The sequence below is a fragment of the Narcine bancroftii genome, chromosome 7 (genome assembly GCF_036971445.1).
Source record: "Narcine bancroftii isolate sNarBan1 chromosome 7, sNarBan1.hap1, whole genome shotgun sequence".
In the NCBI taxonomy this organism is placed as follows: domain Eukaryota; kingdom Metazoa; phylum Chordata; class Chondrichthyes; order Torpediniformes; family Narcinidae; genus Narcine; species Narcine bancroftii.
In genome coordinates this window covers 44030670-44174848 of record NC_091475.1, presented here as the reverse complement: position 1 = coordinate 44174848, position 144179 = coordinate 44030670, and the positions used below count along the sequence as shown (strand labels likewise).

At 40.7% G+C, this 144179-nt stretch overlaps 1 long non-coding RNA gene across 2 annotated transcripts; it reads right to left on the bottom strand.

Annotated features, from left to right (window-relative positions):
• Positions 1-72478: 72478 nt before the first annotated feature.
• On the bottom strand, positions 72479-142045 carry LOC138738837 (uncharacterized). 2 transcript variants are annotated; one of them, XR_011341810.1, is made up of 6 exons: positions 141932-142045; positions 136244-136309; positions 135302-135500; positions 132737-132918; positions 120519-120617; positions 72479-72564 (listed from the first exon to the last, which is right to left on the bottom strand). It is a non-coding gene; the product is annotated as an uncharacterized lncRNA (long non-coding RNA). The 2 variants fall into 2 exon arrangements; XR_011341809.1 differs by lacking the exons at positions 72479-72564; positions 120519-120617; positions 132737-132918 and having other exon boundaries at positions 135195-135500; positions 141932-142012.
• Between the last annotated feature and the right edge of the window lie 2134 nt (positions 142046-144179).

Sequence of the window (144179 nt, the reverse complement as noted above, 5' to 3'; positions counted from 1 at the left end):
TATATGAATTTAGATTAGCACACTATCTTCAAAATCCCCTTTAAAACATTTAGGATTTAATTGTGCTTAGTGGGTGGGAGTATAAATGATGTTCAATTTGTTCAGCCTCCAAATGTAACTGCTAGTTTTCTAAACACTTTAAATTACAATTAGTGGTTCTAGTGAATGGTGAGCTGAACTCTGAGCTCCAGGCATTATTTGTGATACAGCTAATATATGTTGCGCCAGTGGAATTGAAATCAAAACATTAGCACCACATTTAATCAATAGTTGAAATTACTTTGTGTCCATTATTCTGCTTTAAACAGGCATTTGAACAGGGGACGGAGAAAGTACAATCTCAGCATGGTCAAAGCTACAGATGATGCCTCAGGTTCATTACCAAGGAAAACCTACTTTCAGGCCTTGTTCTCAGTATACCATTTCAAAACTGCACAAAATCCAACAGCACAGAGGACCATTCATCCCACTGACTCAATACCAGCCCTCGTGTTACATGAATCGTACTTGCCTCTTGCCAGCCCAGACAGACCTGGATCTTGGCCTGGTGTTGATGCTTCTGATCTTACAACTGAAGATCAATCACTAATGAAACAGCTATAGATGGTTGGCCCTATACCCTGAGGAACCTCTGCAGAGAGGCTTGACCTTCAACCATCTTCCTTTGTGCTGGGTATGATTCTGACCAGCGGAAAGTTTCTCACTGATTTACATTCACCCGAGTTTAGCCAAGACTCCTTGATGCCATACTCAATTAAATGTTGCTTTGATGTCAAGGGCAGTTGCTCTCACTTCACCTATGGATTTCAGCACTGAGCAATTTTCCACATTGGAACTCATTATCCTGCCTGTTCACATCCATTCACTCCCACCCTCTATCCTCACCTATCCCCACTCATGTGCAACCTATCTCACCCCTCTGCAACCATCAGTCTAAACCCAACCTCGGTCATCCTCACCCCTCATCTATCCACTGTTTCCTCCCATGATCTCATTCAGAGGTGTCCTGACACTCAGCTGGACACATTAGGGCCAGGCTGCTGCCAGGAGAGAGTGCCTGCCAATGCCAAGAGATTCCTTATTCCAGAAGCAGACAGGCAGACAGAAGGTTGTTAGTTCAGTGGAAAGGGACTGGCTCCCCCTAAACAGGACAGTTTTCATCTTTTTTATGGAAGGTAAACTTTATAGTGCTGACTGCCAACAGGACAACTATTTTCTGCCCAGTGAACTGCTTGGTCCAATCTGCCAAACAGTGGGAGACACAGCCATGCCTTGTAATATGTAAACGGTGTTGTAGTCTCCCAGCACTCCAAGAATACCTGATGAACGGTGGTCCATAAATCCAGATATTAACCAAATACATACAACAGGGCAAATAGAATTTCAGAGGGAGAGAGAAGGAGGAATAAAAAGAGAAAGGAGGAAAAATAGGATGAAAAAGGGAGAAATGGAAAGACAGATTGAGAGGGAGGTATTTAAAAAAAGAGACCAAAATGGGTGTGATTCATCAGTGATTCTCTAACAACCTTCTGCCATAATCCCATTCCCTCCTGTGTGTTTTTTTTTTCCATTTTCTGCAAGGGTGTGGTATCTAGAGTTCCACAAGCAATAAAGGATCATGTCTGGGAGTTATGACCTATACCCTCTAGAAATGCTAACAGTTAAAATCTATTCAAAATGCATTTAAAACCTCCTAGGAAGAGTGCCAAAGGACTTGTTATTTAAAAGCAGCATTTCATATCATTGTGGAGTTCATGTTATTTGAACTGAGAGATTGGATTTTTTTAAACTTTGCATTTCCCAGCCAATATGGAACTCCACTGTGAATGTGCAATCCCATTGGCACCATTATTGCATTTGTGGTCATGATGGCATAACCTCATTGTTACAATGGAGGTTGCATTTGACCTCCTGGAAAGTAGTTCAAATTGTGATCTTGTAACATTTTAAAAGATATAGACATTAACTGACACAGATACAAAGCAGTGGGGGGAAAAGAGATGAAGCCTTGTTTGCTCAGGCCTGTAAAGGAGTTTTAGACAGTGTTAGATCAAATCGGAAGCTGCAATTACAATGGTTTATAGCAAGCAAGAAGTAAGATGTTACAGCTATAAGGGTACTGCTGAGGTAAACAAAGACTTGGTCAGCCATTAGAAGCTGTGTACTGTCAGATCATCAATGGATTGACCCCCGGGCAGGTGTGAGCATTCACAGTCATCAGCATGCAGCAAAGAAGAGTACAGGGAAAAGGGAAGGTTTATCTTGTATTGTTGTGATATTTAAATTTTAACTAGATATTCCATAATGTAATAGGTAATACTATTTTTCTTGTCATATATTAAAAAATCATTAGTCCAATGTGAGATGCCAGCCCTACTTTACCTTCCGTCTCTCATGACCTCCTGTCTCTCCCTAGCCTCCCAATCTTCAGTTCCTTCCCAACTACTTCTCCCAAACTCCAGCCTCTAATACCTCCCAAATCTTCCCCCAAAGTCCAATCATGATCCCCAGTCTCTCCCCAACCCTTTCATCCTGATGTCCAGTCTCCCAATGTCTAGTGCCTCCCAAGTCTCCTTTGCCACACCATTCTCCAGCCTCTCCTCAACAAGCCAAGTGCATCCACCTCCCCATTCTGACCTCCAATCTCTCTCAGCTTTCTCCTCTATGTCCAACAGCAGGTGAGAGCAAGGTGCTAGGAAGGCCCTAGCCCAATATTAGGGAAGACCAGGGGTAAACTCAGGTAAGTTGTAAGTAGAGGATAAAAAAGTAATATTGGTCATTGCATGTTCATCGTACACGGAATGGTTCTATCAATGGATTTTTTATGGTATCTGGGCTGCTTTGCAGATTCATGCCCTCCCCCTCATTTACTCTGTTGGCCATACATGAACATTGAAAATTACACAGGACAGCCATAGGAAATCCACATTGTGTGAGAGACTGTTGACAGCTTTAGTTCGAAGTGACACCAGTTCTGTTTTGGTGATGAAGCTGTCAAGTTTAAATAGCTGGAAGTGAGATGTCAAGTATGTGAAGATGAGACAGAGGGCTTGAAATATAGGGTTGATGCCTTCTGATTGGTGTTATTAGAGATGAATTGAATAATGGTGAAGCCACTTAGAAATGGTATTCTAAAAACTTTCCCTGACTTTGGGTGGCACGTAAGAATGATAACACTCCTTCCCGCACTCCGTGACCCTGGAATTGTTCTCTGCAACTTGGATCTCTGCATCTTTCTCTTGCTCTGCCTTCTGAGCTACTGCCTGCAGTGCCTCTTGCCTCTGAGAGCAATTCTTCTCTTTTCCATTGTTGAAGCAGGACCTACAATGCAGGATCAGAGAAGCAGAGTGACCCCTTCATATTATTCTTGATTATTTCACAGAACACTAGTTCAATGATCTCTACAATCACAATGCACTTAACTTGTAAAGGCAGAGGATGTCTTTAAATGGTGTAAAGCAATGAGAGTATTGGGCTCCTGTTCACAAATGCAGCTACTGACTGTCATTGCAAGTGCAAGCTGCGCATTGCAGACATGCACCAAAGTTGATATGCTGCCTACAATTTAGTCAATAACAATTGGTGAATGGCGCATCATGATCTCTGCACCTGCTTTCTAAGGGTTAATCAATATTACCTCTGTAGCGGCGGCTACACTGCTCCTGCAATAACACACACAACCAGACGGGTTGAGCTCAGTGAGCAGACTAGTTTATTGCAGGCTGCTGGGCTGCACTTATACTCCCAGCCCGGACCTAGCTGAGAACCGCGCTGGAGGGCGCTGACGTCACCTGGGCGTCATGTGATCCCACAGCGCGGGTTTCTGAGCCCCATACTGGAAAGAAGGGAAACCCCCCCCCCACGGCGTCATTTTGACCGGCTTCCCCGCCGCGTGGCTTACAAGCGGGGCCGGTTCGCCTGCCACGTGGTGAGCCTCCACACCTCCATGTTATCACCGATGAGTATTTAGACAGTAGCATAAACAGATCAGAAATTAAGGGATATGAATCATGAATGATCAGAAAGGATTAGTTTAATTTGGCATAACAATTGGCACAGAAGGTTTTGGACTTGCTTGTGCCACAATATTCTATATGTTCTAAGTATCTATATAAATAACTATGTGTGTGCACTAAGTATGGAATTCATCTTCTTAATTTCAAATTCAGTATGTCTAGCATTTAATGGGGTATAACAAATTTTGCCTGCAGGGTAAATCTCCAGCCCCTTTCCACTGGCACCTTGTCCCAGGAATTAACAGTGAATGAACCAGTTAATTCTCCAGCAGATCAGGAAAACAATCAGCACGCCGGCGCCAAATGATGTCAAATCACACCGGGGATTGATGGCCTCTACCCTTACTCTTATCCCCGGAGTCAGCTAATGCCAACATGTTGATTAAGGTCAATTTCCATCCATTCCATTCTATTCAAACCTAGTGTTATGAGTTCAGTGAACCCCATATATCAACAGCAATAAAACTACACCAAAGCAATGGTTCTTTAAGCAAAATTAGTTTAATTCTCTGAGTATATAACATTTAACTTTTTAACACTAAGGTATTTACACAATCCCTCCCCCCCCCCCCCCCCACCTAATCTAAGCACAAATGTGTGTAATGTGTTTTCAAGAAAGTCCTTTTTACTGGCCAATCTTCCACTGTCCACGCTTCAGTCTACAATTTCCAGTAATCTTCAATCCTGTGCACAGAATCAGTCATTACATTCAAGCAAACTTCAGTGCATTACTTAGAATTACCAGGCAGGAAAGTTGTGGAGGGTTGTTGCTTGTTGGGCACCCCAACAGGAGCATCTTCCAGAAGAAAGTTGTCTTCTTCCCAGGTTCTTCTCACAGAGTTCTTCTCCTCTTCGCCATACCAGAAAGACTAGCCACCACTCCTGATTTCCACAGAGAGTGCACTCAGGCTACCATATTAGAACTCTGCCCAGTCTTAAAAAAGGAACCTTTTCAGCAGGCTCCTCTTCTGTCCAACCTTTCCTCAGATGGCCTCCTGCTGACTCCTCCTCTCTCGTTCTCTGCCCCTCCGTTCCTGATGTTCCTGGTACTGTTATTTTTTGGTTTCAGTTTGCAAATGTTGAAATTTCCAGGTTTTATGAAAAACACATGGCCCAAACTCTCCTCAAATGTTTCAGTTTTTGGGATGTCCTTGCAAATGTTGCTAAATCCCAGAACCTTCTGTTTGGACCTGCCCTTGGAACTTTGCAAGGCATTGTTCTGACTGTAAAATGCATGCAACCTAACAGCTAACCCAATTCTAATCCCTCTTCTAAGCATATATTTAATTAACCCATTTCATCACAGTAGACTCGCCGATCCCTGGGGATGAGTTGTGTTCAGTGGAAAAGCAGTCAGTGCCCTGGTTAAAGGGGCCCAGTGGAAACAGCACAAATGACTTCCTATCCCGGGATACTGCACAGCCAATTAACTAGGATGCCAGTAGAGAAAGGGCTTCTATCTACTGCACAAACCAAGATTGTGTACACATTCTCAGCAACTCTCCTGGCAATATTTATTACATTTCATTAACAGTTATGCAAGATTTACATGCGATCCGAAAACTTTTCACTCCACTTCACACTTGCTTTCCAACCTGTTGTTTCACAATGTGTTCGGTCATGGAGATAAGCTTATGCCCACAAGAACCTGTAATTCCTTATTTTAAATATAAAACTTACCCAAAGTTCTTCTAGCTAAAAATGCTGAAGGTGGAGCATATTTCAAAGTTCAAATTTCAAAGTTAACATTTATTGTCAGAGTACATACATGACAGTTGGAGGGTTTGAAATGTGTCTGTTTCAATGTTAGGTATATTAGGAATAAAAGGAATGAACTGAGAGCATGGATCAGTACGTGGAACTACGGAGCCATTACTGAAACCTGGCTGGAGGATGGGCAAGATTGGCTGATGCAGGTACCTGGGTTTAATTGTTTTAAAAAGAATAGGATGGAAGGTAGAAAAGTGGGGGGAGTAGCATTACTGGTCATGGATAATATCATGGCTATAGAAAGGGAGGACGCTTGTTACAAACTAATAAAATCTTATTAGTACAGTACTAATAAACGAACAGCAATGGAAAATACACCAAAGGTAAATTCAAAATAATAGTTTTTATTAAACTATTAATAACATTACATTTCTTATCTCTAACTTTAACTCTACCTTAAACCCCACTCTGTGTCTCTGTCTGTGTGTGTGTGTGTGTGTGTGTGTGTGTGTGTGTGTGTGTGTGTGTGTGTGTGTGTGTGAATAAATTCCAGACTATTACAGTTTAAACTTAATTCTGAAAAGGTAATTTTTAAAGTCCAGTTTCAAATACCTTGTTGAACTTGAGGATTTTATTTTTAAATTGCAGTTCAAAAGTAATTATGAAGCACTTTTAAACATTGTGTCTTCAGATCTCTTTAAAACACAACTTTCATTGTAGAGTTGTTTTCAGACCAATATTCCTCCATTCAAGAATTTCGCAAACTCCCTCTTATCTTGCCTAAGAGTTATGGAGTTTGTTTTCCACGATGATTTCTTTTTTAATCAAGAGTGATCTTTTTTCATGGACACGAGGCTGCCCTCATTTCTTAGAGGCAGTTGGAGTGGCTATTTCTTTTAAAATATGACTTTTGGGGTTCCTCCTTTTATTAAGGAGAACACAGGCAGCCTTCCTTTTAAAGGAATAACTGGCTGCTTTTCCAATCCTGTGGATACAGGATGGCCATCTCTTTACTGACCCCCCTTTGTTTCTGATTTCGATAATATATTACTTGCAAATCTTTCATGTCACATGGTATGACATCATAACAGCCTTTGAAGGCCTCTGAACCTTTTAACATTTTCATGCTAAAAAGCATAATTTAATCTTAGTCTTCCCAAATTTACAATCAAAGTAATTGTCTCTGTTTGATGTTTCTCTCCTGCTTCTGGGTTGCCTGAGATGGACCAGCAAATGCTTCTCAAGTAAACATTCCATTGTTCTCAGTGTCTCAAAAACCATTATAAAATCTTTCATCTCTCTGCTTCAACTATAGTCAAAGCAGACTTCTGTCTCTGAGATGATGTCAGCTGCCATCTTGAAAAAATCTCTCTACATTTTTAAAATCTAAATGTGTTGTCTTTGTGCCCCTGAAACCAATCCCACAAAATAACCTTACTAAGTGATATAAACACAGTTTAACATTAAACCAAAGATTAATCATAACACATTCATCACACACTGCAGAGGGAGTGTCCACTGAGTTGGTGTGGGTGGAAGTCAGAAATAGGAAGGGAGCTATCACTATGCTGGGAGTAGTCTATAGGCCCCCAAATAACCCTCGGGACACTGAGAAGCAGATAAGCAGGCAGATTTTGGAATGGTGTGGGAAATACAGGGTTGCAATTATGGGTGATTTCAACTTCCCTAATATTGACTGGCAGCTACTTGACTGCAAGAATGATAGATGGGGCTAAATTTGTCAGGCATGTACAAGAAGGATTCCTGACACCATATGTGGAGCGGCCGACTAGAGGAGAGGCCATACGAGATCTGGTTCTGGGGAATGAACTTGGTCAGATGGAGGACCTCTCGGTGGGGGAGCATTTTGGTGAGAGTGACTACAACTCCCTTAGCTACAACACAACAATGGAAAAGGATAAAGACAGTCAAACTGGGCAAGTGCTTAATTGGGGAAAGGCTAATTATGAAAAGATGAGGCATGAAACAGCAAGAGTAAATTGGAAAAGGTGCTTAAGGGTAAAAGCACGGAAGTAATGTGGAGGAAGTTTAGGAACCACTTGTGCAGAGTTCAAGATAGGTTTGGCCCATTGGGACAAGGAAAAGATAGTAGAAAAAGGGAACTGACAAAACAGGTCAGGCAACTAGTGAAGAGAAAGAAGGAAGCATACATTAGATATAAGGAGGAGGAAACAGGAAGGGCTCATGAGAAGTATATGGTAGCCAGGAAGGAGCTTAAGGAAGGACTTAGGAGAGCTTGACAGGAGCATAAGAAGGCCTCGGCATGTAGAATTAAGGAAAACCCCAAGGTACTCTATGTTTATGTGAAGAACAGAAGAATAATGAGAATGAAGGTGGTGCTGCTAAAGGATAAGGGAGGCAACATGTGCCTGGAGGCAGAGGAGGTTGGGGAGGTCCGAAATGAACACTTTGTGTCAGTATTCACAAGAGAAAATTACCTTGATCAGGGTGAGGTTGAAACTGAACAGGTCTATGTACTGGACAATGTGGAGAAAAAGGAAGTGGAAGTACTGAATCTTCTTAAAAACATCAAGGTTGATAAGTCCCCGGGGCCAGATGCGATATACTCCAGGCTGCTTTTGGAAGTGAGAGGAGATATCTGGGTCAGTAGCTATGATCTTAGAATCCTCTTTGGCCACAGGGACGGGGCTGGAGGATTAGAGAATGGCAAATATAGTCCCCTTGTTTAAAAAAGGTAAAAGGGAGAGTTCTGCGAATTATAGACTAGTGAGTCTTATCCTAGTGGTTTGTAAACTAATGGAGAGGATTCTTAAGGATAGGATTTATGAGCATTTGGAGAAGTACAGTCTACTCATGGATAGTCAGCATGGCTTTGTGAAGGGAAGGTCATGCCTCACGAGTCTAATTAAGTTTTTTGAGGAGGTAACAAAAAGAAATTGATGAGGGTAGGGCAGTAGATGTGGTCTATATGGATTTTAGCAAGGCATTTGAACAGGTCCCCCATGGGAGATTCATCCAGAAAGTCATGAGTTGCGGGATCAGTGGAAAATTGGCTTGTAGGAAAAAAGCAGAAAGTAGTAATTGAAGGAGAGTATTCTGCCTGGAGGTCAATGACTAGTGGAGTGCTGCAGGGATCTGTTCTGGGACCCCTGTTCTTTGTGATTTTTATAAATGGCCTGGATGAAGAGGCAGAAGGTTGGTTCAGTAGTTTGATGATGACATGAAGGTTGGAGGAGTTGTGGTTGGAGTTGGAGGTTGCAGAAGGTTACAAGAGGATATAGATAGGATGCAGTGTTGGGCAGAAAAATGGCAGATGGATTTCAATCTGGATAAGTATGAGGTGATGCATTTTGGAAGGACTAACCAAAAGGCTGAGTACAGGGCTTATGGTCGGTTACTTAAGAGTGTGGATGAACAGAGTGACCTAAGGGTGCAAATCCATACATTCCTCAAAGTCACTGCACAGGTTGATAGGATAGTTGAGAAGGCCCACAAGATACTGGGCTTCATTAATAGAGGGATTAAATGCAGGAGGAGAGGACATGTTACAATTCTACAAACCTTTGGTGAGATCACACTTAGAGTATTGCGTTCATTTCTGGTTATCTCATTATAGAAAGGATGTGGAAGCTATGAAGAGGGTGCAGAGGAGATTTACCAAGATGTTGCCTGGATTGGAAAATAAGTTTTAAGAGGCAGGGTTAGCAGAGCTGGAACTTTTCTCTTTGGAGTGTACAAGGGTGAGAGGAGACTTAATAGAGGTCTCTAAGAATCAGAATTTATTGTCATGAATAACTCATGAAAATTGTTGTTTTGCGACAGTATCATAGTGCAAACATTCATATTATAACCATCTTACAAAATACTATAAAAAATAGCATTAATAGTGCATGAAAAGTAAGGCAGTGTCTTTGATTCATTGATTATTCAAGGATCCGATGGCAGTGGGAAAGTTGTCCTTGTGCCGCTGAGTGCTCACCTTTATGCTCCTGCACCTTTTCCTCGATGGTAGCAGAGTGAAGCGGGCATGGCCTGGGTGATGGGGTCTTTGAGGATAGAGGCTACTTTTTTAAGACACTGCCTCATGTAGATGTCCTCAATGGAGTGGAGTCTGGTGACTGTGATGTCTCAATCAGAGTTAACAACCCCCTGGAGTTTATTCTTGTCCAGAGAGTTGACGCCTCTATACCAGGCAGCGATGTAACTAGCCAGAATGCTCTCCACGGTACACCTATATAAATTTACGAGCGTCTTCGGTAACATACCGAATTTCTTCAGGCACCTCACAAAGTTTATGTGACAAAGCTGATGAGCTTTCTATGTGATTGCATCAATGTGGAAGCTCCAGGACAGATCCTCAGAAATGTTGACCCCCCCAGGAATTTGAAGTTATTGACCCTCTCCACAACTGAGCCCTCGATGAGGACTGGTTCATGTTCCCATGACTTCCTCCTGAAGTCCACAATCATCTCCTTGGTTTTGCTGATGTCGAGCGCAAGGTTGTTGTCATTACACCATTCAACGAGCTGATCTATCACTTTCCTGTACGCTTCCTCATTGCCATTTGTAATTCTACCAACAACTGTGGTGTCATCAGCAAACTTGTATGTAGCATTTGAACTGAGCTTGGCCATACAGTCATGGGTGTATAATGAGTAGAGAAGTGGGCTAAGGACACATCCTTGGGGCGCGCCTGTGTTGATAATCAGTGAGGAGGAGATGTTGTTTCCAATTCATACTGACTATGGTCTTCTGATGAAGAATTCAAGGATCCAGGTACCGAGAGGGGGGTGCAGAGGCCTAGAATTTGTAGCTTCTTGACCAGCACTGAGGGAATAATGGTATTGAAGGCTAAGTTTTAAACTTAAAGAGTAGCCGATTGTATTAATTGCTGTTTTCAAGGTGATCCAGAGCTGAGTGGAGAGCCAGCAATATTGCATCTGCCGTGGAGTGATTGCGATGATAGGCAAATTGCAGTAGATTCAGATCTTTGCTTAGGTATGTGTTAATAAAATAATCAAATATAAATTCAATGTAATTTGTGTGATTGAGAATGTGGGGTACCTTGGATTGAAATTATATGATTTAAGTGTAATATATCTTTTTGACTTTTAATATTGTGACAGATTATAGATATGTTTTGGGGAGATAATTGGGGAAAGTATTTTAGTGTAGGTCACTACAAACACTTTAAAACAGATCATATTTAAAATACTGGAGCTCTGCTCATATTAGACAGGCTGCCACCAAGAGCCTTTGCATAAGCTTTGGAGAGTGCCTAAGGTCAGCAGCAACAGCTGGGACTGGAACAGGACAAGCTGGCAAGCTTGTGGAAAAACCCCATTTGGAAGATGGGTTGTGAGTGCTTAGTTCAGCCTGGTCAAAGCCCTTGTGGTTCATGCAAGAGGAGAGGACTGGCTGTCTAATGTTTCACTTGGAATAAGAAAAACAAAAAGGAACTCTATGATGACCTGAAAGAAAGAGGTTATCATGTGGAAAACCCTGATGGGGCAAGTTTCTTCAGCAAAATACTGAGAGACAGTCCTTCCAGAATGTTTGCTTGCCAGGCTGACATTTTACATCTGCAGCTCCAGTCTCTGTGTGGTTCGTTCAAAGTCACAGCAGAGATCAAGAGATTGAACAAACAAATGGTGGTAAGGCTCATTAACCTCAGATCATCTAGAGAAGAAAACAGAAAGAGGTGATAAGGGGAGAGAAAAAGATTGGAAGTATGAGACAGAAAGGATTGTAGTTACTGGAACTTTTTTTATAAAAGAAAATCCTGGAACATCAATTTTATTTCACTCAAAAGACATCGCCTGATCTGTAGAGTATCTCCAGCACTTCCTGTTTTGATTTCAGATTTCCATTATCTGTGGTAGATGCAGTTTTATCTCCTCTGTCTTTTAATTGCCTTTATATATAGTCTCTTAGTGCTTTATGGTGAATTCAGAAAACATTTCAAAGGTAAAAGGTAATGTTGCACTATTGTCACATGATACAACATTTAGAATGCAACATACATGAAATTCTTTAACTTTATCTAGCGTAAGGAAGAAAGAGAGTCGCCACTTTGTCCAGCAGCCCCACACAGAAAAAGGTGCCAGTGAGGAATGAATGGTTTACGAGACCAGTGCGCTAACCACTGAGCTATCAAAGGTGCAGTCAAATCAGAAAATTATTTCAATGTCATTTGATACATCAAATATTGGCATATTTCATTTTCATATTTAGAGGAATAGGATACAGGACCAGGGATGTGATTTTGAGGCTTTATAAGGCACTTGGAGTACTGAGTACAGTTTTTCTTATTTAAGAAAGCATGTTCTGGCATTGGAGAGGGTTCAGAGAAGATATACAAGAATGATTCCTGGAATGAAGGGATTAGCATATGAGAAACGTTTGACAATTCTTGGACTATACTCCTTGGAGTTTAGAACAATGAGGAGGATCTCATAGAAACATTTTTAATATTGAAAGGCCTGGTCAGAGCAAATGTGGGAAAGTTGCTTCCCATAGTAGGGATTCAAGGACAAGAGGGCGCAACTTCAGAACTTAAGGGGACTAATTTAAAAGAGAGATGTAGAGGAATTTGTTTAACCAGAGAGTAGTAAAGCTCTAGAATTTTCAGCCATGGGCGGCTGTGAGGGCCAGGTCATTGGGTGTAGTTAAGGCAGAGATTGATAGGTGTCTGAATAGTCCAGGTATCAAAGGTTATGGGGAGAAGGCAAGGGAGTGGGGCTGAGTGGGAGAATGGATCAGGTTATGATGGAATGATGGAGCAGACTCGACACTTTGAATACCCTACTTATGCTCCTATATCTGATGGTCTTAAGGTTTTGCTGTTGATTTTAGGAATAGAACCACACATGTGTCTTCATGGAGAAGGTTTGTACAGTCAAGTTCCTTGGCATCCTTATATCATACCTCTCCTGGAGCCAGCAGATTAAAGCAACCATGAAGGAGGCTCACCAAGACCTCTACTTTCTCAGAAGTGTAAGGAAATTTGGGATGATGTTGAATATTTTATCAAACTTTGAAAGGTGCATCATGTACTGACTGGTTGCACCACCACCTTGTTTGGCAATTTGAATGCCCAAGAATGCAAGAGAAAGAATGTTGCAGAAAGCTGCAAACATAGCCAGGTCCATCACAGCTCTGACCTCCCATTTATTGAAGACACTACGTGAAGTGCTGCCTTAAGAAGGCAGCCAACATTATAAAGGACCATAATCATCCTGCTCACAATCCCTTCTCGCTGCTAACTTTGAGAAGAAGATACAGAAGCCTGAAGATCAAGGTAAAATCACTTTTGATCAATTGTCTGGTAATAGTGAAGATGTGTTGGATATTCTTAGTTTTTGTGTTTTCAACTTCTCCATACAGGTTATGTATTTGCTTATTGTCGATCCTTGCATCTGATGAAATGGTGCAGCCGAGATAGGTAAACTGGTTGACCGTTTTGAGTTTTGTGTGCCCGATGGAGATGTGGGGGGGCTGGTAGTCATGGTGGGGAGCTGGCTGATGGAGGACCTCAGTTTTCTTCAGGCTGACTTCCAGGCCAAACATTTTGGCAGTTTCCGCAAAGCAGGACGTCAAGCGCTGAAGAGCTGGCTCTGAATGGGCAACTAAAGCGGCATCATCTGCAAAGAGTAGTTCATGGACAAGTTTCTCTTGTGTCTTGGTGTGAGCTTGCAGGCGCCTCAGATTGAAGAGACTGCCTTCCGTGCAGTACCGGATGTAAACAGCGTCTTCATTGTTGGGGTCTTTCATGGCTTGGTTCAGCATCATGCTGAAGAAGATTGAAAAGAGGGTTGGTGCGAGAACACAGCCTTGCTTCACGCCATTGTTAATGGAGAAGGGTTCAGAGAGCTCATTTCTGTATCTGACCCGACCTTGTTGGTTTTCGTGCAGTTGGATAATCATGTTGAGGAACTTTGGGGGACATCCGATGCGCTCTAGTATTTGCCAAAGCCCTTTCCTGCTCACGGTGTCGAAGGCTTTGGTGAGGTCAACAATGAGATAAACAACAGACTCGCCAAGGCAAATAGCGCCTTTGGAAGACTACACAAAAGAGTCTGGAAAAACAACCAACTGAAAAACCTCACAAAGATAAGCGTATACAGTGCCGTTGTCATACCCACACTCCTGTTCGGCTCCGAATCGTGGGTCCTCTACCGGCACCACCTACGGCTCCTAGAACGCTTCCACCAGCGTTGTCTCCGCTCCATCCTCAACATCCATTGGAGCGCTTACACCCCTAACGTCGAAGTACTCGAGATGGCAGAGGTCGACAGCATCGAGTCCACGCTGCTGAAGATCCAGCTGCGCTGGATGGGTCACGTCTCCAGAATGGAGGACCATCGCCTTCCCAAGATCGTGTTATATGGCGAGCTCTCCACTGGCCACCGTGACAGAGGTGCACCAAAGAAAAGGTACAAGGACTGCCTAAAGAAATCTCTTGGTGCCTGCCACATTGACCACCGCCAGTGGGCTGATAACGCCTCAAACCGTGCATCTTGGCGCCTCACAGTTTGGCGGGCAGCAACCTCCTTTGAAGAAGACCGCAGAGCCCACCTCACTGTCAAAAGGCAAAGGAGGAAAAACCCAACACCCAACCCCAACCAACCAATTTTCCCCTGCAACCGCTGCAATCGTGTCTGCCTGTCCCGCATCGGACTTGTCAGCCACAAACGAGCCTGCAGCTGACGTGGACTTTTTACCCCCTCCATAAATCTTCGTCCGCGAAGCCAAGCCAAAGAAAAAAAAAAAAAAAAAAAAATTTGCTTAACTCTTGAAATGTTCCATCAGTTGAAGCAACATTGATGAATGGTAGCATTGCCAACTTATACATTGCTGGAAATATAAATATTCACTGTCTCTATCTTGTGTGCACCCTAGTGAAATTATCATAGAGATAAACATGATAAAGGCATCACTCACAATTACAGATTTCTGCTGTGCTGGGAATTCAGACTACCGAGCAACATTTACAAAGCACATTGTTTTCTCAGAGGAGGAAAATAATGCTAATATATTAACTGCAAGAAAATGAATGGCATATGGTACCTTAGTTAAAGCAATCATTTTACTGTGTTATTTTCATAAGTATGATTAAAGTCTGATTCTGCTGAGAAATTCCTCCCATCCTCGTGAAATCTTTTTGTGCATTAATGAGCAGCAATCATTACTTTTTACCCAGATGTACAAGTAGTGCCAAGAGAAACATTGCTAAGCCGAGTGCTGTGTGGGGCATCATGTGAAGTCAGCCGAAGCCTTCAAGTCCTAATTCACATGTGTTTTAAGTGCACTATGCCAAGATGCAATGACAGAGCAAACTCAAATGGTTCACAGCAAAACCAAATTAGGTGTCTTCTTCTCAAAATGTTTTGCCATCATAAGTGACTATATTTATGTTTCTTTCACTTCTTGAAATACAGTAAAATCCCAGGTATCCAGCACCTATAGCAATTGCGAATGCTGGATATGCAAATTTTCCGGTTGCCTTCAACACACTTTTACAATATCTAACTCAGTGATTCTCAACTTTTTTCTTTCCACTCACATATCACTTTAAGTAATCTATGCCATCGGTGCTCTGTGATTAGTAAGGGATTGCTTAAGGTGGTACATAGGTGAGAAGGGAAGGTTGAGAATCACTGCTCGAGACCCAATTTGTTACTGAATAATTTTGCTTGAGAAAAATTGTCATTGGCCCATTTTCTTTGGAGATATGAAACCGTGCACATAACAGTGGTTTTCAAACTTTTTCTTTCCACCCACATACCACCTTAAGCATTCCTTTACTAATCACAGAACAACTATGGCATAGGGAATACTTAAAATGGTATGTGAGTGGAAAGAAAAAAGATTGAGAACCACTGACCTAACTAATACACCTGCATTAAGAATAAACAGTTTAAAAGACAATGCAAATTTTAAAGTAATTTGCAAAAATATCAGAATTGTTATCCTTAATTATGTAAACCACTTTAATCAGGTAATTCCTGTAACCAACAAAAATTTAAATTTAAATTTGAACCAGGGTGCTAACTGCAAAACCAACTGTGCCACCCTCATAATTAAACCCTCTCCCCCAAGTTTATAGATAAAGCCTTACTTTATCCATAAATTTAATAATATACTAATAAAGACTCTTATTAAGCAGGGATAGGGAGAGACTTTGGGAGGGTCACCCCAGCAATGAGTGGCATCAACCAGCTCTTATCCAAAGCACTGCCATTTCATTCAAACACACTTTATTCAAACTGCTGCTGTGGGCAGCACATGATCTGGACACTCTGTTAGCTGACTACATGCTCCCTTCTACACCAAGAGTTTGTATTTGTTTTTGAGAACACTTACTTTTACAATTTTAAACCTCAATTTTTTTATTTATTTGAATGTTATTTATTTCCATTTTTTTGCTGGTTGCTTAAATTCTGGATAACAGGAATTTTATTGTATGCAACTGTTTAGCTCAGTCAATGTAATGCACACCATACAGATATGAGCCCTAATTTTCATCTGGGATCTGAATCAGGATTACCTCAGATCAGTGAACCTGCATTCTGGACATATTCTATCTGGGGGTGAAATCAACTGTCAGAGTGTTCTACAAGAAGAGTAACAAATATAATCAAAGAGACTATCCCATTTCATTATCCCAACATTCCCTTCATTCCCCCAGATTCTACCACTCCCCTACATGAGGGGCAACATTCAACCTGTCAGCCTTCACATTATTGTGGGAGGAAACTGAAGCACTCTGAAGGAAGTACTGGAGGTCAGGATTGAAGCCAGGTCACTGGAGCTGTGAGGTGTCTATCCATTTGTGGCAGGATCTTTCTGCAAGATGCATTTACCCTAATAGAACCAGTACTCATAGCAATCCAAAATAAATGAGCTCTGTCTCTATTTCCAGCTTCCCCTCACACTAGACTCCTTTATGGGGTTGACTGAGAAAAGAATTCATTGTATTATCATAATTGCTGAGCAATAAAATAATGATTCTATGCAGGCAGTGAGTTATGAGATGTTGACATAACTTATTCTCCAACAATTAGTTGCTTCAGTAAAAGTCATCTGCTATCCTTAGGATGTTTATGGATAATGCAAAATAAGGAACTATAGTTTAATTTCTTGAGAATGGATTCAATCTAATTTAAAACCCTGCATACCAACAGGTCTACTGTACTAATATAACCAGAGTCCCACAAAGAGAAACTGTGAGTGACGCTTTAGTCCGATACCAGTCTTCCGAAAACAAGCCTGGAGAGTTCTTGACATCGGTACCTGTTGACAGTACTAATCCAGTAATTTGTGAAATATGCAGTTATTGAGGTCAGAAAATCTGTCTTTTTGATGCCCACTTTCTACTCTTATGTTGGTTTTGCTTTGCTCCCTACCTTTGTTTGAATCATAGAGACTGATTGTTACATAGGCCAAGGTCAAATTAAAACATGAATGTTTAAAATCACGAGTTCTGAATTAGTTGAAAGTCAGGCTGGGGAATATATTCTTCCCACAGGCTGCGAAACTGATGAACAGTATCCTGTAACTTGGTAAATCAATGGTTTGCAAACATTTCTTTCCTATCGCATACCACCTTAAGAAATCTCTTACTAACCATAGAGCACCTATGGCATAAGGATTACTTAATGTGGTATATGAGTGGAAAGAAAAAGTTTGAAAACCACTGGTACAAATCATTCTAAATATGGACATATTTATTTTGATTATTTATGCGTATCGTGAGTTTTTGTGTGGGCACCATGGTCTGGAGAGATGCTGTTTTGTTGGGTTGTACATGTACAATCAAATAAACTTCAACTTGAAATTTTGTTTTTGTAACGCCAATAGTGAAATGCAAATATTCAGACAGTTTCCACATTGGTTTAATAAAAAGTCATTAATATAGCAGAGCCCACCTCACTGACAAAAGGCAAAGGAGGAAAAACCCAACACCCAACCCCAACCAACCAATCTTCCCCTGCAACCGCTGCAACCGTGTCTGCCTGTCCCGCATCGGACTTGTCAGCCACAAACGAGCCTGCAGCTGATGTGGACTTTTTACCCCCTCCATAAATCTTCGTCCACGAAGCCAAGCCAAAGAATATAGCTTGGAAAATTGCGTGACGTAAGTAAATTCTTCCCTCAAGTGCCATTACTTAAAAGTTTGCAATTTCCAATCTATCTTAGAGTGAATCTTACTAATTTTTGCAGGAAGGGTATTGAAATTTTGAAACACATTAACAATAATACAGTACATTCAAGGGAAAGGTGGTTGCACTTAAGGATTTATGAACAGCATTAGACAAAGAGGGAGTGGAGAAGACCAATGTAAAATATGTAGTTGGGTATGACCATTCTACAGGTCAATGTATATAACAATTTATTAGCTGATCTATTCTGAGTAGGCTGTAGGGTCATAACAATTCTAACCAATATCTTTTCACAATTACAACAAAGAAACAAGGCATGCTCAGAACTTGAGACAAAAAGACCCACTGTTCTTAAAATGAAAACTGTAGATTAACATAACCTGCCAGCAGCATATCAAACAAGATTGCATCCCATTTCTATGTTAATTAAAATAACCATTTGATATTTAAGATGTTGTCATTTCAGTTATGAAGAAAGGTTCTGTTCATGTGTTCAAGGGGACATTAGCTGTTGCGTCATTAGGGTTAACTTTGTACCTTCTTCAATCTCATAGTTATCCCTTTCAAAATCACTGTTGGAAAATGATGATGGGAGCACTTTGAAGGATGACAAGTTTCTTGTCATGTTTTGCACAACTTGCATCCTGTGACTGTGATCCCCTTGTGGCAGTCACATCCAATGGCTGTGTGTCACTGAGAACTGTTACAAATCTGTGGGCTGATTGTGTTTCACCAGACCTCTATCTCTGGAGTGCGATGGCCTCATTCTCAGTTTCATATCTAAAAGAATACGGGTCTTACATCCATGGTTATGATCAGTAGAACTAATATAGATGACTTTCTTCAACAATTGCACCAACCTCCACTTCACCATGGTCATGTGGTGAATGAAGCACTATTATGTGTTGTGTGAAGATTTAAGTATCATTTATTTAGCATACAAGTTGGCTGGCAGATAAGTCAAACCCCACCACCACTACTTTTCAGCCTTATTTTAAGGGTTTTATCATATATTGGGCGTACAAGTCAACCCCCAAAAGTCACAATGTGTTGGCTGGAGGTGATTGTTATTATGGACTCTATAAAAACGATGAAAATATGAAGTGAACTCTAAAGTGAAAGTGATAGAAATGGCCAAGAAAACCAACAACTGGACCTGCTGCAAGAAGTTGGTAAGAGATTGGAGGGAGGAAGAAGAGACTTTGAGAAAATTACCAAAAAGGCAACGTTCGGTGAGAAGAGGAATTGCTTGTTGGCCAGAGTTGGAAAATCACGTTGCAGAATGGTTACGTGAACAGAAGGAAGATTTCTACATAATCACCTGAAATAAAATAAGAACATTTGTACTGCAGTGGCCCAAGTCATATCCAGACTTCAGTAATGATTTTGAGGCTACAGTCGGCTGATGCAATCGTTTCATGAACAGGAAAAATCTAGTACCAAGCCAAAAAACAAAAATTGCTGAGAAACTACCAAAAGATCTTGATCATAAAGTTACAGGTTTTCACCAATTTATTATACTTAACCAGAGAAACACCATTTTGCATTGGCAAATATCAGAAACATGGGCGAAACCACCATGAATTTTGACATGATAGGCAATAGAACAGTGGAATCTAAAGCTGTTAAAACTGTACAAACCAGAAGTGCAGGCCACGAAAGGACCAGGTTTACCATGGTGTTATCGTGCATGACCAACAGGACAAAGATAAGACCCATGATAATCTTCAAACACAAAATTAAACAAAAGTGAAATTCCCTGCAGGTATTGTTGTACATTTTCTTGGAAAAGGATGTTGGATGAAAATGGTGTAAAACTATGGATAGACAATGTGTGGAACAGGCAGCCAGGCGGTTTATGCAAAGAATGGAGTTTGCTGGTCTGGGGTATGTTTTGTAACCATTTAACTGAGAAAACTAAAAGTAGATTAGCACAAAGTAATACTTAGATGGCAGTTATCCCGGGTGGTCTCCATAGCAACCTCTTGATGTCTGCTTGAACAAGCCATTCAAAGACGATGTGCATGAAGAATGAACTACATGGATGTCAAGTGCAGAAAAGTCATTTAAAAAAGGCGGGGCAGTGCGTGCTATATCACTTGATATGCTGTGTAACCTTGTGTTCAAAGCATGGGACAAAGTTAAAGTAGAGACTGCGATAAAAAATCATTTAAAAAGTGCAGTTCTCTCGTGCAATTGGCGGCACGGAAGCTAATTTATTGCGGGACACTGATGATGAAGCTGAAACCACCTCATCAGATACAGTCTGGGACCCATCTGATGGATGTGTTGCCGCCATCTTTGCCTGAGATGATGATATTGATAATGATTTTGAAGGGTTCTAAATGTGTTTTTGTTCAATAAAAATTTGTTGTAGTTGGGACGTTTTTTGGTTTTTCAAGGGTTGACCTATATGCTGAAATGGTTTTCAAGGGTCGACTCGTACCAGGGGTTTTTTTGAGCTGAATTTAAAGTCTCAAAAGTATACAAGTCAGCCCCCATTTTAGAGAGAGTTTTGAGGGTTTCAAGACTCAGTGGCAAGCAGAGAAGTTGTGCCCCCTCCCAAGAAAATCATACATGAAGTTGACAGTTGGGCAATTTTTATGCACAACTGGGTTGGCGTAACCACTATACCAACCATGCCACCCGACATATCCTTGTAAATTTATTAGAAGTGAACCAGTGGATTAACTCCCACCCAGGTCCCAAGACTGAGCTTTATTAAGGGAAAGGTCCCACTTCTATCACTCCCCCCTCACTACTCCACACCACATTGAGGTTTATTATACCCAGTCATCAAGACATGTAATGTTCCAGTCTCCAGACCACATTGAAGCGACCCAAGCCTTGTGTTTATTACCTGCAATTCCCGTCTGGAAGCTGCAGCCTCCACATGCAAAATGTCTGTCTTCCTTACCCATAATACCCCACACAGCTGGAACCCCTCTGCATTTTCCTGGTGCTGGCAGAGAGGTTCTAGCTGCATTGGGGATAATGGGTAATGAAGATCGCCATTGCTCAGTTTACCCATGGTCAGGGGTATGTGAATATTTCAATTCAAAAATTAAAAATAGCAGACAGAATCCTTTGAATTCTTACATAATATTTTTTTTGTCTTGTAGCGGCAGCTACACTGCTACTGAAAGAACACACAATTAGACAGGTTGAGCTCAGTGAGCAGAAAACTGGTTTATTGCTGGCTGCCGGGCTGGACTTATACTCCCAGCCAATGGCTGAGAACTGCGCTGGGGGGCATCGACATCACTCGGGCATCACGTGGTCCCCAAGTGCAGGCTTCTGAGCCTGGTGTTGAGAAGAAGGGGAAACCCCTGACGGCGCCATTTTGGCTGGCTGCCCCACCGTGTGGATTCCAAGCGGGGCTGGTTCACCTACCTAGTGGCATGCCGCTACACAGCCCCCCCCCCCCAGAAATGGCGCCAATGTCCTTTTTAGCTGGGTCACCTCACTTCCTGGGCTGGGCCACAATCACTAGTTTGGTGGGGTCGAGGTGAACTGGCTTCAGCCTGTCAACAGTAAACAGTCCCGCCTGCTGCCGATGTCCAGCGTGAACGTAGACCCTGAACTCTGGACAACCCTGTACGGCCCTCGTAAGGTCTCTGCAGAGGTGCCACGGGCAGGCCCCGCTAAATAAAAATGTACTCTGCAGAGTGCAGCTCTCTTGGGACGTAATATGGCCATGTGCAGTGTCTGGGTGGTGGTGGGGGTGTGAAGGAGTCCAAGTGGGCCTGGAGGTGGGGAAGTTGCTCATGCGGCGACCGCTGGGGGTTGTGAGGTGCGTTGAGGCACTCACTGAGCAGTGCCTGCGGTGCGCCGTAGACCAGCTTAGCTGATGACGCCTGTAGATCCTCCTTGGGCATTGACCGGATGCCCAGGAGCACCCAAGACAGTTTGTCCACCCAGTTGGAATCAGTGAGTTGGGCCATAAGTGCCGACTTAAGGTGGCGATGCAGACGATTGACCAGCTCATTGGCCTGTGGGTGATAGGCCGTGGTGCGGTGTAGCTCTATCCCCAACATGTTGGCGAGCTGTGCCCAGACCGCAGAGGTGAACTGGGCGCCCAAATTGCTGGTGAGGTGATTCGGAATGCTGAACCGGGTAACCCAACCATGCAACAGTGCTCAGGAGCAGGAGTCCGTGGAGACATCCAGCATCGGGATCACCTCGGGCCAACAAGTGGTGCGGTCTACCACCATAAACAGGTAACGGTTGCCCCGGGAAACTGGTAAGGGCCTGACTATGCCCACGTGAATGTGGCTGAACCGTTCCCGGTTGTGCTCATACACTTGCACGGGCGCCCTGGTGTACCTGTGCACCTTGGACATCTGGCAATGGGTGCATGTTCTGGCCCAACCCGCGATCTGCTTCCACAGTCCATGCCAGATGAACCGCTCTGCCACCATATGGTTTGTGGACCTGATGGACGGGTGCGAAAGGTCGTGGATGTGATGGAAGACTTGACTGCGCCACTGCTGGGGATTCACTGCCTGCGGGGTGCCCATGGAGACATCACAAAGGACGGTGCCTTCGCCACTAGGAGTCGGGAGGTTTCTGAACTCCAAGCCCGTGATGGCAGTCCTGAAGGCTCGCGTCTCCTCGTCTGACTTCTGGTTCCCGAGCAAGCTGGTCGAAGTTGAGGCTGGGTGTCAGCGCGCAGATGGCCGGTCGTGAGAGTGCATCGGCGACCACGTTGTTCTTCCCCGTCTTTTTCCAAATGTCGGGGTGGTAAACTCTAACACGAAGGAGAGGTGATGCTACTGGCTGGCCAAACAGGGATCCTTTGCCATCGCAAGCACCTGAGTGAGGGGTTTATGGTCAGAGAAGACGGTAAAAGTTTTCCCCTCCAAGAAAGCGGAAATACCGCACCGCCAGGTAAATACCCAGTAAATCACAGTTGAAGGCGCTATACTTGCACTCTGGTGGATGGAGAAGCTGGCTGAAGAATGCCAGCAGCTTCCATTGTCCATTCACCTGCTGCTCCAGGATAGCGCCGACAGCTGTGGCAGTGAAATTGATGGAGAGCACCATATGCAGGTCGGTATGCGGGTGGGCGAGCATGGTAGCCTTCACGCGGGTGTCCTTGGTGGTCTCAAATGCACTGCAGGCCCCTGGGGTCCAGGTGAGCGTTTTGTGCTTAGCTGTGATGAGAGTGAATAGCGGCTGTATGATGCGTGCAGCTCCCGGGATAAATCTGTTATAAAAGTTGACCATACTCGCGAACTCCTGCAGCCCCTTGAGGTTGTCCAGGCGTGGGAACTCCTTGATAGTGGCGACCTTCGTAGCGGTGGGCGTGGCTCCTTCAGCCGTGATGGTATGGCCCAGGAACTGCACGGACTCTTTCTCGAACTGGCACTTGGCTGGGTTGATGGTGAGGCTGAAGTTGGCCAGCCAGAAGAAGAGGGCACGCAGCTGGGGCTTGTGTTGAGCCCAATCCCTGCTGGCAACGAGGATGTCGTCCAAATAAATGAAGACAAAATCCAGGTCCCTGCCCACTGAGTCCATTAGGCGTTGGAAGGTCTGAGTGGCGTTCTTTAGCCCAAACGGCATGTGAAGGAATTCGAACAAGCCAAAGGGGATAATGATGGCCACCTTGGGTATGTCCTCAGGGTGCACCGGGATTTGGTGATACCCGCTCACCAGGTCAACCTTGGAGAAAACCATCGCACCATGCAGGTTGGCAGTAAAGTCCTGGATGTGAGGGATGGGGTAACGGTCAGGAACTGTCGCCTCGTTGAGCTGTCAATAGTCTCCGCATTGGTGCCAGCCACCGGAGGCTTTCAGGACCAGGTAGAACGGTGAGGCCCTAAGGCTGTCAGAGCGCTGAATGATCCCCAGCTCCAGCAGAAGCGAAAACTCATCCTTCACCACCTGGAGCTTGTCAGGTGGGAGCTAGCGTGTCTTGGCATGAACCGGTGGACTCCGGATGGGGATGTGGTGGAACACCCCGTGGCACGGTGAGGCAGCAGAGAACTGTGGCCTGAGGAGGACCGGGAACTCGTCCAGGATTCGCTGGAATTCGTCTCTGTGCGTCCTGATCATGACTATCTGCGGCTGCTCTGTGCGGGAGGCGTCGAGGCAAACGGCCTGGAAAGTCCAGGAGTCTACCAGGCACCTACCTCAAATGTCCAACAGGAAGCCGTGGGCAAGGAGAAAGTCGGCACCCAGGGCGGCGGTTGGAAGAGACAAGACGGTGAACCTCCAAGAGAACTTTCGCCAGCCGATCTGGAAGTGGACTGTCTTGTTCCCATACATCTGGATCTCTGTTGCGTTGGCCGCACGGAGGGGAGGTCCTCGAGGTCAGTTCCTGGACTTGATGGGCCGTGGTCAGGATGATGCTAATCTGGGCACCAGTGTCAACGAGGAAGTGCCGGCCGCTGACTGAGTCCCGCAGGTAGAGGAGGCTGTGTCCTTGGCCAGCCGCTGCAGCCATTAACAGTGGCCAGCCTGCTCATTTCCCTGGAATGAGCAGGGCTGATGACACTCATGAGCCTTGACTCCCCAGTGCTGGTGGTAGAAGCAGAGGCCCGGAGCGGATCCTGTGCCCCATTACCCCATCCCTCACATCCAGGACTTTACTGCCAACCTGCATGGTACGATGGTTTTCTCCAAGGTTGACCAGGTGAGCAGGTATCACCAAATCCCGGTGCACCCTGAGGACATACCCAAGGTGGCCATCATCATCCCCTTCGGCTTGTTCGAATTCCTTCACATGCCGTTTGAGCTAAAGAACGCCACTCAGACCTTCCAACGCATAATGGACTCAGTGGGCAGGGACCTGGATTTTGTCTTCATTTATTTGGACGACATCCTCGTTGCCAGCAGGGATTGGGCTCAACACAAGGCTCAGCTGCGCGCCCTCTTCTTCTGGCTGGCCAACTTCAGCCTCACCATCAACCCAGCCAAGTGCCAGTTCAAGAAAGAGTCCGTGCAGTTCCTGGGCCATACCATCACGGCTGAAGGAGCCACGCCCACCGCTACGAAGGTCGCCACCTTCCCACGCCTGGACAACCTCAAGGGGCTGCAGGGGCCGGGTGTTCTACTGCAGCGCTAGGGGTTGGTTTGGCATGGTCATGCCTGTGCCTTGTGATCTCCCAGACCGCCGAGCCCTCCAGGAATCGATCGAGCCATAGCACTTAGGCCTTCTGAGCAACCTTCCTCGGGTCGGTAAAGCTCTCTTGGGCCAGTAACGGCCGGATGTTGTCGGGCAGATGGCCGAGGAAAATTCGCTCAAAGAGTGGGCAGTTGGAACAACAATTCATGCAATCTGGACATGTGAGAGAGTAGAAAAATTTTGGGATGATCTCAATCAGATATTAAATAAAATAACAGAAAACAATATACCAAAGAATCCAGAGATCTTTCTCCTAAGTAACATAAAAAATAAAGAATTTGGAATTGACTTGGAGGATGCACAAAAAAGATTTGTTAAGATAGCCCTAGCTGTAGCAAAAAAATGTATTATGTCAACCTGGAAATTGGAAGATAATTTGAAAATACAACAATGGTATATAGAAATGAATAAATGTATTCCATTAGAAAAAATAACATATAGTTTAAGAAATAATATTGAAATATTCGAACAAGTATGGGAGCCTTACATTAAATACAATAGCGAAAACCTACCGGGAACAAACATTACCTAAGTTGATGGAAGGAGAAGAGAAGAAAAAAATGGACTCAGTAGAATTTCTGGTGTATTTTTGTTGAATGACAACATTGTCTAACTGAATTAATGCAACCTAGATTGTATAACTAAAATGGATGAGAGGGGGGAGGGATGGGGGGGTGGCTTGGGAGGAGGGAGGGGGGAGGGAGAAAAAGTCACTGTAAATGTGTGGAAAAGAAAAAGTGTATATCATGGCTATTGTGATTTATGGTGTGAAAAATAAAAAATTTAAAAAAAAAAAAAAAAAAAAAAAAAAAGAAGAACTTTGTGATCATGGCTAGAGATCAGATATTCACTGCAGCTTGCGGTGTCATTGAGTGAATGTGACTGCATTGCCAAGCGGCATCCCAGGGTGGCTGTCCATGGGAAGATGTCGCAGGGATTGTGGAGAATGTGCAGCATCAGCTGAAAAATGCTTCCGGATGGGGTTCCCTGCTCTATCCCCACAGAAGCAGAAGCGCTGTTTTTAGCGCGAACCTGTCTGTGGACGCGATTCATTGAACGTTGTGCTTGAAAGTATTTTGTTCTATTTAACTGTACTAACTCAATAAACCTAGTCAACAAAAAAAAAAAAAAAAAAAAAAAAAAAAAAAAAGAGTGGGCAGTTGGTGTGATCACCCTGAGTGCGAGCATCTCATCCATCAGCTCCATCAGGGACCTGTCCCCCAAGGCGTCAAGGTGCAGCATCCGAGCGGCATGCTGGCTCCTGGATAATCTGAGGGATTCGGAGAGCACTTGCTTGATGGTCCCTTATTTGTCTTCGGTGGGCGGGTGCTGAACGAGGTGCAGCACATGTTTGGCGGTGGCCTGGTCCAGGGCGGCGACCACATGGTAGAAGTTTGTCGTGTCGGACGAAATCTGGTGGACGTGAAACTGAGCCTCCATGTGGCCGAACCAGGTCTCCGGCTCCTGAACCCAGAAGTCAGGCAACTTGAAGGCTATAGCACTGATTCCAGGTTCGCTCATGTTGGGTTCAAAGACATTTGAACTAGTCAGGTTCATCAATTGTAGCGGCAGCTACACTGCTACTGAAAGAACACACAGCCAGATGGGTTGAGCTCAGTGAGCAGAAAACTGGTTTATTGCTGGCTGCCAGGCTGGACTTGTACTCCCAGCCCGGACCTGGTTGAGAACCACGCTGGGGGAAGTCGACGTCATTTGGGCATCACGTGGTTCCCCAGTGCAGGCTTCTGAGCCTGGTGCTGAGAAGAAGGGGAAACCCCCCGATGGTGCCATTTTGGCCTGCTGCCCCACTGCATGGATAACAAGCGGGGCCGTTTCGCCTGCCTAGTGGCATGCCGCCACAGTCTTTTCAATTCTTTGTTCTTGTCTCCAATGTACATACATTGATTAGGAATGCATTTTAACAATCTGTTCACTCACAAGATGACCTGTGCCTGTGCGTGCGATAACCATGTGAAAATACATTTCTAAAAATTGCTTTACGCAAGAGTAGATTACTACTTGTTATAAAAAGCCTTGTGCTTGTTTATGGCTAGACTTAGATTTACAATGAGACTAATCGATAAGCTTTGTGGGTCTCTTAAATTGCACATTTACAAATCAGTTCAACTTGTTGACACAGACGTTGGCTTGATTCCTATTAGAAACCAAAATGTGACAGTGTCATTAAAGAATATCAGACCCATAAATTGAAGTTCAGGTTCATATATCAGATGGAGATTCTTGGTTGAGCTCAATATTGGGCAGTCGAGGTGAGGACAGTGGTGCCCCTCTTCAAGTGGCACCCAGGGCATGTGCCATGGCTGCCATACTCTAGATATGCATATGTAGAGACTTGACATAAGACAAAATATACGCTAAACTGAAAATTCCTAATGCCCAGTGTTGTATGGCAGTCATTCATCCAATCTCTCAATAGATGACACATTGACATGATCATACATTGAGGTGGCTGTTTCTCCACATGGAACTGACAAATTCTATTACAGAGAATATGTCAGGCAGTTGGCACTTACAAACAAAATCACCAGAGGTAGATCTACATTAATCCATTGGGTAACTTGGATATTTGTAATGACTCTTGAAAATTTGACAGTATTGTCTGACATAGTCAACATATGTTGACTTTGTGACCCACCAAACAGTCTGCTCTTTAAGAAATTTCCTTAAGAAGTATTTATTTTACATATTTCTTGATGGTTCTTAAACCAATGTTCATATGCATACTTTCTGTAACTATAAATTGATAACCTAAGTCCCGAATAACACAATATCTGAGGAGGGTTCAATAATGAGTTAACGCCATACTGGTGGCAGCATCACATGGATCCCAGTCACCATAACATGGTTCCATTTCTGCAACAAACTCTGTCATGAAGATTGAGAGCACAACATCTTGCTTAGTTGCAGTGTTGATGTTTCTCTTGTTATCGTTTTGAGATGCTTTTCTGCAACATTTTCATCTCAATCAATGGGCTAGTTCTGGACATTGCAAATGGTCTCTGCAATGGGATTTCTTAACGGTATGTCAAACGAAGAGTATCACAGTCAATGTTCCCTCTAATTTTTAGGAGTCAGTGTGCACAAAAATCTGAAGTGGTGCAATTTTTTTTTTCCCCCCGTGACAGAAGCAGGTGTGCACTGAATGCTTGTGCAAATGTAAACTTGAAATTGTTTCAAGATAATTTTGGCACAGTCTTAATCTCATGGCTAATAAAATTGTAATGGTCTGCTTTAATATAATATAGTTAAGAGATTACTTTCAATACGTATAATTAATAATTACTACATTATTTTAGGAAACTAAACTTTTGTGCGCAATTCATTGTCTTTGTGCGCTGGTTGTGAAATGTGATCACAGTAACCTGAGATTACCAATCATTTTGGATTGGAAATTTTTTTTTGATGAGCGGTAAAGGTACTATTTGTGATGAAATTATATGATATTTTCTCACACAGAGGAACTGGTGTTGAAGATCTGATAACTCATCTTCAATTGAAACATTAACTTTATTTATCTTTCAACGGTGTGGGAGGCTTGATCACTCATCGAATAGAGCTCCGAATTTTATCAACCAGCATATTGATTTGTGACCTGCAGATATTCACTTTTAACTATGGCTGCGTGCACTGACAAGTCTAAAGAAATAACTGCAGACCCAGGTCAATCAGAACTGGAGTTGATCACAACAATTGGTTCAGCATTCATGAATTAATCATACCTTGAAGAAGGGCTCAGGCCCAAAACATCAATTATATACTGTATCTTTACCTCCAATGGATGCTGTGAGACCTGCTGAGTTCCTCCAGCATTTCCATGTTTTCACTACAATCACAGAGCGTTCAGACTTTCATGTTTCACTCCTCATGACTTGATTTGATCAGTTCAGATGCACTGGATTTGCTAAATGACAAAACTTAATATGGTGGACAGCCAACACCTTCTTTCCCATGGCAGGATTAGCAAACATCAGAGGACATATGTACAAAGTGAAGGGAGGGAAGTTTAGGGGAGACATCAGGGGTAAGTTTTTTTTTTACACAGAGTTGTAGGTGCCTGGAATGCCTTGCCGGGGTGGTAGTGGAGGCTGAAACATTAGGGGTATTTAGACAGCCACATGGATGGAAGAAAAATAAAGGGTTATGAGGTAGGGAGGATTTAATACTTTTTTTAAGGAATGTATGGATTGGCACAACATTGAGGGCCGAAGGGCCTGTACTCTGCTGTGCAGTAAAATGTCAATGCTGTTTGCTGTTAATTAACATTATGTGTAGGTAATAACATTTCACAAATATCCCAAGTATTTCTGTATTGCATTAATGAAGAATCATAATTTTTTAAGCTGATGCTGCCAGTGTGGCATGTCCAAGGATGGTTTAGAATAGAGTGAAAGACAAAAGTCTGCAGACACTGTGATGTAGTTAAAACGCCAAAATCCTGGAGGAACTCAGGCGGTCTTTTCAGCGTCTATCAGAGACAAAGATATGTTGTCGACGTTTCGGGCCTGACCCCTTATTTAAGAAGTAAGCCAGAAGCAGAAAATCTCGGAAAGTCTCAGAATTCAGACAATGCTGGCTTGGGGAGGAATCCAGACAAACAACAGGTGTTAATTGGATATGATAAGAGATGAGGTAAGAATTTATTATGTTTTTGCGAAAGGAGACGGAATGGAGAGACAGAGTTAGGGAAAGGTGGTGGGGGAAGAAGGGGGGAACAATGGGCCAGAGCCAGCGAAGATATATTAATAAAAACCAGAGAAGTCGATATTAAAGCCATCCAGATGAAGGGTGTCCAGTCAGAAGATGAGGTGCTGTTCTTCCAAACTGTGGGTAATCTCAGTCTGGCAATGCATGAGAGCATGGACAGAGATGTCAGCAAGGGGATAGGATGGAGAATTGAAATGGGTGGCCATTGGCATTGGGAGATCCATGCTATTGTGGCAGACAGAGCTGAGATGCTCTGATGTAGAGGAGACCACAACGGGAACATCGGATGCAGTAGATGACCCCTGCAGATTCACAAGTGAAATGTTGCTTCACTTGGGAGGACTGTTTGGGGTCCCAAATGGTGCTGAAGGAGGAGGTGTGGAACATCTCCTGCGGTCACAGGGGGAGGTACCAAGGGGACTATTGGTGGGGAGGGAGGAATGGACAAGGGAGTCATGAAGGGTGTAGTCCTTGTGGAAGACAGAGAGGGGAGCAGAGGGGAATATGTGTCTAGTTGTGGGATCACATAGTAGGTGCCAGAAACGATGGAGGAGGATATGTTGGATGTAGAGGCTGGTGGAATGTTAGGTAAGGACAAGAGGAATCCTGTCCTTGTTGCGTGGGGGTGGAGGGGGCCAGGGCAGATATGCGGGTAATGGAGAATATGCAGTTGAGTGCTGAGTTGATGGTGGTAAAGAGAAAGCAACGTTGTTTGAAGAAGGAGGACATCTCTGATAATCTGGCAATGAACTCCTCGCCCTGGGGGCAGATGCGACGGAGACAGAGGATTTGAGAGAATGGAATGGAATCCTTACAAGGGACAGGGTGGGAAGAGGTGTAATCAAGGTAGTTGTGGGAGTTTGTGGGTTAATAGAAGATGTCTATTGAGAATTTGTAACCTGAGATGGAGACAGAGAGATCGAGGAAAGGGAAAGTGTTGCTAGAGATGGACCAAGTGAATTAGAGGTCAGGGTGAAAGTTGGCAGCAATGTGGATGAAGTCAACGAGCTCATCATGGGTACATGAGGTAACACTAAAGTAGTTATTGGTGTAGTGGAGGAAGAGTTGAGGGGCCTTGCCTGTGTAGGCGTAGCATGGATTGCTCCATGTAGCCAAGAAAAAGGCAGGCATAGCTGGGGCCCATGCAGGTACCCATGGCTACCCCTCTAACCTGGAGAAAGAGGGATGAGTCAAAGGAGAAATTGTTGGGGGTGAGGTCAGGTTCTGCCAGCTGGAGGAGGGTGTTAGTGATGGTGAAGGGGGACTGATTGGGTTTAATGTCCAGAAAGAAATAAAGGGCTTTGAGGCCTTTACTTTGGAGGATGGAGGCATATAGGGATTGGATATTCATGGTAAACATGAGGCAATTGAGTTCAGGGAACTGAAAGCTGTTGAACAGATGGAGAGCATGTAAAGTGTCCCAGATGTAGTTGGAGAGGGACTGGACCGGGGCGGGGGGTGGTGGTTGGGGGGAACAAAACAGAGCTGAGGTCAACAGAGTCCAATTCAGTGGGGTAGGAACACGCAGACACGATAGGTCTGCTGGGACAATTGGGTTTGTATATCTTGGCAGGAGGTAGAAATGGGTGGTATGGGGTTGGGACAAGAGGTGATAAGTTCAGAGTTGAAACATGATTTAGTGGTTTGATAAGTTTTGATGGGATCCTGTTGGAGGGCTAAGTAAGGTGTCTGAGAGTTGTCATCTGGCTTTGATCAGATAGAGGTGAATGTGCCAGACCACAACAGCACCACCCTTGTCTGCAGGTTTGATGGTGAGGTTCAGATTGGTACGGAGAGAGCGGAGGGCCAGGCATTCCAAGGGGTTGAGAAGAGAATTAGTGATGGGGGTAGTGAAGTTGATACAGTTGATGTCACGGCAGCAATTGGAAAGACAAAGGTCCAGAGCAGGTAGAAGACCAGAATGAGATGACCAAGATGAGGAAGAAGGTTTAAAGCAGAAAAAGGGATCTGTAGTCGGGGGGGGGTGGGGGTGGTGGAAAATCGTAATTGTGGAAGTAGGCATGGAGACAGAGCCAATGGAAGAAGAGTTCAGCATCATGGCATGCACAGAACTCATTAAGGTATGGGTAAAGGGGAATAAAAGTGAGGCCTCTACCGAGGATAGAGCGTTCAGTCTCCAAGAGGGGAAGGTTGGAGGGATGGTGAAGACAAGGATAGATAGGGTTAGGATAGATCAGAATAGATGTTGATTGGCATGGATTTGGCATGACCATTGCCATAATAAGAGTATTTGAAATGAAATATGGGTTCACAGCAGGTAATGAGGGTAACTGTTAATGTAAACACGTTTTTCTTATACACTGGCATGCTGAGATTCTGTTTGATTAGATTACAGGTACTTGTTGTCTTCTGAGTGACTGTAGAGTTAACTGATCAACTGACTTAGCAGCAGACACAGCTACATGGAATCTTGCATACTGGATCAAAATGTCCACAGTAGAATCTGTCACGGATGCTACACCTAGAAGCTAACAGTAACTGCACTTATCACTGATTATCCAGGATCACTGCCAAACATGGTGTGACAATCGATGCTTTCTTTATTTCCATACCTGAGACTTTAGGCATGCTCAGATCTTGAGGAATTACACAGTGTTATAAAATATGATTATTTTCCAAAATTAAACTTTATTCGCAATAAATTATTTATAAAAAAGAAAACTGTTCAAAGTCTTTTCACATAGATTTCCTTATCTCCAGACCACAATCAGTGAAGATTGGTCTCCTCCACAATCTCCATTAGTACTGGAGCACCACAGGGCTGTGTTCTTAGCCCCCTGCTTTACACCTACAACTGAGTGGCTTGGTATGATAATAACACCATCTACAAATTTGCCGATGATACCACGGTAGTGGGTTGTATAAAGGAAGGGGATGAGTCAACATACAAGAGGGAGATTGAAAACTTGGACGAATGGTGCACCAACAACAACCTTCCATTCAATGTCACCAAAATTAAGGAGCTGATTGTTCTTTTTAACATTTTACTTAAATCAATACATATATGATAACTATAAAAGTTAATATCAAATCACAATGTTACAGTGTTTACAAATATATGTTGTTGATATATAGTAAAGAGCTGATTGTTGACTTCAGGAAACAAAAGCCAGAGGTATACAATCCAGTGATTATTGGGGGATCGGGTGGAGAGCAAGAGCGGGTTTGACTCTTGGGAGTCACTATATTGGAGGATCTTTCCTGGACCCAATGCACCAGTGACATCGTGAATAAAGCAGGTCGGTGCCTCTGCTTCCTCAGGAATTTGGGGAAGTTTGGTATGACACCAGAAAGCCTGGAAAATCTCTACAGATAGGAGCTGCATAGCATGATGTCCAGACTTGAGTGGGAGGAAGGAGAGAGGGACCGCCAGCATGCAGAGGTGACTCTGGAGCAGGAGAGAGCTCTGCTCAGGGTGCTGAAGAAGGAATTTGTCCATTGTTATTGAATGAAGATCTACCGGGACCAATGCCTGAAGAGGGCGCACAAAATCAGTGAACCGGGGCGGACTCGAAAGGCCAACATGGCCTGTTTCCGCTCCGTAAATGGTTATATGGTTATATATGGTTATCCTTAGGATCATATTCATAGATTTCTATCAATGTACATTGTTACATATGTTCTCTAATTCTTTCTTTGGCTTGGCTTCGCGGACGAAGATTTATGGAGGGGGTAAAAAGTCCACGTCAGCTGCAGGCTCGTTTGTGGCTGACAAGTCCAATGCGGGACAGGCAGACACGATTGCAGCGGTTGCAAGGGAAAATTGGTTGGTTGGGGTTGGGTGTTGGGTTTTTCCTCCTTAGCCTTTTATCAGTGAGGTGGGCTCTGCGGTCTTCTTCAAAGGAGGTTGCTGCCCGCCAAACTGTGAGGCGCCAAGATGCACGGTTTGAGGCGTTATCAGCCCACTGGCGGTGGTCAATGTGGCAGGCACCAAGAGATTTCTTTAGGCAGTCCTTGTACCTTTTCTTTGGTGCACCTCTGTCACGGTGGCCAGTGGAGAGCCATTGCTATCTCTACGGCACCTTGATGTTACTGTTGTTTTCAAGGCTTTCTCTCAGACTCAGCCCCTCAAGAAAGACTCCAGACTGTAAGTATATTCACAAAACATAGCAAGAACATAATAAAACAACATTTTATTTGTTATGGTCTTATATTCATGAGGTTGTGAGCATTATTGAAGGAATCTACATTTATAGCCTAATCCTTGATTGCCTCTGACTGTGCGGTTTGAGCCACTGCTGTGTGTGTAGTAATGGTTTGCCACACTAATGTGGCTCTCCAGGCCATATCAGAGGGTGTTTGAGAGTCAATTTCCTAACTGTGGTTTTGGATTCACAGGGAGGCGAGACAAGATAACAGCAGCTTTCCTTCCCTGAAAGATATCAGTGAACCAGAAGTGCACTAGTTTTGTGATCACAATTTTCAACAATACCTTTTTATGTGAATTTAAATTCCATGGGTTCAATAAAGGAATTTGACTCTTTTCCCCATGCCATTAATAACTGGCCCTGTACATTACCACAATGCTAATACATCTCTCTTACTTTTAAACGCAGGAACAATCAGAACACACAGTTCACTCTTATTTTGATGAAATATGGTTCAAACTGAAACTTTTCACCAAGGTAACATAAGATGAAGCAGACAAAAAAATTGCTGGAGGAACACACAGCAGGTCATTCAGCATCCATGAGTAAAAATAGTCAGTTAAAATTACGGGTCTGAACTCTTTTCAAAACTATGGTAAAGAGATAAAATTACATTCTACAAGGTGGGGGGGGGGCAAAGAGAATTAAGCTGTGGGAGAGCCATAGAGATAATAGAAATAGAAAATAGAAGAGGACTGAAGGGGTGGGAGGTGGAGAGTGGGAGAAACTAGGAGGATGTGAAGGGGAAAGAAAAGTTAGAGAGAGAAAAAGATGAAGTAGGTAACGAAGAGATAGAAACAGTGCCATCAGTTGAGAGTGGGGGGGGGGGTTATGTAAAATTAGGGAAAAAAAATCAATCTTCACACCATTAGGTTTACATTTAGCCTCATCCTGACAATGTTGAGACCAAAGACAGGAGCTGAAATGATCGGCTACAGGAAGCTCGTTTAGACCCACAGGTAGAGTGAAGTGGTCACTCTGTCTGTATTTGGCCTCATTGATGTAGAGGAGGCCACACCAAATGTAGTAGATTCTGTTGGACAATGTGAATGCAAAGCTCTGTCTCAACTGAAAAGTTTGTTTGAAGCCCTGGATGGAGGTGAGGATGGAGTTGTAGGGATGCCTTGCATATTCTACAGTTACAGTGGAAAATGCCTAAGGGGGTTGATGTGGAGGGGAGAGCAGACCAGGGAGTCTCTGAGAGACATCCCTACAAAAAGCAGATAGGGATGGAAAGGTGAAGATATGACTGGAAGTAGGATCACGCTGAAGATTGGGAAAGTGTCCGAGGATAATGTGTTGGCTGTTGAAGCTGGTACAGTAGAAAGTGAGGACCAGAGTCTGAGCTTGACTGGCCTGGGGGAGGTGGGGTAAGGGCAGAAATACAAGAAATGGGGAGATAGGGTGTGGGCTTTATCAATGACAGTAAGGGAGAATCCCTTACTGCACGGACACAAAAATTAGAGAATTTCAGAATGCTTCTTTTGCAAAATTGGTTGCCAATTCTTTCATTCATTGCAGGCATGATGGCTAGAAGGTTGGCATGAAATCACATGTATTGGTCATGGTTCTCATCAGAAAGAGTGAAAAGCAGAGTGGGAGGCCAGAAGTATGGGGTCAGAATGACAAGTGGTGCTGTGTGCTAATCAAGACTGAGTAGCCAAAACCTGAGTGGGCAATGGCAAAGAACAATGCAGCACTTTTGCAGATACTCAACAATGCTTGGCAATCAACAAAGAAAAGCCGGTCAACCAAGCAGGTCAGGTGACATCCATGAAGAGAAATAGATAGTTAATGTTTTGTGTTGGACTCCTTTTTCGTGGATGTGTTGACCTGCTGAGTCTATCCAGCTTCTTATTATTTGCTCAAGGTTCCAGCATCTGCAGTTCTTATGTTTCTCTAAAGCCTCGCAATCACAAAACATAACGATCTCTCAGCTCAGTACTTCACCATGTCCACACGTATTCAGGAAAGCAACAATGTCCCTACAACAATGCTCAAACCTGCCACTGAGACCAGCACTTGCAAGTTACTTTCTGAAGCTCTTTCCCAAAATTATCTTACTTTGTTCGCTAAATTACTTCAATGAACAAACAAATGATTACTTTGGTTGGGCAATAAGTAGTACATTTGATTCTATCATTATTTTAAGTCAACCCTGCCCTCATGTAAAAATTTAGTTGCTAATAAATCATTTCAATCATTGCAGAACAAAGTAACACAAAGTATTTTTCATTACACAATTATTTGTAATCGAAGGTAAAATTGATTTGTTATATCAGGGACAAAGGAAATCTGCCTTTAGGTCATTTGAAACAATGAAGACCTTGCATCTTCCATGCCCTTTGTGTATCACTGGGTACCACTGCATAAAGTAATTTGATATGCCCACATTCGGACAACATACCTGGTCGGGTACTGAAGGACTGCGCAGACCAAATGACGGAGGTTTTCAAAGTCATCTTCAATACCTCACTGCAGCAGCTCATCGTCCCCACAGGTTTCAAGACAGCCACAATCCTCCCAGTGACCAAGAGGGTGACAATAACAGTCCTCAATGATGACCGCCATGTGGCACGGAAAAATGCTTTTAGCCTCTGGTGATGCACTGAAGAGGAACAGCAACAAGGAATCACGGTAAATATTAACTGTACAACAAAACCCCAATTTAACGTGAATTCAGATGTATCACAATGAGTCACTGGACTCAGCGACAGAGGACGTCCATGTATTAACTACAAAGAATGGGCAAGTGGTGGCTCAGTGCCTGATTGAACTTGTCCGGAGAAAATGACCATAAAGTGTCATCAGTTTTCTGGTGTTTGAGTCGATTATAGGCATCCACACACATAAAATGTTAGTCATCGGTCTTAGGTTAGTCAGTTCCTCTGGATGCCATGCATTCGATTTGTGAACAGGCATGTAATCAGATGGGCCAGTTCAGTTATCAGCCAACTACAGAAAATTGCACACCACTATTTCTTCAAACAATTGCCTGAACAATGAGTTATGAATTCCACTGCAAGGGCACTCAAGAAAACGTTGGGCGGCCAGCAGAACCATAAACGTCGATGTATAAGCTGTCATTTCCCATTCCATAACTATACCTTAAGATATTCTTTTCATCCAATTGACTTTACTCTGCTTGGAGGATTTTGTACATATTGCAGCCCATGAGTTGTAAATTTACATCTTTGAGCGAGAACAATCGTTACAATCAAACTAAGTGGCTCTGTGGGAATATTAGACATGATCATGCTTATAGAGTGAAACCCCGATCCTGCTTTTCTCACGATGAGATTTTATGTACCCCAACAATCGCATTATAGCAAAGTTTCACTATATTTTGTATTTATTGAGTAAATTGAAATATTTTAAGTTATTTTAGTGTTCCATGATATTCAATTTGAATACCTTGATAACAATTTAAAATCTATCTACTCTATTAGGGCTCAGGTTATTCAAACGAGATCAGAGATATTCAGATACCTGCAGACAGTTTTGGCAGGCTGTGAAACTAAAGATCATGGCTTAATGAGTAGACAAAGATTTATTTCACCTAAATAAGTGGCCAGGGACCAGGTGCAAGAGGGAGAGGTTCAGGTACATAGGTCATTGGGCATTCTTCAGGCAGGTGGAACATGTACAAGATGGATGGGTTGCACTTAAACATGAGAGGCATCAATATCCTTGCAGGGAGGTTTGTTCATGCAACCCAGGAGAATTTAAACTTTCCTGGCATGCTCACATGAAGCAGTGCAGCATACTAGCATGTAGGAGGGAGGCAGGGAAGATTGAGGTGAAGGTAGGGATTAGACCAAATAAAAATGATGGGAAAAGCCTGTGTAAGTGAACATAGTAGGACTAATGAGCTGATGTGTGTTTATTTCAATGCAAGGAGTACATATTATGGGAAAAGCAGATGAATTTAAGAACCTCGATCAGTGTATGGTCATTACAAAGACTTAACTGAGAGCTCAGAGAGTTCATATTGTGTGCATTAATGGGGGGCCGAAGTCTAACCTTGATTGACAGGTGATGTGTCTTCTGAATAAGGTTCAGATAGGAAGGATACATGACCACCTGCAATCCCCAATATTCCATACAGGCAGCGAGGCCTGTGTTTCTTCACAATCCATAAATAACAGCAAGTTTGCAAATGACACAAAAAAATTGAAGTAATGGAAAATGAAGAAAGGTTGTCAAAAGATGCGTCAGGATATAGATCAGTGAAGATAAGATCATGGAAATGGCAGATGGAGTTTAATCCAAGATGTGTGTATGTGAGTTGTTGCACTTTGTGAGGTCAAAAATAAGGGGAAAATACACAGTAATTAGCATGGATCTCCCCCACCCCCCTTCCCCAGGAGCATTGACATACAGAGGGATCTTGGGATGCAAGTTCATAACTCTCTGAAAGTGGCAACATGAAAAATAGAATGGTAAAGAAAGTGTATGGCAGGCTTACCTTCACCAGCCAGGGTGTTGAGTAAAATAATGCAGCTATATGAAACTTTTGCTAAGCCACATTTGAAATCCTGTGCACAGTTCTGGGTGCCACATTACAGGTACGATGTGGGACATTTGAAGGGATGCAGAAGTTTACCAGGATTAATCACCATTAACCAGAAGGATAGATTAGTTGCCCATTCAGAGCCAGCTCTTCAGCGCTTGATGTCCTGCTTTGCGGAAACTGCCAAAGTGTTTGGCCTGGAAGTCAGCCTGAAGAAAACTGAGGTCCTCCATCAGCCAGCTCCCCACCATGACTACCAGCCCCCCCACATCTCCATCGGGCACACAAAACTCAAAACGGTCAACCAGTTTACCTATCTCGGCTGCACCATATCATCAGATGCAAGGATCGACAATGAGATAGACAACAGACTCGCCAAGGCAAATAGCGCCTTTGGAAGACTACACAAAAGAGTCTGGAAAAACAACCAACTGTAAAACCTCACAAAGATAAGCGTATACAGAGCAGTTGTCATACCCACACTCCTGTTCGGCTCCGAATCATGGGTCCTCTACCGGCATCACCTACGGCTCCTAGAACGCTTCCACCAGCGTTGTCTCCGCTCCATCCTCAACATCCATTGGAGCGCTTTCATCCCTAACGTCGAAGTACTCGAGATGGCAGAGGTCGACAGCATCGAGTCCACGCTGCTGAAGATCCAGCTGCGCTGGGTGGGTCACGTCTCCAGAATGGAGGACCATCGCCTTCCCAAGATCGTGTTATATGGCGAGCTCTCCACTGGCCTCCGTGACAGAGGTGCACCAAAGAAAAGGTACAAGGACTGCCTAAAGAAATCTCTTGGAGCCTGCCACATTGACCACCGCCAGTGGGCTGATATCGCCTCAAACCGTGCATCTTGGCGCCTCACAGTTTGGCGGGCAGCAACCTCCTTTGAAGAAGACCGCAGAGCCCACCTCACTGACAAAAGGCAAAGGAGGAAAAACCCAACACCCAACCCCAACCAAGCATTTTTCCCCTGCAGCCGCTGCAACCGTGTCTGCCTGTCCCGCATCGGACTTGTCAGCCACAAACGAGCCTGCAGCTGACGTGGACTTTTACCCCCTCCATAAATCTTCGTCCGCGAAGCCAAGCCAAAGAAAGAGATTGGGAAAACTTAGATTATTTTCTCTGGAGCATCGGAATACAAAGTGAAAACAAACCTTTTTCAGCAATTTCTGGTAAAGTAACTTCCAATCTATTCTGGGAAATCTGCAGAGTCCCCCTAAAAACTAAAAGTAGAGTTCTTATGAGAATCTAACAAATGCTGTGCACAACTGGAGCAGCAGTTCCTCACTCTTGAATTCCCAGAGTTTCCACATCAATGCAATTATGAAGAAGGCTCACCAGCAGCTATACTTTGTGAGAAGTTTGCGCAGATTCGGCACATCACCGAAGACTCAAAAACTTCTAAAGGTCTACCGTGGAGAGCATTCTGTCTGGTTGCATCACTCCCTGGTATGGATGTGCCAACTTTCAGGACAGAAAAGAACTCCAGAGTATTGTTAACTCAGCCTACGACATCACGGGCACCAGTCTTCACTCCATCGAGGACATCTACAAGAGGCAGTGTCTTAAAAAAGCAGCCTCTATCCTCAAGGACCCCCACTATCCAGGCCATACCCTATTCACTCTGCTACCATCCGGAAAAAGGTATAGGAGCCTGGAGATAAGCACTCAGTGGCAAAAGGACAGCTTCTTCCTCTCCGCCATCAGATTTCTGAATGAACAATGAACCACAGGCACTACATTACTTTGTCTCTTCCTTTTTCTTGCATTATTATATTTATTTTGAAATGTAGTTTATAGAAATGTTTGCACTATAATGCTGCAACAAAACAATGAATTTTGTGACATGTTCAGGACAATAAATTCTGATTCTGAGAAAACTTTAAAATATTTGCTCTGACATTCAATTAATGTACAAAGGATGGTTGCAACATCCAAAAGCATTAACCAATACTAAAATTTTATTTTTCATTGCAGCAGTGTATATTTATAGAAAACACTGTCAGAAAAAATTGGATCATTGATAGGTACTTTTACTCAGCCAATGAACAGCAGAAAATTGCAGGAAAATTTCTGCTCCAGTGGCAGTGCAAAAATGTCAGAACAGAATTTTTAATGCAAATTCCATCTTGTAATTTTTCCACTCATACCCCTACACATTTTTACGGAGTAGCTGCAGCGTAAATTGACCGCAAACACTCTGTAAGAAACAGGCCTAATGAATACGACGTTCCCCCTCCGACAAACTCTGCAACACAGGAAGGCTGTGTAACAGTGCCCTAAAAGTGCCCCTGTGTAAACGACCACATCGGGACACACCGGAGGTAAGTATGCTAATTTTTAAAAAATAATTCTGAAGTTTCTGTGCAAAAATTCCAACAGTTTATACAAAGGCCAACATTTCATGTGCTATCTATGTTACAGTTTGTACCTGGGTGACCAATTTTATGTACTTTTGGAGGGAGCATTTTATTAATATCTAGCCAAAAGATAACTGAGTAAATGTAATTTCAAAAACTATAAATGATCTCTTTGATTGTTTGTCAGTTCCAACTAACTTTACAAAATAGTTTTTTTTTAAAATCAGCATTGATATTATCAAGTCATCTCGCTACTTTGAAATGAATGTGGCACAAAGTGCATTTTGTAAATGAATTCTATTTAAGATCAAATTTTGGACCTGAAAACTAATAAAGTGCAACTCCTTATCTCAATAACAAGATTCAGAACTTTTTATAAAAAAAATTATACCATGTATTTATTTATGTACCAAGAAATAAGGATCACTGCTTTTTAATTTCATGGTGCTTAATTCCACGAGTGTTTATATTTGCAAGTTCGGTCGCAATCAGAGAGTGTTACCAATCTCCAGTGATAAGTATTTTGAAATTTTATTCATTGGCAAGTGGACATGAAAGCACTAACAATGTTAATTAACATTACAAACATTAATACAAGTATTGAAATAATTACACAAATGGCACCTAATTATTTAAAACAAAGACTAATGCCAGGTTGGATTAACAGCTTGTCAAAGTATGCATGCATATTTGCATGATATAATCAGTAAGACATACCATATTATGAAAGAGAACAGCAATGAGCTCATATATACTTCAAAGGAATTTAACATAAATTAACTCAAATCAATTATAAAATTATGCTTGGAAACTTCAGTTTTCTTTAATCTATTTTATTCTTGTCCCTTTCTTTACACTGCTTTCTCTCAATGTGTCCACCACATTTGTTATGTACATGGTGCAAGTTATAAATTCAAATGACAATAATTTCCTCCAGAAAAGTTCTAGGAAGTGCCCAATCCTGTTTTTCCACCTCAGTCAATTTAACTTTTAAGGCTTGCAACAATCTTAATGGCATTCCTTACTATATCCTCAAGTTCTCCGTGTAATTAAGCATCCTGTTCATTCATTTGGGGTGGCACTTACATTTATGTCCTTGAATTGCAACAGGATGGTTTTACCTATGTCTTCTTCTTCTTCTTTGACTTGGCTTCGCAGACGAAGATTTATGGAGGGGTAATGTCCACGTCAGCTGCAGGCTCGTTTGTGGCTGACAAGTCCGATGTGGGACAGGCAGACACGGTTGCAGCGGTTGCAAGGGAAAATCGGTTGGTTGGGGTTGGGTTTTTCCTCCTTTGCCTTTTGTCAGTGAGGTGGGCTCTGCGGTCTTCTTCAAAGGAGGTTGCAGCCCACCGAACTGTGAGGCGCCAAGATGCGCGGTTGGAGGCGATATCAGCCCACTGGCGGTGGTCAATGTGGCAGGCACCAAGAGATTTCTTTAGCTTTACCTATGTACAACTTCTCATTATCGCATTATTTTATGTGCTCTCATGAAAAGCCTTCCTCCCCTAGAAATTAATTGAACATTGGTAGCATTAGATGAGTTTTATAATGGTAAAATGTAAAATTCAACCACTGACTTCAAAAGAATGAACTTCAGAGACAGACCATGCAGCACTAATACTGCTACAAGTTTAATGCTACTGGCAAGGGATAAGTACTTACTCACCAATCTTTCAAGTAAAAGTTTTATTCCTGGATAATATTGTAAATTATGATTAAAACCATATTGGTTTAATCACATGACCAATATGTCTTAGGAAAATCTGAATCAGAATTTATTGTCGTGAACATGTCATGAAAGCCTGACGGGTACAATAAATTGCTCTAAATTACATTTTAAAAATAATAAATTAGTGCAAGAGAAAATGAGATAGTGTCTCTGGTTCATTGTCTGTTCAGAAATCTGATGGCCAAGGGGAAGAAGCTGTTTTTGTACTACTGGATGTTCATCTTCAGGCTCCTTTACCTCCTTCCTGATGGTAGCAGTGTGAAGAGGGCATACCCTGGGCTGCGAGAGTTCCTTAAGGATAGAAGCTGCCTCTTATAGATGTCCTCAATGGAAAAAAGACTGATAACCATGATGGCACTCGCCAAGTTCACAAGTCTCTATACTCGTTTCCTATTCTGTGCATTGGCACCTCCATACTGGACAGTGATGCAACTGATCAGAATGCTCTCCACAGTACACCTGTAGAAATTTGCAAGAGTCATTGGTGACGTACCAAATCTCCTCAAAAGCCTCTTCATGACTGCATAAACATGGAGGTCCCATGACAGAACTTCAGAGATACTGACACCCAGGAATTTGAAGTTCTTAACCCTTTCCACTGCTGACCCCTTAATAAGGACTGGTTCATGTTTTCCTGATTCCTCCTGAAGCTCACAATCAGCTTGTCAGTTTTGCTATTGTTGACTTCAAGGTTATTGTTACAACACCTCTCAACTAGCTGATCTATCACCCCACCCCCCCACCCCCCCACCCCCCCAGCACTTCCTAATTGCCATCTGTGATTCTGACAATGACAGTGGCATCATTGGTAAATTTATAGATGAGATTTGGGTTGTGCCCTGCCCTGCCACACAATCATGGGTTTAGATTGAATGAAACAGTGAGATAAGCACACATCCTTGAGGTATACCTGTGTTGATTGTCAGTGAGGCAGAGATGTTGTTTCCAATTCATACTGACAGTGGTCTTCTCAAGAGGAAGTCAAGGATCCAGTTGCAGAGGGATGTGCAGAGGCCCAGGTTTTGAAGGCGGTGGTTTCTGAAGCTGAACATTTTCATGGTGGAGTTACAAAAGAAAAAATGTCAACAGGGATGATGGGAGTCCAGAAGAAAGGAAATAATTTAGAAAGACTTTACCAAACTTGTGAGGAGCATTAATTCTGCCTGTAAATAATGGTTACTCACTGAAAGTGCATCTATACCTAACTGCAATTATGACAATTTCAGATTACCCTCATAAGTAATTGTTCAGCAATAACTCATTGATAGTGGAGATTTAATTTGGTACCATGTCCTGATATCAATACATGTGGAGAAGCACCCAGAAACCATAGCCAGAATGTACCGACATGGCACACAGTTCCATCATGCTCCTTCACTCAAGGCTCGCTCTTACTCGCTACCTGGTTGAACCCCAATGTTGGAGGAAGCCATGGTGAAGGCAGCTACATGCAACAATGCATTGTTACTGTCAGTTATTATGACGGTGCACTGACTGTAATACACTGTAGAATGTGACCAAAGGAATCCTGAACACTCAGATTCATTGTACAAGTCCAAGATCAGTGGAAAGATGAGTAGCCAACATTACAGGAATGCTTAGAACTGTTCCATAACCTTTTTAAGGTCTACACGACGCTTAATTGTTAACTTTGTCCAATACAAATGTAACATATATACTCAATTAATTCAATGAAAGCCTGGTACCTAGGGAGGATTAACCAGTAATGAAGAATCGTACAAGAAATATGTGATTTTCTTTGTTCAGTGAAGAAATTGTCTGAAACATTCAGCAGTTTGCTTCCATTGGTGTAAAACAATAAACTTTTGATGATCAGAATGGACCTAGATGTTCAGTAATTCTTTTATTGCTTGATTTTTCCGAAAACCCTGGTTCCATGTGAAAACCTATAAACCTCATAAATACGGTACTTTCCCCTTAAAACTATTTCCAAGAAAGTGGTAAACAGGAATCAAACGAAGTAGTTTACTTCTTGATGGAAATAATGAGGAAAGTCTTCCTGCTACATTTACAAAAATGTATACATAGCAACAGGAGGAGATCTACTCAATTCCATTTTCATTTTGATAAACAAATGAAACATTTGGATGGGCAATACCATACTGGAATCCATCCAATTGTAAGTGAATGTGCTGGAAATTCACCAGAGGTCAAACAGCATCATAAAGAGAGATAAATAAGCATAATCTTCCAGATTAATTACCCTCTTGATGAAAGATCATATAAGCATACAGTATATCTTTTTTTGATTCTCTGTTTAAAAGATTTTAAAAGTACCTGAAAGAGTTTTCCAATTATTCTTTCCTGAAAAATCTAAGCCGTTTCTGGAGGGTTGGGTGTAACACCTCCAATGGCCTGTACTCCTTGTCTCTACATTTGGTGCTTTTCACTCTTTTTTCCACAATAATGTGTGATTCCAAACATTTCCCAGCTCGTGAAAGGTCATTGACCTGATATATTACCCTATTACTCTCTCACCACGGATGTTGCCTGACTTGTCAACCTATATCTTTCTTTCTTTGGCTTGGCTTCGCGGACGAAGATTTATGGAGGGGGTAAAAAAGTCCACGTCAGCTGCAGGCTCGTTTGTGGCTGACAAGTCCGATGCGGGACAGGCAACCTATATATTCCTACTAAAAAAAACTTGCCAACCTCATAACTCTCTATTTTTCTTTCATGCATGTGCCTGCTGAAGAGTCTTTTAAATGCTCCTAACGTTTCAGCCTCCACCATTACCCCGAAAAGGTATTCCAGGCGCCCACAACTCTCCGTTTTAAAAAAGTACCCCTGAATTATTTTCCAATCCAGGAAAAGTCCTGTTAAATCTCCTCTGTATCCTCTCCATAGCTTCCACATCCTTCCTATAATGAAGTGACCAGAACTGAACACAATGTTCCAAGTGTTGTCTCACCAGAGATGTGTAGAGTTGCAACATGACCTCTTGACTCCTGAACCCAATCTCCCGACTAATTCTTAATTCTTAACTATCCTATCAACCTGCGCAACAACCTTGAGAGATACATAGATTTGGATCCCAATGTCCCTCTGATTTTCCACACTGTTAAATATCCGACCATAATCCTGCACTCAGCTTTAAGGTTTGATGTTCCAAAATGCTTCATCTCACACTTATCTGGATTGAACTCCATCTGCCACTGTACCACCCAAATCTGCATTCTGTCTATATCCTTTTGTAACCTACGACAACCCTCAACTCTACCCACAACTCCTCAAACCTTTGTATCATCTGCAAACTTACTGATCCATCCTTCCATCTAGGTCATTTATAAAAATCACAAAAATCAGGGGTCCCAAAACAGATCCCTGTGAAACTCCACTAACCACCGATATCCAGGCAGAATACTTTTCATCCACTATTACTCTCTGCTTTCTACAGGCAAGACAATTCTGAATCCACACTGGACCTCATGCCTCATGATCTTATGAATAAGTCTCTCATGGGGACACCTTGACAAATGCTTATTAAAATCCAGATACACTATATTTACTGCCCTACCTTCATCAATTTCTCCTCAAAGAACTCTTTTAGGCTTGTGCAGTATGACTTACCTTTCACAAATCCATGCTGACTATCCCCAAGCAGACTACATTTTTTCCAAATGCTCAGAAATACGGTCTTTAAGAATCCTGTCCAAGAATTTGCACACTATTTATGTAAGACTCACTGGTCTACAATTCCCAGGATTCTCCCTATTAACTTTTTTAAACAAAGGGAGCACATCTGCCATTATCCAATCCTCTGGCACCTCCCCTGTGGCCAAGAGGATGCAAGGATCATAACCAATGCCCCAGCTTTCTCTTCCCTCCCTTTTCACAGTAACCTGGGCTATATCTCATCCGGCCCCAAGGACTTATCAATCTTAATGTTTTTAAGAAGATGCAGCTCTTCTTTCCTAATCTCAACTTGGCCCAGCACATAAATTTGTTCTATTCTGACCTCACTTACATCAAGGTCATTTTCTCTGGTGAATATCGAAGCAAAGTATTCATAGTATTTATTTAGGACAGGGGTGGCCAACGTTTTAATTTTTAATTTAGACATATAGTACAGTAACAGGCCATTTCACCCCACGAATATAGGTTAATTGGTCGGCATGAACTCATCGAGAAAATGGCCTGTTACTGTGCTGTATGTCTAAATTAAAAATTAAAAGTTAGGCCACCCCTGATAGTACCTCCAAAACCTCCTCCACCTCCAGACACATGTTGCCTCCTTTATCCTTAACCTTCATTCTCGTCATCCTTCTGTTCCTCAAGTATGCATAGAACACCTTGCATTTCTCCTTAATCCCACTTGACAAGGCCTTCTCATGCCTCCTTCAAGCTCTCCTAAGACATTTCTTAAGTTCCTTCCTGGCTACGATTTAAATGTCATGAACCTGTCCGTTTTTTGCTTCCTAAATCTAATGTCTGCTTCCTTCTTCCTCTTCATTTGCTGCCTCACCTGTTTTGTCAGAGAAAAGTAGGCATTTTGTTTCTAGTACTTTAACTAATACTTGTTTCACAATCATTTATCTGCTTGATGGAGCTTGCAGACTATAAAGTGACTATCGTGTTTCCGATGATGTAAATGTCTCCATATGTCAAAGAATGCCTCATTGGCGACAGCATACATCGAGGCCAGCGGGTGTAAAAGGCACCGAGTAATTGCAAGTCTTTCATTCAGTCTGACTTTATTTGTTTCCGTAAAGAAATTAAACAGAAAATCAATAGTTCCAACCATTTTTATTGACATACTTATATCAATAAATGATGAAATTACCCAATTACCCAGCAGTGGAAGGACTGGCAAGGAATATTCAAAGAGTTTGTTTCTATAGTGTTGAGCATCTTACAAGATGGAAACTTAATTAGATAATAGGCATAAGCTAAAATTAACTTTAGACTTCAATTCGCCTTTCACTGTGAAATGATGTACTTCTGTCTGATGTCAACATCAGCACAATTAACCCTACTGCTAGGATGTCACAGTAACTGAAAGTGCAAGTACACAAAACATAACTGGAACATGACAGGAGTAACTGAGGCTCCCTTGGGAGTGTTGTAAGTCCCCATACATAGTGTAATATTGGGAGACGCCCCTGCAACAGTTTGGTTACCTGTAGTTGTTCTAATCTGCTTTCCAAGTTGGTCTTGCTGAGCAACAGCAGTTAGGTTTAATAATGCTGGTTAAATTGACCAGTCAGAGGGTCCTCGTCGACTTTATCTACTTTGCTTCGATTTCCAACCTGACCTCAAATTCATTTGATCAATCTCTAGTTACACTCTCCTTTTATTGATCTCTCTGCCTCCATTTCAGGAGACAAACTCTCAATAGTCATCTTCTACAAACCCCCCAACTCCCACAGATACCTCGACTACACCTCATCCCACCCTGTCTCCTGTAAGGATTCCATTCCTTTCTCTCAATTTCCCTGTGTCTGTTGCATCTACTCCCAGGATGATGTCTTCCCTACTAGATCATTAGAGATGTTGTCCTCCTTCAAACTATGTGGCTTCCCCTCTACCACCATCACCCACATATCCACCATTACCCACGCATTTGCCCTGCCTCCCTCTGCCCCCACATGCAACAAGAACAGGATTCCCCTTGTCCTCATCCACCACCCCATGCCAGTACTGAAATGATTGAGATAAATTAAGTGGGTCTTGGCACAGATGGCGTGCTCTTTTATTTTGTTCCGTATCTTTTTTTATTTCAGGTTACTTTGGGTTTTTTCTTCAGTTCCTTTGAGAGTCTGTGATTTTACTGATAATTGTTTTTTTTGCATTTTTTAATCTGTATAAACTTTGTGATATTAGGGTATGGGGGGAGAGGGGTAGGGGAAAAACAGATTCTGTGTCTTATATATCATTGTTGAGAGAAATTATATTGTTTGTTTGGATTTGTGTGAGTCTTTGAAAATTAAAAAATAAATTCAAACAAATAAAAAGTCTTAATCCCACAACAAATGCATGAAAATCCAAGCCTTGTTTCCCAGAATAGCTAAACACTGTGTACAATCATACAGTCCATCTCCACCAGCCATCAAGCACACACTGACACTAATCCTTCACTGATCCCATTTCACTTTCCCCCTTAGATTACACTATTCACCTGCACACTAGGCACAAGTTACAGTCGTTAATTAACATACCTTCCAACTCGTCTTTGGGACTGAGAGGAAAGGAAACCAGCGCACCTAGGGAAACCTCCTGCAGTTGCAGGGAGAGCATGCAACCTCCACACAGATGGCACAAGAGGTCAGGATTGAAGCTTTGAGGCAGCAGCTCTGTTTGATGTTCCTTTTGGAGCTAATGGGCCAAAGCCAGCAACATTTGACCAAGCGTCTGAAATCAACATCTTCGAAAGGCATGTCAAATGGGTGAATTACGTTGAGTCCAATTCTGCCTAATATTTCCTTTTCAAGAGAATTAAGAGCAATGACTAAGTCTGGACTGTCTATCACTTACACAAGGTACAGATAAAAACCAAGGAACAGTGTCAAAATATTTCATTATTTCTTGTAAACAAACCCATTTAAAACATGGCCCACCAATCATTTATCATGCATTGGGCAGAATTCTTTGAAGGTTGAACTCTGGAGATATCATTATGAAGAACATAACTCAAGCACAATGGTTTCGTGCATTGCCACACCGAGACCACCCGCAAGTTGGAAGAACAATTTGAAGAACAACACATATCCCAGCTGGGCAGCCTCCAACCACATGGCATGAACATCAGCCTCCCATTTCCATTAGCACCCCCCCCCCACCATCTCTCCTCTTCCCCTATCTCTATTTCTCCTTTTCTCTAACTTACTCTTTCCCTTTCTCTCCATCTCCTTTCCTCCAGCTCTGAATTCACAGGCCCACACCTCCCCTTATCAATTCTTATTTTCCTCTTCTGTTCTCCTATTTATGCCCAATTATTACCTTTGTCTTTTGGCCTATGCTCCTCCTCTGGCCTTTATTTTAAACCTTCTCCCCCAGCCTTTTTATTCAGGCTCCTGCTTGCTTTTTGCTCACACCTTGAAGGAGGGCACCAGCCTGAAGTTTGGGGTACACATCTTTACCTCCTATGGACGTTACAAGACCTGCTGAGTCCCTCCAGCATTTTTGTGTTTGTATTACAATCAGAGCATCTGCACACTTTTGTGTTTTACTGAACAAGATCGCCTCTTCCAAAAAATGGAAACATTTCATCATTTCAACAAAGAGTGAACTGGTCAATCCTTTTCCCCAACCCCCTCCCCCCTCCACCACAGATCCACCTCAAGTCTGATCACATTTAGTGAAGTACTTACTACCAAAAAGAAATTCCCCTCCCAACCTACCACAGAAGAAATAGGGCCAGGATCCGGGTTTATAGATCTCCAAGCCTGGTCTGCATTTTATAAAATTATGGGTAATCTAAACTTGGCCTCAGCTCTACTTTACACCTTACTTCCCATAACCCTCAACCTCTATATCCTTGATTCAGCCTTGAATATATTCAATGATATTGAATTTTCCTATTAAATTTGATCTGGGCAGCATGTTTACCTCATTATTTCAGAATTTTATGGAGGTTACTTATCAATCTTTCATTAACCCAGTAAAGAATAAGCAAACAATGAGGGGCCTTCTGAAATACCCAACGACATAACAATGTCATACGAAACGGAATCCTGGCTACCTTTGTTTTCTTCTGAATACCTGTAAGAGGTCATAAAGAGGGGAAATGAGGTAGAGGATTAGAGAGGAAATTCCTTTGCTTGGGCTTTAACTTGACAATTGATTTGGTGTCTTGATGAAATCTTCCTTGATTGCTATTTTATGTCTTTTACATTTTATAGCCTGGGCTATACACTTTTGTTAACACCTGCTTCCACTATTGGATGATTTAGAGAAAACTCCATTAGTATGATCGATCTTTTCACACAATTCTATCAATATTAGTTTCCATTGTAACCACCATAAATGCTTCTTTTTCCTCACAGATAGAAATTGAATTATCATTTTATAAAAATAATAACTGTCTGTTCCCTTTTTCAGTTATCACTTTTGCTCAGCAAAACTTAAGCATCTGCTCTTACACACTAGGGTAAAGGCTAATATGCACAGAATACAAAAACCCAGTGCTGGAGAAACTCAGCAGGGTAATCATCAGTTGACTTTATAGAGCAAAGGTTAACACAAAAATTAACATTTCAGACTTGAGCCCTTCCTCAAGGTATGACAAAATATCGCCAGGCACCAAAACAAAATGATGGGGGTGGGGAGGGGAGTACAGTCCCAAAGACAGAAAGCAATAGGCAGATAAGGGAAGGAAGGCACACCAGCAAATGGAGATGGGGAGATGGCTATGCAAATAGAGAAGGAAGGGGGTGGAGAGCTGGAGGCAAAGGGAATGGGAAGGGAAGGAGTCTTATTTTACTCATTGCATTGCTGATTGTGGAAGCTTACTTTGTGTGAAGTGGATGCCTCATTTCATTAAAGATTATTTTCAAAGTGCTTTATTGGCTGCACAGTGGTAAGACCCATTCTCGAGGTCATGCAAAGGTGCTTTTGGAATGCAATTTTTTTTTCTGATTAGGTGTTTTTCTCTTCAAAGCTCATCTAGTATCAATTGCAGGTATTGATTGAGGACTGGATACAGATAGTTCAACTAGTCATTAATCTGGTCTGCATTATGTCATTCTGTGACTTTCCTAGACTGACATATTTAAATATATCTAGAGTAAACATTAAAAAACTTCAAGTGTGCTGATAAGAAATGAAGAGAAAGAATTACAGAAAACAATTTTGATGTTGAAACATCATCAGAATGGGAGTAATAGACATCTGTGATGTTCCTTCTCTCCATAGAAAATGATGTGTCGGATCTCACTTGCAATAGAATGTATATCACATCATCAATATATTACTGTAATGAGGGGAGGAGTCACGTGATGGAGTAGTGGCCGGACGGAGAACTCCAGCCCTCTCCAGAAAAGTCGGGAAAAACAAGAGAAAATACAAAGGCACAGAAATAAAAGTTAAAGAAAAGTGAGTATAAAGGTGGAAAGAAGATGGAGACAAAAGAAGAAAAATCAAAATCAACGGTAAGAAGAGAGGAAGAGAAGACAACGGAGGAAAAAGGTGAAGGCCTTACCTGTCCGAAGAGGCCCGTTGTGGAGAGAGGAGCCCGCTACCTCAGGTCGGTAGAAAAAGAACTACAACAATGGCTCACAGAGCCGAGTAAAAGTGCGCAAATGCGCATGAAAAAAAACACACCGACGGGAGGGGGGACCAGCTGGGGAGTCGATCTCCACAGCCGGCAACGACAGCTGCAGAACACCTGCAGCAAGAAGAGACCACAGAAAACAATGAAAACAAGAAAGAAGAGAAGGAAAGGGCAACAAAGAAACAACAGATGGCCAACCCAGAGGAAGAAGAAGAGGAAGAATACAGTGAAATAGATGAAGGGAAAGGCAAGGTAAAGGATATACTTGCTCTTGTTAGAGGATACATGGAGTCATTTAAAGAATGGCAAACACAGGAATTCAATGATTTAAGAAGAAGAATAAACAACACAGAAGAGAAAGTGAATAAAATAGATATGACCTTAAAAGAAATGGGAAAGAAAATGGACAAGATGGAAGAGCGGGCAGTAGCCGCAGAAATGGAGGTAGAAGACTTAAAAAAGAAATTGGAGAAATCGAATAAAAAAACTAAAGAGACACAAGAACTACTAGCTCAAAAAATAGATATAATGGAAAATTATAACAGAAGAAATAACATAAAGATAGTGGGCCTTAAGGAAGATGAAGAAGGCAAGAATATGAGGGAGTTTATAAAAGAGTGGATCCCTAAGACCCTAGGATGTCCAGAACTACAGCAAGAAATGGAAATAGAAAGGGCACATAGAGCATTGGCCTCTAAACCACAACCACAACAAAAACCAAGATCTATTGTAGTAAAATTCCTAAGATATACTACAAGAGAAAAGGTACTGGAGAAGACAATGGAAAAAGTAAGAGAGGGCAACAAACCACTGGAGTATAAAGGGCAAAAAATCTTCATTTATCCAGATATAAGTTTTGAACTCCTAAAGAAGAGAAAAGAGTTCAATACAGCAAAGGCGATTTTATGGAAGAAAGGGTATAAATTTATACTGAAGCATCCTGCGGTATTGAAAATATTTAATCCAGGACAACAAAACAGACTGTTCTCGGATCCAGAAGAAGCACGAAAATTTGCAGAACAATTACAAAAATAGACTGAGGGATGAAGACGGGTAATGAGAGTAAAAATGATCACGATTGATATGTATGTGGGTAAAGACAAAAATAGACTGAGGGATGAAGACGGGTAATGAGGGTAAAAATGACCACGATTGATATGTATGCGGGTAAAGAGGTATAAGAGTGAATAGAGACAATGGGCATACGTGAAAGTATCTGTAATTAGAGGAAAACATAGATAGTATAGACAAGAATTAATAAGGGAAGGTAATGGAATAGAGAGAATAAGGAGGGAATTAAAAGAGTGACCTTTGTGACATATGAAAAGTGAAATCTTTTCTGGGGGGGGCTGGGTGGGGGAAAAGAGCGGTCACTGCAAAATCAGTTGACGCTTGCGAGTGGATTCGCAAATCCAAATGGAGAGGGGAGATGTGGTTGTCCGACAAGGGATAAAGGACAACTCAGGAGGGGAAGGGGAGATTGGGGATAAAGAAGATAGAAATAGGAGAATAAGGAAAATGTTGGATGTTGTAGGAATGTTGTCTTGTAAAGAGTTGAAAATAAGAAAACAGAAATGGAAAAGGAGGAAAGGTAATGATGGAAAAACGGAAAGAGAAGATAAACAAAATATAAAATGGCTACGCTGAACTATATGACTTTAAATATTAATGGAATACATAACCAAATTAAAAGGAAGAAACTACTAAATTTACTGAAAAAGGAAAAAATAGATATAGCATTTGTCCAAGAAACACACTTAACTGAATTGGAGCACAAGAAATTAAAGAGAGATTGGGTAGGACATGTAACAGCAGCATCGTATAATTCAAAAGTAAGAGGAGTGGCTATATTAATTAGCAAAAATGTGCCATTTAAAATAGAAGAGGAAATAATAGATCCAGCAGGGAGATATGTTATGATAAAATGTCAGATATACTCGGAGCTTTGGAATCTACTTAATATATATTCACCTAACGAAGAAGATCAAAAGTTTATGCAAGATATCTTTTTGAAGGTAGCTAATACGCAAGGGAACATACTAATAGGAGGGGATTTCAATCTGAATTTGGATCCAAATATGGATAAAACGGGGAAAAAAATTAACAGGAAGAACAAAGTAACCAAATTTATAATTAAATCAATGCAAGAAATGAAACTTGTGGACATATGGAGGAAAAAAAACCCAAAAGAAAAGGAATACTCATACTACTCGACTAGACATAAAACATACTCAAGAATAGACCTATTTTTGTTATCAGCTAGTATGCAGGATAGAATAAGAAAAACAGAATATAAAGCGAGAATGCTATCGGACCATTCACCCTTAATACTGACAGTAAAGCTAGAGGACATCCCTCCAAGAATGTATAGATGGAGATTAAACCCCATGCTACTTAAAAGACAGGATTTTAGAGAATTTATTGAAAAACAATTAAAAATGTATTTTGAAGTAAATACAGAATCAGTGGAAGATAAGTTTATACTATGGGACGCAATGAAAGCATTCATTAGAGGGCAAATAATAAGTTATGCAACCAAGATGAAGAAGGACTATAATCAGGAAACAGAGCAGTTGGAAAGGGAAATAGTAAACATGGAAAAAAAATTAGCAATAAAGGAAGATACAACCAAAAGAAGAGAATAGGCGGATAAAAAAATAAAATATGAAACATTACAAACATATAAGGTGGAGAAGAATATAATGAAGACAAAACAGAAATATTATGAACTAGGTGAAAAAACACACAAAATCTTAGCATGGCAGCTTAAGACAGAGCAAACTAAGAAAATGGTATTGGCAACAAGGAAAAAAGACAAACAAATTACATATAATCCAAAAGAAATTAAGGAAAACTTCAGAGAATTCTATGAACAATTATACCGAACTGAAAACGAAGGGAAAGAAGGGAAAATAGATGAATTTTTGACTAAAATTGAACTACCAAAACTACAAATAGAGGAACAAAATAAATTAACAGAACCATTTGGAACAGTAGAAATACAAGAGATAATTAAAAAATTACCAAATAATAAGACACCAGGAGAGGATGGACTCCCAATAGAATTCTACAAAACATTTAAAGACCTATTAATACCGCCCCTCCTGGATGTAATCAACCAGATTGATGAGACACAAAACTTACCAGATTCATGTAAAACAGCAATAATTACAGTGATACTAAAACAAGGGAAAGATCCACTCACACCAGCGTCATATAGACCAATATCTTTGCTAAACACAGATTATAAGATAATAACTAAACTATTAGCAAACAGATTAGCAGAACAGGTACCGAAAATGGTAAATTTAGACCAAACTGGATTTATCAAAAAAAGACGCACAACAGACAATATTTGTAAATTTATTAACTTAATTCATGCAGTAGAAGGAAATAAAGCACCTGCAGTAGCAGTTGCTTTAGACGCAGAGAAGGCCTTCGACAGAGTAGAATGGAATTATTTGTTCAAAGTATTGCAAAAATTCAGTTTACCGGAGAAGTATATTAATTGGATTAAAGCATTATATAAGGGACCGTTAGCGAAAGTGACAGTAAATGGACATGTATCAAAGCAATTTAACTTAAGCAGGTCAACGCGGCAGGGATGCCCACTATCACCATTATTGTTTGCGCTAGCTATAGAACCACTAGCAGAATCGATAAGAATAGATAATAATATAAAAGGAATAAAAATAAAAGACAGGGAATATAAAATCAGTCTATTTGCGGATGATGTGATAGTGTACTTAACAGAACCAGAACGATCAATAAAAGAACTATATAAGAAATTGAAGGAATATGGAGAAGTGTCGGGATACAAGATAAACGTAAATAAAAGTGAAGCAATGCCTATGAATAACGCGGATTTCTCAAAATTTAAGAAGGAATCCCCATTCAGATGGCAAATGCAGGCAATAAGATACCTAGGTGTACAAATAAACAAAAATCTAGGCCAATTATATAAACTCAATTACAATCCACTAATGAAAAAATTACAGGACGATTTAGAGCATTGGAAAGAGCTACCACTAACACTGATAGGAAGGATAAACTGTATTAAAATGAACATTTTTCCAAGGATACTATACTTATTTCAGGCATTGCCAATACAACTGACAGAAAAATTCTTCAAAGAGTTAAAGAAAATAATAAGGAAATTTTTATGGAGAGGGGGGAAACTGAGGATAGCACTAGATAAATTAACAGAATGGTATAAACAAGGAGGCTTACAATTGCCAAACTTCAAAAATTATTATAGAGCCGCACAATTAAGGTACCTATCAGATTTTTATCAAACAAGGGAAAAACCAGACTGGACGAGATTAGAATTAGATAAAATAGGGGAAAAGATACCTGAACACATATTATATAAATGGGATGAAAAATTGGTACAACATAGAACTTCTCCAGTATTACACCATCTCCTCAATATATGGAAGAAGATTCATGTAGAAAGAAATAAAACAAATTATCAATTACCAAAACTAATATTGACGCAAAATAAGCTACTCCCTTTTACAATAGACAACCTTTCCTTTAGAAAATGGGAAAAAAAAGGGATTAAAAGAATAGAAAATTGTTTTTCAGGAAGTAGATTCTTATCCTTTGAACAAATGAGAGATAAGTACAATATAACTGGAGATACAGTGCTGGCATATTACCAACTGAGATCCTACTTGAAAGATAAATTAGGAAGCAATTTGAGTTTACCAGAGGGAAGTAACCTTGAATATGTGATTACAGATACAATGTTAATCAAAAGATTTATACAAAATATGTATATTAAACTGCAAGAAAAGGAGAATGAGGAAACAAATGGTAAAACTAAACAAAAATGGGAACAAGATTTAAATATAAAGATAAAAAAGGAAACATGGGAGAAATTATGTTCTGGAACGATGAGAAATACAATAAATACGAGGCTGCGTATGATACAATATAATTGGTTACACAGACTATACATTACACCGCAAAAGTTAAATAAATGGGACCCAACAGTATCTGATAGATGTTTTCGATGTAAAAAAGAAAGGGGAACAACAATTCATGCAATCTGGACATGTGAGAGAGTAGAAAAATTTTGGGATGATCTCAATCAGATATTAAATAAAATAACAGAAAACAACATACCAAAGAATCCAGAGATCTTTCTCCTAAGTAACATAAAAAATAAAGAATTTGGAATTGACTTGGAAGATGCACAAAAAAGATTTGTTAAGATAGCCCTAGCCGTAGCAAAAAAATGTATTATGTCAACCTGGAAATTGGAAGATAATTTGAAAATACAACAATGGTATATAGAAATGAATAAATGTATTCCATTAGAAAAAATAACATATAGTTTAAGAAATAATATTGAAATATTCGAACAAGTATGGGAGCCTTACATTAAATACAATAGCGAAAACCTACCGGGGACAAACATTACCTAAGTTGATGGAAGGAGAAGAAAAGAAAAGAATGGACTCAGTAGAATTTCTGGTGTATTTTTGTTGAATGACAACATTGTCTGACTGGCTTAATGCAACCTAGATTGTATACCTAAAATGGATGAGAGGGGGGGGTGGGGGGGTGGCTTGGGAGGAGGGGGGGGGGGAGAAAAAGTCACTCTATATGTGTGAAAAAGAAAAAGTGTATATCATGGCTAACGTGATTTATGGTGTGAAAAATAAAAAATTTAATAAAAAAAAATAATAATAAAAAAAATATATATATATTACTGTAATGAGAATGAGGCACAATTACAAACATTGATTTTCCACTCTATCCATGCATCTCTTTATTCCTACTCTTTGTGGACTATCAAAGTATTGTTTACTTGAGATGAAAAATGCAAAATTAAATTATTGCATTTATTTTGATGTAAATAATAATGAACCCTATGATCATGAGTTAGCAATTTTATCATCCAAACACTTAGCTGGTTGCATCCACTGCTAAGACAAAGTTTAAAAATGGTAAAACTCCTAGCTTGAACATGTTGCCGAAAATGACAATTATTCAATGTTCTGCCTCCAGATGACAGTGAGAGAACAAATATTCGGCCCCTTGCAGATAGAAACCACTTTCTTTACCTGCTGCTGTTCCATTATTTTCTAGCAGGTGTACGCAGGTAAGCAAAGCATCAAGAACAAAATGAAATGCATGAAAATGAATGGGAAATATAGATTCAACAGATGGAAGGAAAGGTGGATTAAAAAAGAATCAAGCCCAGAAAAGTGAAGGAAAAAGACTAATGAAAATACAAACTAATGAAAAGGGACAGTTTAGTCCAATTCATCCATTAAAGGTTCATTATATCGGTATTAGCAAATTGATCACACCAACATTAACCCGTTAGCTGGCTTGTATCAATAAAGTGCTTCACACTAGATAATCAACAGCTCACATTGAACCAGCAATTCATATGGGCTGGTAGGAAGCTGTCAATAAGTGTTAAAGATGATATTCAATTGTATCAACTTTGACCAGAGACACAGGCCAGGAAGTTAATCCATAAAGAAAAGTCAAACGCTGCTGGCTTGGAACATGGAAGTAAGTTTTCCAAGTATGTCAAGAGCTAAGTATCTCAGAAGTATAATCTAGAGTTCAGTTATACATGCATAGATTTATCGGATGGAGAAAACTCATTGTTAAATATCAGCTATAATATAATATTTTATAATATTTATATTATAAAATAATATTTTACATTGTTTTACATTGTTCTTAACACATACAGAGGAAAAACGAGAGTATAACGAGAGTTATACTGGCGCTAACAGTCGTTTTATCCCTTAGTATATGCATATCTGGAGCGATTGAATATAATTCAATACCTTCTCTCATGGCTAACGCAGCAGAGACACCGTAAGTGCACCTGATGTTGCAGTCTTGGATGACAGTATTTTACAGTGGGCTCTTTGCTTTCAATACCCCAGCAACAAACAATAAGATTCTATTAGCTTTCGACACCAGATGTGGTACCTAATACCAGCCTTTTGCAAGTCATGTACTGGAAGACCCAGATTTTGCTTCCTGTCAGAACTCCATCACAATCTCTCATAAACAGTCTGTAACAATAATTCAGTAATTAGCTCTAAGTTGCAGCATATATATAAATAAATATATATATATATACACACATATATATAAAAGAGAACGCAGAGCTGGTGGATTGACATTAAAATCCAGTTGCTTAATTAATGTTTTCTCTGGAAGGATTGAAGTCATTACACAGCATGTCGTGAATTCATTTAAAGACTGCTTCCTCTGAACTTTGTGGAGCAGGCGATTTATCTGCTATGTTGTATCATTCTGGAGCATCTTCACAGCCCAAATTGTACTAACTTAGAAAGCAGTCAGCAGCAAATCAGCAAAGGGCAATCTCATCCACCTCCCAAGAATGGTCATGGAGGGAATAGATCACATTGACCTGGCCACAGCTTGCTGTCCAGAATCACTGTCTATTATCTCCACCTACATGCTGAGGACTCGATGCTGTCCACGCTGCTGAAGATCCAGCTGCGCTGGATGGGTCACGTCTCCAGAATGGAGGACCATCGCCTTCCCAAGATCGTATTATATGGCGAGCTCTCCACTGGCCACCGTGACAGAGGTGCACCAAAGAAAAGGTACAAGGACTGCCTAAAGAAATCTCTTGGTGCCTGCCACATTGACCACCGCCAGTGGGCTGATAACGCCTCAAACCGTGCATCTTGGCGCCTCACAGTTCGGCGGGCAGCAACCTCCTTTGAAGAAGACCGCAGAGCCCACCTCACTGACAAAAGGCAAAGGAGGAAAAACCCAACACCCAACCCCAACCAACCAATTTTCCCTTGCAACCGCTGCAATCGTGTCTGCCTGTCCCGCATCGGACTGGTCAGCCACAAACGAGCCTGCAGCTGACGTGGACTTTTTACCCCCTCCATAAATCTTCATCCGCGAAGCCAAGCCAAAGAAAGACATGCTGAGGTCAAGACAAACTGACCCTCTCCATTCAACAGAAGTGAGGACATGCCAAGTAATGCAGTCCAACCCAAAGCATTCAAGGTCGAGCAGCTCCCAGAAGTGGGTAAATCTCAGTCACCATCTTCTGAGACCATTGCCCTATAACCTTGAATACTTCTTAATCCTTTGTTAAATTGATACTTTTAAGTTTAAAAAAATAAATGTCATTAAAAATATGCTTAAATTGGCCTAATTTACCTTTTCTTTATTCATTAATTTATTTATTAACTCCATTCCAATGGTTGTAAACCAACCCGCCTGGCATAAATTTGCTGACCGGGTGAAATATGCATCCAGACCCACTCTTCAACAGTCACTGACCCTCACTGAACTGAATCCCAATGACAGAACCATGATTCATACTGCCGAACATCTGATCTTTGGATCATATCAAGAGTTCAAAACAACCATCTATCGATCAGTTCCATTCAGGTGATGAGGGCAACCTCAGTTGTGAAATTGCTCTTCAGCAGAAAGAAATCCTGCCAGCAAAGAAGGGTGATAGAACAATTAACAGAAATTTTTAATAGGGTGAATAAGTAGTCAATCATCTATAACTGGGATGACCTTAGAATGCAAAAGGTGTACAGTTGTACAGGTGCGAATTGATTTGCCACAGAAATAGCAGTGCCAGAGAATTCTGTACTTTATAAAGGAAGAACTGAAGCAGACAAGTGTGTGAATGGTGATAGGCTTCAGGGCAGGGGCAGTTGGAGAACAAGACAAAGAGAATAGTTTTGAATTGTTCTGCAAATAAATAGCCTTCAACCAATGTCTTAAAATCTGGGCAGAAGAATTTGGAGAGATAGTTTCATAACATTGGGTCTGTTCATCTGAACGTACAAGTCATCACTGCTTGAATGAAGCAAGAGAAAGGTATTCAAGAAGAAGAGTCAGGGGAGTCTAGGCAAATTAGAGCCCTGGAAAGGCTGCACATGTAGGCAGAAGTGAACTGTATGAAGATGTAAACATTAACTAACATTAATGCCAAAACAATAATCCTGTTGTGGTTTTCCTTCTTTTTCCCTTAGAGGGAGTATGAGGAAAAATGTGAGCCTACACTTCAATTGAATCGAAGCAAAATTAGATATTCAGCACAGTAAGAAAATAATTGGTTAATAAAATACCTATGCAAATTCAAAAGTTATTTAATTCAAACAAGGATTTGCTAAACTTGAATATTAAAAACATAAATCTTAGTTTCAAAATGCTATTTTATTAAACAATAGTTAAATGTATAATTTAGCAAATATTAAATGCAAAATCAGAATTTATTACATCTCATTATCCATGCTGTATCTCAGTGATCACAGTTAACATTAGTTTAAAAAAATCATATTAATCTCAAATGTAATATATAAAGATTTAATGCATAAATCTGCATTTAAACTGACATTTAAATAATGCAGATTTAACATTTCCATTTTGAAGGAACAACAACTGCAGCCCAAGAGATGATTGCATGAACGTCTTTTAAGGAGACAGATACAGAGCCATGTGATTTCTTTAATTTTTCCAGTTTTCATGAGAAACTGGAAGGAAGTGGGAGAGTTCAAATATATTGTTGATTTACAGTGCTGCCTTGAGTAAATCAGCAGTGCTTTAATCTTCTCAAGCTTCCTGCAAAAGGTCCCATGAAATTGACTGAGAATGCAGGGAATTGCTCTAATTTGTTCTAATTTATAGCTTTTTTGCCACAATTTTGGCAGACTTTGGCAACAATGACCAGAAGAGCTGCAGCTTTGAAGGCCCCTGGAGATCACCTCCAAATAAAGAGAGCAAAAAGCAACTCTTAACAGTAGGCCCTTTCAAATTGCCGTGTAAAAGGAGATTAACCTGGCAATTTGCATGGTTAGAGCCCCATTATGCAGCAGTTTGAAAGAGTCCAACTGGGTCAACCCCGTTGAAACCCAACTGGGTCCCTGACCTACCTCAGAGGTAGTCAGGGAACCTAGTTAAACTTACCTAGGTTTCGTCCACGGCCAATTTGAAAAGGAAAGTGGACGACTTGCTCATTCCAGTGACATCAGCGCTTGTGTGCGTGTGTCTCTAGGCAGCCAGCATCTGAACTTCGGCAGTACTTCTGGCAAGTTCTGGATTAGCGATTTAATGGGTAGATTCCTCCTGTGATTTGAACAGTGCTTCTAGCACCTTTGCCCCAGTAGCAAAGAGTTTTCAGTTAGCCTCCCTCAGCACGTTGTTATCCAATTTCAATCTCTGTGTAAATACACTTGGAAATACAGTTCAATCTTCTTGTCATCTATGCTACATTGTTCTGCTTGTCATTTGTGTACAAAGGCAACTCTTTTTGGATATCTACTTTTTATTCTACTTTCAAGTTATAATGCCTCTACTTTCAAAGGAGCCTGAGGAGATTTGGATGTCATCAAATTCTACAGGGGCACTATACATTGGAAAGTACACTGATTGGTTGCATCACAGCCTGGTTTGATCATTTTAATGCCCAGGAAAGCAGATGACTACAGAAGTTGGCAAACATAGCCAGATACATCACAGGCTGTGACCTACCATCATTGAAGACATCTATGTGAGGTGCTTCTTTAAGAAAGCAGTCAACATCAGAAAGAAAGGACCCCTCCACCCCACATCACCCTGTTCACAAACTCTTCTCACTGCTACCATCAGACAGATGGGACAGAACCATTCGAAATGTACCAGGAGTGTAGGATAATTGGGTGCAAATTAGGCAGCTTGAACTCGTGGGCCAAAATGGCCCATTACCGTGTTGTATATCTAAATTAAAAATCAAATTTAAAGCCTGAAGACCAGCACCTTTAAGTTCAAGAATAGTTTTTTTTTCCAACAGCCATCAGACTCTTGAACCTCCCTTGTAACACTAATCATGGACTGCTCCAACATCACAAAAGGGCTGTTTGCAATATTGCAAAGTCACTTTTTTTCCTGCACTGGAAACTGTGAATATTTATTAGCTATGTATATTTTGTATTTATTCTCTTTTTAATTCAGTCACATACATGGTAAACAGTAGGGCACTGAGGAGTGTGGTAGAACAGAGGGATCTGGGAATGCAGGTACATAACATCCTGAAAGTGGCATTACAGGTAGGTAGGGTTATAAAGAAAGCTTTTGACATATTGGTCTTCATAAATCATTGTGTACAGGAATTAGGACGTTATGGTAAAGTTGTACAAGACATTGGTGATGCCATATTTGGAGTATTGTGTGCAGTTTTGGTCTGGAAAGATAGCAACAAGATTGAAAAGAGTGCAGAGATTTACTAGGATGTTGCCTGGACTTCAGGAACTGAGATACAGGGAAAAGTTAAACAGATTTGGACTATATTCCTTGGAATGCAAAAGAATGAGGGGAGATTTGATCGCGGTATAAAAGATACCTTTTTCCACTGATGTTAGGTGAGATGCAAACCAGAGGATATGGGTTTAAGGGAAAAGTTTTGGGGAAACTTCTTCGCATAGAGAGTCGTGGGCATATGTAACGAGCTGCCAGCTGAAGTGGTGAACGTGGGCTCACTTTTCACATTTAAGAAAAGTTTGGGCAGGAACATGAACGGGAGGAGTATTGAGGGCTATGGACTGGTTGCAGGTTAGTGGGACTAGGGAGAATAATAGTTTAGCTCAGACTAGAAGGGCCAAAGGGCTGTTTTCTGGGTTGCAATGTTGTATGGTCCCGTAGTTCTTTTGTTTTACCTAACAGTTGCAGCAAGTAAGAATTCTGGTGATTCTGCATATTGTACAATTAATAAACATTATTATTATTATGGAAATTACAGCCATTTACTCTATCACATCTATGCTACTAGTTTGTTCCCACTTGATAATGCTCAGCTCACGATCCTACAGTTTACAGCTCTTCAAATGGTCATCCTGGTATTTCTTAACTCTCTTGCTCTTCTCACAAAGGGTGTTGAATTCCCAAACCCATAGTGTTGTGGAGGTTCAATCATTGAGGTATTCAATGGGGAAGGAGATACATTTTTGAAAGGGGACACAGGGAACTGGCTTAGAAGAGGAAATGAACCCTTGGCACATCAACATGATTGTTTTGAAAGGCACGGCAGGCTTTTGGGGGGTGGGGTGTTAGCAGCTGAATGGACTACTTCTGCTCCAATGTTTTTTTTAAATTTTTTATGTTGTTGTGTAAAAGTTTCTGCCTCCACCATCTTTTCAGGCAGCGAATTCCAGATCCCCATCATTCAATGAATGAAATAACTTTACTACTCTCCATCTGTTCCTCCTACCAACATCTGTTCCCTTCTTTGTTGCACACCACCCTGTAAAGACATTGCTGATGTTTCCTCATCACTCGATCTATATCCTGGAACTGGGGAGGGGGGGGGGAGTACTTTCACCAGTAGAACTACAGTGGTTTAAGAAGATGACTCACCACCCTATTCTAAAGGGTATTAAGGTGGACAATAAATGTTGACATTGTGATTCCAAAACAATCATTAAGTAAAAACAATTTAAATTCTTAGTTATTGTCCTCTCTAGTCATGGAAATAAGCTCTTGCATTCTCACCTGCTCAGGCCTCTCCCAACTATACAGCTCAACTAGTCCTCTTCATCTCTTTTGAGAATGGAGTTATATAACTATATGGGTCCATATATTCATCCATATCTGAACTAGTCCCATTTTCCTGCATGTGGCCCATATCTCAACCTCTCAACCTTTTCTATCCATTGATTCAAAAGAACCCTGGCTTGAACCATCCTACCTTATAACTATAATTCTCCAGGAATGGCACCATCTTCTTTAAAAAAAAGTCTCTTTTGTACCTACTGTGAGGATATCACTTGTACCTCATCAAACAGATCTCAAATGCTGACCTCATATCTCCCTTCTTCAGTTATACAACCTGCTCTGAATAAATAACACCTGTCTTTTCCAAGGCTCAATCACAAGAAAGAAGTTTTATTTTATTGATATCCAACCACACCCTGATATTTTTTGTGCAATTTATAAAAGCACAAATGCCATGCAGTATTTATTATTCATTAATTTAATTTGAAATATTCACAGCTTTTCACTTTGAACTAAATCAAATCAACATAATAAGGTAGCAGCTCCTTTGCTGCCTCTTCATGGTTACCTCTTCCCATTTTCACTCTCCAACACCCACATTTACCCCCTCCTGATCCCTTACTGACCTGCAACCACAGCTTTGCTGCACCCACAGCTCCCCTTGTCAATGACCTCTTGCCCCTCAAGCACTTGTCAGCCCCAAGTCAAGGGAAAGGATTCATATTTGAATGGTCCAATTGAACTTCAGCCAAAAGAGGACAGGATGATTCTGTCATGTCCCTGTCCTCACCCTGCCAAGAATGACCATGTATTTCAGATTACAGAGGGTGGAGTATTAGGGTGGGGATGATAGGTGGAGGAGGTTTGGTGGGGGAGAGGCAGTTTAGAGCAGTGGGAGGTCAAATACATACCTTCCACATAGTCCCAAGAACTCATGCTCCCCCTCATGTAACCTATCCTTTCCACATGCTTCAGGGCCTTGAAGTGTGTTTTTGATCCATTGCTCATCAATATTGAAAGCATATCTGAACACACTGTAACTCAAGTGATTTGTTTCCAATATCTGATAGTTCAATGTGTTGGTATTCTTGGTGATCCAGCTAAAATCCCTTGATCAACACAGAGACATACAGGACTACAGATGTTGGAATCTGGAACAAAGAGCAACCCAGAACCTTCAGTGTCGAGAAACATCAGTGGGAATAAAAAACTGGTCGTCGTTTCGAACCTGAAACTTGGGCCATCTTTTACTCTCACTGATACTGCTTGACCCGCTGAATTTCCCCAGCAGATTATTCTTACCCCATAATCAACCTAGTTGATCTGTTGCCATATTTCTCTCAGTATCCTTGTTGTGCACATTGTGAGATGCCTGACCAGATTCATATTTCCTGCATTCTGAGCTAGACTTTAAGACATTTTAGACATTCAAAAGATTCTGCCCATCTTAAAAATGTGCCTTCCTCACATAATGTGAATCAATTACCTGCAAATGTGAGCCTCTCATTGCTTCATTTTCTCAGCAAATCATTTTTGATTAGCTGCTGAACCTCTGACGTCAAGAACCCAGGGAACATTAGCTTCACTCATTTATCTCTAAATATGTAGTCCTTCACTGTAATTTTCAAAGACATACTTACAACCCGAGCTGTAATTTTATTTATTATCTTTTCCTTCAGAGGTTATGTATATTACTGTCAATGTCAACATTATTTTTTTAATTTTAGAGGTACAACACAGTAATAAGCCCTTCTGGCCTACGAGCCCATGCCCCCAAAATACACCAAAAATCTATAAATTCTGTACATTTTTTGAGTTAGGGAGGAAACCAGAACACCCAAAGGAAACCCATGCAGACACAGGATGAACAAACAAACTCTTTATGGACAGCACCAGCTTCGAACACAGGTCGCTGGCACTGAAATAGTATTGCATTAACCATGATGCCTAACAGGCTGCCTGTGATTTGTTCATCACTCTTGGACCATGAACTAAGGCAGCAGTTAAAAGTTGATGCATCTGACCCCTTACTGACCCACAGCTGAAGCTGAGCTATCCCCGATGCTCCCACTGGTTGTTTCCCCCCCTTGTCAGTGACCTCTATCCCTCAAGCACCTAAGTCAGCACCCGGTCAGAGAAAAGGGTTCATATGTGAATGTTCCAATTAAATTTCAGCAAACAAGGTACAGGAGGACTGAATGAGGAATGGAGAAATGGCAGGTTTCCTCCTCTGGAGGTTATTGGCAAAGCAGATATTTTTTTCACATATAAAGGTTTATTGACTTCTGTTAATGAGACTGTTTTATTTTTATAGTTCCAGATTTACACAATTACAGGCTTGAGAGATGGGTGTGGCAAAGAGATTCAAACTATTTCCTCTGGATTAATGGTTCAGAACCTCAGCTATTGGGGATACAGTACCTCTGGTAAATATGTCAAGTTAAGATAAGTTTATTGTCATCTGATTGTTCAAGTACAACCCGGCAAAACTGTGTTCTCTGGTCCTCGATGCAAAAGAAGCAGACACACAACCAGACGTAACACACATACAGACAAATGATACATATGCAGGATGAGTATTTTCTGCATAAATTTAAATAAATAAACATTGTTTCGTACAAATGAGAGTCTTGGATGGATAGAGTGCGCAGTTCCTTTGATTGTTCAGCATTCTCACTGCCCATGGGAAATTCCTCAGCCTGGTGGTGCTGGTTCTGATACTCCAGTATCTCTTCCCCGATAGGAGCAGCTGAAAGATACTGTGTACAGGGTGAAATGGATCCTCAATGATTTTGCATGCCCTCTTCAGACAACAATCCCAGTAGATCATGTTGATGGTGGGGAGGGAGACTCCAGTGATTATCTCTGCCATTCTTTTGGTCCTGTGGACTGACCTCCAATCCATTTCTTTGCAGCAACCATACCACTCTGTGATACAGCCGGCCAGTATGCTCTCAATAGAGCTCCGATAGAAGGCTGACGTAATGGTGGCTGGTAGTCTTCTCAGGAAATGCAGTCGCTGTTGTGCCTTCCCGACAAGTGAGATGTTGAGTGTCCACAATAGGTCATTTGTTAAGTGAACTCCAAGGAATTTGGTGCTCTCCATTCTCTCTACTACAGAATTGTTGATCTGTAATGGAGGGTGGTCATTCAGGTCCTCATGAAGCCCATGATCATCTCCTTCGTGTTGTCCACATTGAGACTCAGGTTGTTACTTTCACACCATTTCATGAGATTTTCCACCTCTTCTCTGTAGTGCGACTCATCGCTGTTGCTAATGAGGCCAACGTCTGTTGTGTTGTCTATAAACTTGATGACAGTGTTGGAGCTGGATCTGACAATGCAGTCGTGGGTCAGTGGCATGAACAGGAATGGGCTGAGCACACAGCCTAGAAGTGCACCAGTGCTAAGCTTGACGGTACTCAATATTCTGCTACTGAAACGGACAGACTGTGGTCTTTCCGTTAGGAAGTCCAAGATCCAATTACAGAGAGGGATATCGAGTCCCAGCAAGGACGGCTTCTCCACCAGCCTCTGGGGAAGGCTGAGCTGAAGTCAATGAACATCAGCCTGGCATATGAGGCATTGCTCTCCAGGTGGGCTATGATGGAGTGAACCAACAAGGCTATAGCATTGTCTGTGGAATGGTTTCTTCTATAGGCAAATTGAAATGGATCCAGTATTTCTGGGAGGTGTGTTTGGATGGATTGCGTTACCAGATGCTCGAAGCATTTCATAATGGTGGACGTTAGTGCAACTGGATAGTAGTTATTGAGTCCTGTTATTGTCGCCTTCTTGGGTATTGGGATGATAGTGGCTGTCTTGAATCCTTCAGGAATGATGGATTGCTGCATTGAGGTATTGAAGATGTCTGTGACGACCTCAGTCTTCTGGTCTGTGCAGTCATGCAATACCTGAGCAAGTATGTTGTCTGGTCCTGCTGCTTTGTGTGGGTTTATCTTGGATAGGGTTCTGCTCACCTCAGCCACAGCAATGCAGGGGGCTCGTTCATCAGGGGAACACAGAGCTTTCTTCGGTGTCATCCTGTTCTTCCCATCAAACCGTGCATAGGAGGTGTTCAGTCTGTCCAAAAAGGAGCCGTTATTTTCCTTAATTCGCAAGGATGACGATGTGATCCATTATAGTCTTGATCCCTTGCCACATGCACCTCATGTTGCCGGTGTCGCACAGCTGTCAGCGGATGTTCTGTGTGTACCATGCTTTGCCTTCTGGATTGCATGGGAGAGTTCAGCCCTGGCTGATCTGATGTCATCCTACACCCTGTTCAGAAGGCAGCATCACGAGCTCTGAGAAGGGTCTGGACCTCTGCATCCAACCATGGCTTCTGGTTAGCTCCGGTTGTGAAGCATTGTGATCTCAGTGTCATCCTCAATGCACTTGCTGATGTGGCCAGTCACTGAGCTAATGTACTCCTTTATGTTTACATGACCATTGTAGGTGGTCGCCTCCCTGAAACAGCTCTAATCCATAATCTCAAAGCAGTCTTGCAGTACTGTTGCGGCCCTTGTCCCCAGCAACATCCTGATCTCCCTGGGAAGTGGCCTAGCTTGTTTTGCCAGGATTCTGTATGCTGGGGTTAGCAGGACAGATATGTGATCCGAGGAACCAAGATGGGAGTAAGGTGCAGCCTTGTACGCAGCAGGGATACTGGAGTACACACGATCCAAGGTGTTCTTTCCTCTGGTGGAAACGTTCACATACTTTTGAAACCATGGTAAGATCATTTTCAGGTTTCAGGTAATGTCATTTATTGACATCTTCCTTCCTTTCACAAACCATCCATTTTGTACAGAGCATAAGTGGTCTGTAAGGTGATGGAGGATTGTAAGAAAAAACACCTCTATTTAATTTCCCAAACACCTACTTAGTTGATCATCACCTTACATACTGTATATAATGGGGAAAGAAGCCGAGGGGGAGGTTTGGGGTGCCCAGTGGTGATAAGGTTGGATGGTGTGTATGTAAAGCCCTGTCTTACCTAAAAGATTTGTTTGTGGCCCTGGCTGGAGGTGTGGGAGGAGATGTAGGGACGTTTTTCATTTTCTGCAGTTCCAATGCCTAAGTGGGGGGGGGGGGGGGGGGTGGTGGGTGGGTGGGGGTTGGAGTGGAATGTTTCAGAGAGAGATCCTCCTGAAAAGCAGATAGGTGGAGAAGGGAAGATGTGGCTGGAAATGGGATTGTATTGAATTTGGAGGATAATATGTCTGATGCAGAAGCTGGTGAGGTTGAACGTGAGGAGCAGAGGAACTGTCCTTGTTCTGCTTGGGAGGATGCGAGGGAAGGGAAGAAATATGAGAATTAGAGGAGATACGGTGCAGGCTTTATTAATGACAGTAAGAAGGAATCCATGTTTATTAAGAAAGAGAACATTTCAGCTGTCCTGGCATAGAAGGCCTCATCCTGGGAACAGATATGGTGAAGGTGGAGGAATTGTGAGAAAGGGATGGCATCCTTACAAGAGACGAAAGGGAAGAGATGTAATCCAGGTAGCTGTGTGAGTCAGTAGATCTGTAATAGATCTCACTGGATAGCTTTTCCTCTGAGATGGAGACAAAGATAAAGGAAGGTGGAGAAAAGTGTCAGAAACAGCTCAAATAAATTTAATGACTGGGTGGAAGTTGGCAATAAATGTAATAAAATTGCCATCTTCTGCACAGGTACAGAAGGCAGCACCAATGCAGTCATCAATGTTGCGGAGGACAAATTGGGGAGTGGTACTGAGTAGGATTGGAACTGGGGCTAACCCAAAAGCAGACATAGCCAAGGCCTATTTGTGTGCCCATGGCTGCACCCTGGATCTGGTGGAAATGGGAGGAGTCAAGGAGAGGTTGCTAAGGGTGAAGTCAGGTTCCACCAAATGGTGGAGAGTGTTAGCTGATGGGGACTGAACAGTTCTTCCTTCAAGAAAGAAGCAGAGGGCCCTGAGGCCTTCCTGGTAGGGAAAGAATGTGTAAAGTGTTGGCATACTCATGGTGAAGATAAGATGGTAGGGCCAGTGAATCAGAATTCTTCAAAGAGATAGAAAATGTGAGTGGTGCCCATTAACTCCATTGCTGTGCACTTCTTTTAAGGAGTTATAATCTCTCCAGATTTCTCACAAGGTCTTTACTCGTCTGTGCTATTTTTTTTTGTTTAGCTTCTCTTTACATGCCTAGTTTCAATTTTCCAAATGTTGATCTGATGACCATTTATTGAGATGTTACAATGTCATCATTAATTATCTACGAACAACTCTGAAACAATCAGAAAGAGTTAGATAACTTTTATGACTTCCTCTTTTACAGTGCTTAGCTGAAATGTTACCCATACACTATAGAATATTCATCCCTGCAGGTTTATATTTTCTAATTATCCAATGTCTTCATTCATAATCATTAACTAATAAAAGAGCATGCAAGGAAATTTCTGGGGGTTACTTTTAGAAATAGGATGATGATTAGCAGAGTGATTTTTCAGATCAGTTTCATCCACATCAGTAAATTAAAAAACAAAGTTTTAACATTTACAGGGATAAGCATATTTATTGGTCAAAATCTTCCACAGAAGTGCTAGATAGTCTTTATAGTGTTTATGAAGAAATTCTGGACTCAAACCCCAGTTGGGGGAAAGGTGCCATAATAGGTTTAGAACCAGGACTTTTCCTCATAGCCATAGAAAAGACTGGCATTGGTGGGGGCCAAGTGAGTGGCCATGACGAACATGAACTGCAAAACACAACTGTGAAAAATATACTGATCGTTAAAGTCAATGCAGAAAGATGCACCTCTGTGTCTGTTCTATTGGTCTCCTTGCTTATTCTGAGGTTTGTTCCTTAGAAGCAAAGCTCATATATTGCACATACAGTAAAAACTCGTTAGAAAGCGATTCGGTAATCTGCGGAATCACTTATAGTGTGGGTGTCTGTGGACCCCAAACATTGATTTTTAGGATGCCAGGCTAACAGTGGCTAACAGCCACAAACTTAAAAATGGACTCATGACTCATTTACAAGATGTGTATGTTAATATGTGGAGTTTAAAGGTCTTAAAGGTCTTATTATATATAGGGTTTGAGTCACATTATTCTGTTTTCCTGCTTCCTGAATCATGACATATATACATCTGTTCCGCGACTCGGCTGTTATGGGGTATGAAATCTTGGACCCCAACTACCGCGTTCTAACGAAGTTTTACTGTATTTGATTCAGTTGCTGTCAATAAGTCAGTTTGATGACATCATTACAGATCATGCCAGAGGAACAACAGTGTGCAAGAATGAATCAAGACTAAGTTAAGGATGAGAGGGATTTTGACAGGAAATAGATGTTCTTGCATTGAAGTAGGGATCAAATGACATTTGTGCAATAGTTATGTATTAAAAGGGGTGCAAATGAATCCAGTTTCTTGATTTATATTCTGGCTTCCACCATTCTCTGTTTCCACAAAAACAAATAATTACAATATATTTATACCCGTTTATAAATGTTCAGTGATTCAGTTCTCACTTTGTTCTACATAAGATGTTGAGAAATGGAAAAATAAAGAATAAAGTAAACCGACAAAGCAGCCTGATGATCAAGCCAGCAGGGAAAATACACAGCTTTTTTTGTCTCACCGGATAGAATGATATTTAATCTAAAATGAGCATGCTGCGTAATCCAGTTCCTGGAGACATCTTTTCAGATTGAAAGTGTGTGTTTTCAGTATCACAGTGCTCAGATTTCCCGCAGGGTTGTAAATAACATAAAGGACATCGCACTGTAACAGCTATTTACCTTGACATGTTGTGATGCAATGCACCCTATCACGTAGGCATCCGGTTCTTTAAAAATGTGAAAATCCAACTGTTTGCAATGATTTGACAGTGAGATAAAACTTCAAAAAAACTTGTTTGAACAATTGATACCAAAAATTAGGATGTTAAAAATTTGAAATAAACTTTGTGAATATTGGCAAATAATCAGATCAGATATAGCAAGCATTTATTTTCCAAAATTCTGTAAATTTAGATTTGCACTACTTAACATTGGTAAGACAATGCAATATTCAAATTCTCTGATACTTCAACATCTTTGATATGTTAAATCTGATCATTTTTTATTGTAACTGTTACTGATTTATAGTGATCAGACTGAACAAGAGGATTTTTAAGAATTCATAACATATTTTATTAGAACATATGTATGTTTATATTTGTGTTAAGCATTGAAATGTAATTTTACCTTGGAATTATGGATTCTGCAACTGTTTTTGAAGTGCACTTGTCATTCTTTCAATGTAAGAAGCTGTTACTTCAATTATTATGGCATTGGTTCTGCAAAAAGAGAAAACAATTATGAAAAATGTGGGACTGTAGATGGTTCACCAAGCCCCCAGATAATATGTAGAGGCATTTGCAAATAGGTGCTACTATACTTGATACTGAAAGCAATAGGAATCAAAGGACAACTTTGTAATTTATATACCGTTGTTTATCTTCTGCTTGTTGTTGGGTATAAGCCCGCCCTCTGCTGGACATCATGACACCCACGTCATGATGTTACCTTTCCTTGTATATAACCCTGTGTGTCAGTAGCCATGTTAGTCTCATAGAAGTAAAGGATGAGAAAGCATCACGTCTCCGAGTCTTAATTGTGTGAGTGCATACACAACACTTATATTTTTAATGAGTTCCAAATTATGAAATTTAGAAGGGAGAGCATTAAGTGTCCAGATTTTGGAAGGTACCAGTTATTTAAACATTACAGTACAATGACTCAAAGGTGAAGGACAAGCCTTTCTTATTCACAGCAACACAAAACCAATTGGCCTGGACTTTGTGATCAGCGCAAAGTGAATAGCTCTCAACATGGATCTTTGGGTCACAAATGTGTGTTGCTGACAAGCATCAGTTCTGCTGGTGCTTTCCATCCAGCTACCATATTGTCATCAAGGTGGCGGAGAAGCAAACTGCACTAAAGAATCCTCAAGGACCTTGAATCAGGAAGTGAAAAGCACATTTTTCTGACTCTGTTCAATATATTTCCGAGATTATTCTTGTACCAATTCTAACAATAAGTAATATGACAAAACATAAAATAGTAAAAAATACATTTGTAAATATATTTTACAATATCTGAAAGAATGATAATCCCCATGGATATACCAGTAATCAGTTTTTAAAGAAATTGGCTTTCAAGTAGTAATCATAATTCATCGTAAACATGGACTTTAAAATTTCAAAAAAAGTGCCTGCATTCATGCAAAAATTTACTTTTTACAATGCAAAAAGTTACATTTTTAATCAACCTCACAGGTTAAGGGTAGCAGTTAGCACAATGTTATTATAGTGCCATATGATCTCCCTGGATCTGCGTGGGATTTCCCAGGGTGCTTCAGTTTCCTTCCAAAACATATTGATATAGATTGATTGGAGTATTTGGACAACATGGGCTTATGGGCCGGAAGGGCTTGTAACTGTGCTGTGTGCCTAATTTTTAAAAAAATCAGAAAATGCCAGTTCTTGCAGAACAATTGGGTTTTGCTAACCTCAATTTCTTTTTATTAATCCTCACACTCTCTTTAAAAGGACAAATCATTCAAATTACAGTCAATGTCCTATGACTTTGAATGCAATGACGCAGGCATTCCTTACCGTATTGCCCATGGAGGTCAGGGTCAGAATTCCCAACCTTCAGGCTCATTCCAGACTGCTGAAACTGATCTCAGCCACATCCTGAGTATAGCTGTTCACTTCTGCATTAGGATATCATTCAAACTCTATTTTCAAGGACAAAGGTCTTATTGTGCTTTTCCATTTTCCCATAGGAGCAGAGCTGGGACAGACTTCCTGTGGCAATAAAATTTCTGTTGTAATTAATACTTTGATTTGACAAAGGGCTGATTTTCCTGAATAAAATGGTTCACATGGATTTGCAATCCAGGTCAGGTTTCAGATCTCACAGTGAGCGAACATTTAGGAGAAAATGATCACAATTCCCTCTCCTTTATCATTAGTGCTGGTGAAAGAGAGGAAAACACAATTTGGGAAAACATTTAATTAGGCTAGGGGAAAATATGCCATTAGGCAGGGGCTTGGGAGTATAAATTGGGAACAGATGTATTCAGAAAAATGTATGGCAGTAATGTGGCAATGGCACTCTGCACTAGCATATTCCATTGAAACAAGGAAGGGGTGGTAAGGTGAAAGAACCAAGGTGTACATGGGATGTAGAAAATCTAGTTAAGAAGAAAAACTTACAAGAGTTTCATGAAGATAGGGAATTACAAGATTGCCAGGAAAGAGTGTAATAAAGGATTTAGAAGAGTGAGAAGGGGCCATGGGAAGCCTTTGGCAAGCAGGATTAAGGAAAACCACAAGGCATGCTACAAGTGTGTGAAGAACAAGAATTTGAGTCAAGTGAGAATAGGACCCATTGGGGTGATAGTGGAAATGTGTGCATGAATTTGGAGGAGATAGCTGAGCTCCTCAATGAATACTCTGCTTCAGTATTTACTAGAGAAAAAGACCTTGGCAATTGTAAGGATAAGACACCAGGACCAGATGAGATTTGCCCTAGGCTACTTTGGGAAATGAGGGAGCAGATCACTGAGCCACTGGGATTGATCTTTATATCATCACTAGGGGCAGGAGAAGTATTGGAAGATTGGAACGTGGCAAATGTTGTTCCCTTGTTCAAGAAAGGTTGCGCAGATAACCCAGGAAATTATAGACCAGTGAATCTTACTTCACAAGCTGCTGGAGAAAATCCCTCACAGGAAAAAGGCAATTTCATGCCATGTTACATGTTCTGTACTATTATATGACAATAATGGAATCTTGAATTTACAAGCATTTAGAAAGGCATAACTTGATTAAGGATAGTCAATATAGATTTGTTAGGGAAAGGTTGTGTCTCATGATCCTGAATGAATTATTTGAGGATGTAACAAAGCACATTGATGAAGGTAGTGCAGTGGATGTCATGAATATGGATTTCAATAAGGCGTCTGAAAAGGTTCCCCATGAAATGTTCATTCAGAAAGGAAGGAGGCATGGATATAGAAATGGTTTGCCCAGAGAAGGCACAGGGCAGTTGCAGATGGTTCATATGCTGCATGAAGGTTTATGACCATAGGTGTTCCGCAGGGATCTATTCTAGATGCCCTCCTCTTTATAATTTTTATAAATGACCTGAATTAGGAAGTGGAAGGTGGTTAATAAGTTTGTAGATGACCCAAAGGTTGGTGCTGTTGTGGATAATCTGGAGGATTGCCAAAGATTACCAAGGGACATTAATAGGATGCACATCTGGACTGAGAAGTGGCAGATGGAGTTTAACCCAGAAAAGTGTGAAATGGTTCATTTTGGTTGGTCAAATTTGAAGACAGAATATTATGTTAATGGGAGGACTGAGAGATCTTGCAGTCCATGTCCACAGGACACTCAAAGCTGTGCACAGGATAAGAGTGTTGTTAAGAAGGCGTATGGTGTTTTAGCTAGCCTTCATTAACCATGGATCGAGTTCAAGAGTTGTGACATTATGTTGCAGGTCCATAAGACCTTAGTTAGACCCCACCTGAAATATTGTCACAGAAGGAAGCTATGGAGTGGGTGCAGAGGTTATTTACAAGGATGCTGCCTGGATTGGAGAGCATGCCTCATGAGGATAGGTTGAGTGAACTTGGTCTTTTCTCCTTGGAGCAACAGAGGATGAGAGGTGACCTAACAGAGGAGCATACGATGATGAGAGGCATTGATCATGTGGATGGCCAGAGGCTTTTACCTAGGGCTTCTATGGCTAACACAAGGGGGCATCGTTTTAAGGTGCTTGGGATGAAAGACACAAGTTTTTCACAGAGAGAGTGGAAGGTGCAAGGAGCACATTGCCGGTACCAGTGGTGGAAACAGACACAATAGAATATTTTAAGAGATTATTAGACAGGTACATGGAACTGAGAAAAATAGAATGAAATAGGGAAATTCTAGGCAGTTGTTATAGAAGGTTCTATATTGGCATAACACTTCAGGATGAAGGGTCTGTACTATGCTGTAGATTTCTAGGTTAATTGTTCTATTTCTATAAAAGCATTCATTTCTCAAAAAGACTGATTATAGGCTCATGGAGCCAGAGAGGAATAGAATATCAGTTTGACTTTGAAAATATCAGGGTTTGCGATTGAAATATTACATTGATTTACAATGGATGTTAAGGAAATGGATTTTACATAGAAATTTTAGGGAGGTACCCATCCAAACTGTTAATTATAGACGGCATTCAGGCTCTTTCAGAGACCGCTCGACAACTTCCTGCCAGGAGCAGCCAACTCTAGTACAAGGGTTCTAATGGCTGCAGGCAAAAACATGCCCACTTGGCACCAGTCTGCCAAATTTCAAGTTTATTGTCACATATACCAACATGCAGTGAAGGATATGAGCAGACCAGTTAGAAATCTTGTATTTCAGAGAGAGATCAGTTGGTGCAAAGCAAAGACATCATAATTTCACGATTTTGAACTTCATTCAGGACTGTGATAACAATGGAAAAGAGACTGTCTTTTAATCTGGTGGTGCACAATTTAGTACCCATTAATCTTCCCCCAGATGGGAGGACAGTGAAGAAAGTGTGGCTGGGATGGGTGAGTCTTTTCATATGTTGGCTGCTTTTTCTAGGCAACAGGAATATAGATGGAGTTGATGGATGAGAGGGGCATGTGTGTGTGTGACAGCCTGAGCCACATTCACAACCCTCTGCAGTTTCTTGCGGCCTAGGGTGCAGCAGACCCTGTACCTTGCAGTGATGCACGCTGATAGGAAACTTCCAATGATGCATCTGTCAAAGTCATCAAGAGATGCAGTAACATGCCAAATTTTATCGAGCTTCGAAGCAGGTAAAAGCATTGATGCGCTTTTGCCATTGTATCAACATAAGTGAACCTGGTCAAGTCACCTTGGAATTTAAACATATATCCGCCTCCGCATTCTCCCACCCAAACCCCCACACCAACATCATTATCATTGGATACTTTCTTTCATTCAGCAGCTAAAATCCCTGGAATTGAAAGTATGTTATTTGTATTAAGAGCTGGGTGCAAGGATTGCAGCTGATGGACAACACATTGACAACTGAAAGAACACCGACCGAGCTCATCAGTCAGAAATAGTACATCAATCTCACCACAACTTTCCACAGACTTCAGATATACAAAGACTTTGCCTGTGTACTACGCAAATGAAGTCTTGCTTTTTATGCAGATTTCAAAAACAAGCCATGTTATTGTTTTAATGCTAAAAAATATATGGACCAATTTCAAGGCTCTAAATGCCAAACTCTCTGAAGTGACCATTCAGTTGGATTGAAATGATTATGCAAGCTTTAGTTGTTCAATAAAAACCCACAACCTACTCAAATGATTTGCCAACAATGTCTGCTTCCTGGGAATAAAGTATTGATAAATATTACATTTTGGTGCAGCCAACGCAAGAGTGCAGTGGGGAGAAAGAGTACAGTCTAGAGACCTCCCATTACTGGGCACTGAGGGGCTGACAATGAGGGGAAGCCCCTCAACCAAAAGGGCAGGGCAGGGTGGAGGGAAGAAACAACATAGTGCCACAGTGGTGGTAATGGATTATTAATGGATGTGATTGACACTAAGAATGTAAAAAGCCTTGAACAATCTTTTCCTGTATTGTCAATAATTTATCGTGAATTTATTGTGAATAAAGTTTATTTTTGGGAACAAATTTATCTTACCAAATGTAGCTCCTTTCATTGTTTCACAAAATACATTTTATTGACTTCCACTCCAAATCAATTTAATTTTTAAATCACAAACTAAGATACTTTAACAAAATATCTGGTGAAATGGCAACAACATGATGATTGCAGATATCTTTTGTGGTTCTAATGTTTGACATTCTAATGATCAGAAATGGAGTTACAAAAGCCATCTTGTTGAGAACATCGGATGTGTATCAGATCAACATACAAGCTTCAAAGTTAGGAGATAAGGTCATACTTCCTTCTGCAGTATAGCAAAGTCAATTTAATTTCAGCAAAATTTATTGGAGAAACTTCTTGGCAAATTTGGATAATGAAGCTATTATTTTTGCATGATTAATCATCACTAGGTACTCCACAATCTTGTACATAGAATGGAACATTACAGCACAGTAGAGGCCCTTCAGCCCATGATATTGTGCCAACCTACCAAAAAAAACTAAACCATCCCTACCTTATAATCCTCTATTTTTCTTTCATCCAGTACCAGTCTAAGAGTTTCATAAATGCCCCTAATGTTCCAGCCTCCACCACCACAACTGGCAATGTATTCCAGGCCTCCACAACTCTCTGTGTTTATTTTAAAAAAACCTACTCCTGATGGCTCCCCTAAACATTTCTCCCTTCATTTTGTACAGACATCCTCTCATGTTTGCTACTCCACCCTGGGAAAAAGGGGGTGGCTGTCCACCTTATCACTGTCCCTCAGTAAGAGACCTCAATTAAGTCACCGCTCATCACTCTTCACTCCAAAGAGAAACTCTGCTAACCTTGCCTCATAAGACAATATTTTCCAATCCAGGCAACATCCTGTTAAATCTCCACTGCACTGTCTTCATAGCTTCCACATCTTTCCTGTAATGAGGTGACCAGAACTGAACACACTATACTGTGCTCTCACCAGAGATTTAAGGGGCTGCAACATTACCTCACAAATCCCGAACACAATCCCTTGACTAATAAAGTCCAGCATACCATAGGCTGCTTTAACTATCTGTGCGGCAACATTGAGAGATCTATGGATTTGGACCCCAAGCTCACACACTATTAAGTATCCTATCATTAACCATGTATTCTGCCTTCAATTTTGACCTTCCAAAATGCACAACCTCACACTTATCCAGTTTGAACTCCATCTACCACATTTCCGCCCAACTCTGCATCCTGTCTATATCCTGTTGTAACCTATGACAGTCTTCAACACCATCCAAAAAACCTCAAACCTTCCACAAACTTACTTTTTTTGTCCAGGTCATTATATTAAAAAAAAATCACAAAGTGCAGGGGTCCCAGAACAGATCCCTGCAGAACTCCATTAGACACTGACCTCCAGGCAGAATATTTCCTGTCCTCTACTACTGTCTGCTTTCTACAGGCAAGACAATTTTTTAAAATCACACAGCCAAGGTTCCATGGATCCCATGCCTTATGACTTCCTAAATGTCTACCTTGTCAAATGCCTTACTAAAACTCATATACGCCACATCTACCACCTTGACCTCAACAATTAATTTTGTTTGCTCTTCAAAAAACTTAATTAAGCACATGAGGCATGACTTTCCCTTCACAAAGCCATGTTGGCTATCTCTGAGAAGCCATGTTGGCTATCTCTAAATCCTCATAAATCCTGTCCTTAATAATCCTCTCCATTGCTTTTCCCACCACTGCTGCAAGACTCACTGGTCTATAATTCCCCCGATTACCTTTTTTTAAACAAGGGGACCAAATTTGACATTCTCCAATCCTTTGGCCTCCCCATGACCAAGGAGGATATAAGCATCATTGCGAATACCCCAGCAATCTCTTCCTATAGCAACCTGGGGTATCTCATCTAGTCCTGGGGTCTTTTCAATCCTGAAGTTTTTTAAGAAGATTCAGCATTTCTTCTTTCTTAATCTCAACATGGTCCAGGACATAAGCTTGTTCTCCTCTGACCTGCCCTTCACCAAGGTCCTTTTCTCTGGTGAATACTGAATCAAAATATTCACTTAGGACCTTCCCATCCTGCTCCGCCTCCAGGGACATGTTGCCTCCTTTATCCTTAAGCGTCCCTCCCTTCATAATCATTCTCCTCTTCACGTATACATAGAACATCTTTGGATTTTCCTTAATTTTACTTGCCAAAGCCTTCTCATGCCCCCTTCTAGTTCTCCTACGTCCTTTCTTAAGTTCCTTTCTGTCTACCAAATAATTTTCATGAGCCCTTCCTATGTTTTGCTTCCTAAATCTAAACTAATGACTGAAAATTAAATTAGTTAAAGTGACGATGATAAAAAGATGTTTTTTCTTCAATTTTAGGACAGGATGAAACAAACTTATTTGAAACAGTAACTATTGTGTCACAACGCCAAAGTCAACAGAACTTGCATCCAGCAGCTCAAAGCTTGCAACATGTACAAGGAGGTAAACAAGAACATCTGCAAATGCTGAAGCACATGAAAATGCTGACAAAACTAAGTGCTGGAGATCTGCAGACTTTTTTCTGCACTTTTATGAACTGAGATATTCAAATATATTTGTTGTAAGCAGTATTTAGATCACAGCTGAAGAACAATTTATCATTCCTATGTTTGATTTTCACCCATCTGCTTGACTTTGTTTGAAATGATTAGAACATAATGCATTTTTCAGCCTTGCTTAATACTTTACGAGTGACGCCACTTTTCATTCACATAATGTCACTATCTTTGCTGAAGAATGCATTAATTGCTACTCACCAGATTGAATGCAAAGCATAAAACCTGTACAAGTTTGATAAACAACAATATTATAAAATCTCTTTCAATCATTCATATCTTATAAATCTTGATGACATGCAATTAACCAAATATTTTAACCAATAAAAAATGTACAATAGTTCCATTTTACATGCAAAAACCCAAATTGGGCAATGTTGCAACTTAACATCAACAAAAGGAGTCTAGATGTACAAGGAAAATTCCAATAGGAATTGCACAGTGTGCCATCTGAGTGTAGGACTTTTTACATGCTTGCTATTGGCAATGATAGCAAGCAGAGCAAGAAGATTACATGAAAGATAAGCATAAAAGGCATTCAGTCCAATCAGCCCCTGCTGGCACTCATTCTCAGTCAAGGCCCTTCCTACTTCCCTGTACATATGTTTATTATTGTGGTCATCCACTACCTTCTTCCTTATATGGTTGTCCAGTGTCTTTTAAATACATCAATACCATTCACTTCAACCACTCTCCATGGAAGCAAGTTCTGCACTCTGAGTTCCAATTCTTTAACCTTGCCAAGCTAAATATGATATTTAACATAATAGGAGACAACTCTCAAAGGATGCCTATTTAAATTTTAAACTTAGACATACTGCACTGTAACAGCCCTATGGCTCCACGCCGCTCAATTTACACCCCATTAACCTGCATCCCAGTATGTTTTTGAAGGGTGGGAGGAAACTAGAACCCTCGGAGAAAACCCATGCAGTCATGGGGAGAACATACAAACTCCTTACAGACAGCACAGGATTTGAACCCAAGTCTGGTCCTGATCCCAATCTCTGCAGCAAACTTTTTTAAAAAATCACAAACTATTTGCAGGTTACCATAGTTGATGGCATATAAGACCCCCCGCCCCCCCCATTTCAGCATGGAATATTACATTCTTTTTGTGTATTTAAGGTATTTATAGTATTTATGGGTAAATGTCTCTCAATTCCTTGTCCCACCTGCACAAGCCACTGTAAAACACTTCAAAATAAGGCAGTTTAATATCACACAACAGATCAGAATCGTAGTTTTCACTTTTAAAACCACTTTAATATCACATGGAGCCTCGCTCTTCCAAATAAAGTTATTGGGAGGCTCATCCATTTATTAAGATCATCCTATAGCAGGGTTGCTACGCTTATAGTTTGGGTTATAGCTCGAGGTAGAAAGAAGACTTGCACACCAAGGGAGTGTAATCAACACTGACGTCATTGGGCTGCAGCTCTGCCTTTTAAAGGCAGCCGGCCATGTCACCCCCAAGGCGTGGCTTGAGTGAGGCCGGCTGCTGATTGGTTGACCCAGATTTGCGGGCCTACATTGGATCCCCTGTGATCCGCTGGCTCTGATTGGCCGATTTGACCGCTATTCCCATGGCCTATGGGAGTGGGCATCTCATCCCACATGCTGTTTGCCTGATCATCGTGTTCGACGACTGTTTGCTGTGTCTGCCCATGGAGTGGGCTGCAGGCCACTACAATCCTCAATTTTCCAAAGCAAGGGAAGATCATTCAACTTATATAAATTCTGCAGATTGTTATCTACCTCAGTACCTAAATATTTAATCACATTGAGCAGCAACTTAAATTGAGAGTTTCTCTTATTTGTTCACAACTCCCACCCATAAGTGGCATAATTTCACTCTTGTCCCAATTGTCTTTATAACCCGACATAATCCCAAAATCTTCCAATTTAGACTGCAACTTTTGTAATGAGTTAACTGCTTCTGTCAGATATATCAGAACATCATCAGCAAATAAATTAATTTTATGCTCTTCCTGATTGATCCTGAAACCCTTTATGTCTGGATCTAGTCAGATGGATTCTGCTATTGGTTCAATAGCCAGGAGGAAAAGAGCTGGAGATAATTGACAACCTTGTCTGCTAGATTTGGACAGTGGGAATGTTAATGAAATTTGAGCATTAGTTATTACTTTAGCTTTAGGCTCAGACTATAGAGCTCTAACCCAATTAATAAATGTCCTAATCCAAATTTTTCCAGCACTTTAAATAGAAAGTCTCACTCCAGTCTGTCAAAAGCTTTCTCTGCATCTAGAGCCATGGTGACACTCAAATCACCTCTTGTATCCGCCAGATATATAATACTGAGCAATCTACATACATTGTTCGCTGATTGCCTCCCTGCACAAAGCCAGTTTGATCAATGTTTATTAATTTAGGCAAATAAGTTGCCAATCTCTTTAGCAAGGCTCTGGCAATAACCTTATAGAATGTTTTCAAAAGTGATATTGGTCTATAAGACAACAGTTTAAATGGATCCCTATCTTTTTTTGGGAATCACCATAATAACTGCTATTGAAAAGGACTCCAGGAGAGTGTGGGTCACCACTGCCTGATCTAATACCTCCATAAACAAATATATTAATAAATCTTTAAATTTTTTATCAAATTCCAGTGGAAATCCATCCTCTCCCAGGGATTTATTAATTTGCAAGGAGGCCAATCCTTCCCCTATCTCAGTTTGAGTCAAGGGAATGTTTAATCCCTCCTTTTCTTCTCAATTCAAATTTGAGAGATCCAATTGTGACAGGAAACTCTCAATTTTATTCAAATCCCCCCATCAATTGAGATTTATATAAATTAACATGAAATTGCTTGAAAGCTTCATTTATATCCTCTGGTTTGTAAGAGATCCTGTCTGAGTCTAGTTTAATTGTTTTTATTGTTCTGGTGGCTTGTTCTGTTTTCAACTGCCAGGTGAAGACCTTATGGCCTCTTTCCCCTAGTTCATAGTATTTCGGTTTAGATCTTGTTATCATTTTTTTTTTCATTTTATATGTATATATTGTATAACACTTGAGCTTTTTATTAATTAACCATCAATGTTTATCCTCAGAGCCTACTAGTTGAGGGCCCTTTTCCAAAACTGTAATCTCCTTTTCCAATTCTTCCACTTTCCTTGTATACCCTTTTTTTAAATGCTAGAGGCATAGCTAATTATTTGACCTCTCAAATATGCTTTTAAAGTGTCCCATAGAAGAAATTTATCCATGGTGAAATTACAGTTGATCTCACAGAAGCACTTTATTGATTTTCTTTTTGTTCTCTCTGTATTGCGCAATTTGTTTACATTCATTATCCATTTACAGTTCTTTATTTGTTTACGTGTTTACATTGCATATAGTTTTTTTTTGCACGAACAGTTAGTGGTAATTCTGCTGTGTCAGCAGGAAAAAGGAATCTCAGGGTTGTATGTGATGTCATATATTCACTCTGACAATAAATTGGACATCTGATATCTGAAACTCACAGCCAGAGTTAGTTGCATGATCAGATACAATCACTACATGAAGACACTTTTAGACAAACGGTAAAATGCCAAAGCACAGAAAGATGCAGACCTAATGCAGGTAGATTGGCAAGAAGATTGGCATGGACTTGGTGAGAGATCTGTTTCTGTGCTACATATTTCTATGACTACAGCTGCTTCCAGACATGGATAGCGAAGTTAGCATAATATGAGGGTTGTGGTCTCAATTGAAGAATTATAGAACAGCCCAGTAGTGTCCTCATGGGATCCTTCTGTATCAGTCTGAATGAAATCTGAAATATTTAGAAGCCATGTATGAAGCATCCCCTTGCTTCACTAGCCCACCTTCATGAGGAAAGGAAGCGAGGAACAGAAACATGTTGGAGTTGAGGGACAGGAGAAAGCAATGATGGAAAACTACAAGCTGAAGAAAAGGAAAAAGGAAAAAAAGAAACAGCTCCTTCCCTCAATGTAGGCTCTATATAATCCTTTGCTGGCTCACAGTCACTGCCATGTAAATTACTGCCACAGAGATCCCATGAATTTAGCTTTCTGCTTCTTGCAACTATCTCATTTCTCTTTAATTACAATAACCATATAACCATTTACGGAGCGGAAACAGGCCATGTTGGCCTTTCGAGTCCGCACAATTTTACCCCTTATCCTCATTTCACTTTTTAAAACATTTGCCTGAATTTTCTTATAATTTGTTGGTAGCAGTGTCCTATTTATGTGCCAGAGCTACTTAAAACTATTTGATGAAAACAAGCTTATAATTCTAATAAAATTCATGAGGATTATAATGGTAAGAACTTTAGCTTCTAAACCAATCATCTGAGTAATGTTTTCATTGAGTGAAATGTTTTTTCTTCTCATCCAACAAGACATAAGCAAAATCTTTTGGGCCAAATGGCCTCCTATATTATATAATTTGTTAGATAAAATTGGGTACAATCCAATAGTTATAATATAATAAGCTCAGTCTACTGTGCTGACCAGATATTACTGTAGGATAATTAATATTAATGAATGCAAAATAATAATTTTGTGTGTGTGTGTGTGTGTGTGTGTGTGTGTGTGTGTGTGTGTGTGTGTGTGTGTGTGTGCGTGTGTGTGTGTTGATCATTGGGATAGACTTGGTGGGTTCAATGGTATATTTCTGTGTTATGCAACTGAATGACTGAATTCTCAGGGTATTAACCACAGTAATCCTTGTTCACAAAGTAAATGCAGAAAATACTCAACAGGCCAGAAAATTCCAATGGGTACAAGCTAGTGAAGACGCACTCTTCTGCACAAGATTGTTCTTTGACCATCTCTGGCACAAAGCTCTCTGCAATTTCAAAGTGTGAAATATGGCTTTCATCAATAATCATCTCCGCATGAAGTTTAGCAAAAAGAAAATTACCACAGCAACAAATATATACTGGATTGCATTGTATGGCATCTCATCAAGATTACATTTGATAACAGTAATTTTCCGTTTGAAAGTCTATTGCTACAGTCCATTAAAACTTTGAAAGCAGTGGTTTAGAAATTTGATAGGTCTTCAAGGCTATTGATGATGAAGCACTCATTGAAAGGACAGAAATATATCACTCACCAACACACCAAATATCTATTGTTCACTGCCCTGCGTGCAAATGACAGCTGCACCTAGACACTAATAAAAATGTAAACTTTAAACTCCAGGTACATGGATTAATATGGCCAGCTCATGACACATGTTCATGACAATAAATTCTAATTCTGATTCTGACTCTATTGTACTGATAGTTACCTGATAACTCATTCATTTAGTCATATAACATAGAAACAACCCATCATGTCCAACCCAACCATCACTTATATATACTAAACTTAGTATACATTAATACTGATCCTAGAGGAAACTTTAGTCAGTAATATGAGCTGATCTCACTTCAGTTAACAATTGAATTGCACCCAAAATTTATTTTACAAATATAAGAGCTTCATGAAGTCTGAAATAATCAGTGGGGACTGCAGTGCTAATTTGTTTTTCAAAAATTCCACATTGAAATAATATTTTCTTGAGCATTCCCTGGACAAAATAAAAGTTATTTATTTCCCTTCAATTGTATTTTAATCATAATCCTGCCCACATGAAGGTATTCTGAATAATATTTTGGATTGATCACCTACAAGGATTGTGATGTATAAATAGAGTATTTTTCACAGCCAATTCTCAAAAAGTATGGTGACAAAAAAAAAACCCAGAAATGGGAACAGATTATGCCAGACAATTCCATTTCTGCAACTGTGGCCACTTTTGAGAAAGGGAGTCCAACCAAGGAATCACAAAGGGCACTCCCTTGCTCTCTCCTAAGATGCTTCTCAACCGCTTCCTCCCTGAATCCTGTCATGATCCAAATTCCACCCCCTCAGCGGCACAGTGGACATGAATGATCTCCACTGCTTGACAATCCCACTCTTCATAGTCTTTCTTGATCTCACAAAAACGCTTAACCCCATCAGTCAGAGAGAACTGTGCAAAACATCTTGCTCAAATTTGGCTGCCCACAGAAATTCATCTCCACCCAAGGAAATTCAGCAGGTTTCTGAAGTTTCTTACCAGTTTTTAATAGATGCACAATCCAACCTCCCCTGCATTGACTCAACTGTCTCAGGAAAGCATGCAAGATATTAAAAGACACATTTTAACCTGGCCATACCATCTTCTTCCCCTTTCCACCAGACAAAACTGACACGGATCTGAAAACATGAACACCTACTGTTTCTAACCCACTGTGATCAGACACTTGAATGGATCTCTCATTAGGAAAACGATGATGACCTTGCACTGTGCTAAATGAAACACTTTACTCTGCACTACCTGTTATACTTAAGTATGGGTTAACTTGCCAGAATAACATGCATAGCATCACCTCAGAATACATGACAATAAACAATTCAAGTTCCATTATTCAATCTGTGATATTAACCAATATGCAGAATCATTCTCAGTGAAAACCAATGTCAAACAAGGTCATGACAATTCCCAATTCTTTTCTCAATCTGTCTTACTGCAAAATTTCACCAGACTTCCAACAAACATCCTGAGGAAGTGGAGCTAATCTTCAGAACTGATGGGGAAGAATGTCTTTTAAAATCAATGTCAGCCACACCTCAGCTGACAAACTGCAGTATGCATAGAGTGCTCTTGTTTACTCATGCTCAGAGGCAGTATTCCAGCACCGAACCATACTAAAAGATGTGCTTTACATTCAACATCTGCAAAGCAAAGGTCCTCTAACACTTTGTTCCTATTGCACCCCTCTGCCCTCCATCAACAGCTTCCGGCAAGACATTTGAAAACTTGGATAATTTTACAATTCTCAGGAACCTCAGTGAAAGCAAACATCGATAAAATTCATCCTTGATGTCATTGCCCAAACACAATCTTTGGTCATTAGAGGCAGGACGTATTTGAAGATCAAAATGATTGACTTCGTACAAGCTTTGTAGTCAATCAAACAGTGGTGATCCCCACCCTCCTATAGGTTTAAGCGACACTTCAGGACACTGGGAAAATATTACGTCTCTGTAAATTCTTCCAAATCTACTGGAAGAAGCAAACCACTATCACATACACTTCCTGGCCAAAAGGTAAAGGTTCCATTATTGTCACATAATTCTAAATTTATAATTTAACATACATGAAATTCGTAGGGAAGACAGAGAGTTGCTACTATGTCAAGTGCCCCTCACAGAAATGAGGCCTCAGCTTCCCAAGAGAGACTGATGCAGAAGAAATTCTGAAGTACTTTAGCATGGATTGAAGACTTGTCATTACATTAAAAATACAGGTACTTAATTTTTAATCCGAAATTATGAAAACCGAAACCTCCAAAAACCGAACATTTTTTCATGGATGTCGCTTGCTCACCAAAGCTCGCGTTTGGCGTCAAACGTGACCTGATGCGGCCCACCTCCGTCCAGCACCATTTCTCAGTGCTCCTACCAGTCAGACATGACCCCACTGCTCAGTCTTTGATGATTGTAAAAATGTAAAAAAGAGCTACAGTGTCTCCTATGGGTTACAGAGAGGAGCAGAAAAGGAAGCGTCTGTCATTATCGATAGGGCATAAAGTAGAGTTATTACGGAAACTTGATCGTGGTATATCTGTGCGGAATCTTACTGAAGACTATGGTGTCAGAACTACCACCATATATGACTTAAAGAAACAGAAAGATAAGTTGTTGAAGTTTTACAATGACCAGAAACAAATGAAAAATAGGAAAACATTACACAATAATTTTATGGTCTATCTTTATTTACCACCCCTGGCCAGCACGGCCACAATCCCCTCCCCATCCAGAGAACCTTCTAGTTGGAGTGTGTCTTTGTTATGCGCAAATCTGAAATCAGCGCAATTAATTAACGTACAGCCATTATTATTATTCTATTATCCAAACAATTCCGAAAAGTGTCTGCTCCCGAGGGTTTCGGGTACCTGTACTGAGAGTCGAATACCAATGTAATGAAGTGTCAAAGAGTTTGGGGTTGCATATAGTTGTACAGCGTGGAAACAGGCCCTTCAGTTCAACACGTCCATGCTACCCAAGTTGTCTATCTGCGCTTGGCTCATATCTCTCTAATTCTTTCCAATCTAGATACCTGTCCATGTCTTTTTAACGTTGTAATTGAACCTGCCTCAACAACTTTATTTGGCAGCTCATGCCGTACAGGTACCACTTCTTAATATAATTGATGCATCCTCTCCAAATTGTTCACACAGTTCACATAAGGAAATTAATACCCCTACCCTTGCGATTATTAACAAATGATTTTGTGCTTATCAGAGATTTGGTCGCAACTTTGCTTTTCTATCTCACTCATTAGAAGTCCATAGCACACTCCCAATCGTGTGGTTGTCCCCTTCTGATGTTTAGTTCATCCTGTTTCATCTCATTCAATTTTACTATGTAAAGGTAACATCTTACAGAGCTAAGTTTGATTCTTTTCACTTTGTTTTTGGCCATTTTTAAAATACTTGCAGGTGAACCTACTAAACATTAACCTTAAATACAGTACCTGAAAAAAGAGTGACATTCAAAACCAAGGAAAATCTACCCATATTAAAACCCACAATATCTCTATAATTGCTCATAGAACATAAAGTAGTGGCATTATTAACTGAATCAACTTTTGTCACATTTTCAGATGGAAGTTTTGCTGCAGAAAGAAGACTTTTACAGAGTTCAATGTGTTATCTGCCCCCCCCCCCACCCATGTTCATCAGAAGAACCTGTCTACTTTTCCAGTTGACTTTCAACACAAATAATTCATAATGCAAATCTACATCAACTACCATGGCAGCAGTCATGACTCTCTTTATTCCACACCAGTCATCTGTGCTGCTGTGGTCACAGAGTTGAAAACTGCCAGTTGAGCAACAGGACTTATACCTCCCAGACATGGCTGATGACTGTAGTTAAGAATTGTGCACAGTTCCATGACAGAAGTTCAATGAGAGGCATGCTGTGACAAGAGGCACATCGAGCAGTCAGTCAGAATCCGACAATATCTAGTTTAACTGGATTCTTTATAAAGAACATCCTTGCACAGATACCCATTTCTCCATCACCTGTGAACCACAGTCAACGAGATTGTCAGCAACTAAATTCATTCTGACCTTCTCAGTGATCACCTGATTGCAGTGCTATTCTACTCTTTGGCTTGGCTTCGCGGACGAAGATTTATGGAGGGGGTAAAAAGTCCACGTCAGCTGCAGGCTCGTTTGTGGCTGACGAGTCCGATGCGGGACAGGCAGACACGGTTGCAGCGGCTGCAGGGGAAAATTGGTTGGTTGGGGTTGGGTGTTGGGTTTTTCCTCCTTTGCCTTTTGTCAGTGAGGTGGGCTCTGCGGTCTTCTTCAAAGGAGGTTGCTGCCCGCCAAACTGTGAGGCGCCAAGATGCACGGTTTGAGGCGATATCAGCCCACTGGCGGTGGTCAATGTGGCAGGCACCAAGAGATTTCTTTAGGCAGTCCTTGTACCTTTTCTTTGGTGCACCTCTGTCACGGTGGCCAGTGGAGAGTTCGCCATATAACACGATCTTGGGAAGGCAATGGTCCTCCATTCTGGAGACGTGACCCACCCAGCGCAGCTGGATCTTCAGCAGCGTGGACTCGATGCTGTCGACCTCTGCCATCTCGAGTACTTCGACGTTAGGGATGAAAGCGCTCCAATGGATGTTGAGGATAGGGCGGAGACAACGCTGGTAGAAGCGTTCTAGGAGCCGTAGGTGATGCCGGTAGAGGACCCATGATTCGGAGCCGAACAGGAGTGTGGGTATGACAACGGCTCTGTATACGCTTATCTTTGTGAGGTTTTTCAGTTGGTTGTTTTTCCAGACTCTTTTGTGTAGTCTTCCAAAGGCGCTATTTGCCTTGGCGAGTCTGTTGTCTATCTCATTGTCGATCCTTGCATCCGATGAAATGGTGCAGCCGAGATAGGTAAACTGGTTGACCGTTTTGAGTTTTGTGTGCCCGATGGAGATGTGGGGGGGCTGGTAGTCATGGTGGGGAGCTGGCTGATGGAGGACCTCCGTTTTCTTCAGGCTGACTTCCAGGCCAAACATTTTGGCAGTTTCCGCAAAGCAGGACGTCAAGCGCTGAAGAGCTGGCTCTGAATGGGCAACTAAAGCGGCATCGTCTGCAAAGAGTAGTTCACGGACAAGTTTCTCTTGTGTCTTGGTGTGAGCTTGCAGGCGCCTCAGATTGAAGAGACTGCCATCCGTGCGGTACCGGATGTAAACAGCGTCTTCATTGTTGAGGTCTTTCATGGCTTGTTTCAGCATCATGCTGAAGAAGATTGAAAAGAGGATTGGTGCGAGAACACAGCCTTGCTTCACGCCATTGTTAATGGAGAAGGGTTCAGAGAGCTCATTGCTGTATCTGACCCGACCTTGTTGGTTTTCGTGCAGTTGGACAATCATGTTGAGGAACTTTGGGGGACATCCGATGCGCTCTAGTATTTGCCAAAGCCCTTTCCTGCTCACGGTGTCGAAGGCTTTGGTGAGGTCAACAAAGGTGATGTAGAGTCCTTTGTTTTGTTCTCTGCACTTTTCTTGGAGCTGTCTGAGGGCAAAGACCATGTCAGTAGTTCCTCTGTTTGCGCGAAAGCCGCACTGTGATTCTGGGAGAATATTCTTGGCGACACTAGGTATTATTCTATTTAGTAGAATCCTAGCGAAGATTTTGCCTGCAATGGAGAGCAGCGTGCTTCCCCTGTAGTTTGAGCAGTCTGATTTCTCGCCTTTGTTTTTGTACAGGGTGATGAGGGTGGCATCACGAAGGTCCTGAGGTAGTTTTCCTTGGTCCCAACAAAGCTTGAAAAACTCATGCAGTTTGGCATGCAGAGTTTTGCCGCCAGCCTTCTAGACATCTGGGGGGATTCCATCCATACCTGCTGCTTTGCCACTTTTCAGTTGTTCGATTGCCTTATATGTCTCATCCTGGGTGAGGACCTCATCCAGCTCTAGCCTTAGGGGCTGTTGAGGGAGCTGGAGCAGGGCGGAATCTTGGACTGAGCGGTTGGCACTGAAAAGAGATTGGAAGTGTTCTGACCATCGGTTGAGGATGGAGATCTTGTCCCTGAGGAGGACTTTGCCGTCTGAGCTGCGCAGCGGGCTTTAGACTTGGGGTGAGGGGCCGTACACAACCTTTACAGCCTCGTAGAAACCCCTGAAGTCGCCAATGTCCGCGCTGAGCTGGGTTCGTTTGGCGAGGCTAGTCCACCACTCATTTTGGATCTCCCGGAGTTTGCGCTGAAGATGGCTGCATGCGCGACGGAAGGCTTGTTTCTTCTCTGGACAGGACGGCTTTGTAAAGTAAGCCTGGTGGGCAGCTCGTTTCTTTGCCAGCAGCTCCTGGATTTCCCCAGTCCGGGCACAGAGAGAGCAGCGGCGGCCCCGGCCCCGGTCCGGGCTGAGGGTAGGCGGCGGCGGCCCCGATCCGGGCAGGAGCAAGGGGGAGACGGCGGCCCCGGCCTCGGTCGAGTGAGACAGGCGGAGGCCCCGGTCCGGGCAGAGAGTGGGAGGCGGCGGCCCCAGTCCGGGCACAGAGAGAGCAGCGGCAGCCCCGGCCCTGGTCCGGGCGAAGGGTAGGCGGCGGCGGCCCCGATCCGGGCAGGAGCAAGGGGGAGACGGCAGCCCTGGCCTCGGTCGAGTGAGGCAGAGAGTGGGAGGCGGCGGCCCCAGTCCGGACTGAGGGTAGGCGGCGGAGGCCCTGATCCGGGCAGAGAGTTGGAGGCGGCGGCCCCAGTCAGGGCACAGGGAGAGCTGCGGCGGCTATTCTACTAACCACAACTGAAACCCCATTTACCCTCTCAGATTATAAAAATCACCAACCTTGACTAATCATGTGCTTTTTTGCTCTTTTGTCTAAAATATTAACTGTTTTTCTCTTTCTGCAGATTTTTCTGTGCTGTGATTTTTGATTTCAGATTTCAGGCATTTGTAATTATTTTCATTGTCATTTTATTTTTTTCCTTCAGTTGAGTACAGACATGGCAGTTCAAATCGAATCTAAACCCCGAACCAACTCTGTCAAATCCTTAAGCATATGTTTTGTTCAAAACGATATAATTTGTCTTTTTTTTAACTGTCTCACTACCTGCCTTGGTGTCTCTTTACCTTTGCAAATGCTCCAATGTGAATTCATGGGCGGCTGTAGCTTATGAGGGAAGGCTACTGAATATCCATTGATGAAGTTGATACAACACATTCTCCTTGAAGAGAAAGTATCTCAGTGAGCAAGTTTCTGAATTCCTTTATGGTGAGCCACCTTCTTCTGTGAGGCCGATGAACAATCTGGATGATGGTGGCTGTACACGTCAATCATTTCAGCTACCAGGCTGCCTGGATTTTACAAGTTGCCTGAAGGGCCATTGATGAGCACTTGAGCATTTGCATGATACTCATGCAAATCAATTTTAGTCCCAAGCATTACTTGCCCTCTCGTGTGGAAGTAAATGATCTCAATGCTTTATTTTACAGAATTACAAGGGCATTAATCTTGGTGAAGTCCAGTGAAAATGTATCCATCAATCAACATCACATTGTAGTTTATAGGAGCTGATTGTGTGTATACAGGCTCTTCAAAAGTGTTGCATTTCAATGTTTTGAAAGTACTTCACATGCTGGACAGCAGTTTGTCAATGTCCTGGTGATGCCTAGGTTGCTTGTATAAATAAACCTGTTTTCTAATTCTTGGTGTCTTACCACATAAAAGAAATTCTTTGCACCCATCCCATGAACTCACTTGACCACCATGGCTCATCTTTCAGCATACAGGGCTCATAAAACCTGAAGCTTGAATGCCGTTCAAACTTATAGAATCTCTGCTCACACCTTAACTATTAACCATAGTTTGATCTAGCAAATTTGCATTGCCTGCCTTCAAGGTCAATATCCTGAGTGGATCACTCCAGATACTGGCTGGCTAAAGCATGATAAGAGCATCAATACTTTTTCTTCAATGTTCTCCGTTATTTCATCTGTCACCACCCCCATAAATGTTTCAGCTCTTTCAGCCCTAAACACCTCCAAGGTCTCCTTTTCTCTCCAGACTCCCACATCCTTGATTTCCTTCAGTCCAACATTTGCAGATGCCTTCCATCAAAACTCAGATTTAAAAAAAAACAATTTTCAAATAACTTTGATGCTTAGAACTGTTAAAATTGTTAACATGTTAAAAATATATAACATGCAGATGTCACCAAAAACATTAAACTACAGTCAAATAATTTCCCCAATCCACAGGCCAAGGAGTCTAGGAGATCTAACATTCTGCTCCAGATGTGACCTGCCGCTGAATCTGTGTGATGATTTCCCAGCATAACACTGAGGAGCCTCAGCAAGACTTGCCTCCAAATCTGGGCACCACATGCCTATGCCAACAATGGTGTGGCAGCCTCAATGCCATCTGTCACTCTGAGAATTACTTCCTCCCCCAAATGGCTGAACATTGCCTGTTTATTTCAATACCTTGGGGGACATCCTGGAAAATTTAGCCTAGCATCAATCACTACAATGGCACAGAGAGGAAATCAGTCACTGATCTTTCATGTCGCATACAAAGCAACATAATGTAATCCTTGTGATTTACAGGAAAGTAAGCTTTCCATGCATCAGGTCGACAGAACTTTCTCAAGCTTCAGGTTTTATGAGCCTTGTATTTGCTCTCCCTCATGTTTTCTTTTAATTGGTAATATTATTCTTCACCTGCATGAGACTTGACACTCAACTTTATTATGTTGAAAAGTTATTCATGAAGTCTGAAAATGCAACTATTCCTGCAGCAATCTGAATGATAAATTCTCCTACAAATGCAAAGTTCATCCAATATAATTCAGCATTTTAAGGAAATACTTAGGATCACTGATATCAGTCACGTGATACACGAGCTTAGAAATTTGATTTCATGAAGAATGTGGGGCAGAAATAATGCATATCCAAAGTTGTCTGCCCAGGCAGAGGTACATAGAATTTAGGAATCTACAGCAGAGTACAGGCCCTTTGGTCCACACCTTTATGTTGACCTAATAACCTACTCTAACAACTGCCTAGAATTTCCCTACTGCATAACCCTCCATTTTTCTCTGCTCCATGAATCTATCTAATAGCCTCTTAAAAGTACCTGCCTCCACCATTGTTGCAAGCAGTGCAGTTATGCACCCAGAACTCTCTGTGTGAAGAATGTCTTACAACCCCCCTTTACTTACTCCCAAGCATCCATTTTAGCCCAGGGAATGTCCTCTGGCCATCCAAGACAAGTCACCTTTATTTATCATTCATATCATGCTCGCACGATAAAGATGAGATAGCGTTTCTCCGGGACCACGGAGCATATTCACATAAATACAAGTTAGAATAGAAGTTAAATACTTTTGAACTATTAAAATATTAAGACATATACAGTAAAAGTCCATGGTACACTATCCACGGATATTCTGAGGCTTGGGGGAGAAACTGCCCAATCTGGACACAAGGGTCCAAGTGCTATGGTACCTCCTAACAGATGGCAGAAGAGAGAACAGTTTACATAAGCGGTGTGTGGAGTCCTTCATAATATTTATTGTCCATCACCTTCATCGAACGTTTTAGATATCCTTCAAGGAAGGAAGAGAGCCCCAATGATCTTTTCTGCTGACTTCACTATCTTCTGTAGGGTCTTGCTGTCTGAGTTGGTACAGCTTCCAAACCAGGCAGTGATGCAGATGTACAGGATGCTCTCAATACATCCTATGTAGAATATAGTAAGGATGGAGGGTGGGAGATTAACTTTCCTCAGCCTTTGCTGAGGCACTGCTGGGCTTTCTTGACTAAAGAGCTGGTGTTAAGGGAACAGGAGAGATTCTTCGCCAAGTGCACTCCAATGAACTTGATGCTCTTGACGACCTCAATGGTCAAGCCATCAATGATCAGCAGAGCATAGTTCCCCTCCCCCCCACCCCCCAACCCCGGGTCCACCTGAAGTTGACAACCATCTCTTTTGTTTTATTAATGTCCACATGATCAGTGCTTCTCATTATCTTGTACATCTCTATCAGGTCACCTCTCATCCTCCGTTACTCCAAGGAGAAAAAAAAACAAGTTCACTTCACCTATCCTCATAAGGCAAGCTGTCCAATCCAGACAATATCCTTGTAAATCTCAGAATCAGAATTTATTGTCACGAACAAGTCATGAAATTCGGAGTTTTGTGACAGCATCATAGAGCAAACATTAACATAAACCAGCTTACAACAATAAATAAATAAAATAATGCACGAAAAGTAAGGCAGTGTCTTTGGTTCATTGATTTTTCAGGAATCTGATGGTAGAGGGGAAGAAGCTGTCCTTGTGTCCCTGAGTGCTTGTCTTTAGGCTCCTGTACTTTTTTCCACTGGTAGAAGAGTGAAAAGCCTGGGTGGTGGGGGACCTTGAGGATAGAGGTTGCTTTTTTAAGACTCCGTCTTTTGTAGATGTCCTTAATGGAGTGAAGTCTTGTGCCTTTGATGTCACAGGCCAAATTAACAACCCTCTGGAGATTTTTCTTGTCCATTCCAGTCAGTGATGGAACCAGCCAGAATGGTCTCCACGGTACACCTGTAGAAGTTTTTGAGTCTTCAGTAACATACTGAACTGCCTCAAACATCTCACAAAGTATAGCTGCTGGCAAGGCTTCTTTGTGATTCCATCAACATGGAGGCTCCAGGACGGATCCTCAGCGATGTTAACACCAGGAATCTGTAATAATCAAAATCCAACTCCCCCTCTCCCATGCTATTTTTCATCCATCAGACATGACAATTGTTGACAACCCCAGCCTTGTTAACCCTATGCTGAGGAGCCAGGTACAAATCAATTACATTGGTTGGTCTGGAGTAGCATATAAACTGGACCAGGTAAGAAATACAGGTTAACTCCTCTGAAGAACATGTGAATCAAATGGATATTCACAAAAAATAGACTGTCTTAGTGACTACTACTAGTTCTCCTCCCCTTACCCAGATTTATTTAGTTACTTGAATTTATATTTTCCAGCTGCCATGATGGGATTCAAAAGACACTTCTGAAGGCATGTCATTTATTTTGAGATGAATTTGCAGCCATCAGGATATTGTCCCAGGCATTTCCTTATTGTAATTGACCTTGGTGCTTTTAACATTTGCCCAGTATCACACATGAGCCCAATGATGTCACCAGCTGTGCACCGGGCACCTCCATCCTTGCCAGCATGATCTGGGGCCTTGGATGTTGTCTACAATCTTCACTGAATGCTCAGTATAACCAGGACTACATTGTGTTAGTTTGTTGCATTTTCATCCATCTAAAGGGACTCTCTGCTCTCTCTGACAGACCTGAAAAAGCAAAGGGGATAAAGCAAGTAGGTGGAGCTGAGTAAACCATCAGGTCAGCAATGAACTTGCTGTATGGCAGAGCAGGCTCAACAGGTCACATGGCCTACTCCTGCTCCTATTTCCTAGATTCTTATAACTGGGGAGCTTTCGAACTTACTTGAGAACTCAACTGCTCAGGCAGCTTCCAATGGTTACACTGTATTGTTAAAATCCATTTTCCCCCTCCCTTTTCAAGCACTTAGCTGCTGTAATTCTGAACGAGTTCCTCGGGGCAACATTCCTGGTTCCACTCCATTACCGACCTCAGCTGAAGACTGGTGAAAACTGCTGCAGTGCCAGCAAATGTCACATCAGTGTCACTTACCTCTCCACAGCTGAGCACGTTATTGACACTAAATGAGAATGCTTTTCAATACATCTCTGGTGCACTATTCCATTTTTCAAATATAAAACTAATTCCAATTTGATCCATTTCCTCCACTACTTGCTCTGATTATAAAAATGGAAGGGAGCCAAAGGTCCCTGGGAAGATGTTTAGTACAGTATGTCATCAGACCTTCATTACAATCTGTTTCCATTCATTGCTCCTGTTTCTAAATGATGGATCTTCAGAGCCTCTGTGGGAAGATTAAACCTGACATGTTGGCCCTTCTGTGATTACATGTACTTCTAGCAATAGAGAAAACATTACAGTCCCAGCGTTATTTCAAATTAACTGATAGTATAGGAGGGGGGGAAAGTCCATGTGAAGGAGCTAGACAGGAGCTTGGATGAGTTCTGGGTGGAGAGTTTTAAAAAGACAGTTTAAAAGTATAAATTAAGAATTTTGTCATTGTGGATGAACCAAGAAGCCAAGACAGCAAGAAACAAAATTGGCAGATACACTGACTCAGCCAGGAATATCAAGTGAAAGCCTGAAAGGGAGTGGCACAAGAGCAGTCTTGGGACTGACTGAACCTGCCAGTGCTGGGAGGTCGGCACGAGACCTGAATATAATCCTGGATAAGATGGAGACTTTGGGCAATCGCTTCACGGTGTTGAAACAGCAATGAGAGATATGTCAGAGAAGATGATTGAATTTAAAGAGACAATTGATGATTTAATAGAATGAATGGGCCAAGGGGAAGTTGACTTGGTTTAAAAGGCAAAAAAAAAGACAGCTTTGGAAGAAGACACGAAGAAGTGAGACTTGGATAAACAAGTTATGCTGGATAAGATCAACCACACGGAGGATTTTAGCAGATGCATTAATTTTCAGATTTTTGGTTTGAAGGAAGGGACCAAGGGGAGAGACCCAGTGAGCTTCTTTAAAACTTGGATCACACGAGTGTTGGGAGAAAATAAATGCCATGGAAAACTACAAATAGAAAGGGATCATCGGATCTTCAGGCCCAGAAGACCTGACAATCACCAACCACTTCCTGTTCTGGTAAGACTTTTGAGCTACCAGGAACAAGAAGCAGTTTTGGCAGCAGCATTTGATTACTTCAAACACAATGGCCCGCTTGAGATAAAAGGCAGAAAGGTGTTATTCTTTCAAGACCTTAGACCAACTTTGATTAAACAAAGGAAGGAGTTCGATGACATAAAAAGGAAACTGTGGTCGAAGAATATAAAATAATCGATTTTTCCTGCAATGTTTCATCAAGGAAGAAGAATTTTTAAGAAGATTATGAAAAGATTAAAGATATTAAACAAGAAGATTAAGAAGAATGTTTACAATGGGACCAAGTAAAAAGTGCATTTTTTGAACCATCTTGTATTTATTGTTAAATGTAATGGAAATTTGCACCAAGAGCTCAAGAAAGAGAGAGACTTGTTAAAAAATAGTAGCAGGGTGGAGACTCTAGTCTACGGGGGATAATAGCTCCAGGAGAGGAGCAGTTTTACAAGATGGTACTAAGGGGAGGGGGGGGGGTCTTCTTTCTCAGAAGATTCCACGGGCTTTTTTCACGGGCTTCAGGGATTTCTTGTTTATATCGCCATCAAAGTAGGGGCACTATATATGTTTTTAAAGGGGAAAGATCACTATTATTTGAATAATCAAAAAAGGTTTTAATGCTGAACAATATTTGTTTAAAAATTGGTATGAATAGAAAGATAAAGTTTATTAGTCTAAATGTTAATGGGCTAAATGGGACGCTGAAAAAGAAAAGGGTCTTGGCACACTTAAAAAAACTAATAATGGATGTAGTTTTCCTGCAGGAAACACACCTTACTAAATTAAAGCATGCTAAATTAAAAAAGAGGATGGGTGGGACAAGTAATATCCTCTTCTTTTGGTTCACAAGTGAGAGGAAAAGCAATTTTAATTAATAAAAATATTCCAGTAATAGTAGAAGATATATTGATTGATCAAGTCGGAAGGTTTGCAATGGCACATTGTAAAATTAATGTAGAATCCTTGACGTTTATGAATATTAATGCTTCAAATTATGACGCTGAAGCCTTTATGAAGGATTTATTTTTAAAAGCAGTGGAAGATAGACAAAATACATTGGTCAGGGGGGGAGGGATTTTAATTTCTGTCTGGATCCAAAATTGGATAAATCAGCAAGAACAGTGATGAGGCTGAGGGCTGCAAAAGCTGCACTATCATTTATGAAAGATTTAAATCTGATTGAATCTGGAGGCAGCTCAACCCCCACAGAGAGAGAGACACAGAGCGATAGTGGAAAAACAAGAAGATGTGTACAGATGGCATCTTAATGCCACATTGTTGAAAAGGACAGATTTCTGTGAGTTTATTAGGAGACAGAACTATTTTGTGAGACAAATCTCTCTTCCACTTATAACAACTATTTGACTTGGGATACACTTAAAGGAAACTGTGGTCGAAGAATATAAAATAATCGATTTTTCCTGCAACGTTTCATCAAGGAAAAAGAACTTTTAAGAAGATTATGAAAAGATTAAAGATATTAAACAAGAAGATTAAGATGAAGACGGAAGAAGATTAATTTCTGAGAGAGCAAATTATTTCTTATACAAAACATCTTAAAAGAGACTATACTATGGAATTGGATGGTTTGGAGATAGAGGTAACAGAAATGGAGAAAGAATATCAGAGGGGTTTACAAGAAAAATATAGTTTAAAAAATTATCTTAAAAACTAAGCAAAAATATTATGAATTAGGAGAACGAGCACATAAGCAAGTGAAGTCAGGGGAGTCATCGAGGATAATAAATGTAATTAAAACAGAAGCCAATATTTTAACATACAACTAAAAAGAGATTAATGACAGTTTTAGACAATACTATACAAAACTATATAAATCAGAATTATTAGGAGATGAGCAGCATGTAAAGGAACCCACAATGCTCTCCTGGATCTAGTGTTGTGCAATGAGATAGGTAGAGTAAATGATGTAATAGTCAGAGACCATCTGGGAAATAGCGATCATAGTATGATTGAATTTCTCATTCAGATGGAAGGGGAAATAGTTAGATCTAAAACTAATATATTATGCTTAAACAGGGGTGACTACCATAGGATGAGGGAGGAATTGGGCAGAGTGAACTGGGAGCACAGGCTAATTGATGAAACAGTTGAGCAACAGTGGAAGATTTTCAAAGAAATATTTTGTAATGCTCAACAAAAATATATTCCGGTCAGGAAAAAGGGCAGCAAGGGAGGGAAAAATCAACCGTGGTTAACAAAGGAAATAAAGGAGTGTATAAAATAGTTGTTACAAAGGAAGTAGTGATGGAGAAACTAATGGGACTAAGGCCAGACAAATCACCTGGTCCTGATGATATGCATCCAAGGGTTCTGAAGAAAATGGAAGAAGTTATAGTTGATGCATTGGTGGTCATATACCAAAATTCCTTGGATTCTGGGCAGGTCCCGGCAGACTGGAAGACAGCAAATGTCATGCCACTTTTTAAGAAGGGATGTAGGCAGAAGACTGGAAATTATCGGCCAATTAGCTTGACATCTGTAGTTGGAAAAATGCTTGAAGCCGTCATTAAAGATGAAATAGTGAAACTTTTGGAAAGTAAGGGTTCAATCAAGCAGACGCAGTGGTTTTAGAAAGGGAAGATCTTGTTTGACAAACTTGTTACAATTCCTTAAGGATATAATGGGTACGGTGGATAGAGGGGAACAGATTGATGTTGTATTTGGATTTCCAGAAAGCGTTTGATAAGGTGCCGCACAAGAAACTTATCAGTAAGTTACAGGAAAGTGGAGTCCGGGAAGTATATTGGTATGGATTGAAAATTGGTAGAGAGTCGGGATAAGTGGGAGTTTTTCAGGTTGGCAGAGAGTGGTAAGTGGGGTGTCGAAGGTGTCGGTGCTAGGCCCACAACTGTTCATTATTTACATTTATGACTTGCAGGAGGGGACAAAATGTGGTGTAGCCAAGTTTGCGGATGACACCAAATTGAGTGGAAGAGCAAATTGTAATGAGGATGTGGAGAGTCTGCAGAGGGATATAGTTAAGCTGGATGAGTGGGCAAAGGTCTGGCAGATGGAGTACAATGTTAGTAAGTGTGAGGTTATCCACTTTGGCAAGAAAAATAAAAGAGCTGAATATTATTTAAATGGTGAAAAACTACAGCATGCTGTGTGCAGAGGGACTTGGGAGTACTTGTGCATGAATCGCAAAAAGTTAGGTTGCAGGTGCAGCAGGTTATTAAGAAGGCAAATGAAATGTTGGCCTTCATCACTAGAGGAATTGAATTCAGGTGTAGGGAGGTAATGTTGCAACTGTATAAGGTACTGGTGAGACCGCACCTGGAGTACTGTGTCCAGTTCTGGTCTCCATATTTGAGGAAGGATATACTGGCTTTGGAGACGGTCCAGAGGAGGTTTACTAGGTTGATCCCTGGGATGAAGGGGTTGACTTATGATGAAAGAATAAATCGTCTAGTATTGTATTCGCTCGAGTTCAGAAGAATGAGAGGAGATCTTATAGAAACATATAGGATTATGAAGGGTATGGATAGGATAGATGTAGGAAGGTTTTTTTGAGCTGGCCGGGAAACTAAAATGAGAGGAGACAGTCTCAAGATTCGGGGGAATAGATTTAGGACAGAGATGAGGAAAAATAGTTTTTCCCAGAGAGTAGTGAATGTTTGGAATTCTCTATTCAGGGAAGTGGTTGAAGCTGCTTCATTAAACATATTTAAAATTCGGTTAGATAAATTTTTACATGATAGAGGAATTAGGGGATATGGGGAGAAAGCAGGTAGGTGGAGTTCGGTCATAAATTAGATCAGCCATGATCTTATTGAATGGCAGAGCTGGCTCGATGGGCCATTTTTGGCCTACTCCTGTTCCTACTTCCTATGTTCCTATAATGAACTGGACGAGCTCCGAGCGAACGTGAGCTTCCAAAACTAGAGATGAGAGAACAGTTTAATTGGTGTTTGGATAGTATGACATCAATTATAAATGCAAGATATGGACTGATTCAGTATAACTTCCTCCAACAATTATATTTTATGCCACAGAGGCTACATAGGTCAAAGTCTGAAATATCGGAGATGTGTTTTCGATGTGGGATTGAAACTGGAACTTTTTACATGTTACATGATTGTGTGTCAAGATGAGGCCTTTTTCGCAGGATATTGCTGAAATGTTAACAATGATAACGGGATGGCCTTCGCAGAAGACCCAGAGCTTTATCTTTTGGGTATTTTTATTGAAATAAGTAATAAATTAACTAAGTTCCAAATTTATTTTGTCAAAATAGCTTTAGCAGTGGCTAAGAAATTTATTGCAATTACTTAGAAACCCAACTCTCTTACTTGTAGCTGGGTGGACTGCAGAGATGAATAGTTGTATATCTATGGAGAAAATTACATACAATCTAAAAAACAAATATGATAAATTTGTCAAGATATGGCAGCCATATTTGGACCATTTAGTGGCCCATTTATAATAATAATGATAATAACAGATGCTGTTAAAATATAAACAGATGTGACTTCCCCGCATAGATTTGTTATTGATAATATAAATATGAGCTCTAACGATGTGTGAACTTATATTTTGTAGGAAGTGGGGGGGGGGGGGGGGCGGGGGAAGGTTCTTTGTTTGTTTTTTAAATGAAAAAGTATATTTGAAATTTTACTCTGTATTTTTATTAAAAATAAAATATTTTTTAAAACCAACAGGATGAGTCAAGAGCATTTTGAAAACACTTGAAAAGTTATAACTCACTACGGTTGCATACAACTTGCTGAGATTTGTCATGTTTTGGAAATTACAGAGAAAATTAGACATTTATGATTGCATGGGATGCAGGTGCACATTTAGGCACATATGTTTTGGAAACTTCATTCATAAAAAAAATTCTCTTTAAATAATTTTAGTGGAAATGCGGTAAATGGAATTTAAAGTATTAAGCTGTGCACCAGGAAGATGCTGAAAGCTAATAATTTACAATAAATGGAGGGATATCACAAACAAAACAAATTTGTCCCACATTTTTTTAATGGTTAGTAGTGAAGCAAAATTCTATAGACACTGTTCTGTAGTAAAAACAAAAATGCTGGAGAAACTCACAAGCCAAAGCAGTTTCCAGAGGAGATAAAGATACTGTATATAAAACCAAAGGTTCAGGCCTGAACCCTTCTTCATGGTATGAGCATAAATCAGATAGGCACGTGAATAATAATCGTGGGAGGGAAGGGAAGAAAGGGTGGCATAGTTGGCATCGTGGTCAGTGCAACACCATTACAGTGCCAGCAATCAGAACAGGGTTCAATCCTAAGCTGTCCATAAGGAGTTTGTATGTTCTCCCTGTGTCTGTATGGGTTTTCCCCGGGGGCTCCAGTTTCCACCCACTATTTGGAACATACCTGGGGTGTCGGTTAATTGGGTATAAATTGGGTGGCACATAGGCCAAAATGAGGTGGACTTATAGGCTGAAATGGCCTGTTACTGCGCTGTATGTCTAAATTTAAAAGGGCAAGGAGAGGAGCACAAGCCAACAGGCAAAAGACCATAATTATACATGGAGAGGAAAGATGAAAATTAATCAGGGTTGTGGGATGGATCTGTGAATGCAGAGCTGGAGTAAAGGAAACAGAGAGAAAGGGAAAGAGATAGACAGAGTTAGAGGAAAGGAGATATATTTCCAATTTATTATCAGAGTACATCATGTACAACCCTGAGATTCTTTTTCCTGCAGGTCAGGAAGAATTTCTACTTATCAGTAAATGTAAACTATACTCAAGAAAAAGATATGGATCCAAAAAAGAGAAATGGAAATAAACTGACAACACAATACAAAAAAAATAAATATTCAGAAATAAATAATATGCAAAGTAAAAGTCCTTAGTGTAGTCAGATTTTTAAAAAATCTTTTTTTAGGAATCAATTAAATTGATACTTCATAAAAAGTTGCCGGTAAGGTCTAAGAAAAGACTTAATTTTCAAATACTTTATATAGTTGATGGGCAAGTAAATTAATAAATGATTTTAAAAATTCTATTGTAAAGCCATCTGGACCTGGGCCTTTCCAGATTGAAGAGAAGAAATAGCTTGGAAAACTTCCAACTCTGAAATTGGAGCTTCCAACAAGTTTTGATCATCTGGTGATGTTCTTGGAACATTCAGTCATTGCAAGAATCTACCCATTGAAAAAGAATTATCAAGAAATTCAGATTTGTATAGATCTGAATAGAATTCCTGAAACACTTTATTAATTTCAGCATGATCAAAAGTAAAGTTTCCATCCTACTTACATATCTTTCTAATTTGACTTTTAGATGCTACTGGCTTCAGTTGACTAACTAATAGCTTATCTGATTTCTCTCCATGTACATAAAATTGAGATTTGTTTTAGTAGTTGATTCTGGTAGGGCAAGTTAATAATAAATCATGCTGAGTTTGAAGTTCTACTCTTTCCTTAAAAGGTCTATACTAGACATTATAGAATATAATTTGTCAGTCTCTTTAATTCTGTTAGTAAGTACTGCCAGTTCACAATTAATACATTTACTAAATCCAGCAGAATAAGAAATTATTTGTCCTTGTAAAAATGCTTTAAGTGCATCCCAAATTACCAGACTGGACATTCCTTCTGTTGAGTTCATCTGAAAAAAGAAAGAGATCTGATCTTTAATAAAGCTAATGAATTTTTCATCCTGAAGCAGAGTGGAATTGAACCGCCATTGTTGAACTCTGGAAGTGAAACCAGAGATTTCAACAGAAAGTTTTAAAGGTGCAAAAACAGAAATAGTGATTATGCCATTTTCACATTTCCCTATTGAAGGCACCAGTCGCATATCAATAAAATAATAATCTATTCCAGAGTATTTGTGGTATACATGAGGAAAGAAAGAAAATTCCTTTTCCTTTCGGTATAAAAATCTCCACATATCAATTAAACTATAATCCAGCAGTAAAGAGTTAAGTGCAACTAAATCAGCTATTTATTTGGAAGCGTCAGAAAAGGCTTAATTTTCAAATACTTTATATAGTTGATGGGCAAGTAAATTAATAAATGATTTTAAAAATTCCATTGTAAAGCCATCTGGACCTGGGCAGTTACCTTACCGGCAACTTTTTATGAAGTATCAATTTCATTGATTCCTAAAAAAAAGATTTTTTTAAAATCTGACTAGCTGATTTATTTGGAAGCGTCTGAATGGCGGAGGACATGTCAATCATAGCATTTAAGCAACAGTTGAAATCTCCACCCATAATCAGCATGCATTCATTCAAATTAGGACAAGAATTAAAACTTTTTTTAAAAAGTTCAGGACAGTCAATATTAGGAGCATATATATTAACCATTACCACTTTCTTATTTCCTAATGAACCAGTAACTATTAAAAATCTTCCAGCTACATCAGATATTGTATTAAATTGTACAAATGGAACCGTGGAATCAATAAAAATCGAGACACTTCTAAGTTTAGCTTGAGAAAAGGAATGGAATTGTAAAATCTTCCAAAATAAAAAAAATGATATTCGTCCTCTTTACGAATGTGCATCTCATGTGCAAAGATATTATCAGCCTGAAATCTTTTAAACATATTAAATATCTTTTTTCACTTAATAGGATGAGGAGACTGAATATCTTGCAACAGGACGGAATTAACATGGAGTCACAATTTCATGGAAGATATTGAATCATAGAAAATTATGAGGTTATGGTGAATATCAGACTGGTGGGAACAGTTACAGATTGCTGTAGTAAAGATCCAGGGTGATCATAATGAATTGAAAGGCACCCCTCCAAACTTCTTTGTAGTAATGTGGTTCTCCGTCTAATTTTACAGGAGGTAGGACCAAATTTTGATGGACAGGTTAATCCAACATGTTCTTCTCATCTATATCAGAGGAGACTTGACAAGAATGCTGACTATCCAGCTTGTGACTTACATATCTCAAAAGAAAACTGATTTTCAAGGAATGAAGTTGGAAGAGTACATGTGCAGGAAGAGCATACACAAAAAAGCAGCTGGAGTAATCTTCTTTTACCTGTCATCTCATTCTAAAATAGATAATCTCCAAATGAACTATTATCTCTGTCTCCACAGAATCTTAGACTGATCATTCAATACATGTGTCCATGGATTAGATGATCAGACAAATCCCCAATTTTCAGTTTCACACTGTTATAGCCTTAATATTAGGAATAAGAAGCAAGTGCAGCTTTGGAAATTATTGCAGCTTGGAAACACCAAAAAGGTTACATCCATTAGTGCTACCTACCAGCTCCTTTGTTGAGTGAAGGGAGGGTTTTACATTACTTTTTATAACTTTCAAATATTGTTCCTTCAAATATATCTATTTAAATCTAATTTTGGCTATAAATGGAAAACCTGAAATGAAATATCGTCTCTTCCTTTGAGCAAATGACTCCACAAATTAACTCCCCACTCTCCTCATCCTGCATGTTATTTACCAGAATGTTTCAATCCTTTTAAACTGATGTGATCATACTTTGCCATGATAGGTAGATTAACTGTTTTGCGTAAAAACTTCTTTATAAGCACTTTACTTGCAGTGTATTTTAGTATTGGGTCTTTGGAGAAAGGTTGCAAAACATTAACATAAATGACTTTCCCCAAATTATATTTGCCATTCAGAAACTCCCAGCAAGTCATTCATCAGAAAGAAGCAAAAAATAAAAAGGATACACTGCAGTTTAATTAGAGGAGCAATCATGATCGTAAGGTAGAGAAACAGCTGATTGCTGGATGTGTTCCTACTCACTGGATTTCCCCTGGGACCAGACAATGAGAATTTCAAATCAAAAGGAGAATTGTGACTTGACAACTCTGTTAGATGTTAATGTGAGTTTTAAATGTGAGAATCCTTCTTGGGTGACTTGGATAAAAGCTACAAATAAGAATGAAGACTGAGTTATTAGTTTTAGCTTTAGTCATCCAGTAATGATTGATTACAACATATTGATGGAACCAAGTGCCAAATGAACAGTCAATCATCTTTCCACAGACGTAATAGTTTCATTTTCCGAACATCTTCTGCACAAGCAGGCACAACTTTATGGAGTTGTCAAAAGTTTTATGATATGAATCAATGTCAGAATCAGTATTTATTGTCATGAACATGTCACAAAATTTGTTGTATAGCAGCAGCATCACTGCAAATATTTATATAAACCACCTTACCAAATAAATAAAAATTATTAAAGAGAAAGGAAAAGACAAAGGCAGTGTCTGTGGTTCATTGGTCATTCAGGAATCTGATGGCAGATGGGAAGAAGCTGTCCTTGTGCCACTTCAGGCTCCTGTACCTTTTTCCCAATGGTAGCAGAGTGAAGAGGGCATGGTCTGGGTGGTGGGGATCCTTGAGGATAGAGGCTGCTTTCTTAAGACATCACATCTTGTAGATGTCCTTGATGGAGTGAAGACTGGTGCCCGTGATGTCACAGGCCAAGTTAACAAGCCTCTGGAGTTTTTTCTTGTCTTCAGTGACATACTGAATCTCCTCACAAAATATAGCCGCTGGCAACCCTTCTTCGTGATTGCATCAGTATGAAGGCTCTAGGACAAATCCTCCGAAATGTTGACACCCAGGAATTTGAAATTCTTGACCTTCTTCACTGCTGAGCCGTCAGTGAGGACTAGTTAATGTTTCCTCATAAATTCATGTTTGGAGCAACTGAGGTATGATAATTGAGTGAACGATTGGTTCTGTTCTATGGTTTCCATTTAATTGAATTGATTTAAGTTGGTAAATTTGGTGTATATGATGGAGTCATTTTACACAATGGCCATTGAATCTGCTTCTGGTTTCACTAATACTGAGAATTTACTGAATTTATGAAACAATATATGAAAGTTAATGTCCTCACATGCTATGGAAACTGGAATGGTTTGATGCATTTTTGACCCCCTGTAGTTGCATGGAATGTTGCAAATTGAAAGTATCTTCAGAGTTCAGATACAATACCATAGAATTTTCTATTTGTCTCAGAGGTATCACTGAGGAAATGGCTGATTTCCTCCTCTTGAAACCTCAAATAACCGTTCGGGTGGGAGACAGACACAATTGATCTCTTTAACGAAGAATGAAGGAGGGCTCTGCGTAACATCCAACTCAAAAGGCAACACCTCCAAAATATAGGCTGTTGGACTGTTCTGAGAGCAATAGGGCCTTGCTGCAGTTTGTACAGCAGTTGCAAATTAACTTGGAATAATTTGAAATTCTGAGGGTGGAAAAGATGTTGCATTCTTTCTTTAAGATGGCCTTTGCCTGAGTGCTTTTCAGTAATCTGCCTTAAATACAGACCAAGGTAAGTTTATAACTCATGACATGATCACTCTAATTAACACACTAATGAAAGATTGATGATCCAAAATTTTAATTGTTTTCCTCCCTAAAAATAGATGTAGCTTGCCTTGCTGAGTATTTCAACATTGATTGTTTTAATTGCTTTTTTTTTATAGTTGATCTTGCCTTTCTTAAATTTAGAACTGGATTAATAGTTTTTACAATTATTCAAAATTTCAATATGAGCACAACTGCTGAGTTCTTCTGAATATTGCAATACAAGAGACATATTCAACCAACCCAAAGCTTATGATGTCTTTCTCATCAGTGATTCTGCCTACCATATTGCCAAACACGAGAAAACATGATCTTGCTCATTTTGTTAGGGTCAAGAAGAAAATCCAAACCTCTTTTATACGTTTATAACACATTTCTTATGTATACACGAAGGCACTTCAGAATATTAATTAGGCAAAAATAAATGCTAAAGAATTACAAATGTGTCAGCAAATTTGCCTGAGAAGCAAGTTAACACGTCCTTCTGAACATGAAGGACATTTTGGTTTCAAACAAATAATTCCTGCTCATATCACAGTTTAATTCCCCTATACCTTTCAATAATTAACAAGCCCAGATTTTTTTTTTGCCTGCAAATTAACCTCAAAATCAGAATTGCAATTTATGGGATTTATTTTACTTGTTCTGCTGTGTTTGGGATTTTAAAAATATTTTATTGAATATTCCATACATGCAGTAACTACAATTATTATACTACAAATATTTTTAAAAATATTGATTACACGATGGTTTTCAGCCCACCCAAAACTGAAAAAAGTTTTTTAAAAATTATCGGTATAAAAGAAAAAAAGAGGGAAAAGAAAGAAAAAAGGTCTTTGGATTGCAGAGAGAGATGTTGTGCAGTACAATTCACCAGTTCTGACAAACATACTTGAACTGGCCATCTGCCGATTGGGCCCGATTGGGCTCCCTACGATCCACTGGCAGTGATTGGCCAGTTTCACTGCTCTGCCAGCGGCTTATGGGAATGGGCATTTCAGGCGGCATGATACTTTGCTGCTCGCTGCGTTCGATGGCCATTTCCTGTGTCGGCCTGAGGCACGGGCCGTGGGCCACTACAACCTACTGTCAAAGGCATAATTTCAGTTTTATCCCAACTGATTTTATAACCCAAAATTTTTCCATATTACTCCAATTGGCATACAATATTCAGGGTCAGTCAAACATATTAAAACATCGTCAACAAATAAACTAATTTTATGTTCCTCTGGTCCATCCTAAAGCCCTTAATTTTGGCAAGTGATTTTATGGCTAAAGCAAATAAAGCTAGTGGCAAAGGATAACCTTGTCTACTCGATCTCATTAACTTAAATGGCATAGACACTTTCCCATTTGTTACTACTTTAGCTTTAGGGCTATTATATAATGGCATAATCCAATTTAAAAAGTTTAATCCAAATCAAATTTTTTCAAATACCTTAAGCAAAAAAAATCCCACTCTAATCTATCAAATGCCTTTTCTGCATCTAAAGCCACTGCAACACACAAATCGCCTCTTTTTTTACACTAGATGATTTATGCTCTGCAGACTAGCTACATTTTTCAAAGATTGTCTTTTTTTAAATAAACAAATCCTGTCTGATCCATATTCATTAATTTATGTAACAAATTATTCATTCTATTTACCAAAACATTTGCTTCTATTTTAAAACCCACATTTTCATAATGACTTTTCCATGGGATCCACCATGCTCAGTTCTTTGGCATTCTCTTGGGATCAAGGTCAATTTCCTTCCACTTGGTGATGGTGATGGTGAGTTTAATGTCATTGCATTAGTACAATGTTCAGCTGCACAGAAATTCTAACTTGCGGCAGTTTTCAGTGGGTATACAAGCCCCACTTTAGTACAAATAAAATGAGCACAATATGTCAAGTCACGAAAAAATAATAAATATAAAAAGGTTGAATTCCTGATTGAATCCTTCTTCTCCACTACGTTTAGTGGTCATGGGCCACAAACTCTCAATGGGGAAGTTGGATTTCTTCAAGGAGACTTTGAGAACATTCTCTGGCCCTCTGGCATTTTGTTCTGATGGGATATTATTTTCTGGTGGTGGGCTCCGGTTCTGAATCCCTGATATAGTTACAAAGCTAATTACACCAGGAGCCCTTTGAAAGCCCTGCTCACTGTTGACAGCCTCACCGATCCCTGACCCAATACCTGGTTCCCACAGGCCCATCTATGCAGGCATCCCCCCCATCTTAGTGCGAGTCACCTCTTCAGCGGTGGGGTGCTGCGGTCTCTGCCCCACGAAGTCTTCTTGCAGGCAGCTCCTCGGCAGCAAGGTGCTGTTCTTCTTTCAGTATCATGAGCCACTGCTCCCCCAGAGCTTGCAAACTTCAGGGTCTGGTGTTAAATGGGCATAAACCTGTGGTGCTTCTGCCCCTGACATATCAAAAAAAAAGATGTTTTAATGAAATTATTTTTGATTAAATCTGATTTTTAAACTGTGGTGAGCATCCTCCACTCCAAACCCTCCACCCCTCTACTCAAGGTGCAAATGAATCATGTTTGATTTGTTTTTAAACAAGAAAACCTGCAGATTCTGGGTGAAAAACTGTACACAAATATTGACACAACCTTGATGAAGAGCTCAACCTGAAATGTCAGTTACCCTTCACTTAGCATCGCATGACCTGCTAAGTTTCTCCAGCACTTTTGTGCATTGGTTTGTTTTTGCTTTGATTAGATGACTGGTGGCTAAAACAATCCAAATCTCTTCATTGAAGAGCACAGCAAAATAGGTTTGGTGAACATTTGGATTAAATTCAGTGCTCTGTTACAGAAATAAAAGATACTTCCAACGAACTGGCTCGCCAAAAGACTTGCATGAATTCACATTGTTGAATTTCTCCCTGAGGTGACTAAATGGTGTTTTCACTGTTCTAACTCAAATCTCAAATGCTCCTTGAAGTTCAAAATGATTTCATTACTTTTCCTTAGCATCATTCAGAGCCTACATCCCCATTCAATCATTATTCACGCTCCTCCAAAGTCAATGTACCCATGGAATGCATTTAATCATATATTCCATGCAGCATATCCAACTTGTTCAAACAAGATACAGAATATAGAATTAACTTTCTATATACATTCTGGTTCATTATTCATGACCATTAACTCTCAAGAGCAATGGAAAAAAATTACATCAATATTTCAAGATGACCTAATCAAGAGCACAGACAATCAAACTTCAGTTACCAAAACTATCAATGAAACTGAAAGACAAAAACTTGAAAATACAAGACATACATTTCAATCTTTGAATTCATCAAAGCCCACAGAAATCAAAGCTCCTTACATTTGACTGGAGGACTCTTCACCCACCCCAATATACCCGCTACATAGTCACATAACATTTCACGTTCAATCCGTAGGCACTGCAAGCGATTTCATTGATTTATTGCATTAGTCATGTTGTTTCTTATAATTAGTTCTTATGTTGGTAGATAATTACCTTGGGTATGGAGAAATATCAATATAGCTGGCTAAAAAGGCAAAACAGACTGAAGATCACTTTGTATTGCTAGATATGAACTTTTGCTTCAGCTTGCAGCAACTTGTAAAACATCCAGCAGAGAGAGTAAAGTGCATGAAAATGCTGGCAGCTTCCACTGCCAACTCCGTTTATCTAGTCATTCACAAAATACGAAGGCTGCTGATAAGACAAGAAATAAATGACATATGGATCGTTGCCCCTTAAATGAACAGCTTGCCAGGCCTTTTCTAAATACAGTTAAGAGTCAACCATATTGCAATGGAAGTAGATCCTGCATGGGTCAGACTGGCAGATTATTTTCTCTCACAGATCCCAGTGAACCAATTTGGATTTTCAGAGCAAACAAATAACTTCATTGTTGTTGTTAGTTTTTGCAGCTCAAATCCAAAATTATTTTGATTACTTAAGTTCTCCATCTATTAGATTTGCTTTCATGTCTCCAGATCACTCATCCAAGGCTGTAGATATCATTTATATAACCACTCTATGATTATACTCCCTGATTAACGAAGGCAAAGAAAGCTCTTTTCAATCAATAAAATAGCCGTGGAAACTATTAAGTGATGCTTGGCGCTGGTTTTGCAATATTCCTTTCTGGTCCTTGACTATCTCCATCTTCACAATGGATCAATCTGTCATTGATTCCTGTTAATATGGATAAGATTCAATTCTACATTGACCAAGGTAATATCAAGGAGGAGGAGATGTTGGGACTCTTGAAGAACATAAAGATAGCTAAGTCCCCAGGGCCTGATAAGATCTATTGAGAGGTAAGAGAGGAAATCACTGACACCTTGACAAAGATTCTTCAATCCTTATTAGCCAGAGGCAAAGAGTAGACAATGTTGTTCCTCTATTTCAAAAGAGCAGCAGAGACAAACCAGAAAATTATAAGCCCATGAACTTTGCATCAGTGGTACAGACATTTCTGGAGAAGATTCTTAGACATAGAACCCATTTTACATCTGGAAAGGAACATTTTTTTGGGGGAGGGGGATAATCAGCATAACTTTGTGAGGGGGTAGGGAGATTCATGACTAGCAAACTTGACTGAGTTTTTTTGAGGAGATTATGATGAAGATTGATGAGGATAGAGCAGAGGATAGACTTTAATAAAGTTCTCAACAAGGTCCAAAAGGGTAGACTGATCCAGAAAATTAAGACACATGGCATCCATTATAAAATTGTAGATTGGATTCAAAATTGGCTTGGCCATAGAGGACATAGGGCAGTGGTGGAGGGGTGTTAGTTTTGCTCTGGGTCCATAACCAGTGGTGTTCAGTGCTCTATAACGATCAGACCGAGTCCTGTGTGGAAACATTAGCAGAGAAATGGCAGATGGAGTTTAATCCAGAATAGTGTGAGGTATTGTACTTTTGGAGGTCAAATAAAAGAGGAAAGTATACAGTAACTAGCAAGACCTTTTTCAGCATTATGTACAAAGGGATCTTGGGATGCAAAACCATGACTTCTTGAAAGTGACAACACAACAAGAGAGAGTAGTCAAGAAGGTGTACACCAGGCTAGCCTTCACGGGTTGGGGTGTTGAACATAAACGTCAGTAAGCTGTAGAAACCTTTGGTTAGGCTACGTTCGGAGTATTATGTGCAGATCTAGTAACCACACTACAGGAAGAATGTGAAGGCTTGGGAGAGGTGCATTAGAATGTGGCTGGGATTCAAGATTATTAGCTACGAGGAAAGGTTGGAAAAACATGGTTTGTTTATTCTGGAGGGGTGAATAGAAGTAGAAACATAGAAAACTTACAGCACAATACAGGTTCTTCGGCCCACAAAGTTGTGTCAAAACATGTCCCTACCTTAGAAATTACTAGGCTTATCCATAGCCCTCTATTTTTCTAATCTATCCAAAAGTCTCTTAAAAGATCCTTCCATATCCATCTTCACCACTGTTGCTGGCAGCCCATTCCATGCACTCACCACTCTGCATAAAAAACGTAGCCCTGATATCTCCTCTGTACCTACTCCCCAGTACCTTAAATCCATGTCCTCTTGTGGCAAGCATTTCAGTCCTGGGAAAAAGCTTCTGACTTTTCACTCGATCAATGCTTCTCATCACCTTAAACAGCTCTATCAGATCACCTTTCATCCTCTGCCACTCCAAGGAGAAAAGGCTGAGTTCACTCAACCTGTTTTCATAAGTCATGCTCCCTAAACCAAGCAACATCCTTGTAAATCTCCTCTGCACTCTTTTTATGGCTTCCACATTCTTCCGATAGTGAGGTGACTAGAACTGAGCACAGTACTTCAAGTGGGGTCCAACCATGGTCCTATATAGCTTCAACATTACCTCAGCCCCTGAATTAAATTCCTCAATTAATGAAGGGCAATACACCGTATGCCTTCTTAACCACAGAATGAACCTGTGCAGCTGTATTGAGCTTCCCATGGACTTGGACCCCAGGATCCCTCTGATCCTCCACGTTGCCAAGTCTTAACATTAATACTATATATTACCATCATATTTGATCGACCAAAATGAACCATCGCACCTATCTATGTTGAACTCTATCTGCCACTTCTAAGCCAAGTTTTGCATCCTATCAATGTCCCATTTAACCTCTGACAGCCCTCTACACTATCCACAACACCCCTAACCTTTGTGATATCAGCAGAATTACCAACCCATCCCTCCAAATCCAGGTCATTTATAAAAATCACAAAGAGATCCCCAGAACAGATCCCTGAGGAACACCAGTGGTCACCGACCTCCATGAAGAATATGACCCATCTACAATCACTCTTTGCCTTCTGTGGGCATCATTTCTGGATCTACAAAGCAATATCCCTTGGATTCCCATACCTCCTTACGTCCTCGATAAGCCTTGCATGAGGTACTTTATCAAATACCTTGCTGAAATCTATATACACTACATCTACTGCTCTTCCCTCATCAATGTGTTTAGTCACATCCTCAAAACACTCACTCAGGCTCGTAAGGCACAACCTTCCCTTGACAAAGCCATGCTGACTATTCCTAATCATATTATATCTTTCCAAATGTTCATAAATCTTGCCTCTCAGGATCTTTTCCATCAACTTACCAACCACTGAAGTAAGACTCACTGGTCTATAATTTCCTGGGCTATCTCTACTCCCTTTCTTGAATAAAGGAACAACATCCACAACCCTCCAATCCTCCGGAACCTCTCCTGTCCCCAGTGATGATTCAAAGATCATTGTCAAAGGCTCAGCAATCTCCTCCCTCGCCTCCCACAGAAGCCCGGGGTACATCTCATCTGGCCCTAGCAACTTATCCAACTTGATGCTTTCCAATAGCTCCAGCACATCCTCTCTCTCTTAATATCTACAGGCTCAAACTTTTCAGTCTGTTTTTAAGTTATCACTACAATCACCAAGATCCTTTTCCAAAGTGAATACGGAAGTAAGTATGCAAAGTCATGGGAGGCCTCAGCAGGGTAGAATAAGTATTTTTCCCAGACTGAAAATGCCAAATACTAGAAGGCATAGCTTTAACGTGAGGGGAAAGTTGAAAGGAGATTAACAAGGAAACTTCTTTTCTATTTACACAGAGGATGTGAGGCGCCTGGAAGAAGAAGCTGTGGGAGCAGATACGGTAGTAACATTTAAGAGGCATTTAGACCCATACAGGCAGATGTGTAATTTAAATTAGAATCACATTCAGCACAGACATTGTGGACCAAAGGCCTGTCCTTGAGCTGTATTATTCTATGTTCCAAAATGTAAAGTATCTATTTTCTTTCCTTTCCGCTATTTCTCCACAGACCTCCTGCCACAAGCAGGATGATTCATTAAGCACAACAATGTGACATCCCATCATTTCCTTAACTCTTGACAAGAGTTCCTGAAATTGTATTACATCATATGAATGGTAGCATGCCGTTTATCCCATGTAGATTTCTCCCAATTTCTCCTGAAGTCAAAGGGAGGTGAAAAATATTCGATGAGTTAATCATTATCCATTTTCCCGAAGACAATATCTACCACAAGGGAAGGACTGTCAATTTCCAACTCACTTTGCATAAAAAATCCAGCAACATCATCTGTCATAACAGCTTTCTTTAGTTTTGAGATCCTCTTTGGAATTCAACATTCAATATTTTTTTATCCTTGCTTTCAAGTCTGCCTGTATCCATTGGTTGAAAATGTTAACTAAAGCAGCAGTTTCTACGAGGAGGAAATGGGAGAAATCCAACCCTAATTGTATGTGCTACATGTTTTACTCCATTTCCAAAGATCTATTCCAGGGAAGCCAACTCCTCCAGTTTTCCTACAGTTTTGTTTTACTCAGGTCGACATCCTGAGGGTATGTTCCATCAACATAAAAATTCTTGATTTCCTTCCACACTTCAGGTACACTCAGCTGCTGGGTTGAGTAAGGCAGTTTGTACTGAGAAATTTTTGTTCCTGAAAGCTCGGGAGCTCTTTCCACAGCTGAACTTTTCTTGCTGTGTCTAATAAACCTCAATCTTTTTCACTCACATACCTCCTATTCCATAGGTGCTTTGTGGTTAGTAAGGGATTACTTAAGGTGATATGGAGAAAAAAAGGTTGAGAATTACTGATCTAAACAGAACTGGGTCTCTCACTACTTTTGTGACAAAGGGATCTCAGCAATTAGTTTACCTTCACCCCAATTTATAGTCAATGCTTTTCACAAACCTGTATCACCTTCTCTAAAGGCAAACCAATGAAAAACAGCAAAAAATACACAGATGCTGGAAATTTGAAATATTGCCATAGAATGTTGAAAATATTCATATAGTAGAGCAAAGTTAATATTTTATTTAAATGACCTTTCATTAAAATGTTGACCTGAATCATTATCTCTGATTCTCTCTCCATAGATGCTGCTTGACCAGCTGAGCATTGCCAGCATTTGGGGGTCTTAATCCATTGAATGCTGATCAAACACATGAATCACCAAGGTAGAGAATGCTGAGCCAAATGCCAGAAGATGGAATTAATACAGATATGTGCCCACTCTTTGGCATGGAGATGGTAAGTGACATGAACTGTTCCATATTGTATGATTCTGACCTTTATCATGAAGGTGGAGCTCATCAAAGATCAGCACCCTGAGTAACTCTGAAGGGCACCAGAGTTTGTGAATGAAAGGGCACAACATAGTAAAGATCACCAGTATATTCATTCATTATGGAAGGGGTAAATTTGGGGCAAATAAAGTGGCATTGGTACTGTCAGCTCTTCTGCAACATGGACATGCAGTGAACAATCCAAAGGATGCCACAACCAATGAGATCAAATGACAATGCTGCATTCATTGGAAGTATCTGAACTATCATTGATGGGAGCCAAGGCAACTGTGAGTCCGAATTAAACCAGCCAGCCTTTAATGAACGCAAAGACAGTATTGATTGCATGGATTACTGTAATTGCCCTCAGACAAATATCACACATCCAAAAGCATGGATCCTTCTGATGATGATGTCCTTGAGAAGGAGGCAAGCCTTACACTGAGAGCTGGCAAACAATGGTGGTAACAGTAAATTAAGAGACAGCTTTGATAACGTCTTTCACAAATCTGCCAAAGTAATAATCTGACAGGCTCCAAATATTTATTTTCCCATAGCGTTTGTTACTTTTTTTATATATCATTCCATTTCAGCAGTTTGGTTTATCATTCCTTGAAAATAAGTATCGATTGCACTTCCGTGGCAAAACTGCTCCACAAATTGGCATATTTGCTGTGTCTATTTTTAAAATAGATGGTTTTAAAATGAGAGAAGCCATTATCATTTTGTTTTCAAGAACAAATATTTTTGCACTAAATATTGTGTGGTGACAGAATGCCAGTCAAATTTTAAGGAGTTCTGTTCTACAATACTAAATTAAGCGGACGAAGATTTATGGAGGGGGTAAAAGTCCACGTCAGCTGCAGGCTCGTTTGTGGCTGACAAGTCCGATGCGGGACAGGCAGACACGGTTGCAGCGGCTGCAGGGGAAAATTTGTTGGTTGGGGTTGGGTGTTGGGTTTTTCCTCCTTTGCCTTTTGTCAGTGAGGTGGGCTCTGTGGTCTTCTTCAAAGGAGGTTGCTGCCCGCCAAACTGTGAGGCGCCAAGATGCACGGTTTGAGGCGATATCAGCCCACTGGCGGTGGTCAATGTGGCAGGCACCAAGAGATTTCTTTAGGCAGTCCTTGTACCTTTTCTTTGGTGCACCTCTGTCACGGTGGCCAGTGGAGAGCTCGCCATATAACACGATCTTGGGAAGGCTCCATTCTGGAGACGTGACCCATCCAGCGCAGCTGGATCTTCAGCAGCGTGGACTCGATGCTGTCGACCTCTGCCATCTCGAGTACTTCGACGTTAGGGATGAAAGCGCTCCAATGGATGTTGAGGATGGAGCGGAGACAACGCTGGTGGAAGCGTTCTAGGAGCCGTAGGTGATGCCGGTAGAGGACCCATGATTCGGAGCCGAACAGGAGTGTGGGTATGACAACGGCTCTGTATACGCTTATCTTTGTGAGGTTTTTCAGTTGGTTGTTTTTCCAGACTCTTTTGTGTAGTCTTCCAAAGGCGCTATTTGCCTTGGCGAGTCTGTTGTCTATCTCATTGTCGATCCTTGCATCTGATGAAATGGTGTAGCCGAGATAGGTAAACTGGTTGACCGTTTTGAGTTTTGTGTGCCCGATGGAGATGTTGGGGGGCTGGTAGTCATGGTGGGGAGCTGGCTGATGGAGGACCTCCGTTTTCTTCAGGCTGACTTCCATGCCAAACATTTTAGCAGTTTCCGCAAAGCAGGACGTCAAGCGCTGAAGAGCTGGCTCTGAATGGGCAACTAAAGCGGCATCGTCTGCAAAGAGTAGTTCACGGACAAGTTTCTCTTGTGTCTTGGTGTGAGCTTGCAGGCGCCTCAGATTGAAGAGACTGCCATCCGTGCGGTACCGGATGTAAACAGCGTCTTCATTGTTGAGGTCTTTCATGGCTTGGTTCAGCATCATGCTGAAGAAGATTGAAAAGAGGGTTGGTGCGAGAACACAGCCTTGCTTCACGCCATTGTTAATGGAGAAGGGTTCAGAGAGCTCATTTCTGTATCTGACCCGACCTTGTTGGTTTTCGTATAATACTAAAATGCTCATGTCTAAATTGGAGAGCTTACAAACTCTGTGTACTTAATTTCAAGGAAAGTTGCTAATTATAAACACTTGGATCATATAAACAGAAAATTACAGCACAGAACAGACCGTTCAGCCCACAATGCTTTTGGAAGAATAAAATCGCTAAGTTTCTAAACAAAGGTAAACAAGAAAGATTGCAGATGATGAAAAACTAGAGGAGCATTCAAAACGCTGGAGAAACTCTGGATCGTAGCATCCATGAAAGGCATGGAATATTGCCTGATGAAGAGTTTTAGCTTGAAACAACGACGATATATTGCCTTCCATGGACATTGAGATCATCCACCATTTTCTGTGTTACTCATTTTTCTGAACTACATAAGCTCATTTTGAGACAAAACACTAGAAAACATGTTTATTATTCTCCAACCCAGCTTCTTGCAATGTTCATTAGTCTGTATTTGAGTTAGATTTTTCAGAAGTGTGTGAAATAACTGCAGAAATTTGAATTTAATATTGTGGGATTTCAAAACTGATTGAATTTGTAGCCTACATTTGAAGGCTAAATGAGAAACAGATGCAAGTATGGATTCAATATTCAATGACTCCATCGTGGTTGAAATCCATTTATTAATGCAATTAGAAAGGCATTGTTTTAGTTAAAGACCAAGTAGGAGGAAAGCAGGAGACAACAGTTAGAAAAGAAGGCAATTATGAAAAAATATAATCATGCTATCACTGAAAGAACATGAAATTCTTTGAGGAGTAATGATTAAAATGAGTAATGGAGGAGGAGAGGATTCAAACATGGAAGAATATCTTTCATTAAATATTCTGGCAGATTCAGCAAACCTGCTGATGTTTCATAACCATAAAATCCACTTAAATACATTTCAGCATGACCATGTGGACAGAGAGATTATCTTCTTATCATTTGAATTCTCTTAAAATGTGTAAGCTAATTTTATCAAAGTTGTGTTTGGTTCCCCGAAAAACTACAGGGACATTTGAAAGAATGCTCTTAAACATCCCATCTACTGAATTTCCATCATGGTGCCAGCTAATGTATTGATGAAGCAGAGCACATGATGACACTATCACAAAACAATCTGCTGTATGCAAACTCTGAGAAATAGGGCCCATTTCAAGACTTCATCCAATTTTCAAGGAGAACGTGGTGAGTGAGGACAGTCAGATAGAAGCAATCTCAGTCACACCCAGCAATGCATCTCCAGGCTGGATTGATTGGGGAGTGCCTTTTGATTTCTGTACCTGTACTACATTTGCTTTCCATCATCTGGCTTGTGGCAAGATTTCATGTTAGTGAAGAAGCTTCTTCACTTCACTGCAGGAACTCTTCTTCGGATGAACCTTCAGATAAAGAGGAAGACCAATTTAGTATTCTGAAATGGTGGCTTCACAGAAAAGGCCAATTCTTTCATTGTATGATTTGGATTTGACAGGCACATGCAATTGTCAGTAAGCTGTCTTCAAGAATGTGATAAGGATCAAGAGTGATTGAGTTATTTATTTCTGCAGTACACAAAAATGTCGGAGAAATTCAACACTTCATACAGCTTCCATAGGAAGTAAAAAGCAGTTGACATTTCGGTTCTGAGCCCTTCTTCAGGAGTGAAGCAAGAAACGTTGACTGTCTTTTTCTTTCTATGGATACGACGTGACCTGCTGAGTTTCTCCGAGCTCTCTGTGTACTGCACTAGTCCCCAGAATCTGAAGGTTATTGATATCTCCCTGAATCATAATTGCCAAAAGTAACTTTATTGTTGCTTCTATCACCTTAAGCGAGCTGAGATAATTTAGAAGAATCTTAGTATTAAACTCATTTATAACAAACAGGTAATCAAGACCAAAAATGGGATGTTGCCCTAAATGGGTTGAATTTAAAAGCAGGGGAGGTTCTGCTGCAGCTGGGCAGGGTGCTGGTGAGGTCACAACTGGAATATTGTGTGCAGTTCTGGGTTCTTTATTTGAGAAAAGATCTACTAACTTTGGCGGTAATGCAGAGGTGGTTCACCAGGTTGATTCCAGGGGAGTTAGCATACAAGGAGAGATTAAATTGCCTAGGATTACACTTGCTGGAGTTTAGAAGTTTGAGGGTGGATCTCATTCAAATATAGATTATGAAAGGAATAGAGAAGTTAGAAGGAAAGTTGTTTCCTCTGGAGGCTGGGTCTAGATATTGGAAACATAGCCTCAAGATTCAGGGGAATTGGTTTAAGAGAGGGATAAAGAGGAACTGTTTCTCCCATAGTGTAGTGAATCTATGGAATTTTCTGCCCAAGGAAGCTGCCTCATAAAATAGATTTAACACATTGAGAAATGGCTATGGTGAAAAACTTGGTAAGTGGAGCTGAGTCCACAGCCAAATTTTATACAGCACAGTAACAGAATATATGGGCCATCTAGTCCATGTCAAACTACTTAATCTGCCAAGTCCCATCATCCTGCATCAAGACAATACCACTCTCATTCATGTATCTATCCAATCTACTCTTCAATGTTGAAATCGAACCTACATCCATCTCCTCCTCTGACAGCTCGTTCCACACTCGCACCACCCTCTGAGTGAAGAAGTTCTTCCTTAAACATTCCATCTTTCATCTTCAACCCATTGTTGAATGACAGAGAAGGCTTAACTCCTGCTCTTATTTCTTATATCATTATTTATTGCAGCAGGTCACTCACCCATCTGGACAATTAAAGATTGAACAGCATAGAGGGCATCATGCAAAACTAATAGAAACTTAATTGCAAAAATGCCGAGGTGATAAAACTTAATCTGTACTTTAATGTTGTTTGTGACTCATATTGGGGCTGCTAATAGCCAGATTAGTTGAACATTGTGTTAGTCCAGAGATCCAGATCAATACAGAAGGAGCAGGTATGGCCTACGAAAAGCTATCTCCCAGATGCTGTGGAGATTCCAGATGAAAACACAACAAAGGACACTTGACAGCTGTGGCAGGTTCTAATTCCATAACCTGCAACAAAACCAAATCCGGTGAAATAGCAGATGAGAATGTTTCAGTCCCAGAGGAACCCAATGCCTTCTACACTTGATTTGACCACAGTAACAGGGAAGAAGCACCCCCACATCCCGATGATCCCATCCTGTCCATATCTGAGGGTGACACGCTTGCTGCCTTAAGGAGAGTGAATCCAAGGAAAGCAGCAGCAAACTGAGTTAAAAATTTGTACTGACCAACTTACATGGATATCTCCAACATCTCACTCTGGCAGATGTATAGTACCCACCTGTTTCAAACAGGTGTCAATCATACCGGTGCCCAAGAAGAGTGTAGTAACCTGCCTTAGACAATTGACCAGTAGCACTTACATCAACAATGATGAAGTGATTTGTAAGGCTAGTGCTGAAGCAGATCAGCTCCTGTCAGATCAGTAATATGGATACATTCCAGTTTGCCAATCTTAGCAACAGGTCTACAGTGGATGCCATCTCACTGGATCTACACCATGTCCTAGAACATCTGGACAGCAAAGATGCATTCATCAAGATGCTCTTTATTGACTACTGTTCGGCATTTAACACCATAATTCCCTCAAAACTGATTGACAAACTCAAAGACCTGGAATTCAACACCTCACTGTATAATTGGATCATGGATTTCCTCACCTCCAGAACACAATTAGTGAGGATTGGTAAGAACATCTCCTCCACAATCTCCATCAGTGCCAGAGCACCACAGGGCTGCGTTATTATCCCCCGGCTCTACTCACTTTACACCTCTGACTCTGTGATTTGGTATGATAATGACACTAATTAGAAATTTTCTCACAATAAACCTCGCAATCAATGTCACCAAAACCAAGGAACTGTTTGTTGACTTCAGGAAGGGAAAACCAAAAGTACATGATCCAGTGATCATTGGGTTTCAGAGGTGGAGAGGCCAAGCAAATTTAAGTTCTTGGGAGTCACTATTCATAGAATATACTAATGGATTCGTGAGGAAAGCACGTCAATGCCTCTATTTCCTCAGGAGTTTGTGGATAATTGGAAAATGACACCAGAAACCCTGACAAATCTCTACAGAGGTATGGTGGAAAGAGTCCTGACCAGCTGCATCACAGTCCAGTATGGGGACAGTAATACCCTGAGCATAAAGCCCTCCAAAAGGTAGTGGACACATCCCAAGGAAAATCCCTCCCCACTATCGAAAACATCTACAGGGAGCATTGCTGTCGGAGAGCAGCAGCAATCATCAAGGATCCACATCAACCAGCAAACCTGGTTCTTGCGACTGCCATCAGGAAAGAGGGAGGTGCCACAAGACACACACTACCAAGTTCAGGAAGAGTTGCTATCCCTCCACAATTAGACTCCTCAATGACAAACTCAATCAGGGACTCATTTAAGGACTTACTTGTGCACTTTATTGATCTTTTTTTATTTTCTCTGAATTGCACAGTCAGTTTGTTTACATTTGTTATATGTTTACACTTCTTTATCTATTTACTTGTATATGTCGTTTACAGTTTTTTTTTATTTTTGCACCACCAATAAGTGGTAATTCCGCTTCACCTGAAGGAAAATGAATCTCAGGTTTATATGTAATGTCATGTATGTTCTCTGACAATAAACCTGTGATCAGATCTGAAAATCTGTTCACCCATCTATAGCTGTTCCAACTCTATCCACTGTGAATCAAGCAGACCCCATCCATATTCTGTTCTCCTCCAGGCTCTATTCCCTCTTGTCAAAAGCACTCAAACATTGTCTAACACAATGTTCAACTAATTTTTTTTAAAATAAAGTAATAATAAGGTAATGAGATGCTACCAGACAGAGAACCAAAATGTGCTGGGATGATCTGATGAAGGGTAAGTTTGAGAACATAATATTATGTCACTTTCAAATGATCTGTTCTGGTCTTGGTCCCTTTTCACATATGCCTCATGTGGATCTTCTGTGTGTACCCTTGTGGCTTGCACGGGAGAGATCAGCCCTGGCTGATCTTAGTGCCATCCTACACCCTGTCCTGAAGGCAGCATCACGAGCTTTGAGAAGGACCCGGAGCTCTGCATTCAACTATGGTTTCTGGTTGGCTCTGGTTGTCAAGCATTTGATCTCAGTGACATTGTCAATGCTCTTGCTGATGTAGCCAGTCAATGTGCTCATGTACTCCTCTATGTTTACATGACCATTGTAAATGGCTATCTCCCTGAAACAGCTCTGTAGTCTCAAAACTGTCTTGTAGCGCTGCTGTGGCCAGCCCCACCCCCCCCCCCCACCTCAATTCCCGGCCATGTCATGATCTCCCTGCAAACTGACCTAGTTTGTTTTGCCAGTAGTCTGTATGTCGGGGTTAGGAGGACAGATATGTGATCTGAGTAACCAAGGAAGGGGTGGCATTCAGCCTTGGTGCACACCAGGGACATTGGTGTACACTTGATCCAGGGTGTTCTGTCCTCTGGTAGCAAAGTTCACATTTTATTGAAGCCATGGTACGACTGTTTTCAGGTTGGCGTTTCGCCAGGAGGTACTCCATCTCTGATGAGCAGAAGGTCTTCACAACAGAGAAATTGGTGCAACATTTCTCTCTGATGTAAATGTACAGTCCTCCTCCTCAAGTCTTGCCAGAAGCAACAGTGTCTCTGTCTACCCTTTTTTAATACATTATTTTAAAATTTTAAACCATAAAACATTGAAATACATTTGAATATAATAATTCATATAAATAAATACATGTGTAATATATAACAACCCCCCAAACCCCCATACCTCCTCCCACCCTACTAACCCCTCACCCTCCCTATAAACCCAAACCCCAAAGATTAAAAAAAGGAAAAGAAGAAGGAAATCCAAATCATCAATCACATAGTTAAATGCCACAGACTAGAGTCACACCACCACAACGTGCCGTAGAAAGTTCAAAATTTTAAACCCACATATGCCATCAATGTAAACTTAAATCAATCTAATTTTTCCAAGTAATTGCTATGTATTTTCTTGCTAAAGCTAATCTCAAAAACACAATTTGATACCTAGTTAGTGTCAATTCCAAGGTTAACATTTTAATATTACTTAATAAAAAATAATGTTGGTTCCATCGGCAATTTATTCTTAAAAACTTTCTCTAAAAACTCTTTAAGTCATGTTATACTGTATCGTTTAACCAAGTAGAATGACACCTGAAACATAAATCTGAAGAAATTAAATTATATCTCTTTAATTTTTCAGGGGATAAATACAGCTGATGTATGAAGTTATAATGAACTAACCTATATCTCAAATTAACAATCTTAGTCATACTATCTTTACATACATTTCTCCAAATTTCCTGATCAATTATTATCCCTAAATCTCTTTCCCACTTTAATCTAAACTTATATAAATCTAACAGGCATTTTATTATATAATAATGAATACATTTCAGATACAAATTTTTTCTTCCCACCTTCCATAAGTAAAATTTCAAATTTTGACTGCCTTGGCAACCTTAAAGAATGTCCCAAATTATCCAATAATAAAGCTCTAACTTGATATTAACAAAAAAAGAATACTTTGTGGAATTTCATATTTTTCCTTCATTCTTTGAAATAAAATAATCAGCTTTGTAACAATCTTGTATAATTTTAATTCCTTTCTGATCCCATATTTTCAAAGTTGATTATTAAGTGTAAAAGGAAAAGGTTTATTCGAGTATAAAGGTGTCTTAGCTGAAATTTTCCCCTGTGTACCTATTTCCTCATTTATCATATTCCATAATTCAATTAAATGTTTTAAAAATAGGTGAATTATATGTAAGTAATATCTTAGCATTCCATTTATAAATAAATTGCTCCTTTTTCTTCTCACCAATTTTGGTTAACAATGTTCGTCCATACCAATGGATTATCCAATTCAAACATTAATAAATTTCAATTGTGTTGCTTTATAATAATTTTGAAAATTTAGAAGTTGTAAATCTCCTAGTTCATACCTCCAAGTTAATTTTTGTAAAGATAACCTAACCATTTTATCTTTCTACAAAAATTTCCTAACTATAGAATTAAAATCCCTAAAAAAAACTTTTGAGGAACTTTACAAGGTTAGATTGAAAAAGATATTGTATTCTAGGAAAAATATTCATCTTAATACAATTAACTCTACCTATTAATGTTATAGGTAATTTTTTTCCATCTATTTAAATCATTCTTAATTTTATGAAATAAAGGCAAATAATTTAACTCACACAAATGATCTAAATTCTGATCCAATCTAATACCTAAATATTTAATTTGATCTGACCATTTAAATTGAACAATCTTTTTACAATGAGTATAATCAGCATCAATCAACGGCAGAATCTCACTTTTTTCCCAATTAATTTTATAGCCAGATATTTCACCATATTGTTTCGATCTTTCATATAACAATTTTAAAACATTTTGAGGTTCTGTTAAATAAATCAAAACATCATCAGCGAATAAATTAATCTTAGATTCCTCAGATTTCACTTTAATACCTTTAATATTATTATCTTGTTTTATCAATTGAGCCAAAGGTTTAATAGCTAATGCAAACAGTGCCCGAGACAAAGGGCAACCTTGTCTAGTAGATCTTTCTAATAAAAAGGACCATGATATTTGCCCATTCGTTACCACTCTGAAAGAAGGGTTTTTATATAAAAATTCAATCCAACTAATAAACATTGTCCAAACCCAAACATTTTTAATACTTTAAATAAAAAATCCACTCTAGCCTATCAAATTCTTTTTTGGGATCTAAGTTGGATTCTTCTCGAGAAATATGAATCAAACAAATTCATTTTGCAATATTATCAGCAGAAAAATGATTTTTAATAAAACCAGCTTGGTCTAAATGTATTAAGCTTGGTAAGTATTTCACCAATGTATTTGCTAGAACTTTAGTTACAATTTTCTTATCAACATTTAACAAAGAAATTGGTCAATAAGATCCAGTTTTTAAAGAATCTCTATATTTTTAAAGAATAACTGTTATGATAGCCTGAGAAAAATAATCTGGTAAACAATGAGCCTCCATTGCTTGTTTCAATGCATCCATTAACAATGGCATTAATAAATCTTGAATTTTTAAATAAAATTCACCTGTAAATCCACCAGGAGATTTGCCATTAGGCATTGAATTAAGTACTTCTATAATTTCTCTATAAGTAAAGGAAGCATTCAATTCATTATGCTCTCGAATACTCAAAGAAGGTAACTGAAAGTCAGCTAAAAAAATTATTAATTTTGAACTAATCTTTTTCAGATTCTGATGTATATACTTTCACTTAAAAAATTCCTTAAAGGCATCATTTATTTCTTGAGGTTTATGTGTAATTTTAGAATTTTTCCTAATAGCATTAATTGTTCTAGAAACCTGGTCTGTCTTTAATTGCCATGCTCATACCTTGTGAGCTCTTTACCCCAATTCATAATATTTTTGTATAGTTCTTCATAATAATTTCTCAAATTCATAAGTATGTAATGAATTATTAGACTTTTTAGTCTTCATTGAATTCTGCTGTAATCTTTTTCTAATTTTTTTCTTTTCTTTTCTAATTTATCAACCTCTTCTTCAGTCATTGAGAGAATTTCCTCTTGTTCAGCTACTCCAACGATGTCTTTCTCGTCCTCCTCCGTCAATATGGATGGCAATTCTACCCACCTGTGAGGCCTAGGCTTCTCCCTCGACAGTCCAGCAGCGCTGGGCTGCGAGGAATCATCCCATCACCCCCCCCCCAACCACTGGAAGAATTAGAATCTGCACAATGTACATGCGTGGAGTACTGCGCATGCATGACTGTTCCTGAGGCTCAGAAGGAAGAAGTTTCCGAGCTCCAGCGCCATCTTCCTCGGGACTCTGGGAAGATGGCGCGGTTACCTGGACTCGAGGAGGCAGCTATCATGTCAATCTAGGAGGAAGATAAATTGACTCCGCAGGCTCCATTTCCAAGGTAGGCCCGAGTTCTTCAATGTTTGCAGCTTGTTTCCATATAACCATATAACCGTTTACAGCACGAAAACAGGCCATGTCGGCCCTTCAAGTCTGTACCGGTTCACTTGAACAACTCCACTAGCTCCTCCGCAAACTCCTGAGGAAGTTAAATGCACATTTTCTTCAAAGTTGGTTTGTTAAACATTATTTTTCTTTTTAGTCAATTCTCCAGAAGAGGCGGGACTCTGCTTCCTGTCTACCACATCATGTGATATCACAGCCCCAATCCACACATTCTAAATCCATTATCATTTCCTCATAATTGATCTTTGTCCGATTTAGAATCTCAACCAGAAATCAAGGGCATCTAAACCAGTAAAGAAGAAATTGTTTCCATCAACAATGAATGAAAATTAAGTATTAGAAAATGCTCCAAATACTGCTGGTGATTATTCCTGCGAAGCAAAACCTGGGGCACGAATGAAACAAATGACCATAAATAAATCTGAAAGTAGCTTTTATAGCCCAGATACATCAGCAAACAAGATCAAAGAAAAAATATTGCAGCATGTTTTAAAACAAGCAAACACACAAAATTGTGCTGATAGTATAAAGGATCATTTGATTGACAATATAGAAGGGTAGGTCTGGGCCAGTTTCAAAATCTTTTTTTTTTGAGAGTCTGCTGCTTTGTTTATCTCATAGTTGGTATTAATTGCTATTCAAAAAAAAACTTTTTGAATTTTGAATAGATCTGCCAGGAGAGGTGTCTTCTCATGTTTCCCTCCTATGCCATTATGACCCCCTTCCCCCCCACCAATCTCTGCTTACCCTGAAGGAGATAAGAACTTCCAACTGGATCGCTGAATCTAGAATGGTGTCCTGGAGCCACGTTTCTGTAATCACCAGAACACAGAAGCCATACAATTCTCTCTCATTCAGATGCAACCTCAGGTAAACCATTTTCTTCTCCAGCGATCTTACATTTGAGAGTCAGGAGCATGGGATTAATTCTGTCTAACCCTGATATTGGCCCGTTTTCCATGCTTCTACCTTCTCCACCAGTGCTTCCGATGGCATCCTATGCATCATCCATGAACCATTCCGAGGTTTGAGTAGTCTGTGTTCCCTTCTTCAGTAGGTTTAAACGCCACAGAATCTTACCAATCTGATCCGCTAATTTGAAAGTTCGGTTCATGTTTTGTATTTTGACAAGAGTTTCGCTATTATACACAATGTAGTGTGCTGGGAATTTTACCATTGTGAGGAGCTGAAGAGGCCGCTGCAACCTTGTACACCGCTATCTTGAAATTGGCACCAATCATGTTGCATGATGCCAGTGCCATTTTATTTTTTTAAAACACCACAATGATTGAGAACTTGCTGTGCACAGATTTCCCTGTGTTGATACAATATATATTTTTTGTGTGCACCATTGCTCCCCTAATCTTGCCTATTTTTGTAGCTGCAAACTTGGAAGCCAACTCTTAAACAGGCATACGCATGCAATTAACAACACTCTTCCAAATACTGGAGACTTTGCTCCTACAAAAATGGTTACTGCTCTGAGGCAGGGGTAGGGGAGAGTTTTCCAAGGGTCTCAGGAAAGTTTATGGACAAGTTGTTGAAAACCATTACCCCCATAATGCATGCTCTCTGTGCAAGTGGACCTTGGAGAGAATTTCAGCGAGGGGCTCCTGGCAGGAGTTGGCAGAACAGTCTCAGACAACATTGTATTTGTGCATTACTGAACAAGCAAATTGGTGTTCTCACCATTCTTGCTCGTGTGGGATGAAGGAAATGTCAATGAGTTGGAATGAACTGCATAATGCAGCGATGAACAGCAAACTGTGAAATGTGCAAGTTATCAGTGTCACCAGCCTGGAATGATGTTGAGAGTAGCCATGACTGTGACTTCAATGGTAAGAGTCTAGGCAAGTGTGTGGGGTCATAGATCTTATTGAAGGTGGCTTTAATAGATCTTTTTTTTTCCAGTCCTAATAAATGCTTGGGGATGAAGTAAGGGATGGAATACAATTCTGCTTCCTCCCACATGGTTCCCATGGCCCACGGTGAGGCTTCAAATTCCTGTGGGTCATTGACTTGCCATCTAGTCGGATAAGTTGGTGATGGACAAATCCCAACTGGAGTTCAGTTTTGAGTGCATACAAGTTATTAAAGATGTACATAAGGCTCAGTTTTAAGTGAAGATAGTATGTTGCATAAGAAGTGCGACCCTGGAATGCTGTGCTGCTCTCTGGCAAAGAATGTAACTTTAGTTTTGAACTTTAAATTCAGATGGTTTGAGATGAAACATGGTTGAAGTAAGCCAATGAGAAACAAGAGCAGTCATTTTGCAGACCACTGAGGTTGCAAATCATACTGGAAATGATGAATGGCCGATGATACAATTTGGGAGGTTATATACAGGGATCACATTTATGGAGTCATTGAAAATCCTGCCAGAAATTCAGAAATTGAATTACTTGCCTGGACCCTGGAAATGAACAATTTGTTCAAGTTCAGCAGAAGCACATTTTCCACCATATTAACCTGTTTGTTTTAAAGCATTGTGGAATCGATTTCTGGTCCTCAGACCTTATACATTAATGTTCTGAATTGTACTCTAGAAACACAGCTATCAATATATACACAGAAGACCAACATATTCAGTTGGAGACACATTCTCATCTACTCGGTGATAAATTACCATATTTAATGGTATACAAGACTCCCATTTCAGCAGGGAATATTGTTTTTTTAGTGTATTTACAGGCAAGTTGCCAAACGGGTTCCTCCTGCACCTCTTGCACTGCTGGCAGGGGCTGCTGTGGTTGGCCTTCTCAATGGGGGAAGTGAGCGGCAGTGGTGGCTCCAGAAAGCACAGGTTTTGCACTGTTGGCAGGGGTCAGCCTTCTCACCGGGGGAAGTGAGCAGCAGTGGTGGATCTGGAAAGCACAGTCTTGTACTGCTGGCGGGGGTTGCCGTGCTCAGCCTTCTCACCAGGGAAAGAGAGTAATGGCAGCAGCTCCAGAAAGCAGGGGCTTCCCAAGGGAAGGTGGCCTGCAAAGATGCAGGCCCGCTTCCTGGACAGCCACAGCACCTCCGTGGGCTTCTTGAAGCTGGGCAAGTAGCTGGAGATCTGCTCGAGTTCAACTTTGCAAACAAGACCTGGGGGATATTTTTGAGCTAATTTTTGGGGGAAAAGTGGATCATATATGCCATCAAATATGGTAGGAGGAAGAAAGGATTTATGTCTTCCATGATTTTCCCATTTGATTGGAAAGCAGCTGAGTGAAAATTGATAAACCTGAGAGGAAATCTTTTACATTTATAACTGACTTGGAAGAAATTTAATTGTTTTTAGATGCCAAAGCACAAATGTTTAAAAATTCATTGTTCTTTTATGTAATGTAAAAATTTTCATGTGAATTGAATCTGAATTGTAGCTCCCACAATTAAAAATACATATACCTATTTTTTTCTGTGACTTTGGAAAGCTTGTACCAAGAGGTAAATAGGCATAATAGCAGCTCAGTTAATTACAAAACAAAATTAATGTCAGAGAGCCATACAGTCCTTCAGTACAGAAGAAGGCTCTTTGGCCCACTCTGCTGGTACTGACCATTGTATCTTCCCCTTTAACCAGCACTTGATCCGTTGTCTTCTGTACCTTGGTAAATCAGGTGCTTATCTCAATTATGCTCATCCTTCAAAATAAATTTGGAGAGTTAAATTAATGGAAGGAATTTTGGTTCTCATTGGGCTATTTTCCCAAAGGTGACTACACTTCCAAGCATCTGGCTGGATAAAATCTTCTCTGGAACATCCTGTGGTTATGAAGTGCATATCAGCCCTCTTTTTCATTTCTCTTACTGCCTGAGTAAGAAAGCTTCAACATCATGCTGTGCTGTGAGGTTACCAAGACTCAGCTGAACACCTATGCATGACTGACCTGATAAAGGAATCGGGGACATTTTCCACCACCTCAGATAATCAATGTGTGGCATCAGATCCTTTACACCAGTGGCTTTAAAACTGCTCCCCTAAACTCACATTCCACTTGAAGCAATCCCTATGCCATAAGTGCTATGTGATTGGTAAGGGATTACTTAAGGTGATTGAGAAGGGAAGGTTGAGAACAACTGCTCTGGATCCAATTGTTACTGAAATATTTTGCTTGAGAAAAATTGTCATTGGTTTGGTTCCTTTGGAATTATGAAACTGTGCACATAACAAGTCAATCAGGTATGATTAAGGCAGTAGTTTTCAAATATTTTCTTTCTACTCACCACCTTAAGCAATCCCTTATGAATCACAGAGCACATATGGCATAGGGATTGCTTAAGATGGAATGTGAGTTTAAGGGGCAGTTTAAAACCACTGCTTTGCAACCTCTATTGATCTAACTGTTCTTATTTGACAATGTTCTTAAGATGTGAATAACTTTGTGGTGAGATATGATGAAAAAGGAAATCCTGACAATTTCAAATATTCTTCTCAAGGACTGAAGTACACAAAAAAAACAATCAAAAGGAAAGCTGACACACCTTCATCAGAATCCTACCTGTTGGTTGAGGGAGAGACTGACAGATGCCGATGGTTTGGACTGGACACTGTGTGGCTGCAGAGGCTGCGGAAGCAGTGGGAGCGAATCCACGGACACTCAGTGTCTCTGGGGGGACTCTCTTTTGCTTCTCTTTCTCTGACTGTAAGATGTGCTTCAGGCAATTTCTGCTGATGGCAAATCTGTCTTACAGAAGATAAAAGGAATTTTGTGTAATATGATGCTGTTTTTTACAGTAATTTGAATCTTGAATGTCTGCGAGCAGTGTACGGATTGCTTACTGTTTAATAATTTGCAGGTCCCTGAACACACAAAGATACAGCGAGAAAATTAAACTAAGTCAGCTCATGCGCATTGTGTGCATGTAGAATTGAACTGCTGTTTTCAATGCTGAGTATTATAAATTGATTTTGGCTCACTGATGTTAAAATTCGATAACCCTGACCAAATAGATGTGCATTGCCATGTTGCTAAATCCATGCCCATTCTTTTCACTGTAGGTGTAACAGTGATTTTGAGAACTGCTGCTAAAAACATTATGGGATCCTTTGACAATTATCACAAATTGATTGATTAAATGCCTGTCCCACATTCCAGTTAAAGCAGGCCTGCATCCCATCAAATGGTGGAACACAATGCCAGAAGCAGGAAGTGAGTTCGGCCTGAGAAATTAAAAGTGGCAAACCATGGGAGAGACCAAGACTTAAGGTCGCTGGACCTTAGAACAAGGGTGAGAAGTCTTATATCCATAATGGGCCAGGAGACCAACCAGACACACTGTGGCAGCCAATGGACCAGGAGACCAACCAGACACACTGTGGCAGCCAATGGGCCAGGAGACCAACCAGACACACTGTGGCAGCCAATGGGCCAGGAGACCAACCAGACACACTGTGGCAGCCAATGGGCTAGGAGACCAACCAGACACACTGTGGCAGCCAATGGGCCAGGAGACCAACCAGACACACTGTGGCAGCCAATGGGCCAGGAGACCAACCAGACACACTGTGGCAGCCAATGGGCCAGGAGACCAACCAGACACACTGTGGCAGCCAATGGGCCAGGAGACCAACCAGACACACTGTGGCAGCCAATGGGCCAGGAGGCCAACCAGACACACTGTGGCAGCCAATGGGCCAGGAGACCAACCAGACACACTGTGGCAGCCAATGGGCCAGGAGACCAACCAGACACACTGTGGCAGCCAATGGGCCAGGAGACCAACCAGACACACTGTGGCAGCCAATGCCAGGAATCATTCGCATAAAGGCTTGGATGAAATTCATTGAATTCACACAAGAAGTCTAGGCCAGTTCATTATTTGGCTTTTAGCAAACATGATTTCTGACATTAATATGCTGCACCTAAGTCCCCCAAGAGTTAGCACTGCTGAAGGTCTCAGCCCAACATTCCATTGTCTGCACACATTGTCATTTACTCAGCATTACAGCTACACTAACCAACAGCATTGGATAAACATCAGTGATATATTTACTTCTATCTTAATACAAAACTAGTTACTAATGACTGAATACACCCACATGTCCTCGTCTTCATGGAGATGAGGAGTCTTGGACCAGCTGTAGTCAAGGCTGGAACCCATAGTGAAGCTGAAACTGTCCTAAATGTTAATATCCTTGTATCTAATACTTCTTCTCATGCCCTACTTCTGTTATAAACCAGTAGTTTACAGTCTGCAGGTGGCATAAGCTTTCACTCTTACTTTCCCTCTTGCTTCTACCCACATGCCTTTTCTTTGATGTTACTCAACAGTGCAACCAGGCCAGACTTTGGCAGCAGAGCCTGAAGACAATGAAGTTGAGGACACGCTATCACTCAATTTCAGCTACAAGCTCTTACACTGATACGACAATAATTTAGTGATGACTAATGCGGCCCGTGAATGGTGAAACATTGGGTTTCAGCAGTCTGAATCTAGGGCAGGGGGCAGGGCACCAGCTTGCCTGAGAAATTTAGGATTGCGATAAAGACTCAGACATGGAGGATAGAATGGCGATGGATAATTAAGTGCTTGGTGTATTTAAAAAGCAATGTCAAGGAGCATGCAGGAATCCACATCAACTTGGCATTGCACAGATCTGGAACATTTTTTTTCTGTGGAGGTGCGATCAGCTCTGCTTGTACACCTGTGGACTTAGATTCATGAAGAAGGATTTAGTTCCATGGTCACCATTTCTGCGAGCACTGACGTTATAAAGTGCATAGAAGACTGTATTAGACTGATTTGCCAACATAGCAAATATCTGTTGACAGCCTCAAAGCTCAGTTCAGTAAAATATATCAAGCATGCCAAACTATTTTGCTCTTTAGATTGTTTTGAAGCTTGATATTTTTCCAATCTTGCTAATTTACTACTTCACTAAATCATCAACTATGACACAGGTTTTACACAAACACATTATTAAGAGAAAGAGGATATTTTTAAAAAAACACTCCTTTTTATTTTGCAATGAGAAATGCAAACATTTCTAACACACTAAATTTGTTTTACAAGTGAGATGGTTGCATGCAATTTTGTAGACTGCCAATGTGGATGCAACCTACCAAATGATTTGGCACAATATCATCTGGTTTTACTTCAAGCACATCCATCTCCAGCCAGTTTCAAATAAATAATCCATCTGACAGTTGTTTGTTTCATTGAATGTTGCCAGTTTCTTGTTCCAGTGAGGACAGGGTTCATGTGTTCAGAAGTCTTGGGAGATGTTGCAATATATGTAAGCTTGTTTGGGTAGCCCAGCATCTGGAGAGAGGGAGAGAAGGTATTTGTAGTTACATTTCAGTGTAGCTCTTCTGGAACTGGAACTGAAATATAAAACAGCCTTGTGAAATGTTGGTAGAGTAGGTGTCTTTCATTTTATTGTTGGGAGTCATTTGTGGAGTTGACCATATGCTATTCCTGCAGGACTTACTGAATATGCACGTCTGATCTCCCAACAGTATGAAGTACCTGCTCATAAAACAGCATACTAAACTAGGTTTCCTTTTAACTATTCATGGACTTTAGGGAGAATATAAATGCTGACACTGGTACTCCAACCGATCTCACCTTATGTTATTCAGTATGGTAGATAGCAGAGATCACAGTGAATTTGACAACATAAAATAAGTTTGCAAAGCTCCAAACAGGTTTGTGGTTTCCTTTTTATATTGTGTTCCTTTGTCATGGGAGATATGTTGGCTATATCTGCAGAATATGTTTCCAATGGACTTCAGTCATAGATTACTACCTCTATCAAGCTACATCTCTGCAACAAATGGTAAAATATCCAATAGTTTGCTCAAGAAGTAAACTATTTCAAAACATTGCTGAAATGGTGACTCGTGTTAATGATTGTCTCAAAAATGCTAATTATAATAGCATGCTGCGATGTATAAAGAACAAGAGCTTTCATTTATTTCCATTCATGAAATTTATACAATATTTTCAAAACCTTTTAATAGAATCCATCTACTGGCATCTTATTTGAAAATATAAATGATTACCATGAATCTTTTGGCCAAAGTCAGCTGCTCTAAATATTGCAATCAAATTCCCGGTACTTGGATTATCTATAATAGATACACATGTTATGAACTTTTCATTTGATGAATGTATACTAAATTTATAAAAGAAAGGCCACAAACAATAAATAATTATAATCAATACAATTTATTATGATCGATCTGGTCCAATAACTTTTCAAACAAATAATCAAGTTGTCTTTCAAAACAAATAACTGTTCCCCTAAGGCAGGGGTGTCAAACTCAAATTCACGGAGGGCCAAAATTAAAAACTTGGACTAAGTCAAGGGCCGAACTAAATATTTATTGAAAATTTTCAACAACATCTGCATGTTTTCTCTTCTTTCAACATATGTAATGTTAAACTTTAGGATATAACTTTAGGAGGATAATGTTACAGGTCAGGAGTAGGTAGCTCAAGTTCACCCTTTGCTTGACCTGAGGGAAACCTATTTGGTCCCTGTGGAGATGTAGTCAGCATTCACAGGCTGTGTCCATTTTGGCCTGCATCAGGACTCAGCATTTCCTGCTCACTCCTCAGGCTCTAGGCCTCTATTCACCCTCGACCCACCATCCCTCTACCTGACCAGTCCTTTACCCAACCTCTACTCACCCCTCACTCCACTCGCTCTGCCTCTACCCACCCCATCCTATACATGCCCTTCTACTGCCTCTCCCCTCAACCTGTTCCTCCCTCTACCCGAATCTCACCCTCTAATCACCCCTCCCCTACTCGCCCTGCCCCTCCCCTTTTACCTCTTCCCTATCCACCCCCCTTCTACTCATCCCTCCCTCTAACTGCCCCTCGCACCACCATAACTTCCCCTGCCCATTACTCCTCACCTACACCCTCTGCCCACCCCTGCTTACCCACCCACTCAGGCCCAGCGCGCTGCCAATCAGCCTTTGCGGACAGCCACCATCTCTCTCTTCATGTGCAGGGCCGAATCCTTGGGGTCCGCACGGGTGCAAGCGCTGTGGAAGGGCCGTCCGGTGCCAGTCGCGCGGGGTTCGCGCTGCCCGGGGGCCGTGCGCAGCCTGCCATGCCCGTCGTGCCGACAGGAAATCACAGGCGCTCGCCAATCCGCCGCACCGCTCGACAGGTGGGAGAAGTGACTGGTTGTGCGGGGAGCCTTCCAACTGGCTTGCCGGCTGATGACATCGACAGACTTCTCGTGTTACAATTTCTCGTGTTACAATGGGGAAGGATGTGCAATGAAGGGGGAGGATGGTGAGGGTGACATTACCAAAAAACAGCATCGGCTCTCGCTGCAGGGCGGGCCACCTCTAATACATTTTTGAAATGATCTTGCGGGCCAAATATAATTATATCGCGGGCCAAATTTGGCCCGCGGGCCAGAGTTTGACATGTGTGCCCTAAGGGATTGTATCATCTCCCAAAGTCAAATTTAAATTTCTGTATCAATATTTTTTGAAAAAATATCGATTCCCTACACAAGAGATCTGTCATTCTGCATTAGCCACTTTCATTCCCTGTGCTCTGACTTTTGTTGCAACTTACTTCCATGTTCATGCATTAAACACACCTGTCACCATTCTTTCACTTCTTGTCCTGAACCTCTTCAGTGCAACAAAGCAATGTGTGTTCTGTTCTTAATGATCATTTTGCAACCTTATCTTGTAAAATACTCCGATAAATTATGCAAAGATGAAATCATGGTAGCAATCAAAAGAAAAACTGTCCTTCCTGCAAAGTGGACATCCTTTATTTGTAGTAACACATGAAAGTCTGCAGACACCATGATTGAAGTAAAAATACAATGCTGACGTACTTCATTTGTAATTCATTAATTATTCCCCTTTTGCAATAAAGTAGGACATCCTGATAATCCCCTTTTTACCTATACCTTTCTGCCTTCCCTTCCAGTTTTAAGATGGCGCTCAAAACCAATCCTTGAATGAAGATTGTGGTCATTCATCTGCTTTCAAATCTCCTTTTGTAACCTGGCCTCAACTTTTATCTGCCTTGGAATGATTCGCTCTGTTAAATGGGCTCTCCAAATGGAAGTTGTTATAATGCTCAAACTCTTTGAAATGAACTTGATAACAGCATTTTAAGTATCCAATAAAGTTTAACTTTCTTTTCAGTCTGCATTAAGTCCAGTCTTTTTAATGAGGTCAGTGAAACAATTTTCTAATCAATTAATGATTTTTGTTACTAATTATTCATTTTCTGCTTGTTGGCTTTGCTTGGAATAGCAAGTACAATCATATAAATACTTAAATTGCAACAGATTAGCATGAGCTGAATGAATAGTCTTCCATTTTATCCTGAAGACAATGGGCCAACTGTCACTTGCTAATGAGCATCCATTTAAAAAAACAAGGGCGGTGGTCATTATCTTACATATTGTTAAAGCAAAAATGTAGGAAACTGAACCTTAAACAGCATGCAAGAGCCACAAGCCACTTTCAGGTGTATTCTCCGCCAAGAATAAACCTGCAGAAGTGGATTCAGACCTGTGGATACACACAGCCCTTATAGCAGTTGGACTCATTATTTTAGCCATCATGATACTTCCCTGCCTAATGACTTGTGTGCAGTGTTTAATTCAACGGACCCTTCGTCAGATCACTACAACCCAAAGGATGTATGTTTCCCAAACTCCGTCTGATGATGCTGAGATTGCAGTTCGTTTGCTGACTCGCTGGGAAAAAGACCAAGCTTCCAGTTGAGAATTTACTAAGCGTAGCTAAAGAAAAAGCGTGGATTGTGAGAGGTAATAGAATATAGGAAGTAAAGTTAGTATGAATGAAATAAGGAAGACTAGACTAGAGGAAGTTAAGTAAGTGCTGAGTAGGGATGAATTCCGATAAGAGTGTGAGGAAGGGTTACGCAAGTATAATAGAATAAGGGTCTTATAGTGATAGAAAGAATTTAGCAAGTTCTGCATATAGGAATTAGTAAATCCTGGGGGTTGAGATGAGTGAATAAGAACAAAGGCAGATTCATGAATAAGGACAATGACATGATGAGACCCAGACAGGATACCCCATGGTCTTTCAAGTTTACAAGAAACTGCAGGTAGGCAGACAGAATTACCAAATGCCAAACCAATCCAGGAGGCAGAAGAATCTACACTGAAATGAACTGTATATAAAAGTTGGGTGAGCCCCAGTATGTGTGTGTATTCCCAGGATAAGGGAAGCACCCAACTTTGCATTGTTGTACAATAAATGTTCTTTGTTCTCAATTTTTGTCTCGAGCTAAATCTGTGAAGGTACTTCTGTTTCTAACATTACTGAAGAGACTTGTCGATATATGTTAGATGTTAGAGATTGATCGTTACACATTACTATTGCCAAGTTTAAGAATATTTTACCATGGACGTTACAAATCTTTCGTGTTAATTAATAAATCACTTTAAAACTCATCTGGACTTCCTCAAGCGCATCAAAGTTAAGAGCCCATTTACCCTCCAAGCAGCTTTTTTTATGCATATTAATTCCTACACAGCCCTGTGGAGAGAAGTAGGGTGACGTGACAATCAATTCATCTATTTGAAATGCTAATTTTATGGCTTGCACCTCATAAACGTTCCCATCACTTCAGATTTCCAGCACATGGAGTACTTGTCCTTTCTTCCTAGACAGCAGACACTAAATTCTGGGTTAATGAGGTAGCTGCACCTGCAGGATATATTGGAGCTGAGCTTTATCTACTCTGATGGTTTAGAAACAATACAAGTACAGCACAGAACTCATTCAAAGAATTCACACTTTTAATTTGTGATTATCTTTATATTATGATCTTATGTGGCCTGCTATTGGTTACTGGATACTGAGTAAATGAATTGACTCGCTGGGATCTTAATTTAGCAATGTCAGCCTTATGCCATCAAAAGCAAATAATTGTTTTAATGTTTACTACCACATGGGCAGAGGCTATTTAACTCATTGAATTTATGCTAGCTCTCAGAGCAATTCCTTCAATCCCATTCCCCCTATTCTCTCTCAAAGGCCTCAAATTCCTAGAAACTCTATCCTTAATTTGATTATGTTAGGAATTAAAGTACCTTTAAAGAAATTGTTTGAGACAAAAATTGAGAACAAAGAACATTTATTACTACAACAATGCAAAGTTGGGTGCTTCCCCTTACCCTGGGAATACACACATATACTGGGGCTCACCCAACTTTTATACAGTCAATTTCAGTATCAGAATGCCCTCCCCCTTACATTCTTCTGCCCCCCTGGATGGGTTTGGCATAGGTAATCCTTCCTGCCTACGTGCAGTTTCAGTACACTTGGAGGACCAGGGGGTATCCTGTGGGTGCCCCATCATGTCATTGTCCTTATTCACACCTTCCTGATTCTCTGGGCTACAGTCTCTTAATATGCAGAGTTGACTCATTCTATCTAGGGTTGGCTAATTTCATATGTATAAATCTGTGTATGGTTAGCTAATTAGAAATGTATGACTTGGTACTTCTGTCCAGGGCTAGGAGACCCTTATCTGATCCAGACTACCTCAACTTCCTACATTCTATTGTACCTTACCATTCCTTATCTTAGTCCTATGGTCTTGTCACAAAGGATAGAAGATTCTTATGTTAATCGTGCTGACTCTGCTTTCCTGCATCCTAAGCCCCAAACTTATCCTGTTTGAACTGGTTTCAGCCATTTTACTGATGAACTTTAGTTTCTTCCATGTTCATAATTTTAGGTCAATTTTCCCATCTCTCACAATTACCACCCACCATAGCCAAAAAGTAGGATTGGTGGAGAGATGGACCATTGGGAGATTGGGAGAGTTAAAGAGAAAAAACAGAGTGGTAAAGAAAATATCTCTCTCTCACTTACCCACCCCAACCATGATCATCTACCGTTTCTGAATCTCTCCTGCCTTCTGTCGAATACTTCTTTCTCCTTCATAGACTATATATGACCCCTTCATAGTTTAGTCATGATGAAGGATCCTGACCCAAAACATTGATTATTTCTACCCATGGTTGCTGCCTGGCCTTCTAAGTTCCTCCAGTGTCTCCACATTTGCTTAAGGTTCACCATTTACAGTTTTCCCATTTCTCTTCTGGGATTCTATTCCATTTTTCTTATTATTTTCACAAAACTTTCCACAGTAATCTTGGAGAAGTATGATATATGATGTCATGCCAAACATCCTGAAACTTCTTAGAAAGAAAAGGCATTGGTATACTTCATGATTTCCCCATACTGGTATACTGATCCCAGGAAAAGTATGCAGAAGCTCAGGAAATTGAAGCTACTATCCCTCTCCACTGCCATCCCACCAATGAAGACATACATTGGTTTTATCATGCATTCTGGTTTTATCAAAGCTCCAAAACAACAGCAAAACAATTATTTGCAACTTTCTGGCATTATTAAATACTATAATCTGATTTTACACAGGAATTATTTTAGAATTGTCAGACTCAGAAATCACACTTTTGAAATTGCAAAATAATCTAAAAATGTTATGTATTTCTCGGCTGCAATTAGAATACAAAAATTCTTTCCAATCTGAAAGGTTTGCTTCAATCAGCAAATTTCCACAGCTTTACACATAAAATAATCCATTAAATGATAGAACAAGTTGCATTGCAGCAACATCAGAAAAACAGCTGAAATGGTCTTTTCAAGTTTTTATTGCTGCATACAAGCCTCCTTTCATCCTCTCCAACTTACTTGTATCAGCGAATCTTCTCCTCCTGTGCCCTCGTGTACTTCTGCCTTCCACAAAATTACATCGATGCAGCTGGCTACAATGTTCTGTGTTGCATGTATTTGTTGCATTTTTTTTAAAAAAAGCTTCTCTCAACTTATCTGTGGGATTAATTAGCAACCATTATATTTCTGGTCTCTAGTATTTTTCTGTTTTCAAGAAGAAAACATTTTCTCCAATCCTATCAAACTCCTTTATTATCCTATAATGACATCTGTTACAACTCTTTTATGGAACAGCAGAACTGTGAATATATCACAAACAACTCAATGGAAAATTAAGTTCATGAAATTTAAAAAAAATGGTGGAGTTTTTTTTAAATTATCTGCAATTCAACTGGGGTTCATGATCTGTTAGTTTCATTTATTTTTATTAAATATGAAACTTCTCACATCTGCTGTGATCTGCATTTTCTTGTGATGTTGGACCAAGTTAAGAATGTTGGACCTTTTATTGTATGGATTTAACACTTCATAGTCAAGCACTCAGACCAATTAGCCTGCCCCTTCTTTATTTTCCCTTTGGGAAATCTAAACTGAAATAGAGGCCAGAAATAAAGTGGTTGCTAATTAATCCAATAGAGAAATGTGTGGCATTCACTTTCTAACTGGCTAGTTTTTATCTGCACTGGGCCTGCTGCTCAATTAAGTGAAACTTTCCAATTTCAGCCTCTTCACCACTAAATTCCCTTTTAAATTAGTGTATTTGGAATACCTATCCCAGTATTCTTTGGCTTGGCTTCACGGATGAAGATTTATGGAGGGGTATGTCCACGTCTGCTGCAGGCTCGTTGGTGACTGACAAGTCCAATGCGGGACAGGCAGGCACGGTTGCAGCGGTTGCAAGGGAAAATTGGTGGGTTGGGGTTGGGTGTTGGGTTTTTTCTCCTTTGTCTTTTGTCAGTGAGGTGGGCTCTGCGGTCTTCTTCAAAGGAGGTTGCTGCCTGCCAAACTGTGAGGCGCCAAGATGCACGGTTGGAGGCAATATCAGCCCATTGGCGGTGGTCAATGTGGTAGGCACCAAGAGATTTCTTTAAGCAATACTTGTACCTCTTCTTTGGTGCACCTCTGTTTCGGTGGCCAGTGGAGAGCTCGCCATAGAACACGATCTTGGGAAGGCGATGGTCCTCCATTCTGGAGACGTGACCCACCCAGCGCAGTTGGGTCTTCAGCAGCATGGATTCGATGCTTGCGGACTCTGCCAGCTCGAGTACTTTGATGTTGGTGATGAAGTCATTCCAATGAATGTTGAGGATGGAGCAGAGACAGCGCTGATGGAAGCGTTCTAGGAGCCGTAGATGATGCCGGTAGAGGACCCATGATTCGGAGCTGAACAGGAGCGTGGGTATGACAACGGCTCTGTACACGCTGATCTTTGTGTGTTTCTTCAGGTGGTTGTTTTTCCAGACTCTTTTGTGTAGTCTTCCAAAGGCGCTATTTGCCTTGGCGAGTCTGTTGTCTATCTCTTTGTCGATCCTTGCATCAGATGAAATGGTGCAGCCGAGGTAGGTAAACTGGTTGACCGTTTTGAGTTCTGTGTTAGCCTCAGGCTAAACATCAACTCACAGTTGGCAAGTACCTACAAGCCGTGCAAATGTCATGTTATGCTGAGGGTCATGTTGGTATTAGATGTTCAAATTGTTTATTTGTCACATTGTATCTTATGTTCTGTGAGCACCCACATACATACTGCCCTATAAAGTAGAAAAAGAGCATAAAATAAGGAAAAAAAATCTGCAAAGACTACCTAGCTGTCAGCTACCAACAGCATCTTCCAGCCTTGTATGTCCTCCTTGTTGTTGCATGCCAGGCCATATGCTTTCTTTGTTCAAAAATACAGGATCTAGTGGTTAGCTTGCAGTCAGTATTTATTCTGAATTCAGCTTAGTGACTTATTAACTTCTTGCTCTCACACCTTGCTCAAAGAACACCTTGCTCATTTCTATTCAATTCCTCCTTCCAAGTCCTTATAGTCCCATAGCTCGTGTTAATAATTGGTCATTATTTATTTTCTATATTTGCAGTAAGTTCGTTCATATTTCTTTCTTCTTGAATACAGTTTACAGTTAGTGATAATTCAAAATTCTGCTGTGTGCCCAGGAAAAAGAATCTTAGAGTTGTTTGTGATGTCATGTCTGTACTCAGACAATAAATTTGAACTTTGAGGTGGCCCCAGATTCCCATTTCTCCAGTGCTGCTTCATCTATTCTTC